Source organism: Tamandua tetradactyla, chromosome 26 (genome assembly GCF_023851605.1).
Source record: "Tamandua tetradactyla isolate mTamTet1 chromosome 26, mTamTet1.pri, whole genome shotgun sequence".
In the NCBI taxonomy this organism is placed as follows: domain Eukaryota; kingdom Metazoa; phylum Chordata; class Mammalia; order Pilosa; family Myrmecophagidae; genus Tamandua; species Tamandua tetradactyla.
Window position 1 is genome coordinate 12,476,121 of NC_135352.1, and position 144,179 is coordinate 12,620,299.

At 36.0% G+C, this 144,179-nt stretch overlaps 1 protein-coding gene across 7 annotated transcripts; it reads left to right on the forward strand.

The window, feature by feature from the left end:
- Positions 1–6,748: 6,748 nt before the first annotated feature.
- TEX15 (testis expressed 15, meiosis and synapsis associated) lies at positions 6,749–106,985 on the forward strand. Of its 7 annotated transcripts, none has more exons than XM_077144544.1 (11): positions 6,749–6,879; positions 17,926–18,001; positions 65,054–65,204; positions 73,904–74,069; positions 81,655–81,892; positions 84,751–84,897; positions 85,721–85,874; positions 91,298–98,676; positions 100,565–100,623; positions 102,519–103,783; positions 106,898–106,985. In XM_077144544.1, the coding sequence occupies exons 2-11, from the start codon at positions 17,999–18,001 to the stop codon at positions 106,933–106,935; spliced, it is 9,600 nt and encodes a 3,199-aa protein (XP_077000659.1). In that variant the 5' UTR covers positions 6,749–6,879; positions 17,926–17,998; the 3' UTR covers positions 106,936–106,985. The 7 variants fall into 7 exon arrangements, with proteins under 7 accessions (XP_077000659.1, XP_077000666.1, XP_077000660.1 ...); XM_077144545.1 differs by lacking the exon at positions 6,749–6,879 and adding an exon at positions 7,714–7,803; XM_077144547.1 differs by lacking the exon at positions 6,749–6,879 and adding an exon at positions 7,810–8,027.
- The last annotated feature ends 37,194 nt before the right edge of the window (positions 106,986–144,179 follow it).

Genomic DNA, 144,179 nt, shown 5'->3' on the forward strand with positions numbered 1-144,179 from the left:
TCCTGGAACAGCTGCAGCTAAAGTGCTAAGCCCTCCCACCACCCTTATGATGAATATATTAGAGAAAGTTACAAAACAAGTATCAGATAAGTCAATGGGTCTTGTACCAAGTAGACCGCAGATAATTTATGGTGACTTCTTCAGGCACCCTGAGAAACAGAAGAGCTTGTGTACTACATACTGCCCTATCATCAAATATAATAACAATGAAAAAAACTGGAGCCATTAAATGAGACCCTAAAAGTCTAGCTGCCAACCAGACTGGGAAGATAAATAAAACAGTATAGTTTGTTTTAACCTGTGTCTTCCACACTAACTCAGTTTGTTTATTAAAAAGCCATCTGCCGGCACCAAGCCAGTATGTGTTCATTTTGTTATCATTAATATCTTATTTCTCCTAAAGAAGAAACATGTAAGTAGTATGTGTACATGAGTGACACATTTCTACAAAGCCTTCTCTACAGTCTTGAGCTGTGTTGGGACAGTCCTTATTCTGGGATGCATTTTCAAAGGCAGAATAAAACATTTGCTTGAGGTTTTCTCCGTAGAAAGGACACTGGTAAGGCTGTGCCCGTATGAAATCTGGTTACTGTTGAGCAAATGGTCTCTTCTCCCGGAAATACTTTTGTTCATTTATATTTACAGGTTTCTTTTGATATACACATGGAGTAATCCCACCACAAGAAATGGGGCAGGAACAGTTTCTTTTCTAATCATGTCTCTCATGGGTGTCCAAAACTTTTCTGACATCTAACGGATGTGGGAGGGGTAGGACTGTCCCAGGATAGGATTACAGATTGCTGCATGGAGCACCACGGCCTTTTCCTGCTGTTCTTTGTGCAACCACACTTCCAGGAATCTTCTTCTTGAGGATTTTCATCCCCAACTGTTTTCAGTCACAGTTCCATTTGCTGCATTTTTCCATCACTTGCTCTCAGTCACGTTTTCAGTGTCACATTCCTTTGGGGATTCCCCTCCTCCTGCCAATTCACTCTCGATTTCCCAAAGGACATCGTCATCATCGTCCATGTTACTGGAGATGTGACATTTCTTAAACCCTTGGGCAATGGATTCACTTGAGATGCTATTCCACGAGAACATGACTCATTCCAGAAAGAGGCAAAGGGTGGCTCCTTGGCATTCCCAGTTGGGCTCAGTGCCAGATTCCCAGCCAAAAGCCAGTCGGAGTACTGGGCCTGCACACTGTCATTCAGTGGTCTGTAGAGCACTCAACATCCAACATCTTAAGCTGTGACGTCAGGCCCCCTGGGATAACAACCATGTCAGTGTTTAGGCTTTCCATGGATCTCTACACAGAGTCAATGGCATGGCCCCACACCACTTCCAACCAGTACTGCACTAAGTTCTCAGTCATGGCAGTGGATTTCCATCCCACTCAGGAACTTCCCAGAGGAGATGTATGTTCCCCTCAAAATGATGTATAGAGGTAATTTCCTCCTATCAGCCACGACACCATGCATTGCTGTGATTTTCAGTTTTTCCCTGCCTGCTGGCTTGACCAAGACAGGCTTTCCCCCCTGGTTGCAACAGTCACCTATGATGACACCTCTAAATAAATTGGAGTCTCATCTGCATTTCCCATCTGAGCCACTTCATACACCCTCCAAAGAGCCAGGACACCCTGTTGGTAAGTGACAAATTTCTCGGTCAGGTCTTCAAGCAGGTGCTGGGGCATGGGTACTTTATGCCTCAAAAGACAGGTCATACCGCCTCATCTTTCTTTGACACCAACCCAAGCTTGCTTTGAACGCTTTCTCTGGAATGTTCATTCTCTGGACAATTTTGAGAGCTTTCAGCTGTATTGCCTCCCTGGTGATCAGGTCCCCTGTGGCCTGCATGTACTTGACGCATTTGGCCACAGGCTGGTCCACCAGAGGAAGCCTCCCGCTCTTTGCAGTTGTGGCTTCACTTTCTGCCAGTCTCAGACAAAATTCCATTTTTCCCAATATTCCAAACTGCTTGTAGCTGCCAGTTGTTGATGCTCTTGGCATATTCCACCACCATTCATTTAAACCCTGCATCATAGCTGTCACACATGCCTTGGCTGAACTGAATCTTCCCAGCTATATCATTGGCCAAGAGGTCATACTGTGGGAAGCCCAAGGTCATGTAGAAGGGGTACCCCTTACTCTGTGATATCCGGAGGCAGGGGGAGTCCAAAGCTGTCAGGATGCTGAGGCTGAGGAAACTGGGAGGTGGCATTCATTGGGCCTGCCCAATCTAGATGCTTCACATCAAACTCTTCACTTTCTGTGAAGGTTCCTCCATGGAGCTGCCACATATCACAGTTCTGAGACTTTTCATCCCCTTCCAGCCGGGTGATCCTGTCTGGCTTAGGGAGTGGGAACTCCATCCTCCCTCTGAGCAGATTAGCACTTTCTGCATATCTGCATTATTTCTCCTTCCCCTCCCTCTTCCCCTTCCCCTTCCCCTTCCCCTTCCCCTTCCCCTTCCCCTTCTTCTTCTTCTTCTTCTCCTCCTCCTCCCCCTCCTCCCCCTCCCCCTCCCCTCCCCCCTCCCCCCATCCTCAATATGCTATTGAGCATATGAAGGCATTTTCAGGCATATATCTACTAGTACAATTGCTAGGCTATAGAATATGTGTATGTTCAACTCCAGTAGATATTGCTAGTGATTTTTCTAGTTGTTTTTAATTTACACTCCAAAGGGGCCGGTTTTGCTTTCAAAGGCTGTGTGGAAAAGGAATTGGAGTCATCAGTGCAACAAACTGCACACACATATACAAGTAAAAAAAAAAATACAATTTTTTTTTTAAAGCTTGATTAAGGACACATAGAACAAACTTGAAAATATCTCCTAGGCTGCAGAGAAAGAGTACTAACAGAGGGAAATGATAAATACGAAGCTAATAAAATGATGGACAAAGAATAAAAATATATTTGTAGTTCAGTGGTAGATTTCTCGTCTACCATGCGGGAGACCCGTGTTGTATTCAGGCCCGTGCACCCCTCCCTCTGCAAATTTTTTATACATATCTGTTTTTCTGGAGGGGTAAGAACAAACAGAACATATGCTATAGTGAATGCTGTCAAAGAATAAAACTTTGTTGATCTCAGAAAAGCCCTTGATCTGCAGGCAAAATGTTCCATCATCTACCAGGCAGGATTAATAAAAATGGGACCAATATTCAAAAATTGTAAAAGTTGGTAAAAATGTAAAATTAGTTCTGAATGATAGTTTTAACTATAATTGAAACAGAATAAAGTAAAAACTATTGAAAAAGGAGAAATATAAGAAATTAGTTAGTTCAGAAAATCTGGGTCTAAAATTCCAGGTGATATCAATAATTGGGATGAAAATTATGTTAATTTTTCAATGAATAAATAGGCAAATCAATAATATTATTTTCATTTGTGTTCATAATTATTGTGCATAGGGTCTGGTATTATTTAGTTAACACAACTACACTTACAAAAGCATGAGGAAGAACAAAAGGAAATAAAACCTACATAATAGCCATAAGACAAAAAAACTGCAAAGATGCTTTTAAATAGCATAAAAAGATGACTAATGTCATTTATCCCTTCAAAGGTTTTGCCTTAGTTTTAAAAAAGGAATAAAATCTAACTATATACTTTAATAGAAATACATGGAAAGCCAAATGGCAGAGAAAAGTTAAATGCAAAAGGTCAGGCAAAGACATAGCAGGAAATGCAAACAGAATGAATAGTAATAATAATATTCGTTAATGCACAATTCAAGAAAGAGCAATATTAAATGTAGTAAAGGAATTCATTTTATTCTGATAAAAGACCTAATATACAGGAAAACCTATAAAGTTTTATGCACAAATAATATAGTTCCAAATGTATGACAGGAAGGCTGCTAGAAATTCAAGGAGAAATTGACAGAGACACATTTCTCTGAGTCTATTAAGTAGGAAAAAAAGTAATGGATGGTATGAATAAAATGATTATTTTACAATCATTTAATAATAATAAGACCATTATAATGTGTGTATGTAAACTTTATACACTACAGAAAGCAGCTATGGAAACTGCATAAAAACAAATACATTTTAGATCACATAGAAAACTCCAATAAATTCCAAAAAGCATAACTGTGCAAATCACATTTTCTGATCATATTCTTAATTAAACTAGAAGATAAAATGGAAAGCAAAACATTTATATCACCTTTCCCCAAATAACTCTTGAGATAAACAGCAAATTTTAAAAAGCAAATATAAATTATTTAGAAAATAAAAAAGAGTGAAAATACTATTTGAAAACTTTGTAGAATAAAAAGAAAACATGGTCTCAGAAGCAAACTTACAAATTTTTTTAATATGAAAGGGAATGAAAATAAAGTAATCAACTCAAAAGGCAATAAAAGAATAAGATAAATCTAAAAAAGCAACAGGAATAAAACAAAAGTGTTTTAGAAAAGAAAACATATGGCAAATTAGTAAAAGTTTTGTCCCAGAATTTAAAGAAGAAAAAAAAATGGGTATAAAGAAATAGGAGTAAGCTGTAGTTGTAGGTTTGATATAGTTATCTAGTGTTGTTCACAGGATAGTTTTTTCATTTTCCTTATAGCACTTGGCCTTTCTCCTTTTTATTTACTTAAAAAATAGTATCGATTTTTCCCTTGATGATTGCAAAGTAGCATATGTTCATTATAGAAAATTTGGAAATTACAGAAGAGCACAAAGAAGAAAAATGAAACCATCTATAATCCTGCAACACACTGATGATGTCATTTTATTCCCACTTTTTCTCTAAGAACTTTATTATATATGTGATCTACATTATCTTATTAGATTCTTTTCTAAACCAATGTTGAAAAAATGCCCGAAATATAAATGTACAGCTTCATTTTTCTATAGCCAACACCCAAATGACCCTCAACATGTACAGAAACAGAACAAATCAAACAGCTTCCTTCCTCTTAAAGGTAATGACGATTCTGACTATCATGGAAATAACTTCCTTGATTTTCTGTACACTTTAATCATGTAAGTATGTGTCCCTAAATATGAGTTTAGCTTTGTCTTTTTTTTTGATCTGTATATAGACGGAAACTCACAGTATATGTTTACCCTCTGACTTCTTTCCCTCAGTATTATATTTATGAAATGCATCCTTGTTGCACAGAACTGTAGTTTATTTTACTATCATTGCTGTTAAATATTCCAATAGGTAAAAAGGTGACAAGTTTTGTTGATGGAGTATTTGGAATGTTTCCAGTATTTGGCTGTTATAAATAATGTTGCTATGAAATCCTTACATAGGTCACTTGGGTGTAAATTCCTAGGAATGCAATTGTTTGGCACCCTAATTCTTAGATTTAAAAGGAAGAGTAATGATCAATGAGAGAGAAAATGAGGAATAGATATATTTTTAACTTTTTAAAAATTTCTAAATACAGATTAAGAAAAAGAATAAAATTCTGTTTTACACACTAAAATTGGAACTCAAAACAGTTTTTTTAAATACCAACAATTTACAGGAGCAAAAATTTAAAACAGTATTTTTTACCATTTGCCTAGGTGTTTGGGCACAGATCTGAGAATCTAATGAATCCTTGACCCAGGATCAGCTTCAAGGTTTTCACAAATTGCTGAAGCTCTTCTTTCAATCCCGGATTGAATAAAAACAAAACAGCAGCAGCAAAATTCTGCTGTGGACTGCTATCTTTAAAATTATCTCTTGACATGTTACATTCAAGTTGTGAGGCATATTTGAAACTTGCCTTACAGTAAGTGATTACTAGGAAATGGAATAGTACAACTTTTGAGTTCCCTGTTCTGGTACCTTTACACACAAACAATGAAGTCTGAAATTCTCAGGTGTGTAATTGTAAGATGAAGTCTGAGTGGCTGGTCTGGTAGACTTGGATTCCATCATCTGCACAATCTTGACTCAAATCTGTTTTTGAGTCTGCTTTTGGCCATATTATAGAGTTAACTTATATTGAGGGATGCATATTTAGGTAGCTAAGGATACAGAAAAGCAAGGCAGTGATTTCCATGAAAGTCAAGATACTGGCTACCTTTAAGAAGAAGAGAATTGCTTGATATATTGTTCCTATACATGTGGAGGTCACTTGCTGTTTGTTACATAACAAACTGTATATTTACGTTTATACATTTTTCAGTAGTGTATTTTATTTCACATTTAAAAAGCTCTACAGTAAAGGAGCCTTAAAAATCTTGATGTTTCAGATCTCCAACCGAGCTGAGGAAGTTGGCCATTAGGTGAAGAACATATAAAATCCTTCCATAACTTTTTTTAAAAATATTTTTATTTACACTTCTTCACACACGTACAGTCCATCCATGGTGTACAATCTATGGCTCACAATATCATCTTCCATAACTACTTCTTGAATTAAATTACAAAGTCATCACAAAACACACAAGAAGCGCCTTCTGGAAGAACTGAAAAATCATTGGAAGCCTACTCAAGCAAGGACCACCCTGTTTCATTTCCGAAAGAGACCCATGCCTCCATCTTGGTTGAAAGGATGCAGGTAGCAGGTACATTCCACTCATCTAGCCATTGAACAAATGTTTGTGGAGGCCCTACTGTGTGCAAATGCACTGAACACAGCACTTCACATTGGGGCCCTCGACTGGGGAGTCCACTCCTCCACCCCCACCCCCACCCCTCAGGTTGCCTGCCCCCCACCCCGCCAGGGGCACGCGCTCTGCCCAAGGCGCAGGCGCAGCTACGTCACGGCAGCCGTGCCGCCTGCGGGGGTCTCCGTGTGCGCACGCGGCCTGGGCGGCGCTGCTTCCTTCCCGAACTTTCCTGGGAAGGCGAGCAGAGAAGTTCTGTGGTGCGGTGAAGACTGCGATTCTGAGGAACTTCTGGCTAAAGAAGGCGGCTCAAGGTTTGTAGGGAGTGGGGCAGATGTGCCTAGGTGGCTTAGGTGCTAGTAAGGGCCGTGATAAATTAAAATTAGAAAGAATATTAATTATTTACAGTTCAGGGATTCTTACCTTGGGCCCTTGGATGGGCCTCCAAAGGGCCTGGGCACCCCACACTAAGGACAAAGTATTAGCTTACTCCAGATAGGTTGGTTCCCACGGTCCGGACTCTCCCACCCCCACCCCCGCGGTAGGAATCACTGAGGTAGCCCGAGGGCACTTCCTACAGTGGGGATATTGAGGCACTGGAGGGCAGCGGCCCCCCAAGTTGGACGTGGCTTCCTCCCCACCCCCGGGATGCTCAGTTTCTCTGCCCGAAGGCAAAAAGGCGCGGTCTGAACTTTCCGCGCCTCCCGCGTGGAGCGAGCGCGTCCAGCATTCCACTCGCGTTCTCTCAGGGCGGGGTCTCCCCAGCACAGTTTCCCGGGGAGGCGGAGCTGCACCTGCTGGGGGCGTAGCATCGCGGGCGCCGCCCTCCCCCACCCCGCGGCCTAGGCCTCTGCCTCCGGGCTCGCGCCTGTGGGGCGCCCAGGCGGGGAACGCCGCCCCGCGGGTGACGACTGCTCCTGTGGCGCCGCGAGGCGCTGTGGCTCCCGGGCCGCCCCGGCACCCCGCGCGCGGCACCGCCGCCGAGCCGAGCCCGCTCTCGCACGATGCCCGCTGCAGGAGCCGGTGGGCGTGGGGGCGCTCGGGTGGGCGAGGGCGGCTCGGGGACGGGGAGGGCGATCGGGCTTGGACGAGGAGTGCCCGAGGTGAGCGTTCCCCGACGGCCACCCGGGCGGGCGGGCGGAGTGGCGCGCCCAGGGATGCGGCCGCCGCGTGTCCGGCGGTGGCGCTGTGGCGGTTGTAAGAGCTGAGTGGAGGTTTTGCGAGACTGCTGTGTCTTGGTAGTTCTTAACTTCTTGATTCAAGTCTTTGAGGATAGAGAAACTTTTCGGGTCCCGGAGTGGTATGGGTGCAGAAAAATTCTGCTAATTTTTCTAATATTTGTGCTGCCGGTCAGGTAGTTCCGTATGAGCCGCTTCCGAAGCCCATCGGTACTCAGATCTTTGATGGCAGTTTCCATCGCTGGTTGGGTTTCTCAGTTCTATTTGGAATGCTCGTTATTGAGGTACGCGGCCGCGGTGGTGATTATTAGGAAAAAACTGGTAATGATGTTACAGAAGGTGGAAAGGTTGAGTTATTGGTTAATAACCCGGAGGCTTCGAAGGATACCACAGTTCCCCGCAATTTTGAAAAATTGTAAGTTTCCGAGTGCAGTGTGAAGCACCCCAACATCGGAAGTGCTTTTGAGAGTGATAGATGAATATGGAATTATTTCAGAGTGTAAAGTACAAGTGGCACAAATTATAATTTGCTTACCTAAATTCTTACACTTCTTTTTTGGCAGCTGTGTGAATGTGTATGTGTAAAGGGAATAGAAGTGGTACAAGCCTTAGGAAAAGTGTCATTGAATTCACAGTTAAATGATAATTAAATTACATATTAGGTATTCTAAAAACGTTTAGGCTTCGTTCAAAATATATCATTGCTGCTTGGGAAAGAGAAAAATATCTTAGTATTTGAGAACAATAGCACGTGAAATCAATTTTTAAAGTTATTTTCAGTACTCTGTCATTGCACACTTCCTTAAAAGCCTCTGACTTAAAAAAAAAACAAAACTCTCTGCCTTATTGCCTAGAAATTTATAAATTTGATCCTTATCTAATGATAAAGATTAAAACTTTAGGGAAGAGTGCCCCAAAGTGGCTTGAATACACATGCAGTTTCTTTTAGATTTTTATTAACTAAAGAATTAATAGATCTATGGAAAAATAAAGTGTTTGTAGAGGTCAGACCAGTGACCAATGAGAAAAATAGCGATAACTTTTATTTACATTCTTTTGAAATTTGAACTCGAGTGACCATTGATAATTTCACTTTTAGTATGTATCGCAGTGGTACTTTATTTTTGTAGTTTAATGTTAAAATATTTTATACAACTGGTAAAATATAATAAATCAACTGTCACTCGAGTTCAAATTTCAAAAGAATGTAAATAAAAGCCATCACGCTGTTTTTCTCATTGGTCACTGGTCTGACCTCTACAAACACTTTATTTTTCCATAGATCTATTAATTCTTTAGTTAATAAAAATCTAAAATGTACTTGTAAAGTTACATTTTATAACTTTGAAGGATGATGTACTGTACCTGGATTGCAAAATTTTTTAATTAAAGAAAACAAAACCATTTTCACAATATCTGAAGATTAATTTTACAAAATTGTCACGATTTTTGGTGACTGTACTGCTTTGGTCTGCTTTTGCAATATTCCTGTTTTCCTTTCTTATTTATTTCAAAATACTTTTATTTTCATGAAGGACAAATTAGGTGATTTGAAGTACATTCATGTAGTCCTGTTAGATGTGATGGAATCTGATTAACTCTACAAGCCTTGAATGTGTTGCAAAATTGGGATTAGTTTTTGTCTATATCTGTAAGGTTTTATCAAATGTGAAAAATGACCTTACTTTTTCCTAGTTATATATTGTTACTTATCCTTATTTATCGAAGAGTAATATTTTTCCTGGGGTGTGAAGGTAGTTCAGTGGTAGAATTCTTGTTTGCCATACAGGAAACCTGGATTTGATTCCTGGACTATGCACTTCCCCAAAAAACAACCAAACAGACAAGCAAACAGACGTACAAACAAAAAACACAGCAAGCAAAAAAAAAAAAAAATTCAACAAATTGGTGCTGCAATAACGGGATATTCAAATGGAAAAAGAATGAATTGTGACCCCGCCATACAGCATACAAAGAAAAAGAAAAAGTAATATTTTTTCATTGCAGTTCAAATATTTCAAAACACCAATATTTTGTTCATTGATTTGATAAGCTTGTAAATAATATAGTGTTTTTTTACTTTATAATACTTTTATTAGATGTTTTTTAGAAATAGATCTCTTTTACAAAGTGAGGTAAATTTGTGTAATAAACTGATCAAAGTTGAGAAAATTTTAAACTCTCATATATAGAATAAATTTGATTATTGTTTTAATGAGCAACTTTGCATTTTGAGATAGTCCCCATAGTCTGATAGGGGAATGTATAATCTATTTCTGTATGTTCCTGAAATGTATAATCGAGATATTGCAAAGCCTTCGTGATTACTACCCTTTGAAACTAATGATAACTGCTCCTGAGGAATCTTCTTTAATTACAACAGCTGAGACTTTGGCAAAAGTGTAACTGCTGCTTTCACTAGTATGACTGTGAATATATGCAGATAATTAAGTCCTTATTAGAACCTAATTTTCTTCTGAGTAGGTTTTGTTATTGGTTATTATAACATACATACACAAAAAATATTTTTATTTTTAGGTTTTTCTGAGACGTTTAACTACTGTTAACTTGATCTGAGAATTTTGAAGATAATGATCCAGTAGAGAAAATCATTGATGAGAGTATTTAGCTTGTCAGGATGTGAATCTAAAATCACACACAGATACGCACACACACACACACACACACACACTGCAAAAAAAAACAAAAACAAAAAAAACCACAAAAAGCAACTTTCCCTTTTACCAGTTAAGATAAAAGTTCTTTTCTCTCACGCTTTTATAGCCTAAGCTTGTTAGAACTGGTACATTTACAGATTGAACAGCAAGACTGTGAAATGTGTGTGTGAGAGAGAGAAGGTAGATGGCATTTTTAGATACTAAATCAGCGGAGACTGTTGTAATCCTCTATATGGACATGGATGATTTCAGTGATTTCTTAAAATCATTGTTTGCAAAAACGTAAACCCCACCCGCCTTCCCCAAAAAAAAATTAGCAAGAAAAAAATTGAAAAGTTGTTTTTAGAGGAACACGTTTTTAGTTTTATGAATCCAAATAGTGTATTTATAAACTGAAATAGCTAGACCGTGACACTGGAGGTAGGTAGGACCCATACCTATATTTTTGACTTCCAAGCCTTTGTTTCTTCCATTAATCCACATTTATGGCACGCTGTAGTACCGTCTTTTGATAGGGCAGTGTTCTCCACTCTGGCTTACAGGTTGTCTAGAGAGGCATTTCAAGCTCACAAAGGCATTATTGTAGGGTTTTAGTAGAAGCTATGAGCAAAAAAAATACAATCTGTGTAGGGGACACATGGGAAGATAGTTTCTTGATATATATATATATATATGTGTGTGTGTATTTATAAATATTACCATGATTTTGTGCAACTAATATAATAAAACAAATTGAAAAAGGGAGAAAGCTTTAATAGAATCACCAACAAATTGTTTACTAGAAAAATCATAGGGTTGTGGTGGTTAGGGTCATCTGTAAAGCCCTTTGAGCTATTTGGATGATTTCCTTAGAATTTACACATCCTTTACATCTTTGTGTGATGTGTTTTGTATTCGATCACACTTTGTCAAGTAGTAGGAAGCAACCTCAGCAAATATCAAAAGAACGTATTTTAGAGAAAAGTTCCACAAATTTGAAAAATAATGGAGTGATCAGTGTTAGAAAACTAGCATTGAATTGTAATAAATTAAAAAATTACTCTTTATTTCATTAAACATGCACTAATAATAGCCAACACTTATATAGGCTTTCCTATAAATCAGTCATTTTTCTATGTGTTACATATTTTATTAATCAACGCAGCAGGACAATGTTCATAAGTAGATATGGTTAATTTTCCAATTTTCCATTAAACTGAGGCACATTTAGTAAGGGCAGAGCAGGATTTGGAACCAAGTTATCTGGGTTTACCAAACTGTCACTAAAAATATTTGTTTACCTCTTATATATGGCACAAAGTCAAATGATTTTATTTTTTTAAATACTCTATGCAAATGACTCATGTAAAATACTTTAAATGGAAAATTATATGCTGCAGACTTGCTGAGTCTAGAAAAAAACTAATGGCGAATTATTCTGTTTTGGTCATCTTATGTTTTAACATGACTATATAAAAATAGCACAAAAATGTTAGCCTAAGTAAAGAATATCATAAAAGTCAAGAAAAAGTGTTCAGACTCATTTTTCTATTTAGGGTGCTATTACTGGTACTCCAGGTACTTTTTTCCTGGGGGCTCGCTTATTTTCAAGTTTTTACTACAGATTTATTTGAAGTTGTTTAGGTATCCAGTCGATCTCCTTGGTGTAATCCCCACCAGGTTTATTTCAGTATTTTAGACATTGTATGATTCAGCTGCTTCTGAATGATTTTTTGAGACACCTGTTTGTTATTAAAGTAGAAACTTAAAATGAATGTGTTAGAAAAAGACAAATTTATATTAAGATCCATTCTTGATAGGAGCATTTGTAAGCATGCACATTATCAGCTTGTTGCTGCTATGAAACAAGATTGGATAAAAGCTAGTTACCGTCTCAGATTTTTTTTTTTGCGTTCTGTATTGTGGGAGTCACATTTCATTCTTTTTCCATGTGACCATCCTGTTATTGCAGCACCATTTGTTGAAAAGTGCACAGGCAGGTAGTCGAACCCAGGTCTCCTGCATGGCAGGCAAGAATTATACCACTGAACTACCCTTGCACCCCCTCAAATTTAAATTTAAATTCAGTAAAATAGATTAATTTTTAAATGTACATTATATGTGTTTCAGGAGAAGGATCTCTAATTAGGTAAATTTATTCAGGAATTATAATTTGCATTACTGTGATCTGGGCATGACTACATTACAAATATACTTGGTCCAGTATTAAAAGTTTTCTCTTTTTTTAAAAAACTTTATCATTCTATTTCTAGCCTCAGCAACACATTTCTTACCCTTACATCCAGCAGATTTTAAAAGGTGAATGATTATCAGTGACTTTATTTTCTAGACTAAATGTGTAGAAAATACATGTAGAACGAAGCTTCCAATGAATTTTTGAACCAACACAGAAAGATGGCTTAAAATGAGAGGAACATCTTGAATGTCAAGAGTGATTCAGTGCACACTTCATGGACAGTAGAGGGGAGTTTTAGAAATATTCTTGGATTTTTAACAAGAGAACAACCCAGCTCAGGAAGAAACGTTGATTCACTACCTATAGTGGCTCAATCCTAGTTAAAATATATCAAGCAATTCCTCGTGTATTATTTGTACAGTTATTTTTCCTACGGTAATCAAAATTAATTGTATGGATGCTTAGATATGACCAATTTTAGAGATTACTTTGTTATTGAGGAATGTAAGTGATACATTATCTATAAGCATTAAATAAGATTCCCTTATTATTATTTTTTCTCAGAGTTTTATGTTGTTAATTCCATTGAAAATTGTGTGCCATTATCTTTAATCATCTGATTATTCTTTTGGATTTCCCTAATGTCTTTTAAAAAGTCTCATAGCCATAATAGATTAGCTACTAATCTTATCCCTGTGCTTTTACAACAATTCCCTAACTCCTTATGCATATAATTTCCATCTGCTGAGCAAAGGATGAACCTGGTTTGGGCTGTATTGATTGTTCTGTTCCTCATCTGTCACAGACTGGTAGCACAGTTAACTTTCATATTTTACACCCTTCTCGCAACACATCTAATTTCCAAAATGTTGGCCAGGCTATCATCTCTGTTTATATTGCATAGAGAGAACAAGTGGCTTTATGCTGGCAATGTGGTGATATTCTTGCTGATCTCATTTGTTTATCATTAGATTCTTAATATGTAAGGAAAGCATAGTACTTGGGCTCACTAGCAGTAACAATTATCCCCTCATTGTACTAATCTATAAACATTATAAACAGGGGTGATATATGTATGAGAAGGGTAGGTAATTCTGGTTCTTCCTTGTTGTGGACTGGGTTGCCAGTTCTCTTTTGCTAGTTTGTATACTGCATGGTAGAACAGTTCTAATTCAGTCAAGTTTGTCAGAACTTGTGCATTTGAGAAGGATGAAAGAAGTACCAGAACAGGCAGAGTGAGTCAAAGACAAGTTGAGCTGTTTTCTCATCTTTCTCTGTAGCCAGGATGGCCTTGGCCTATTGATGGAACCTGATCTATTTTTACCATAGCTCCTAACTCCAGAGGGAAGGAAACCAAGAGAGTCCTAACCCTTAAGGGGCCCCTTAACTTTAATTATTCCCCAGATGAAAAGCAGATGGACTGGAGGCACTCTTTCCCATATCCTGGACTCTTGGGATAGTCTTTTAAGCACTTAAATTATTTTTAACTTTACTCTCATTTTAGTACCTTATTAAATGACTGTAGGATCCTCCTTGAAGCTGGAGCATCGCATTTTTGGAAAAATGCATCCGTACAGTACAGGTCATTAAAGCAAAATTAGGATTTGGGTTGATGAAGAGTTTTGGTAAGGGATGTTGGTGATGGTAGTACAACACTGTGAACATAATTAACAGCATGGAATTAGATATTTGTGGTTAAAAGGGGAACTTTTAGGTTATATATATGTTACTGGAATATAAACTTTAAAAAAACATAGGACTGGCCGGGCCACGATGGCCTAGCAGGCAGAGTTCTCACCTGGGATGCCGGAGTCCCAGGTTTGATTCCCAGTGCCTGCCCGTGTTAAAAAAAAAAAAAGGAAAAATAGGGCTGTACTACATGAACAGTGAACACTATTGTAAATTGTGGGTTGTAGTTAATAGTATAAGTATATAAATATTCTTTCATGAATTGTAACAAATGTATCACAGTAATGTAAGGTGTTAATAATAGGATGTTATTTGGGAACTCTGTATTCTATGCATGATTTTTCCATAAACCTACAACTTCTCTAACAAAAAAATAGAGCATTTGAGTCACTGCAATCTGGAAATCTTTGAGTTTTTTTGCTTCTGGTTTAGGAAATACCTTGTATTGGGGTTGATTGATTCATCGTAAATAAGTGAAAATGGGTAATTGCAATGAAATAGCTTAATCTCACAGTTTTAAAGCATCATCACTTTTCTGCGTATTTTCTTTGCCCTAAGGATAAAAAAACTAAATCTATGCAATAACTAGAGATTAATAGACCTTGAGAAATGTTCTAATAATCCTTAGACCTTTCCTGACCATTTCATTGTGCCTGATCATCTGGATTGGTGGTTCTCAAAATATGGTCCTTGGACCATCAGTATCATCTGGGAATTTATTTTAAATAAGAAATTCTTGGGCCTTACTCCAGACATACTGAAACAGAAACTCTGGAGGTGGGACCCAATAATCTGTGTTTTAATAAGCCCTCCCAGTGATTCTGATATGTGTGAAAGTTTGAGACCCACTAACCCTAGATCACCAGGGATAAACTGTGGTTTTTGCTTTGCTAGTCCATTGCTGCAATATAAATTACCCATGTAGGCCTTGCTACATATGTGTACACACCAAGAAAAGGCAACCTGTTTTGTTAATACCACATTAAATGGCACCCAAGGTAAAATTGTTGGTGGGCTTCACAATTCTTTTCTACTTCCCTGTTTTTCCTTCTTGCAGAGTGTCTGCCACAAAGTAGCTGCTTGATAAATATTTGTTAAATGAATTGAATTCCTCCCTTCTTCCCACACCCAAATCAAAATCACATTCTTTTCTTTTTTTCTTTTGGTTTCTTTCTCTATAGGAGCATTAAGCCTAAAAATGAAGTTCCCAGTTAAAACTATTTATTTCTCCTAATAGTGACTTTCTCAAAAGATAACTGCTACTAAAACAAACAAACGAAGAAGAAAGGAAGAAACAGTTCTTAATGCAGACAGTTGGCTGCTTTCTTCAGAATTATACCAGTGACTCTTAAACTTTAACTTACATTAGTATCATTTGGAGAACTTGTTAGGCCACAGATTGCTGGTCTTTACCCCTTGAGTTTCTTATTCAGGTCTAGGATGGGGCCAGAGGATTTGCATTGCCAAGTTTCCAGGCGATGCTGATACTGCTGGTCTAGGACCACAGTTTGACAACCACTAGACTACCCTTAGTTCACTAGACCAGTAAGTAGTGCAGTTGATTTCATGAATGAGTTTGGTAGGCCCAAGTGGTTGCAGAGTCAGTGACCTATAATTGCAACCTGTTGTCTATTTCTAGATTGTAAACTTGCTAAATAATATTTTTCTCCTTTGTGCCTTTCCATATTTCAGGGGTGTCTGTTAAGATCTTCTGTTTTATCACAGACTTTTTTAGCCTCCATTAGAAACTGGTTCAAAAAAAACATAAAAAACATAAAAAACCCACCTCCCTAAATAATAATTGAACTTTGATGGAATAAATTCTTTACACAATTCTTGCCACACAGATCATTTTGTTTCTCTGCTTCTCTGCTTATTTTCTTCTCATGCTTTACTAAATTTTCCTATGTTATTTTGCATCCAAATATGTTGTTTGTTTACCTGCTTATTTGTTTTAATATTCCCATCCTTCAGTAAGGTAAGTTCCTAAAGAATAGGAAAATGACATTTCTTTGTTTTTTTCCTCATACCTAAACACAGTTTTTGTTGATTTGATTCCCTGTCACTTGAAGTCTTATTACCTAACATATACTTAACATTTTCTAAAGCTAAAGGGAAAATGGAGGCTTTTTTCCCTGGTATTTTTTTAGTAAGTTTTTTTTAGGTAATTTTAAGAAGGAAAATTTGAAATATATCAATGAATACACAATCTTATATTTAATAGAAACTTGGATATTTTCAACCATACCCATTAACAAATCAGTGTTGATGAATTAATATATTACTGTGTAATTATTACTTAATAGTTCATACCATTATTGATATTCTTCTATCAATATATGTATCAGTGCCAGATCACATAATAAGAGTTTTGAGGAATAGACTCTCACTATCAAATTACTCAGAATTTCTAGTTCTACAAATTATTTGGCATTTTACTTTTATATGCCAGTCTCTTATCCTTACTGCACTTTTACCACATGACTGTATTTGCCCCTAATTGTTTTTTCATGATCTCTACTTTCACATCTTTAGGTCTCCTAGGCAATGACACTTCATTAAACCACTTGAGTAAACATAAGTGAAATAATAAAAAATAGAGGATAAGGGTTTTTTTTGTTTGTTTATATACTGAGTTTTAAAGTGTACAGCAATATTTTAATTTCAAAAATGGACCAAAAATATCTTTTAAAATCCTTTCTTTTTTTAATTTTCTTGAATTTTTAGCTGGAGAGAAAAACAAATTTAGAATTTAGGGTAAGTCCCAAATTTAGCTGGACATTTCACTAATAAAAATATATTTTCTTAAAGAATGCAAAACATTTTTTATATATGAATTAGAACCATATAGATATTACCGTGTATTCAGCAGTATCCTGAAGTCAAGATGTAAGTTGAAAATTGTCTAGCATCACAAAAAAGCGAAGCTAATTAGCAGGTCATTAAGATCTGAACAAAATATAGTCTTTCACTGTTTCCATGGTGCATATGAAACTTAAGAACTGGGTTGGGATAGTGTAGTTGTTTGGAATTGAGACTTTGGCATCAAGCTTGGATTTAAAAACCACCTTACCAGTTGGGTAACCTTAGGCAAGTTTATTAAGCTTTCTCATCTGAAAAATGGGAATGATATTATGTATCTGTGAAGATTACCTGAGATACTGCATATAATATACTTCTCACAGTCCATAGCATGTGTCATAACTGTTTGCTACGAATATTAATTAAAATTTGGATATGAAAGTGGACTAACTTAGTGTTTAATGTTTGTTCCTATACCTAAAATCCAAAAGTAAGCTCATCTTGCTGTGTCATAATGTTGTTTTCTCTACTAAAAGGCTACATTAGAGTGGTGAGCTGACAGTGGGACTCTAAACAGCAGAAATGAATGTTACTGAAGGGAAAAGCAAGATAAACCTAATCAGAAAAGAAGAATGAGAGAGGAGGAAAGAATGGAAGGATGTAAGAGAAAGGGATACCGAGAGAAAAATGAAAACAGTTCTCCCCTGAAATGAAATAGGAGTAAAAGGGAGGCAGAAATCAAGAGAAAAAAAAATAGAGAGGACAATAAATAAATAATTCTGAAGGGAGGCTCTGACCATATTCTTTACATATTTGTTTTTATTTTTATTTTTTTAGGTAATGGTTTATCATTCTTCATGTATGGATTGAATCCTGATTGTAACTGTAGGATGGTAGATTCCACTGAAGAATGGTAAGTATTTAAAATAATGGTTGTGTTACTGCTAGGACTTGCACTGGATTGATTCTTTTTCTTCAACTCATTTTGGGTTGACTCTTCTTTACACTGATTTATATATTGACAAATAAAAAGATACGTGGAAAAGGTGTGTATTTTATCAGCATCAAATAATTGGAATCCTTTAAAGTATGTAAATATTCATCCTTTGCAATAAATATTTATTGTATACTTATTTTATAATGAACTGTGCTTGGTGCTGGAGATTCAAAAAAATGAATAAATTATGTTCTAGTGGAGAAGTTTGGCCGATATATAATTGACCTTAATTTAGTATAATGTTGAACCTTGGAATGATAAGTCATTGGGAAGTCAAGCCAATATGCGAATATTGCTTAGAATGTTCATGGTATTCAAAGTTTAGAGTTGCTTTCCAAACCAGTAAATAAACAAGATAAGAAATTAGTTTCCTCATAGGCAGATTTTTTTTTATTTTGGCATTTTTAATTAAAAATGTCATCCACATATATTAACATGATGGGTTTTAAATATTTGGTTAATTCTAAAAATGAAATTCAATCTCAGAGGATGGAAATTGGACTTGGGAGAGGGATCTGGATTATTTAATATATGAACTTCTAGAACTTTTAAAGCATCAATTTGCATATAATATACAATTTCTTGCGTATGCCTATACGTGGCGCCACTAAGAAAAATGTAAATAAATAGATCCTGAAAGTTGTAGGAGAGGGATAGGTTCAAGAGGAGGCAGAACACTTTGCAGTTTACAATACAACTTTTTAAACCTTATTATTACACAAATGAGAAAAGTAAAGCTCAGGTTTATAAGTTCAAATGAATGGCAGAACCAGGATAAGAATTCTATGTCTGCTGACTTCTTGTACTGAGTCCTTTCTATTCTATCATAGCTCCTTTTAAAAAAAATTTCCCAACCAATTTTTAAAAAAAATTTCCCAACCAATTTTGTGAAGATAATTTGGAAAGAAAGTGACAAATTGTATTATTAAGTGATAAGAGTGTGAGTGTTCCAAACAGAATACCTTCAGTTACTTGTAACTAGACCTGAGAATTTAGATGTTATTTTTACCCCATAGCCTAACTGGTCAATCCCAGCTGAAATTCTCGACTTTTTTGCATTTGGTCAAAAAATTACTTTCTTAATACTAGCAGAGTCTTCAAAACAAGTCTAGGAAAAGCTTTATTTGGTAGTTTGTCATAAAATCTTTATTACATAAACTATAAAGTAGAAATATTTTATTCTCTCTAGTATTAGTACATTTTTGTTATAAATTTCTAAAGGGTTTAGCGATACCATGCTTTCAGAGATTTACTTTTGATACAATGTATCTTTCTGGGGAAATGGTTGATAACAGGGTACAGATTTTAAGAAGCATATGGGGTCTGCTGCTCTAATCTTTTAAACCTGAGTGAAACAAGTATCGGCAGAGTGAAACTTGTCTGGGGATGTTAGCGTTGATTTTTTTTTAAAATCTTTCTTTTTAATTTCTGATAGTCACATAACTACTGGAATCAGTGTGTGGTTGTTATAAGCCCTTGTCTTTGATTCACAGTAATGCCCTCCAGGGAAGTAGGACTCAACAGATGGCTCATTTTTCCAAAAGGATTTGGTAATCTCCATATGGTGTGCTTTCTCAAAGATTTTGATATTTGTCAGTGTCAAAGTAGACAAAATGAGTGGGAAATAAATTAAGTCCTAAGACCATTTTAAATAAAATTTAAAGCATAATAAAGCTACTATTTAGTCTACTTTGCTGTTTTGTTTCAACTTTTTATTAGTTTGTTTGATATGAAGGGGTCGGAAAGGACCTAGAAACAATTTTATTTAATGCTTTCTACCTTCTGTGTATAAAACTTGTTCCTTATTAAACTATGAATGATTGATTGATACTAGTGTGTGTATATGTGTATGTATAGACACATACAGACGCACATATATATCAGTATATATAATTTAACAGTGTGGGTAACTGGTTTATTAACTAGAATACCAACACTCATGGGTGATTTCTAATTCTTCAACAGAGTGTGTGCTATGCCTCTCCCTGAAAGATAATTGATATTGTTCTTCCTACATATTCTTATTTGTATTAAAGTTGTTGCCTCATATATGACATAGTTTTATAACTTACTTTTATCCATGCATGAAGTAAAAAATATGCCATATTTTCTTAAAATTGCTGAAAGATGTATACTTAAAAGCAGTTGTCCATTGTATCACTCTTTTCTGTCTCTACTTCCACTTCCTAAAGGTAACCACCTTCAGTTCTTCTGGTTACTTTCCTAGGTTTTCATATTCACCTTCTAGACAATATGCTTTTCTGATATTTCTTGATTTATCAGGAGTAGAAATTATTCATTGATTTAGTCATAGTAGTAGAGGAGAACTCAGTTCACCCACTCAACTACCATCATCCTACTACATTCCTTCATTCTTCCAACGTACTTAAAATTTGTTGTTAAAAGTTGTGTTTGCTCAGAGTCAAGAGGTTATCCTGGAGGTTATTCTCATGCGTTGAGTAGATATCACCTTGTTATTCAAGATGTAAGGGCGAGGCTGGAGGGAACTGCCTGAAAATGTAGAGCTGTGTTCCAGTAGCCATGTTTCTTGAAGATGATTGAATAATGATATAGCTTTCACAATGTGACTGTGTGATTGTGAAAACCTTGTGTCTGATGCTCCTTTTATCTACCTTGTCAACAGACCAGTAGAATATATGGAATAAAAATAAATAATGGGGGGAACAAGTGTTAAAATAAATTTAGTTTGAAATGCTAGTGATCAGTGAGGGCAAGGGGTAAGGGGGGTATGGTGGGTATAATCTTTTTTTTCCTGTTTTTTTATTTCTTTTTCTATTGTCTTTTTATTTCTTTTTCTGAATGGATGCAGATGTTCTAGGAAATGATGAATATGCAACTAAGTGATGATATTGTGAATTGCTGATTATGTTAATTTTTATTTCATTTGTTAATTTTTTTAATTAATAGATAATTTTTTTAAAAGTAGCATTTGCATATTGTTCTAGTTTGCAAGCTACCAGAATAAAATATATCAGAAACAGAATGGCTTTTTAAAGGGGAATTTATTAAGTTGTACGTTTACAGTGCTGAGGGTATGAAAATGTCCAGATTAAAGCAAAGCTATAAAAATGTCCATTCTAAGGCATCCAGAGAAAGATACCTTGATTTATGACGGCTGAAGAAGTTCAGGGTTAGCTTTTACCAAAATGGTTCCCTCTTAAAGGGGTCCAGTAAAGCAACCCCACATTGAATGGGTGGAAACACATCACCATGGAAACCATCTAATCAAAAGTTACCATCCACAATTGGGTGGGTCATATTTCCATGGAAACAATTAAAAAGATTCCACCCAGCAATATTGAATATGCATTAAAGGGCATGGCTTTCCTAGGGTACATAATAGCTTCAAACCAGCACAATTATGACCCAAATAATGTTCTTCACAACTCTGACCATGTACAGCCATTTCCTCAGAATTAGTCATTGCTTTTTTCAGCCTGCCTTTCTACAAATCTGACATTTTTTCCCTGCAAATCTGCTAGTACTTGCCAGTAATATTTTTTATGTACTCAAACATATGAGTTCTTTTTTAAAAAACAGGAAACTTCCCTTTTGGAGCCCTCTGTATTCCTACATTAATCTAGACTAATAGCTTTCTAGAAATTATGCCCAGCTCTCACCTTCGTTAATCCCTGATGTTGGATCCATTAATTTTTCAACCCCATGTCTTCTTCATTTTGGGTTTGTTCTCTTTCTTGTTAAATCACATCTTCTAGTATTTCTAAGAAAAGGTGCATGGAGGACGTATTTGTATTTTAGCCCTTGCATACTTGCAAAGTACTTTAACCTATGCTCATACTTTATGGATAGTTTGGCTCAATGTAGAAATCCAGGTAGAAATCATTTTTCTCAAATTTATGAAGTTACTGTTTTAACTGTCACCTAGCTTACAGATCACTGTTAAGAAATCTTGTGTTGTTATAATTATGTTCCTTTTGTTTATATCCTGAGTTTATTTTTTTTTGGCAAGTGAGGCAGCATTGTCTCTGAAAGGTTTTAGGCTCTTCTGTTTATCCCTGATGTTAAATTTAATGGGGATGTTCCTGGAAATGTTCCTATTCTTTTAACATATTTTTTTAGATATAGGTTTTTAAAAAAGTTTTATAAACACATCAAACTAATAGAAAAGTTGAAAGTACTGTAAAAATTTTATTTTTTCTGAACCGTTTGAGAATATATTATTCACTGGGTGATCCATCATTCTCAAATACAACACTTCGTATTTTTTACAAAGAACATTTTTCTACATAACCACAAGACAGCCCTCAAAACCAGGAAATTAAAAAGGGTACATTACTATCCTCAGTTTCCCTGTTTGTCCTAATACGAATTTTATTAAAGAAAAGCAGTCCCGCTCAGAATCATGATTTGCATTTAGTTTTCACTCTCTTTAGTCTTTCTCAGTCTGAAGCAGGTTTCTCAAATTTTCTTTGGCTTTCATGATGATGACACTTTTCAAAATTTCTGACCGATTGTTTTGTAGAATGTTACTTTGTAATTTTGGATTTATCTGATGTTTATTTGTTATAACATTCAGATGGTGCATTTTTGGTAGAAATATAAGAAATATCAAGTGGCACATGATTTTGTGTGTGTGTGGCACATGATTTTGATTTGTCACATTAATAATGTTCATGTTGATGACTTGATTAAGGTGGTAATCTGCTAGGTTTTCCCATTGTAAAGTTACTTTTCCTCCTTTTGTAGTAAATGTACTATGGAAAGTTACTTTGAGACTGTGTAAAAGGCTTTTCCTTATTAAACTACAGATTAATATCAGATTATGTATCAGATACATAATATCGGAATAGTCTCATAGTTTCCTAGTTTATTTGGTGGGTTACCGATCTATTAACAGATTGTATTCAGTCCATTACTGTCTTCATTTATGTTGATGCTAACATGAACATACTTTTAGATCTGTATGTATTTTTACATCTCTCTCCATAAAAATCCTTGAATTCACACCTGTTATCTCTGTTTTAGCTTCCTAGGGGCTAAAACAAATACTATAGTGGATTAACTTAACAAGAATTTATTGGCTCATGATTTCAGAGTCTAGAAGGCTTGCTTTTTCTCAGGGTCGGTATCTTCTGACTGAAATTTGGGGGGTTCCTTGGCTTTTCTGCCAGAAAACGATGCACTTGGTGATATCTTCCTGTTTCTTCTCCAGTTAGCGCTGACTTCTGGCTGCTCCTTGTTGCTTTCCTTCTCTATAAGACCTCCAGAAGTAGGATTAAGACCCATCCTGATTCTGTTGGGCCAACCTTAATTAAGTAACTTCACAGAATGTCCTATATTCACGTTTTTCTGGGGTACATAACTCCAAGCCACCACAACTCCAAAAACTAACATCTGTGAGTTCTAGTTTTCTCCCTTTTTTATTTCTGTAACTCCCTTCTCTGATCAGTGAGAAACTTGGGTTTCATTATCCATAATTTATTTATTCATTTGATAAATTCCCCCTGTATGTAACCAACCTTCTGTAGCCATCCTGTTTCTTCCCCCACAGGGGTCTCCATCCTCCTTGGGTCCATCAGTCAGGCTGGGCTACCCTCCCCACTTGGACCTTCTCTTTACCTGCTTAGGCTCCACTGCACTGGACTTCTCTCCTCACCTTTGCTTATTTCTTTTTCACAGAATTCTAGTTAGCTTGTGTGGTAGGCTGAATATGGCTCTTCAAGATATTCAGATCCTAATCCCTAGGTCCTATGAATGTTGCTTTATGTGGAAAAAGGACTTTTACAGATGTAACTAGGTTAAGGAGCTTGAGATCAGAGATTATCCTGAACTGTCCGCCTGGACCCTAAATATAATTATAAGTGTATTTATAAGAGGGAGGCAGAGAGAGGTTTGACAGAGAAGAGAGAAAAGGCCATGTAACAGTGATGAAAGCAGAGATTGGAGCCATGTGCTTTGAAGATGGAGGAAAGGGCCACAAGCCAAGGAATACAGCAGGCAGCCTCTAGAAACTGAAAAAGGCAAGGAAAAGAATTCTCCCCTAAGAGGCTCCAGCAGAAGATATTAGCAGTGAAAAGTATTTCAGACTTCTGATCTCCAAAACTGTAAGAGACTTAATATGTGTTGTTTTAAGCAAGTAAGTTTGTGATAATTTGTTACAGCAGCAATAGGAAACTGACATACCCTGCTTATTTCTTTTTTATAACATTTTATACTACTGCCTGTTCTTTTTTCATAACGTCCTGTATCTATTTATAAATCTAACATAATGAGTTTTTAAAAACAACTTTGAGTATTAATTTACATAGCATAAATTCACTTCTTTTAAGCATATAATTCAAAGATTTTTAGTATCATTGTTTCTAGGCCTTCTCAGGAGAAAAGAGATATATGGTTGAATAGTCACCCATATGTGTATATATATATTTCTGTATGTAACCATCTGTGTCTGTATTAAACTAAACTTACTGATGTCTGCAACTCCAGTTCATTACCCATGGATCATTTTAGCTTCCTCCCCTGCTTATCTGTAAATTCCCACTCCAGTCTTCATGTGTAGCTGTACCAGAATTGTGAACCCATATCTTGGGAACCAGCTTTATCAACTAGAGGGCAGAGCTTATGTGCAGTTCTTTTTGCCTTTGCCTTACAGATTCTACTCATTTCCAAGGTTACTTCAGTGAGCACCTTTTTCCTTTACCCCTTTCTAGTGAAATAGTGAGGTTGTTTCATACATTTGTAATACAGTTAGAGTCTCTTGTTACACCCTGCATTTCTTCCTGGAAACCCCTTGCCCTCTAATGATTTTTTAAATTTGCGTACGTTGAATTCACTCTTTGTGCTATAAAGTTCTATGGGTTTTGAAATATACGTAGTGCCGTATGTTCATCCCAGTAGATTTTGATTAGGAAGTGCATTGAATCTGTAGATCAGTTTGGGGAGTATTGCTATCTTAATATTAACTCTTTTGATCTAAGAACATGAGATATTTTTTCTATTTTCTTTCAACTATGTTTTGTAGTTAACAGCATACAGGTATTACACACTTCTTTGTTGAACGTATTCCTATGTATTTTGCTCTTTTTGATGCTATTGTAAGTGGAATTGTTTTCTTAATTTCATTTTTAATCTACATTGCTAGTATTTAGAAACACAATTGATTTTTGAATGGTGTTCTTGTATTCTACAACTTTGATGAACTCTTTTATTGGTTATAATAGTTTTTGTGGATTTTTTAGGATTTTTACTATATAAAATCATGCCATCTGCTTATACAGACAGTTTTACTTCTTCTGTTCCAATATGAATGCGTTTTATTTCTTTTCTTGCCTAACTTCCTTAGCTAGAACCTATAGTATGGTTTTGAATGGACTTGGCAAAAGCAGCCATCCTTATCTTGCTTCTGATCTTAGGAGAAAAGCTTTCAGTCTTTTTACCATCAATTATGTTGTTAGCTGTGGTTCATAAATGGTCTTTATTAGATTGATGACAGTTCTTTCTGTTCCTGGTATTTTTAGTGTTTTTGTCATTAAAGGGTGTTAGGTTTTGCCACATGCTTTTTGTGTGTGTCTGTTGATATCATAATGTGTTTTTGCCCTTTGTTCTATTATTATATGGTATATTATGTTAATTCAATTTAACATAATTAAATTAATTTGTTAAACCAACCTTGCATTCCTGGGATAAATTCTACTTGGTCAGTGGGGTGTGATCCTTTTTGTATGTTGCTGGATTTGGTTTCCTAGTATTTTACTGAAGATTTTTGCATCTATGTTCATACAGGATATTGGTCTGTAGTTTAGTTTTTCTCATGATGTCTTTGTTTTGTTTTGATAACCGGGTGGTAACACTGGCCTCATTCAGATGTTCCTCATCTTTCTTTTGTTGGAAGAGCTTGTGTGAATTATTGGTGTTAATTCTTCTATAAACACACACATTATATAGAATTTACTGGTAAAACCATCTCATCTCAGACTGGACTTCTATTTTGGGGTAGTTTTTTTTAATTGAGTCCATTTCTTTACTTGCTATGGGTCTACTCAGATTTAAATTTCTTCTCAAGTCTTATTCAGTGATTTGTGTATTCCTAGGCATTTGTCCACTTCATTTAAGTTATTGAATTTGTTGGCATACATTTGTTCATAGAATGTCCTTATAATCCTTCTTATTTCTAAAAGGTTCTTCTTCTTTCATTCCTGATTTTAGTAACTTTAATATATCTTTTTTTTTCAGTTTAGCTAAAAGTTTGTCAATTTATTGATTTTTCAAAGCCCCAACTTTTGGTACCATTGATTTTCTGTCCTCTAGTTCATTGTTTTCACTCTAATCTTGTATCCTTCCCTGTGCTTGTTTTTGGTTTAGCTTGCTGTTATTATTCCAATTTATTAAGATGGGAAATTGTTATTGATTTGTGTACCCCTTTTGTTTTTGTTTTTTAATTAATAGGCTTTAGTTTATAGCAGTTATAGTTTATAGAAAAATTGAGCAAAAAAGTACATATATTCCTATTATTAACGTCTTGCATTAATATGATACATGTATTACAATTGTTACAATTGTTGAACCACTCTTGTGTATTATTAATTGGATTCCATAGTTTACAGTAGTATTCATTCCCTCTGTTGTACAATTCTGTGGGTTTTGACAAATGTTAGATGTTATGTATTTACCACCACATAGCATGTAAAATGGTTTCACTAACTAAAATGTCCCTGTGCTCTACCCATTTATCACTGTCTTCCTCCTCTGAATCCCTGGCAACCACTGATCTTTTTACTTTAGCTATAGTTTTGCCTTTTCCAAAAATGACATATAATTGGACTCTTTATATATAGTACATACCCTCACAGACTGGCTCCTTTCACTTTTAGGGTTCCTCCTCATCTTTACATGGCTTGATAGCTCATTTCTTTTTATTAGTGAGAACCATTACAATGTGTAGTATACCAGTTTGTTAATCCTTTCACCAACTGCAAGACATCTTGCATGCTTCCAAGTTTGGGTAGGTATGAATAAGGTTGCTACAAACATTAGTATTCAGATTATTCTGTAAACAAACTTTTCAACTCATTTTGATAATACCAAAGAGTGTGATTGCTCAATCATAAAGTAAGGCTTCCTTTAACCTTGTAAGAAACTGTCAAACAGTCTTCCAAAGTGGCTGTTTTTGAAATCCCACCAGCAATGAATGCAAGTTCCTATTGCTCCACATTCTCACCAGCAATTAGTGTTATTGGTCTCTTGAATTTTAATCATTCTGATCAGCATGTAGTGTTATCCTATTGTTGCTTAAATTTGCAATTATCTCACGACACATGATGCTGAGCATCTTTTCATATGCTCATTTCCCATCTATTTATCCTATTTGGTGAAATGTATATTCAGATCTTTTGCTCATGTAGTTATTGGGCTGTTTGTTTTCTTATTATTGAGTTTTAAGAGTTCTACTTTGAATGTTTTGCATATGTCTTTTATTAGATACAGGTTTTACAGATATTTTCTGTCAATCTGTGACTTATTTTTTCATTCTCTTAATAGTGTCTTTTGCAGAGCAGAAGTTTATTAATTTAAGTAAAGGCCAGCTTATCACTTTTCTCTTTCATAGATCAAGTTTTTGGTGTTATATATAAAAAGTCATAACCAAAGTCAAGGTCACTTAGGTTTCCTCCAGTGATCTAGAAGTTGTACTGTTCAACATTTTACATTTAAGGCCATGATCAGTTCTGAATTAATTTTTTTTTAATTTTTTATTAATTAAAAAAAATTACAAGAAACACAAACATTCCCAACACATGCACTCAGCAATTCACAATTTCATCACATAGTTGCATATTCATCATCATGATCATTTCCCAGAACATTAGCATCAATTCAGAAAAAAGAAATAAAAAGACAACAGAAAAATAAAACAAACAAAAAAAATTTTTTATATACCATACCCCTTAGCCCTCCCTTTCACTGATCACTAGCATTTCAAACTAAATTTATTTTAACATTTGTTCCCCCTATTATTTATTTTTATTCCATATGTTCTACTCATCTGTTGACAAGGTAGATAAAGGGAGCATCAGACACAAGGTTTTCACAATCACACCGTCACATTGTGAAAGCTATATCATTATACAATCATCATCAAGAAACATGGCTACTGAAACACAGCTCTACATTTTCAGGCAGTTCCCTCCAGCCTCTCCATTACATCTTGGATAACAAGGTGACATCTACTTAATGCATAAGAATAACCTCCAGGATAACCTCTCGACTCTGGAATCTCTCAGCCATTGACACTTTGTCTCTTTTTCCCTCTTCTGCCTTTTGGTCAAGAAGGTTTTCTCAATCCCTTGATGCTGGGTCTCAGCTCATTCTATAGTTTTTCTCAATCCCTTGATGCTGAATCTCAGCTCATTCTGGGATTTCTGTCCCATGTTGCCAGTAAGGTCCACACCCCTGGGAGTCATGTCCCACGTAGACGGGGGAGGATGGTGAGTTCACTTGCTGTGTTGGCTGGAGAGAGAGGCCACATCTGAGCAACAAAAGAGGTTCTCTTGGGGGTGACTCTTAGGCCCAATTTTAAGTAGGCTTGACCTATCCCCTGTGGGGTTAAGGTTCATATGAACAAACCCCAAGACTGGGGGCTCAGCCTATAGCCTTGGTTGCCCACACTGCTTGTGAGAATATCAAGAATTCAACTTGGGAAGTTGAGTTTTCCCCCGTTCTCACCATTCCACGAAGGGGACTTTGCAAACACTTTTCCACTCACTGATCAAATCACTCTGGGATTCATCAGGGCCTCACCTGGACAAACCAACAAAACCTTATGTCCTATACAAAGTTCCATGTACAATCAACTATCTACATAAGTTATATTAGGAGATGCACTAGTCAAAGTATAAATTTGTACCAAATAAACATTTTTTGCTTTAGTTTTTCACAATAAGTTGAAATTTTAAAATATTAATTACCATCTATTTTCAGCACACTGCAATAATGATATTCTTTTGTTCTTCCTCATGCAAAAACATTTTTTAAATTTGTACATTTAGTCACTATCATTATACACTCTAGACATTCCTAGATTACACCATCTCAATCTTTATAGTCTGTTCTTTCTTTGTGATTTCATTTATGCCCCAGCCCTCTTCCCTCTATCATTCTCATATGCAGCTTCATTCAGTGTTTTAACATAATTGTATTACAGTTAGGTAATATTGTGCTGTCCGTTTCTGAGTTTTTATATTCAGTCCTGTTGCACAATCTGTATCCCTTCAGCTCCAATTACCCAATATCTTACCCTATTTCTATCTCCTGATGGTCTCTGTTACCAAGGAAATATTCCAAGTTCATTCACTAATGTCAGTTCATTTCAGTGAGTTCATACAGTATTTGTCCTTTTGTTTCTGGCTAATCACACTCAGCATAATGTCCTTAAGGTCCATTCATGTTGTTACATACTTCATAACTTTATTCTGTCTTACATAATATTCCATCTTATGTAAATGCCACCATTTAGCCAACCGTAGGTTGATGGACATTTGGCTGCTTCCATCTCTTGGTAATTGTAAATAATGCTGCTATAAACATTGGTGTGTAAATTTCCATTTCTGTCCTTGCCCTCATGTCCTTTGAGTAGAGATAGAATATAGATGGGTCCTGTTTTTTAATCCATTCTGCCCGACTGTGTCTTTTGATTGGAGAGTTTAATCCATTAACATTCAGTGTTATTATTGCATGGGTAGTACTTTCTTCTACTAGTTTGCTTTCTAGATTTTATATGTCATATCTAATTTTCCTTCTTTTTACCTTTACTCATAGTCTTCCTTTCTACACTCTTCTCCACACCTCTCTCTCTCCTGTCTTCATATCTGTCTCTAGTGCTCCCTTTAATATTTCTTGCAGAGCTGGTCTCTTGGTCACAAATTCTCTCAGTGATTTTTTGTCTGAAAATGTTTTAATTTCTCCCTCACTTTTGAAGAACAATTTTTCTGGATATAGAATTCTTGGTTGGCAGTTTTTCTCTTTTAATAATTTAAATATATCATCCCACTGTCTTCTCGCCTCCATGGTTTCTGCTGAGAAATCTGCGCATAGTCTTACTGGGCTTCCCTTGTATGTAATGGATTGCTTTTCTCTTACTGCTTTCAAGATTCTCTCTTTCTCTTTGACCTCTGACATTCTGATTATTAAATGTCTTGGAGTACATCTATTTGGATCTATTCTTTTTGGGGTATGCTGCACTTCTTGGACCTGTAATTTTAAGTCTTTCATAAGAGTTGGGAAATTTTCAGTGATAATTTCCTCCATTAGTTTTTCTCCTCCTTTTCCCTTCTCTTCTCCTTCCAGGACACCCACAACACATATATTTGTGTACTTCATATTGTCTTTCAATTGCCTGAGTCCCTGCTCATATTTTTCCATTTTTTCCCTATATTTTCTTTTTCTTGCCAGATTTCAGATGTTCCGTCCTCCAGTTCACTAATCCTGTATGTTCTGTCTCTCAAAATCTACCATTGTAGGTTTCCATTGTTTTTTTCATCTCTTCTGCCTTGCCTTTCATTCCCATAAGTTCTGTGATTTGTTTTTTCAGACTTTGTTTCTTCTTTGTGTTCATTCCTTGCCTTCTTTATATCCTCCCTCGATTTGGTTTTTGATGAGGTTTTCCGTATCTGTTCATATATTCTGAATTAATTGTTTCAGCTCCTGTATGTCATTTGAATTGGTTTGTTCCTTTGACTGGGCCATATCTTCAATTTTCCTATTGTGATTTGTTTTTTTTTGCTGGCATCTAGGCATTTAATTACCTTAATTAGTTTATTCTGGAGATTGCTTGCACTTCTTTTACCTTGGGTTTTCTTGCTGAATGAATTTTTGTCTGTCTGTTCTTTGATATTCAGTTCAGCTTTATCTGGACCTCTAGCTTAAGTTTTGTTTAACATAGGAGAATTTTTCAGTTCTTGTTTTCTTGTTTCTTGCCCTGCTTGTGTGGTGCCTTTTTCCCTCCACACTTAGGAGGGTCTACTTAGATATTATAGACCCCAGCCGGATTTCCCAGACCAAACTGTTCTGTCAGGAGGAAAGAGTCACCTTCATCAGTTTTCCCTGAGGGTGAGACCCAGTAGGTTGAAAGACTTTCCTGTGATATCTCTGGACTCTGCTTTTCTTATCCTGCCCAGTATGTGGCACTTGTCTGCCTGCAGGTCCCACCAGTGTAAGATGATGCTGTACCTTTAACTTTGGCAGACTCTCCCTGCTGGGGACGTGGTGGAGACAGAGGAGAGGTTGTACGCTGGTTTTACTGGCTTCAAATTACCAAGCCCTGGTGTCTGAATTCCTTGAGGGAGGGATTCCACCTGAATTCGGCTTCACCCCTCCCCTGGGGCAGGCACAGGCTCCAGACAAGCCCCTAAAAGAGCTCACTTCTGCCTATGCCTGGGGCAGTTGCAACCTGAGAAGACCTGCTGCTATATCCAAAGGCAGTCAAGCCTTTGTAGAAAAACAGCCACAAAAACCTCTGTTTCCTTCTTTTTTCCCCCCCCCCCCCCCTTTTTCCACAGCCCTGCCCTCTTGGCACTGGGGCAAAAATGAGCAACCTCGGCTTTGACCAGGTTCACCTAAGCTGGGGGCCTATTTTTAGTAGTCAGAATTTGTTAATTAATTCCACAATTGTCATTTGATTGTGCCCAGTCCCTGCTGCTGGTAAAGTCCTTTCCTTTCCCCTCTGGGAAGCAGCCTGTGGGGGAGGGGCACCGGCCACCTTGGCTTGGGGAACTCACGGTTCTGCGGAGGCTCGCAGCCGGTCCAGCTCATCCAGACTAGGGTACGCTGTGTGTCTGGTCACTCACATGGCCCCAGGTGCTGTTCTGTTCCTGTTCTGGTTATTTAGTAGTTGTTCTGGAGGATGAACTAAAATGCGTGCATTGTTAAGCCACCATCTTGACCTGGAAACCCTGAATTAATTTTTGTGAAAGATGTAAAGTCTATGTCTACATTGCATGTGAATGTCTTTTGTTGAAAAGCACTTTATGTTGAAAAGTCTGTCCTTTCCCCTGTTGAATTTCCTGTGCTCCTTTGTCAAAAATCAGATAACTATATTTATATGTCTAATTTTGAGCTTTCTGTTCTGTTCCATTGATCTGTCTATTCTTTGACAGTACCACATGGTCTTGATTACTATAACTTTTTAATAAGTTGTGACATGGATTAATAGTCTTCCAACTTTGTTCTTCTTCATAAATATTGTGTTGGATATTGTTCTAGTTTGCTAGTTGCCAGAATGTGATATACCAGAAACAGACAAGCTTTTAGAAGGGAAATTTATTAAGTTGCAAGTTTAGAATACAAAGGCCAGGCAAGTCTATAAAAATGTCCAAATTAAGACACCAACAAGAGGTTACCTTCACTCAGGAAAGGCTCATGAAGTTCAGGCAGAATTTCTCTCTCAACTGGAAAGTTACATAGTGAACATGGCAACGTCTGCTAGCTTTCTCTCCAGGCTTGTTTCATGAAGCTCCCTCAGAGGTGTATTTCTTCTTCATCTCCAAAGGTCTCTGGCTGCATGGGCTCTGTGGTTCTCTTGGCTCTCCCAAAATGGTTCCCTCTTTTAAAGGATTCCAGTAAACTAATAAGCCCCACCTGAAATGGGTGAGTCACATCTCCTTGTAATCAAAGGTTAATACCACAGTTGGCATCTCATGAAGATAATCTAATCAAGTTTCCAACCCATAGTGCTGGACAGGGATTAAAAGAAACAGCTACTCTCTCAAGATGGATCAGAATTAAAACATGGCTTTTCTGGGGTCCACAAAAGACTCAAACCGGCACAGATAATGTAGTTCCTTTGCCTTTACATATAAACTTTAGAATCAGTTTGTTGATGCCCACGAAATATCTTGGTAGGATTTTTATTGGGATTATGCTGAATCTGCACATCAATTTGGGGGAAAAATTACATCTTATCATTATTGAATCTTGCTATCCATGAACATAAGGTATCTTCCCGTTTAAATATTCCTTAAGTTTTTTAGTTTTTTTCATCAAGGTTTTGTAGTTTTCATCATAAAGATCTTCTACATTTTTTTTAGATTTATACCTAAGTATTTCATTTTTGGAACTAAAGTAAGTGATGATGTAAATTTCATTGCTGATATAGTATGAGCAATTAACTTTTGTTTATATCCTTGTATCTTGCAGCCTTGCTATAATTGCTTATTAGTTCCAAGCACGGCCTTGCTTTGTTTTGTTTTTGTCGATTCTTTGGGATTTTTTATATGAACAATCATGTATCTGCAAACAAAGACAGTTTTATTTCTTCCTTCCCATTATGTATACCCTGTATATCTTCTCCTTGTCTTAGTGCATTAGCTAGAACTTTCCATACAATGTTGAGTAGAAGTCATGAGAGGGGATATCCATGTTTTGTTCTTGATTCTAGAGAGAAAGCTTCTAATTTCTCACCATTAGATGTACTTTTTTGTAGATGTTCAAATCGAGGACATCTCTGTTCATAATTTGCTGAGGGTTATGAATGGGTGTTGATTTTTCAAATGCTTTTTTATGCATCTGTTAATTGGATATTATATTTATCCCTTAGTCTGTTGATGTGATGGATTACTTTTATTGATTTTCAAATGTTGAACTAGCCTTGCATACCTGACCTAAATCACATTTGATTGTGGTGTGTCATTCTTTTTATGCATTGTTTAAATGGATTTGCTAATATTTTGTTGATGAATTTTGTATCTCTGTTCATGAGACATATGGGCTTTTCTTGTAGTGTTTGATATTAGAGTAATGCTGACCTCATAGGATGAGAAAGCCAGACAGTATGTATTGGATGAAGAGAACTGAGGTAAATTTAATATAAGGTTCTATGTTTATCTGGCCAGGAGTTAGGCTTTCTTTACTGTTTTCTATAGCTATAGATATCAGAGGCTAAAATTTCCTGTGGTCTCCTTGTTTTTGTTTTCCCTTGGGTTTCTCTAGAGAGTCCTTCTAAAGTAGGGTCCTAGTCTTGTAGTTTCAGCTGTAATTACCTGTTATTATACAGGAGCCTGATTGATGTGGTTGAAAGGTATGTGAGGAGAGGAAGCATTTTATAATCTTATTAGATCCTCGTGTTTTAGTGAGAATGTACCCCTTTTGCAAGTGCTTCATAAGGCCTCTGACTTCCCAAGCACATAGCAGATCTGCCCCCTCTTTGCCTGAGGAAGGAACGATAGAGGGGTTGAGAGTTGGGTATTTCTCTTCCCCCACGTTGTTAATACACTGGTAAAAACTCATTCTGCTTAGGCTCTGGTAAAATAGTTTACCATAAGGGCAGATCTTTGTTAATGAAAACAAAGCTGTTTGGGCATATTTCAAAATAGTTATTTTTCTCCTCCTCCTGACACGCATTCTCCTGGGATTTTTAACATTCAAACTAGTTCACTTTGAGCTTCTGACAATTCCTGAGTTACTATTAAGTGTTGAACTGGTACTGCCTCTGGTGGTTCCTCCTGATACTGGCATCTGCACCTGGGCTTCTGTACCTGATCAGCTGTGATTCCTGTTACCCATCTCTCTTCAATTTTGAGGGCAGCTATTAGCCTTGTGTGCTGGTTTGAAAGGATTATGTGCCCTAGAAAAGCCATGGTTTAGTCCTGATCCAATCTTGTGGGAGCAAAGTTTCTTTTTAATCCCTATTCAATAATGTAGGTTGGAATCTTTTGATTAGATTATCTCTATGGAGATGTGACTTGCCCAGTTGTGGGTATTAACCTTGGATTAGAGGGAGATATGATTCCACCCATTCCAGGTGATTAGAGTTTAGTTTAGTGAAGTCCTTTACAAGAGGAAACATTTTGAAGAAAGCTTAAGAATGACAGGTAAGCAACAGAGCAGAATCACGAGAACCATGAGAGCCCACACAGCCAGAGTTGGAGATGAAGGGAGAAAATGCCCCTGGTGGAGCTTCATAAAAGAAGATTCCTGGAGAGAAAGCTAGTAGATGTTGCCATGTTCGCCACGTGTCTTTCCAGTTGAGAGAGAAACCCTGAATTTCATCGGCCTTTCTTGAGTAAAGGTAACCTCTTGATGATACCTGAATTTGGACATTTTTATAGACTTGCTTTAATTTGAGGGTTTTCAAGGCCTTAGAATTGGTAAACTTGTAACTTACTAAGTTTCTGTTTTTAAAAGCCATGCCATTTCTGGTATCTTGCATTCCAGCAACTAGCAAACTAGAACATCTTGTGACCTCAATTATCTGATGGATGTAAGAAGAATTGTTGATCATCAGTTTATTTCTTGTTGTGAGGACAGGAGTGATAGACTACCAAGCTCTTTGTGCCATATAGGAATCTGGAAGTGTGCCATTCTGTTTTTAAAACTAAAAAATTGTAGCATACTATACACAATCTCATATACCTTAGTTTTCTCATTTATTGAAACTTGGAGATCATTCTATATAGGTATATAATGACGTTCCTTACTCTTTTTCATTCTGGAATTTTTTTTAATCCTTTGATTTTTCTTTTTTAACAAACAGTCCTACGAATAGGGCACCAGGAGAAGGGAGAGGAAGATAAGCAAGGCCCCAGCCGCACAACCCATCCCCACCCACCCCTTTCCTCCTTATACATTTATAATCTATATACATGTCTTTGGTAGTTAGATTCATTTGTCAACTTGGCCAGCTGAAGGTACCTAGTTCTGTTGCTGTGAACATGAGCCAATGGTACATGAACCTCATCTGTTGCTCATAACATCTGCAGTTGGCTAGGAGGTGTGCCTGCTGCAGTGAATGATGTTTGATTTAATTGGCTGGTGCTTAAATGAGAGAGCTCAATGTAGTACAGCCCAAGCAGCTCAGCATACCTCATCTCAGCACTCGCAGCTCAGCCCGGACCTTTGGGGATGCAGAAAGAAATCACCCTTGGGAAAGTTGTTGGAACCCAGAGGCCTGGAGAGAAAGCCAGCAGAGATCACCCTGTGCCTTCCCTCATAAGAAAGAACCGCAGTTGAAAGGTAGCTGCCTTTCCTCTGAAGAACTAGTGATATAAATCCCCTTTTATTAAAAGCCAATCCATCTCTGGTGTGTTGCATTCTGGCAGCTAGCAGACTAGAGCAATGCCCCAGGGGAAAGGAGTTCTTTACTTTTTTTTATGAATACATAGTATTCTAAATATGGTGTTTGTATCAGGTATTCATTGCTATATAACAAATTACCCCAAATTTAGTGGCTTAACAGAATGAACATCTGTTATTTCACAGATCTTGTGGGTCAAGAATTCAGAAATGTCTCATCTGGGTAATTTTAGCACAGGGTCTCATGAAAGTGCAATCAAGATTTTACCTTAGCTGCAGTCATCTTAAAAGTAGTCATCTTTTGGCTTGGGCAAGAACATCTGCTTCCAAGTTGGCTCACCTATGTGGCTGCCTAACTGGTGTTGACTTTTGTCGCTAGACCTCATTCCTCATCACTTGGACCTCTTCATAGAATTGCTTCAGGGTCCATATAACATGACAGTTGACTTTCCTAGAGCAAATGATCCAAGAGAGTGCAAAGTGGTAGTTTTACTTTTAGGTTTATATTTCTGTGTAACAAGTGGCTTTTATGCCTTAGCCTCAGAAATCATACACTGTTATTGTCTCAGTTACCTATTGGTTACACTAGTCAGTACTGTTCAGAATTGATTGAGGTGATTGCACAAGTGCCTGATTATCAGTAGGCTATTGTCATATATTTTACCAGGGTATATATTATAGATGTACCCTGTTGTTGTATTCCTTTAGATATTCAATGCTCTATTTAAAAAATTAGAAAAAATGGTCTTCATGTATTTCCATATGTTTTCCAATTCCATTGCTCTTCATTCCTCCTTGAAAACCAGGGTTGCTTCTAGGAAAATTTTCTCTCAGGCTGAAGAAGTCCTTTTATTATTTCTTCTGCTGATCACAAATTCTATTAGGTCTTGTTTGTCGAAAAATTATTTAATTGTACCTTCATTTTTTTAACATATGTTTTTTTATTGTGAAATATAACATATATACAAAAAAGCAATTAATTTCAAAGTACACTAGTTTTAGAACAAATTTCAAAATATGGTATGGGTTATATAGTTCCACCATTTCAGGTATTTCCTTCTAGCTGCTCTACGACACTGGAAACTAAAAAGAAACATCATTATAATGATATAATGATTATAATGAGTTGGTAGTCACACTCATTTGTTAAATCCTGTCTTCTCTGATACAACTACTCCTTCTCCTTTGATCCTTCTCCCACTCTTTAAGGATATTTGGGCAATGGCCACTCTAACTTCTTTATGTTAAAAATGTGTGTCAACAATACAGGGTAGAATCAACTGGTTGATGTTCTTGGAAAGATTGGTGTCTCAGGGTTTATCTGGCCTAGGAACCATCTGGTAATTGCGGATTTCTGAAAAATAAACTTACTGAATGAAACTTTTTATAAAGTTCCAGAGCCCTGGCTATTCTTTAGGGTTTACAAAAATACTGTTGCTTGAGGCTTTGTGCCTTTATTTTTGAGTAATTTTTTGGTGATTGCAGATAGTATTTTTCTTTTTGCAGTTTAATGGTTTTATTTCATTGTCTTTGTCCTTCCATTTTTTCCTAATAAGAAGTCAGTAGTCTTATTCTCATTCTCTTTAATATCTTGTGATCCTTTTATACTGTTGCTGCTTTTAAGATATTCTTTTTTCTTTCTTTCTTTCTTTCTTTCTTTTTTTTTTTTTGGTTTTCAGCAGTTTGCTGTACTTCCTTTATTTATGATTCAATGTCTTTCATCAGTTATGGAAAAATTTCAGCCATTAACTCCTCAGAATTTCTTTTGGTTCTTTTTTCTTCTATTCCAAAGCTTTTTGAGACTTTGTCTTGTTTTTGTTTCATTTTATTCTCTCTCTGTACCTCATGTCATATTTTGTTTGTCCATTCTTTGATCTCACTCTTTTTTTCTACTGCAGTATTCAGTCTGCTGGTAAGTCTTTCCAGTGAATTCTTAATTTCGTAAATTGTCTTTTTCAATTCTAGTATGTTCATTTGGTTCTTTGTTTCCAGTTTTCTGATGAGATTCCTTCTCACCTATTGCATCAATCTTTTCCTTAAAATTCTTTAACATAGTCATAATAGTAATTTAAAGTCTGTATGTTTGGTTTCATTGATTTTTTTTGCCCTTGTTTAAGTTGAATCACATTTTCATTTTGCCTACTACTTATTTTATTGTATAATGAACATTGTGGATAGCATGTAGTTGAGGCTCTGCATTATGTTCTCCTCCTCTAAAGAGTACTGTGTTTTGTCCTGACATGCACTTAAATCACTAACAGAATTGCTTGATCCTATTGAAACTGGTTTTATAGTTTTTTAGGGCAAGTCAGTTTTGGTTTTGCCCATATTGAAATATAGTCCTTACTCTTAGACTATGATCCTTACTCCTGAGACATGTTCTTCAAGAGTGTCAACTAGATGCCTGTGACTTTCACTAGTATTTTTTCTCTGAGTGGGTTGGCATTCCAACATTTCCTAAGCATGTATGAAAACCCTTGAAATGTCTCTTTGAAATTCTCAGCCCCACAGTAGCTATTTTCTGCTAAGCTTCATGTCTCCTATGCACACATAGTTTAAAATTTGACAAAGGGCCCAAGTGAAAGCCCCTCACCAGTCTCTGTTGTTCTTTCCCCATGGTTTTCTCCTTTCTTGTGTCATCCCAACTGCAAATTCCAGCTGCCTTAGCAGCTTTGATCTCCAGTCTTTATTTCCTTTGCCCAGTAAGATTGCATCTCTGTTTGAGCTCCTTTCTGCTTCCACAATTTAGAAAATATTCTCAGGCAGAAGTATGGTGGATGTGGAGCTGGTTTCTAGTACTTCTTTTATCTTAAGGATCACAATCTTTTAGGCTGTCTCCTCTACTGCAGTGTCCAAAGAGAGTTGATTCATGTATTTCATTTCACTTTATATTTGTTTTTGGCAGAGTAAATATTTTATTCATTAAACGATCATGGTTGGAACAGAAAGCCCACTCTCCCTTACTCTTTTAGGTAATTTTGTTTAGTGGTTGTACATTAATATATCCCTAAATGATATGTTGTGTCATCACTTTTAAGTTTGTGCAAAAAATAGAATTTTACTGCATGTAGTCCACTTGGACTTGCTTTTCTAAAGCTCAGCATTATTTCCAAGATTCACCTACATTGCTGCAGTTAACTATAATTCATTCATTTTTTGTTTCATTTTCTACCATGGTGTGACTGTAGATGAACTTTTTTGTTCATCTCTTATTTTGTCTGTAGATACTTGGGAAGTTTTTCATGTTTACTATGAATATTGTTTTTATTATAATTTTATAATACATCAATTTGTGTACATATCAGGTATTTTCGTAAGACATGTATCTAAATAGAATACCCAGGTCCTAGAGTATGTGAACATTCACCTTTTTACTAGATAATGACAAATTGTTTTCCAGAATGGCTTGCCAGATTGTTTCCTACAAAATGTGTTAACCGTTCATCTGTTTTTTTACCAGCCCATGCTATCATCAAGACTTCCAATTTTTCATTGTAATGAATGCAAAATGGAGTTTCATTGTGATTTTTTCTTGCTTTCCCTGATTATTAATGAAGTTTTGCATCTTTTCATGTTATTGTGACATTCTTAATTCTTTCAATTAAGCACTGTGTTAGTTAGAGTCAGTTGTCAACTTGGCCAGGTGAGCATACCTAGTCTTGTTGCTGCGGACATAAACCAATGGTACGTGAACCTCATCTGTTGCGAGTTACATCTGCAGTCAGCTAGGAGGCATGTCTGCTGTAATGAGTGACGTTTGACTTAATTGGCTGCTGCTTAAATGAGAGATTGCAACATAGCACTGCTAAGCAGCTCAGCATTCCTCATCTCAGCACTAGCAGCTCAGCCCAGGCCTTTGGAGATACAGAAAAAAGTCACCCCGGGGAAAGTTGTTGGAACCCAGGGGCCTGGAGAGAAGACCAGCAGAGACCATCTTGTGCCTTCCCCGTAAGAAAGAACCTCAGTGGAAAGTTAGCTGCCTTTCCTCTGAAGAACCAACAAAATAAATCCCCTTTTATTAAAAGCCAATCTGTCTCTGGTGTGTTGCATGCTGGCAGCTAGCAAACTAGAACAAGCACCTTTTCCTATCTTTTATTGAGGTTGTTTGTCCATTGCTTATGAAGTAGTTCTTTTTTTTAACTTGGATAATTATCTTTTATAAGTTAAATGTAAGGTTGTGGATATATTTTCTCAATTTTGGCTTTTCATTATCTTTATTATGTCTTTTGATTAATAGGAGTCTTAATTTTAATTTGGTTGAATTTTTAAATTTTTTATGAGTTTTCCATACTATGACAGTTGTTCTAAGTTCTTTTATATTTAACTTTTCTCAGTCTTTTTTTTTTTTATGCTGTATGGCAGGGTCACACTTCATTATTTTTCCCCATGAGTATCCTGTTATTATAGTACCAGTTGTTGAATTTTTGTTTTGTTTGTTTGGGGGGGAAGCTCATGGACTGGTAATCAAGCCCGGGTCTCCCACATGGCAAATGAAAATTCTACCACTGAACTACCTTGCACCCCCGCAGTCTTTTTAAAGTTCTGTTATTTGTGGAATAGAATTGGATTTTACTTGTCCTCTGATTTGATAGACATTTTCTTCTCATTATAAGTCAACTCTTTTTACATTTATTGCTACCACAGTGTTTTATTTTAATCTTTAAAAGAATTTTTCAGAAGGAATCTTTTCCTTATTAATACTTGCATATATTTTTTATCTTAGTGGTTTGTGTTTTATTCTAATAGTTACCTTGTTAGCCAGGAGTCACAGACTTTTTTTTCAAGGACTTTTGTTTATATTCTTCATCTTTTTATAATGGTTAGACTTTATTCCTTAGGCTGTTTTAGGTTTACAGAAAAATAGACATCTTCATCTTTTTTTTTTAGTTTGTGGTTCTACCATAAATTTCCACCAAAATGTTTGTGCTTTTCTCCTACCTATTGTTACTTTTGAATAGGTGGTAAGAATTTGTCTTACTATTTATATCTTGTATTTGTGTCGTTTTTCATGCAATCTTTTTCAAAAGATTTTATTTGTTTTTGTTTTTGTTGGTTTTGCTGGTGTGTAGAACGGTTACTGGTATTTGCAAATTAATTTTGTCCAGTTACATTATTGGACTCCTTGGAAATAAAAATTATAAAATCATCTTATATATGTAACATTAACTGTATTCCAGGCATTGTTCTAAGTTCTTTAAACTAATTTAGTCCTCACAACAATCCTGCAAGTTGGGTGTATATTGCTGTCATTCACATTTTATGGATGGGGAAACTGAGGTTCTGCAAGCTTATGTAACTTGATTTTAGTGTTAAAAATATGTTTTAATTAAACAGCATATATGCTTATTCCATCATAGCAATATTTGCTTCATATTTGTTGCATATTTGTAGCCATTCAGCTAGATTCTTTGATATACTTTATTACAATGATTTATTCTAGCTCATCTTTTTTTCTAGCCACTGCTCACAGCCATTTATTTTTTCTACCTCCTCCTCAGATTGACTCTTTCTTTAAAAGGTTTTTTTCTTATTGTAAAATGTAACTTATATACAAAGCAAAAAAAGAAAAAAAGCATTAATTTTCAAAGCGCACTTCAACAAGTAGTTACAGAATAGATTCTAGAGTTTGTCACAGGCTACCATTCCATCATCTTAGATTTTTTCCTTCTAGCTGCTCCAAAACATTGGAGGCTAGGAGGAGTATTAATATAGTGATTCAGCAGCCATACTCCTTTGTTAAATACCATTTTCTCTGTTATAACTTCTCCTTCTCCTTAACCCTTCTCCCAGTCTATAGGGATCTTTGGGGAAGCCTGTTCTCATTTTTCATTTGAGAAGGGTTGTCCACACTGAAAGTGAAAGATGGGGGGGAGGAGGCTGTAATTAATTGAATATCCTGGAGAGGCCAATCCCCTTGAGTTTCATGATTTATCTGACCTAGGAATCCTCTGGAAATTATATGTTCCAGGAAGGCAAACCTTGTACATAAAACCTTTATAGAATCTCAGTTCAAGTCGTAGATGTTCTTAAGAGTCAGCAGGATGAACTGTGTTCTAATAGCGTTGATTCTGCTCCAAAACATCGAAGGCTAGAAGGAATATTACTGTAGTGATTCAGCATCCATTTTCTCTGTTACACCTTCTCCTTCTCCCAGTCTATAGGGATCTTTGGGCATGCCCATTCTGACTTTTTCATGTTAAGAAGGGGTTTCCAAGTGCTAGAGATGATGTGGAGAAAGAGGCACAGTTATCTACTGTTAGTGGGAATGTACAATGATAGAACCACTCTGGAAGGTGCTTTGACGGTTCGTTAGAAAGCTAAATAAAGAATTGCCGTTTGATCTATCAATCCCATTGCTAGATATATGTTCAGAGGACATGAGGGCAAGGACACAAACAGACATTTGCACACCAGTGTTTATAGCAGCATTATTTATGATTGCCAAGAGATGCAAATAGCTCAAATGTCTATCATCAGATGAATGGCTAAACAAGCTGTGGTATAGACATACAGTGGAATATTATGCAGCTGTAAAGTCATGAAGCATGCAAACATCATGTATGGACCTTGGGGACATTATGCTGAGTGAAATTAGCGAGAAAAAAAAGAACAAATATTGTATGGTCTCACTAATATGAACTAGCATTACTTAGAGAATTGAAGATAAGGACACAGGTTATCAGGAAATAGAAAGAAGGTAGAGAATGAGCCTTGAAATACAGATTATGCAGCAAGACTAATTGTAAAAATTCAGAAATGGATAACGTGATACTGTTTGATTATAGCACAATAATATAAGTACACCGAATGAAGCTGAATATGAGTATAATAGAGGGAGAAGGGCTGGGGACATGTAAGAAACCAGAAGGAAAATTAGAGGATAAAGACTGAGACAGTATAATTAAGGAATGGCGAGAGTGGACAATGATGGTGATTAACTGTACAAATTAAAAAAATGTTTTTCCATGAGGGAGAACAAATGAATGTCAATATTGCAAGGTGTTGAAAATAGACGATATGTGGGAAAAAATAGAATCAATGCAAGCTAGGGTCTATACATGGTATATGGGAAAAAGTGTAACCAGGAAAAGCTAGGGTTTATAGTCAACAGTAGCATTGTAATATATTTCCACTTAATGTAACAAAGGCATTATGCCAAAACTAAATGTCAGCAGGCAGGGGGCATGGGAAAGAGGTATGGATTCTTTGTTGAAGGAAAGGAAGTATCTTCAGATAGAGTATGTTGAAGGCATATTTATATACTTCAGTTGGATTGTATGGTCTGTGAATGAGACAGTTTAAAAATGAACAGAGAGGGTGGGCCACGGTTGCTCAGATTCTCAGTGCCTGCCCATGCAAAAAAAAAAAAAAAAAAAACAGAGAGAAACAAGTGCTGGAGAAAATACAGACAAAAAGATGTAGCAGAGGCTGGTTCATCTGAGATTCAGGATTTATCTGACTTAGGAAGCTTCTGGGAATTATGTGTTCCAGGAAGGCAAAACTAGTGCATGAAACCTTTATAGAGTCTCAGTTCGAGTCCACATGTTCTCAAGAGTCAATAGTAGTGATGTTGGTTGGGGCTTAGCAAACCATGGCAGTTATCACTGTCTAACTGAAGCTTACATGAGAGTAGCCTCCAGAATAGCCTGTTGACTCTAATTAATCTCTCTTAGCCACTGATGCTTTATTTTATTACACATTTTTGGTACAGAAGATGTTGTCGATTCCACAGTGCCAGGGCTAGACTCATCCTGGGGATTCATGCCCCATATTGTCAGGGAGACTTTCACCCCTGGATGTCATACCCCACACAAGGGGGAGGGTAATAATTTTGTTTGCAGAGTTGGGTTTAGAGAGAGAGGACACATCTGAGCAACAAAAGAGTTTTTCTAGAAGCAACTCTTAAGCCTCATTATAGATAGTCAGCCTCTCCACTGCAAAAATAAGTTTCATAACTGCAAGCCTCCAAATCAAGGGCTTGGACTATTTTCTTTGGTGTCCCCAATGATTGGAAGGTTTCCCAGATGGGAAAGTTTAATAAAATATATGTGTATTTCCCCCTTTGGACCCTCAAGGGACTCTACCAATACTCTTTAATTATCAGTACACCATTGTTTGGAATGTATCCAGGCATTACATTAAGCTATACAGAATTACAAGACCTTATTCCTGTTCTGGACTCCAGGAGTTTGGGTTGTTCAAATGAACTGACCAGACAGATTGATTGTGTATTACAGAAAATTTAGGTTCTAGACATAATGAACTCTCTGCGTAAAGTGTATTGGTCTTATACACTAAGATTTGGGGGCCTTGTCAAAAATCAGTTGACCATAGATTTGGTGGTCTATTTCTGCACTCTCAATTCAATTCCATTGGTCAGTGCTTCTGTCTTTGTGCCGGTACCATGCTGTTTTGACCACTGTTGCTTTGCAATAGATTTTAAAGGGAGTGTTAATCCTCCCATTTTGTTCTTATTTTTTAGGAGGCTTTTAGTTATTTAGGATGTCTTTCCCTTCCAGATGAACTTGGTAGTTAGCTTTTGCAAATCTTCAAAGTAGGTTGTTGGAATTTTGATTGGTACTGTGTTGAATCTGTAGATTAATTTGGGGAGAATTGATATCTTAACTTTAGCCTTCCTGTCCATGAGCAGGGAATATCTTTCTACCTATTTAGATCTCCTTTGATTTCTTTTAGCAATGTTACATTGTTTTCTGTGTGCATATCCTTTACATCCCTAGTTAAGTTCACTCCTAAGTATTTGATTCTTTTAGTTGCTGTTTTGAATGGAATTTTTTCCTTAACTGACTCCTCAGCTAGCTCATTGCTTGTGTATAGAAATGTTACTGATTTTTGCACATTAATTTTATGTCCCACCACCTTGCTGAATTTGTTGATTAGCTCGTGTAACTTTGCTGTAGATTTCTCAGGATCTTCCAAGTATAGTATCCTATCTTCTGCAAATAGTGAGAGTTTTACTTCTTCCTTTCCAATTTGGATACCTCTTTTTTTCTTTGTCCTGCCTGATTGCTCTAGCTAGAACTTCTAGCACAATGTTCAATAATAATGGTGACAGTGGGCATCCTTGTCTTGTACCTGATCTTAGGAGGAAAACTTTTGGTCTCTCTCCATTGAGTACAATGCTGGCTATCAGTTTTCCATATATTCTCTTTATCATATTTAGGTAGTTACCTTTGATTCCTATCCTTTATAGTGTTTTTATCAGAAAAGGATGCTGAATTTTGTTGAATGTTTTTTCAGCATCAATCAAGATGATCATGTGATTTTTCCCTTTTGATTTGTTAATGTGCTATATTACATTAATTGATTTTTTTGTGTTGAACCATCCTTGCATTCCTAGTATAATCCCCACTTGGTCGTGGTTTATAATTCTGTTGCTGTGCTGTTGGATTTGATTTGCTAATATTTTATTGAGAATGTTGTTCATTAGGGAGATTGTCCTGTAGTTTTCCTTTCTTATAGCATCTTTACCCAGTTTTGGTATTAAAATGTTAGCTTCATAAAATGAGTTAAGTAGAGTTCCTTTTTCCTCAATTTTTTGGGAAAAGTTTGAGCAGAATTGGTGTTAGTTTCTTATGGAATGTTTGATCAAATTCCCCTGTGAAGCCATCAAGCCCTGGGCTTTTCTTTGTAGGAAGATTTTAATGACTGATTGAATCTCTTTACTTGTAATTGGTTTGTTGAAATTTTGTATTTCTTCTTGAGTCAGTGTAGCTTATTGGTATGTCTCCAGGAATTTGTCCATTTCATCTGAGTTGTCTACTTTGTTGGCATATAGTTAGTTGTTCATAGTATCCTCTTATGATTTCTTTTATTTCTTCAGGGTCTGTGGTAACACACCCCTTCTCTTTTCTGATTTTGTTTATTTGCATCCTCTCTCTTTTCTTCTTTGTTATATTGCTAGTGGCCCATCAATTTTATTGATTTTCTCAAAGAACTAACTTTTGGTTTTATTGATTCTTTCTATTGCTCTTTTGTTCTCACATTCACTTATCTCTGCTTTAGTCTTTGTTATTTCTCTAATTCTCTTTGCTTTGCTGTTCTTTCTCAAGTTCCTACAGGTGTACTGTTTAGTTCTCCATTTTTGCTGTTTCTTGTTTTTTAATACAGTCATTTAGGGCAATAAATTTCCCTCTCAGCACAGCTTTTGCCACATCCATAAGTTCTTATAAGTTACATTCTCCTTTTCATTCATCTCCAGATAGCTCCTGATTTCTCTGGCAATTTCTTCTTTGACCCATTGGTTGTTTAAGAGTGTGTTATTTAATCTCCATTTATTTGTGAATGTTCTCATTCTTTTCCTGGATATTGAGAGCCATCTTCATCCCATTGTGATGAGAGAAAGTACACTGAATAATTTCAGTGTTTTTAAATTTATAAAGACCTGTTTTGTGCTCCAACATATGATCTATTCATATGATCAGTGTTCCTTTAGTACTAGAGAAGAATGTATATCCTTGTGCTTTGGGGTACACTGACCTATATATGTCTGTTAGGTTTAATTAATTTATCAAGTTATTTAACTTCTCTATTTCCTAGTTGATCTTCTGTCTGGTTGTTCTATCTATTGAGGACAGTGGTGTATTGAAGTCTCCTGCTATTATTTTTGAAACATCTATTGCTCATTTCAGTTTTACCAGTGACTGTCTCATGTCCTTTGGAGCTCCTTGATAAGGAGCATAAACATTTATGATTGTTATATCTTCTGGTTAATTGACCCTTTAATTAGTTTATAGTGTCCTTCTTTTTCTGTTATGATGTCTTTACATTTAAAGTCTATTTTGTCTGATAGTAGTATAGCTACTCCTGCTTTCTTTTGGTTACAACTTGTGTGGAAAATCTTTTTCTATCCTTTCACTTTGTCTATTTGTATCCTTGTGTCTAAAATGAGTCTCTTGTAAGCAGCATATAGATGGATTATGTTTCTTAATCCATTTCTGCCAATCTGTATCTTTTAAATGGTAAGTTTAGTCTGTTAACATTCAAAGTTACTACTGAAAAGGTGTTTCTTGATTCCATCATCTTATCTTTTTAATTTTATTTGTCAGATTTATATATTCTTTTTCCTTTTTCTCTTCGTATTCTTTAAATTACCCTTAGTCGTACTCTTCAATTCTGTGCTCTCTTCCAGACTTCCCTCTCCTTTTTTTTTTTTTCAGCTGGCAGAACTTTTAGTATTTCTTGTAGGGCCAGTCTCTTGTTGACAGACTCTTTCAGAACTTCTTTGTCTGTGAAAACTTTAATCTCTCCCTCGATTTTGAAGGACAATTTAGCTAGGTACAGAATTCTTGGCTGGAAGTCTTTCTTTTTCAGGATCTTGAATATATCATACCACTGCCTTCTTGCCTCCAGGATGCTAGTTGAGTAATCTGAACTCAGTCTTATTTGATTTCCCTTGTATGTAGTAGATTGTTTTCCTCATGCTGCTTTCAGGATTTTCTGCTTCTCTTTAACATTTGATCGATTAGTATATGCGCCTTGGGGAAGGCCTATTTGGATTTATTCTGTTTAGAATTCGTTGAGCTTCTTTGACTTGAATAATTATATCATTCATGAGGGTTGGGAAGTTTTCCCCCATTATATCCTCAACTACTCTTCCTAGCCCTTTACTCCTCTTCTACTTCTGGGACACCAGTGATTCTTATATTTGTGCACTTTGTCTGTCATTTCCCTGAGTTCCAATTCAGTTTTTTCCATATTTTTTTGCCGTTTGTTGTTTTGAGTCTTTGAAGTCAATTATCCTATACTCTATATTATTCTTTCTTCTGTCTCTTCAAATCTGGTATTGTGTGCCTCTAGTAGGTTTTTATTTGGTCAACAGAGTCTTTAATCTCTGTGATAGCCACTATTTTTCTAATTATTCTAAATATTCTTTCAACTTCTTCTTTATGCACTCCTATTGTGTCCTATTTATGTCATTTGCTATCCCACTTATTCTATTAAGTAGAGTTGTATGAACATCTTTGATTAGTTTTCAAACGTCTATGTCTCCTCTGGTGTTTTAATTTGGTCATTAGGCAGGGCTATCTCTGTCTGCATTGTGATATGCTTAATGATCTGCTGTCTTCGTGGCATGTAAATAACTTGATTGATTTGGTTTGGGACTTGATTTCTTTCAGTAGTCTAAAACCTTGTGTTTGAGGGATGGTTGTACAGCAGGGCGCAGGGTACAGGGTGGGGCACTCAACCCATTGATTGCTTTCAGGGCAGGTGTAGGCACTGGTTGAGGATGTTACGCTGATGTTTGTGAGCAGGGGTGCCCAGCAGCCGGGGAAGATGTAGGTGTGTGGGTACACCAGTCTGAGGGGCATAACCCTGGTGTGCACTTTTCTAAGGCACGGGGCCCTTTGTGCACATGTGTAGAGCTGTGGCAACAGGTTGGCATTATGCCTTTGTTTATTGGGAGGCAGATGCGACCCAGCTGCGCAGGTCGGCACTTTCTCAGAGCTGGGAAGTAAGGCTGAGGGCTGTGTGCATGAGACGTTCTAGGATTGCTCTAATGTGTGGTTCCCAGAGCTGAATGATGTGATTGGGTCCTCTGCGCTTGCGTGGGTCTGGTAGTGCCATAAAGGGATGCACAGTGCTCAGGGGGGTGGGGGCAGAGTGAGGCTGTGTGACACTATGGGCAGGGAGGCAGGGGTAGCCTAGGTATGGAGGTTAGTGCCTGCAGCCTTTATGTGCTGGCAGCAGCCTGCAGGGAACAGGGAGAGGGAGGTAGTGCTTGGGAGGGTTGCAGGAGAGGTGGGTTGGGCTGTACTTGGGGTGGGGGTATGAGGCAAGTACATGCACTGGGGGCTGGTAGGGTGGGGCACTTGCGGTGCGGGGAGTGGGAGAGGGCGATGGAGTGCATGGGTGTGGAGTGGGTTACTGGTCACGGGTCTGTGCTGGTGAAAGTAGCGTGCCAAAGGAACACAGCCTGGCTTACTTCCTAGTCCTGGGCTCCCATCTGTACCCTCCTGTGGGCGCCGCAACTCCACGCCAGGCTCCAGCTTTCTGCCTCTCCGTTCCTCAGCTTGTGCAATCAGGGCAACCTATGTGGTGCAGAAGCCTCTCCCATGTCAGCTGCACTCCCAAATCACCACCTCAGTTGCCCTCCTGTCCCTTCTCTAACTTTTTTGTGGGGCAGGGCTAATCTTGAGCTAATCTATTCAGCCGTCTTCCTGGAAGTACCTGCATATTTGATTTTTCATTGAAGTTTTCCTTTTGTACTTGGTTCATCAGTTATTCCCCACCAGACCAAGGCCTGGATCTCTTATTAGGGGTACAGAGTTCATCTTGAAGGTCTTGAAAGCTAGCCAGGATGCACAGATATTTCAGTGGTAGAATGGCCACCCATCACACTGGAGACCCTTAATTCCCAGCCCATGCACCCCAAAAATAATAATAGTGCTAATAAAATAAGATACGAATGTAATAAAAATTTGGAAAAACAATAAAACATACTTGCAACAGTAGTAGGCCACGAAGTCAGAAGGAGATACCCCAACATGAATTGGGTGTGAACTGAAACTGGTGCCCAACAAAGGGAGAGAAAATTTAAGAAACATTTAAAAAGTAATAATAATAAATGAAAACAAATAATAAAATAGAATAGTAAAATATATATGTAAAATAAGAAATGAAAAATAATCGATAAAAATTAAATATATAAAATAAATATAACAATAATGATATATAGAGAGAAAAGTTATATTCAAAAAGAAAAAAGATATATTAGGGAAAAAAATAATAACCTAGATAGGAAATTAGCCTGCCTGAACTTACCCATTCTCGCCAGCAAGTGGCACACCTGAGGCACTCCTCCATTTTACTCACCTCTCCCATACTGCAGGGGCTGGAAGGCAGGCATGCACAAGGGTGTTGCTCCTGGCCTGCAGAGGTGGGTCAGCCAGCCCTTGCCTTTGGGACTTGTGAGCCAACTAGCACCTAGGGAATTATTAGCATGCCTCCAGCACGCAACTCCAGCAGATACCACACTTGTGTGGCAGGCTATTTCCAGCATCCAGCTGGGCAGTCTCTCCCTGCTCCCCAAGTCCCTGCCCCTGAGGCATTGTTGGCTACAGAGCTGCTTGAGGAGGTTTCCCCAGCCAGCATGCTGGAGCAGATGGATGGTCAGTTGCCTTAGATGTGCACCTTCCCTCTTGCCTGATCCTGTCCCCATTGGGGAATACTGTTCATCAACTCACTCTGCTCTCCCTGTCCTGATCCCCCCACCTTTCTCTTCCCCTAAACTCACTAGAAACACTCTTTGTTTACTCACACCTCAGGACCGCAGTCTTCATCATTTTGCCCCAACCACTATCTTTTTCCACAGAGCAGGAGTGAATTTCGTCTACTGTACTCCGCCATCTTCCTGGAAGTTCACATCAGATTGAATCTTTTTCCATCTAACTATAATTCTTGAAATTCTACAAGTAATATTGTCTTAGTAATAAAACATTAAATATTGTGCTATCCATTTCTGAATTTTTACAGTCAGTCTTGTTTCCTTCAGCACCAAATGCCCAATCTCTACCCTCCTTCTAGCTCCTGATAAACCTATGTTCTTAACTTTAGCCTCAGAGTTCACTCATTAATGTTAGTTCATATTAGTGAGACCATATAGTATTTGTCCTATTGTTTCTGGCTAATTTCATTCAGCATTGTCCTCAAGGTTCATCCACATTGTTACATGCTTCATGGCTTCATCCTGTCTCACAGCTGCATAATATCCCATTGTGTGTATGTACCGCAGCTTGTTTAGCCACTCATCTGTTGATAGACATTGGAGTGTTTTCACCTCTTGGCAGTTGTAAATAATACTGGTATAAATATCGATGTGCAAATGTCTGTGTCCTTGCTTTAGTTCCTCTGAATATATATGTAGTAATGGGACTGCTGAATGATATAGCAGTTCTATGCTTAGCTTCCTGAAGAACCGCCAAACTGCCTTCCAGAGCAATTGTACTATTTTACATTCCTACCAACAGGGGATGAGTGTGTCTCTTTCTCCGCATCCTCTCCATCCCTTGTCCTTTTCTCTTTTTTTGACGGGGGTGATATATCTGAATGTGGTTTTAATTTGAATTTCCCTAACAGCCAGTGAAGTTGAGCATCTTTTCAAGTGTCTTTTAGCCATTTGCATTTCCTGTTCTGAAAAGTGGCTGTTCTGTCTTTTGCCCATTTTTTTAATTAGGTCATTTGTCTTTTTGTTGTAGTGTTGTGTAATCTTTTGATAGATTCTGGATACTAAACCCTTATCTGATATATGGTTTCCAAATAATGTATCCCATTGGATAGGCTGCCTTTATCCTCTCCTGACAAAGTTCTTTGATGCCCAAAGGTGTTTAATTTTGAGGAGATGTCATTTATCTATTTCTTCTTTCATTGCTCCTCCTTTGGGTGTGAGGTCTAGGAAACCACCTCCTATTACAAGATTTATAAAATATTTCCATACATTTTCTTTTTAAAGTTTTATGGCCTTAACTCTAATATTTAGGTCATTTGATCCATTTTGAGTCAATTTTTTTCTGTTTGTTTCTGAAGACAAGTTTTATTTAAGAGTTTAAATGCATTACAACACATTAAAACTGAAGGGGGGAAACCAAAAAAACAGTTCTACTCAGCATGACACTGGGCATCTGTTGCTAATAAAATGCAAGTTCTACAGCTAGCTACACAACCAATACATCAGTTTGAAATTTGTTCCTCTTTCAGAGCTTTAACTCTGATAGAAGTTTGGCCTCACATTCTGGTGGGTCTTCATTTGAACAACTCTTAGCTGGGATATAAAGTCTGGTCAAAAAGAACAAAGACCTTTGTGGCAAGCCATATATCCTGTCACCTCACTAGAGGGAAGGTGGCCTCTCTAAGCATTTTCCGCCTGGTTAACTAGAGAGACACCAGATCTTTCTTTTGCTACCAAAAGTCTCCCTTCTTATGGTACCACTGCTATGGCTGTCTTACCCCATCTTTTCTCAGCTCCACCAAGGAATGGTCAGTTGGTGCCATTCTCTCAGGGCATGGAGCTCTGCAGAGGGAGGGCCAAGGAGCTTCTGGCAAAACATAGGTCTTTGTGATCTTGAGATTCTGGGCATGGCTGAAACATCATGTTATTGCTTTGTTTCAGGCCGAGCACTGCCAGGCTCCTACTGCTTGACCTCTGTTTAAATGAGAACCTTGAAGACTAGACAACTTGGCTCTTTTCAGTTTATTGCATGAAGAAGTTACAGTAGTTCAAGTTAAAGTGAACCCCAGGGCAGTGTGACAGTGGATCAGTGGCAGAATTCTCACCTGCTATGCCGGAGACCCGGGTTCAATTCCCGGTGCCTGCTCATGTGAAAAAGAAAAGTGAACCCCAAATGGTTACATTATACAAGCTGTGAGATTTTTAAACTCATGACAGGGGATAAAAGGGACATTTTCTACTCATTGCAGGAAAATTTCCACTTAAACTTCAGTGAGCCACAAGCACTTAAAACCCATGAACCTTCAGCTGGTCATCCTTAGCCTGTCCAATCTCTACAAGCAACTGTAGAGATGTTCTTGTGTTCTTGTGCTGGTCACCCTGTAACTGAATGTAACTTCTCTGTATTCTGGATGCTCAATTACGGTACCATTGCAAGCAAATTTCTTCTTAAATGCCTTCACTGGTTTCTTTTTATCGTAATCTCCAGCAGTCCCCTGGAGAGTGGTAAAGGTCTTCCTTCCATTTCTCTGCTGAATCCTTATATGGATATAATCCTCAGTCCCATCAGGAAGCAGGTCATCATCCTTACTTGCTGCTGGGTCCTTGGTGGTGACTCAGTGACTGGGCCCCATTTTTAGTTAATTTCTTTGTAAGGGGTAAGGTATAGATCCTCTTTCATTCTTTTGCATATGAATATCAAGTTCTCCACACACCATTTATTGGAGAGGCTTCCCCAAACACCATTTATTGAAGAGGCTGCTTTGTTCCAATTGGATTGATTTGACTGCCTTATCAAAGATCACTTGTCCATAGATGAGAGAGTCTATTTCTGAATACTCAGTTTGATTCCACTGGTCAGTATATCTGTCTTTATGCCAGTACCATGCTGTTTTGACTACTGTAGCTTGGTAATATGCTTTGAAGTCAGGTATTGTGAGACCTCTCAATTTTTCTTTCTCAAGATATTTTTAGCTATTCAGGACACCCTGCCTTCTAAATAAATTTGCTTATTGATTTTTATATTTTTGCAAAGTAAGTTATTGGGATGTTTAATTGGTATTACTTTGAATCTATAAATCAGTTTGGGTAGAATTGACATCTTAAATATAGTTAGTCTTCCAATCCATGAACATGGTATGCCCTTCCATTTATTTAGGTCTTCCATGATCTCTTTTTAGCAATTTCTTGTAGTTTTCTGTGTATAGGTCTTGTATATCCTTAAATTTATTCCTAAATATTTGGTTCTTTTGGTTCCTTTTGTAAGTGGAATTTTTTTCTTGATTTCCTCCATAGATTGCTCATCACTAGTGTATAGAAATGCTGTTGATTTTTGCGTGTTGATCTTGTACTGTGCCACTTTGCTGTACTTGTTATTAGCTCTGGAAGCTGTGCTGTAGATTTTTCAGGATTTTCAGCTTATAGTCATCATTTACAAACAGAGTTTTGCTCTTCCTTTCCAATTTGGATGCCTTTTATTTCTTTTTCTTGTCTAATTTCTCATCACAATGTTGAATAACACTGGTGACGTTGGGCATACTTGTCTTAATTCCTCATCTTAAAGGGCAAGCTTTCAGTCTTTCCCCATTGAGGATGATGTTAGCTGTGGGTTTTTCATATATTCCCTTTATCATGTTGAGGACGTTCCCTTCTATTCCTATTCTTTGGAAGTGTTTTCATCAAGAAGGAATGTTGAATTTTGTCAAATGTCTTTTCTGCATCAATCGAGATGATCATGTGGTTTTTCATCTTTGAATTATTGATATATTACATTAATGGATTTTCTTGTGTTGAAACAGGCTTCCATACCTGGAATAAATCCCATTTGGTCATGGTGTATAATTCTTTTAATGTGCTGCTGGATTCGATTTACAAGTGTTTGCTGAGGATTTTTCTATCTGTATTCATTAAATAACACAATGCTATCTGATGGTAGCACAACAATATAAGTACACTGAATGAAGCTAAATGTGAGTATGGTTCATAGAAAAGGCAGAGAGCGCATATGAAACTAGGAGGAAAGATAGAGACTAAGACCATAAAACTTAGGAATGCCTAGAGTGGACAATCATGGTGATTAAATGTACAAATATAAAACCATTTTTGCATGAAGGAGAACAAATGAATGTCAGCATTGCAAGGTGTTGAAAATGGGATAGTATACAGGGAAAAAAGTACAATCAATGGCAGCTAGGGTCTAGTCAACACTAACATGTGCTTCCACTGAATGTAACAAACGCATTATTCTAAAACTAAATGTCAACAAGTAGGGGGTATGGGAGAGGGGTATGTATGCTTTGCAGAAGAAAAGGAAATGTCTTCACATAGATTTTGGTGGCAAAGGCATGTCTATTTATTTAGGTTGGATTGTATGATCTGTGAATAAAACTGTTTAAAAATTAGCAGAGAGGAACAAGTACTAGAGAAAATGTGGAGAAAGAGATGTGCCTGTGCACTATTGCTAAGTAAGCTGAGAGGTGCAGCTGATCTGGAGAGCAGTGCGGTGGTTCCACAGGAGGCTTGGGAGTGGGGGCCCATATGATCCTGCAACCCCATTGCTACACGTGGTAGTTAGATTCAGATGTTAGCTTGGTTAGGTGAAGGTGCTTAGTTCTATTGCTGTGGACATGAGCTGATGGCATATGAACCTCAGTTGTTGTTGATTACACCTGCAGTTGGCTAGGAGGCATGCCTGCTACAGTGAATGATGTTTGATTTAATTGGCTGGTGTTTAAATGAGAGACCACATGTAGCATAACCAAAGCAACTCAGCATACCTCATCTCAGCACTGGCAGCTCAGCCCAGGCCTTAGGGATGCAGAAAGGAATCATCCCTGGGAAAGTTGTTGGAACCTAGAGGCCTGGAAAGAAGGCCAGCAGAGATCCCTTTCCTCTGAAGAGCTATATGTCAACTACATAAATCCCCTTTTATTAAAAGCCAATCCATCTCTGGTGTGTTGCATTCCAGCAGCTAGCAAACTAGAACACTACGTGGAGGAACACAAGTGATCATTTGCACATGTGTTCATAGCAGCAGTGTTCAAGATTTACAGTGAATGGAGGTGGCCTAAGGGTACAGCGATTGAGGGAAGGAAGGGGAAACTATGGTGAATACATACAAATGGCTACTTACTGAGTGGCTGCAAGAAACAATGAACTTCTGAGGCATGCAAGTAGATGGTTGAACCTTAAACTTAAAGACTGTGTTGAATGAAATAGAAAAAACAAAGACAAGTATTGTGTCTCACTCTATATGGATTAACTATAATATACGAACTCAATTTGAAGTCGAGAGCATGGATTATCAGGTTGCAATCTATTGGAAAGGGTCCTAGATTGTAAGCTCTTACAGCAGTTACCTTTATTCAGGAGTTGTGACTGATATTTCTAAATTCTGAGATCTTGAGCTTTTTTTTATAATCTGGTCATATGTATGTGACTGAGACTCTGAGTTAGAGCACTGAATTCTTTGTGGAATATCTAATACAGTCCAAGCACTATGCTAAGCCTTATATTAATATTTACAACTTACTGAAATAATCCTTTCTTAGTTTTACACGTAAGGAATCAGAATTTAGAAGCCCTGCTACTAGTTTCAAAACCAGGTTTCAAGCTCTGTATGACTTCATAGCTTTTTTCTCTACTTTTTACCTTAAATTCTAGTGCCTAAATATGACAGTCAAAACGAAAGCTATAGCACAGAAGATACTAATTTTCTCTTGTTTCTCCAATGAAAATGAAATATGCAGAATATCTATAAAGCTGTATGTAATAGCAAAAAAATAGTGACAATCCAAATGTGCAGTGGTAATTAAATACTCAATCATAGCATATCATTTTTATGAAGTATAATATGGCTGTAAAGAATGCACTCTAATTTTAACAACATAAAATGTCTCTGTAGCATTCCTCATTTACTTTTGTTGAGCTAAGATTCCTGAAAATTCCCATAAGAAAATTAATGCTTGGAAGGAATTCATAAGAATTACAGATAAAGATAATGTAATAAATGTAGAAAATATGATGGTATTTCAAAAATTATAGCAATAATGAATGATTTTTGATTCAGAGCTGTTACTCTAAGATGATAATGATTGCACTGTTGAAAGAAGTTGTAAAGAGAGAAGGGAGGAATCTTAATGAATTGCTGTGGGAAAGGGAAGTCTTCTAACTTACCCATCTCCACACTTTGTTGTCATATGTTGTGTGCTTGTGGCTCTAGAAATTAGTCTGTATTGAGGGTCTTTAAATGCAATGATTGATTATCTAGTCCTCTGTCCTTTTAAAGAGAATGTTAAGTGAAAGATGAGAAACCTCTATATGTTTTTTTACAGTGTGATAATAGCAGTCATTCAAACTTAGTACTGAGGTTTGTTCGAGTTTTTAAGTAGAGTTATTTAAGTATAAAATTATTATAGGTAGATTGCATTAGAAAACTTAATTCCATCCAACATTTTTGAGTATATGCCTACTTTCCTTTTATAGAACTCTGTCTCTAATAGGAGCATAGTGTCTTAAGTTCCATTCAGTTAACTATTTTCTTAAATTGGAGCTCAAAATAAATGCCCTATCCCATCATAGCCATGATGAAATCCATGTTATACTGTCATATATATTATTGTATGCTACTAAACCATATAACGCAGTACGATTTTTTAAGAATTTTATATCATTTGACTCAAATTTTAATCTTAATTATTTGAAGGGAACCTTATATCAGTGTGAAAAGGGAAACCAACATTAATGGACATAAAGAAAAGATAATAAATTCAATATAAAGATAAAAAAGTTAAAGTGAAGGTGAAATTTAATACTCTCATCAACTTAGAAAGTGCATGCCTAAAGTTACATTTGTGGTTGAGAAGAATTTAAGTTTTTTTAATCAGTCATTAACATTATCTTCTTTGGGAGAATACTCAAGAAAAAAATTTTTTTAATCAAGACTTTAAAATATTTCTCCATGATTTTAAAATTATGTCCCACAAGTACCTCAGACATATATTAGCAGGCCATCAATCCAATAATAACTATAATAACAATAACAAAATGGTGCAAAGTATCAGGCTCAAGATATATATCACATACATCCTGATAGGAAGACTAATATAACTGTCAGGTTTCCCAAATTAATCAGTAGGTTCATTGAAATGCCAGTTAAAATTTCAGCAGGATTTCTTTGACAGTCCACTTTGTACCGTTTTGAATCGATGATGTACCCCAGTGTGCCAATTTGAAAGGATTATATACCTTAGAAAAACCATGTTTTAATCCTAATCCATCTCATGGAGGCAGCCATTTCTTCTAATCCCTATCAGTACTTTAGGGTTGGAACTTGATTAGATTATCTCCAGGGAGAAATTGAGGATTATCAGCCTTTGATTAGATGAAGTTGTTACTCTACCCATTCTAGGCGGGTCTTTATTACTTTACTGGAATCTTTTAAAAGAGGGAACCATTTTGGAAAAACCTTGAGATCCACAAGAGAGCCATGAGAACCATGACAGCCCATGCAGCCAGAGACCTGTGGAGATGAAGAAGGAAAACGTTGCTGGGGAAGCTTCATGAAACAAGAAGCCTGAAGAGAAGGGCCATGTTTGCCATGTACCTTTCCAGTTGAGAAAGAAACCCTGAACTTCATCAGCCTTTCTTGAGTGAAAGTAACCTCTTCTTGGTGCCTTAACTATGACATTTTGATAGACTTGCTTTCATTTGGACATTTCCACAGCCTTAGAACTATAAACTAGCAACTTATTAAATCCTCCTTTTAAAAGCCATTCCATTTCTGGTATGGCAGCTAGCAAAGTAGAACATGCAGAAAAGCCATGTTTTAATCCTGATCCAGTCTTGTGAGAGCATCTGTTTCTTTTAATCCTGATTCAGTATTGCAAGACAGAAAGTTTTTATTAGATGATCTCATTGGAGATATGACACACCCAGTTGTGAGTGTGATCTTTGACTGGATGGAGACGTGACTCCGTCCATTCCAGGTAGGTCTTGATTAGTTTACTGAAATCCTTTAAAAGAAGAAGCATTTTAGAGAGAGTCAAAGAGGACAGAAACAACAGACACTTCAGAGCAGCGCTGACACAGTTGCCAACAGAAACACGGATGTTTGGATATGCTTAGAGAACAGCAGACATCACCATGAGATATTAAACAAGCTAGAACCTAGAGAGAGCCAAGGGAAGCCAAGAGATAAAAGCCATCCCCAGGAAATCAAAGTGAGGAATCTCCATGGGAACAGAGGCTGAAAGCACTAGAGCCCAGAATCAAGGGACTAGTCAGTGCCAGCCACGTGACTTTCCAGCTAACAGAGGTGTTCCTGACCCATCGGCCTTCGAATTAAAGTATCCTTTCCCTCGATGCCATAGTTTAGACAGTTTTATAGGCCTAGAACTGAAAACTTAGAACTTATTAAATTCCCCTTTTTAAAGCTGTTCCAGTTCTGGTGTTCATGTTCTGGCAGCTTGCAAACTAACACACACTTTAAAATGTGTATGTAATATAAAACTTAACCCCAGTTAGACTTAAGAGTTACCCCCAAGAGAACCTCCTTTGTTGCTCAAATGTGGCCTCTCTCTCCAGCCAACACAACATGCAGACTCACCACCCTCTCCCTGTCTACATGGGACATGACTCCCAGGGGTGTGGACCTTCCTGGCAACATGGGACAGAAATGCTAGAATGAGCTGAGACTCAGCATCAAGGGATTAAGAAAATCCCTAGAATGAGCTGAGACTTGGCATCAAGGAATTGAGGAAACCTTCTTGACAAAAAGGGGAAGGAGTGAAATGAGTCAATGGCTGAGAGATTCCAAACAGAGTCCAGAGGTTATCCTGGAGGTTATTCTTATGCATTAAGTAGATATCACCTTGTTAATCAAGATGTAATGGAGAGGCTGGAGGGAACTGCCTGAAACTGTAGAGCTGTGTTCCAGTAGCCATGTGTCTTGAAGATGATTGTATACTGATGTAGCTTTCACAGTGTGACTGTGTGATTGTGAAAACCTTGTGTCTGATGCTCCATTTATCTACCTTGTCAACAGACGAATAGTACATATGGAATAAAAATAAATAATGGGAACAAATGTTAAAATAAATTTGGTTTGAAATGCTAGTGATCAATGAAAGGGAGGGGTTAGGGGTATGATATGTATAAATTATTTTTCTGTTTTCATTTTATTTCTTTTTCTGAATAGATGCAAATGTTCCAAGAAATTATCATGATGATGAATATGCAACCATGTGATGATATTGTGAATTACTGATTATATATGCAGAATGGAATGATCAAAATAGGAATGTTTGCGTTTGTTTGGTGTTTTTTGGTATTTAAAAAAATAAAATTTAAAAATTAAAAAAAAATTGTATGTAAGAGCAAAGATATTCCAGTTGAACAAATTTGTTTCTTCTTTTCTCTTGGTTTTGCCCAAACATGTATCAAGACTTACTACAGTATGGTATTGGTGGAGGGTTACAGGAAACACCAGTGAAACAGAAACAGAAAGCCCAGAAATTTATGTATATGTGGAAACCTGATTTATGTTGGAGTTAGCATTACAGATAAATATGGAAAAGAAAGTTTTTAAAAATAAATGCTTGTACAATTGGATATTAATATTGAAAAACTGAGCCTATTTTTTACTTTAGACTAAATGAACTTCAGAAGGATAAAAGACATAAAGGTGAAAGACAAAACTGAAAAATTTTAGAAGAGAATTTAGAGTATTATCTTTATGACCTTGGGGGAAATTATTTAAGTTGATCTAACGCAAAAAAGAAAGTACAAAATATAAAGGAAAATATCCATAATCTGGATAGCATTAGAATCCAATATATTCTTAAAAGATAAAAAGACAAGTTAATAAAGTAAGGGAAAGTATTTGCAGTAAATAAAATTGACAGTGGAGTTGCAGCTCATATAAAGAATTCTTACAAATACACAAACAACCCGAAAGGAAAAAAAAGATTAAAAACTTGACCAGACATGACACAGATGTGAAAAAACAATTGTCCAGTAATTGTACACAGTAGATGATCAGTTACATCAATAGTCAGAGAAATGCAACTTAACTACAATGAGAGATTACTTCCACCTGTCAGGCTGACAAAAATTAAAGTCCATTCATATTAAGCGTTGGTGAGAATATGGGGCACCCGAAATTTTCATACACTGTAGATGATGGTGTAAAAATCCAGTATAATGAAACGTTATACTACACAAAAATTAAAGTTTTCCTGTAAGAGGAAAATGACATAAGCAAGATAAAAGAGCAAAAATATTGCAACACTTGGAACAAAAAATCTGGTTTCCTCTGTAAATAGAATTTTTACAAGTCATTTACTAAAAACCATCTTTCCTGTAGAAAAAAGAGAAAAAGAAGACCAAATACTTCACAGAAAAAGAAGATACACTAATAATGAAAGAAATACAAATTAAATCCACAAAATTCTATTTTTTAATTATCAGGTTTGCAGAGGTTAAGAAGTTTGATAAATTACTGTATTCGTACAATTACGGATAAACAGGTACTATCCATTCTTGGTAAAGATACAATGAAGTTCCTTGTAGGATAGTATAGCAATACCAGTTTAGATTTTAATGGATATTTTACTCTTGCAAGTTCACCTCAGAACCAAGAACACATGTATGCATGTTCATAACAAAAACTTTTGGTGTCATCTAAATGGCCCTACACAGAGAAATGGCTAAGTAAAATGTCATATATACGTAAATCACAGTGACATGTGAGTTACCACATGAAAGATCTAAAAATAATGTTGAGTACAACAAACATTTCAAGTATTAGTTACTAATTGATGCTATGCATGTAATAAATAGGCTAAATTTTCTTATTTTATGAATACTTATATGGGTGTTAAAATATCAAGCGGTCTGGAAGAACTTATAAAAGATATTAACTTTTGGAGGGATGGTATTAGGATTGATGTTTGTGGTATTAATGGTAATTATCAAAATGAAGTTTAGCTCTCATAATTTTTTAAAGAGAATGTTTTCTTGTTTTTCTTATATAAGTAAAAATTAAAACGGTAATGAAACTTAAATAGAGAAGGATGAGTTAGTAAGAGAAGAATAAAGCACTACCAGAGAAGTAGCTATAAAATCATGATTATAAAGTCACAGGAGTGATGGATAGGGTATAATATTTCAGGAACTGATTGGTCAAGAGTATCGGATGGAGAGAGACCAAGTAAGTTATGAGTCAGAAATGAGCTTATAGGAGTGAGTGACTGATGACTTTGATAATAGGTGACTTGATAATTGCTATTTAGGTAGAAAAACGGAATCATTAAAGATATAAAAACCATTCTTAGCATCAGGCCCTACCTACAAAAACAGGTAATGGGCTCTGGCCCATTGGCTATAGTCTGCCAGCCTATGAATTATAAAATGAAAAGTTGGACTAACATAAATTTCAGATCTACATATAGTCTTAACTGAGGAATTCTTGACTTAATCTATTTAAATTTATATGTATTTTATCATACATATGGTCTGATTTAACCTTGTTTATTAGAAGCAGTTCTTTATCCTATTTAAAACTCTATAGAAGAACTCAGAATGCATATGTTTGTGACTGAAGTTCCAAGAATATACCTTATGCAGCTATTGTGTCATCAGGAATGCTTGCCTGAGATTACCAGAAAAGGAATGATTTTTGCCTATCTGCATACCATAACTACAACAATTCATTTAATATTTTAAAATATACTTACTTTTTACTTAAGAATATTTTGGAATGGGAAATAAATGGAAAATCATTATTATCTTAATACAAGTAAAAGAAAATTTTAAAAATTAGTGAAAGCAAGACAGCATTATCTGCCACTAGACCTTGAAATTGAGGCATTATTTTTTGTTGTTAAAAAGGGAGATTCCATTAACTTTATGGGGATGTCAGAGGTAAATTAACAACAAATATTAATGTGGAAGTTTGAAAGAGAACTCGAAAAATGTTTTCTTTAAATGTTTTTTATGTCTGAAATCATCTTGAGTTGCTTCACATTGGGAAACCTTTTCATAACCGATAATAGTTGAGTCTTTAAGATCAAGAAAACCCTAGAACTCTCAGACCAAGTTGTTCAATTAAAACTTCATGTTCTGTTATTAATTAAAGACTTAGATAGTAATCAAGTAAAAGATTTTACAGATTTATTTAGTAACCTCTAATATGTAACCAAGGATCTCAGAACATTCAAGTTTTGGTTTTTCCATAGTTAGGAAACTCAGTATAAATTTCCTCTTAAGATAGACCTTGGGAGGGTCAGGTCTCTAGATTGTTTATTTAACATGAAGGGTATTCATTCCTTTCTAACTAACTTGTCTCTGAAAATTACTGTACTGCTCCCGATGCATACAGAGTAATATACCGCAAAGGAAAGTTATGATTTGCCAGGGTTACATCATTCCTAATAGCAGAGCTAGAATTAGAACTACATTGCCTGAACTCTAACTTGGTTATCTTTACAATATTGACAGACACCATAATTTGGTTCCATTGTTTAGGTTTCAAGATTACCCTAACAGTTAATTGTGTGCAACTATTGCATGCCAGGCTCTGCAACTACATGAGATATAGTTACTGTTTTTTACCCCAAAGAAGTAGGTTCTTGGGCCAACATACTGTTGTTAATGGTAGAACCAAAATTTGAATGCTTATGATAATCTGCCTTTCTAAATACGTTCCTTCTTAATCTGTCTTGTTTTTGGATTCAAGCTTCCAGTAAAACTCTTTCACTCTCAGATACTCTAATCTTTCAAATGTGTGGGCTAAAAATTGTTCATTATATTCATATTCTTAAGACTTGGATAACCCAGGAACTCCAAGGACAGCCTCAGCATGAACTTTCAGGATTTAAACTTCTTGCTTTTATTTATTTATTTTATATGTAAAAATAATGTATATAAATGTATATATAATGATATAGGACTACAATATATTTTGTGATATATAGTATGTGATATATAGTATGTGTATGTAAAGTATAGTATGTATACTTTACATACATATGTAAAGTAATATTATAGTTTACATATGTGTGTAAAAATAAATAATATATGATTATGGGTCTGTGATACATGAGTGTAAAGAAATGTATGAACTTGTAACTTTAGCATGACTGATTTATTTGGGCTAAAGTTATAAGGATGTTATTCCTACTTGAAAAATAAAACTTGAAAAATTGCTAGGTACAACTTGTTTCATGGAGGCATTGAATAATATTGTGCTCTAAATATTCATCTTTCATTAAGCAGTTTTTGTGTGCCTACTTTATGGCCAAATATTATCTTAAGCACTGGAAAACAAAATCAGTGATGTTCAGAAGTCCTTTATTAGTAAAATCTTTTAGACAAACATTTTGCAAGAAACCATACAGCTGAAATATTCAGATTTCCTGGATATCGAATTCAACTGTAGTTAAAGGCAATATTGAGAATCACCTTAGCACTTGATTTTTCAAGTAAATGTGTTCAGCTAATTGTGTGCAGTTGATATATAGATCATGACTAGTTGAAGAGTTGCTTTCTTTTAATTTAAGTCATTCTAAAATGATTCTCCCTTCTAACCCCTATTCTAAAATGCCAGGTGAACATGACCTCCTTGACAGCTATCTTCAAAATTGGTATATATTAAGGGTACTGGTTTTAGGAGACAGCACAACTAATGGTTGTCACTGTGCTGTGGCTGGATAAAATAGGGGCATTTTTTCTCTTCTTTGTTCATTCCCTATTCTGATCCATGTTTGACTTAGAGATTGCAAAATTACCTTTTATGAAAGGCCAAAATGGAGGGTGGGAGTGCAGGGTTTGGGGGAAAATCCTTTGTGACACTCTGTAGAATCATCACCTTTGTGAGCCTCTGTAGAATCTTGGCTACTTAATTTGGATTGTGATCCAGTATTTGAACTAAGCAGTTAACAAGTATCAGGAGGTCTATGAGCCTTGAGAAATGGTAATGAAAAATTTATGTTTATATACATGTATGTCTCTGTGTTGGAGGTCTATAGCTTTCTTTTGATATCTGGTTCAAGACTTACTTAAAAGGTTAAAAATCAGTGTTTCTGTGAAGGAGAAAGAGGAAGGAGAGAAGGTGAGAGAGGGAAAACAGAGAAGGGGAGGAAAAGGAAGGGAGAAATATGTCTTATGATTATTATCGAGGTAAAGCATAAAAGGCAAACCTTTGTTACCACTAGTGTAACAATACGTGATGTTTTGATCCATGTATCTAGTGATACATAGAACATTTTAGTATAGTAGCCAATTAGCAGTTGGCTTAGGCTATGAACTGTAGAGTTATCCATGCAAGAATTGACTTACAACTTTCCTAAATTTCTCCCAAAGCCAGAGATTCTGATTTGAAGAGAATATCATTCTAATCACAGACCTATGTAAGAGGAATAATTTTAAAAATAGAATATTTGACAATATTTTTATCAAATGTTTATAAAAATTGTTATACTTGAAAGTTATTAAGCTTTTGGTTACCTAATTACAATTACTTGAGTTACAAGGAAAAGGTTGTTAATAAATATTTTTAATATTATATAAAAATCAAAATTAATTCATTTTCCATTTTGAATGACATAAATTGAAATTGAAACCTGTTGATAGTATGACCAAGAATATCTGTTCAAATCCATGTAAGAAGTTTTAGTCAGCTTTACTGTCATCAACTCATAAATTTATTGATCTTTTGCTTCATAACCTTGGATATATTTTAGGCCAACAGCAAAATGGAAATGAAAGAGAATGCTAAACCCAAGATACTAGGGAAAATGAATTCAACCAGTGAACCCTTATCTATTACTGGTGTAGAAGCCAATTGCTTGAAGAAATTCACCATTCCCAAGATCAGAAGGACAGCTGGTAAAGGTAATATTTGTGTGAAAGATGGTATTTTTAATAATTATTACTGTATTTCTCCATTTCTTAGTTTATATTGAGCTTCTGGTTTGACTATATAAAATTATATTAAATCAAGTCTTTTAATACTTTAAATACTCATGTATTTCTGGGTCTTTACAAAATGAAGTAGACACATTCCTGCTATCCTTCTTACTATATATATACTGAAAACCCTGTACATTTTATATGAAACAAACATAAGAAGACTGCGAAAGGTGTAGAGAAGAAGGAAGGCCAGCTAGGAACCGTGGGACTTGAGAAACAACACAGCAGTAAGTTCCCTGTTTTTCTTTTTGTCTGCTGTATGTTTTGTACTGGATGCTCAAACTTCAAAAAGCACAGACAGAATAGCTTCAAGGAAAGCTTTCTCTGTCTTGCCAAAGGACATGGAAAGGGGCAGGCTATAGAGTGAGAAACCTATCTGTCAGTAAATATCCTATTCCTGCAAAACACCAGGAGGATAATCCATGTACTCTGCACCTTGTCAGCAAAAGCTGAGTGGAATACCTAAACTTCAACCTATATCCCTTCCCCTGCCCATTGAGTAGTATTAGAGGAGGCTAGGTGGGGAGCTGGACTTCCACTCCTACCCAGCAGAAACAAGGCATCTGTCTTCTTTCTTGTGCTGTCAGTGAAGGCCAAGTAGGAAGCCAGGGCTTTTACAGCTGTTCAGCAATAACGAGTTCTTCTCCAGCCCCCATAGTGTCAGTGGATTTCCATCCCTTCCCTATTGTAAGGCATCATCCCTCCCTGCAGAGCATGGTATCAGCATGGACCAGGTGGTGAGCCTGGACTTCCACCATTCCCAGAAACCAGGCATCTGTTCCCTTGCCATAGTGCCAGTGAAGATTTAGTAGTGAGCATGGACTTCCACCCTTTTTCCTATGGTGACAAGATATCTCACCCCCAGGTTGTCATTAGAGGTCATGTGTAAAGCCAGGACTTCATCCCCATCCAGTGGCAAAGAGTCAATTTCCCTGTCACCCTGCTGGCATGTTTTAGTAGAGACCTACTAAAAAGATTTGAATTCAGCAGTACTCAGAATGATCATTGGAAAACTGAAAATCTCAACTTAAGTGAGAAAAGATAATCAATAGAAACCAACACCAAGGTAACACATATATTGAACTTATCTGACAAAGCAGTCATCATAAAAATGTTTCAACAAGCAATTGCAAATACTCTTGAAACAATTGGGAAAAAAAGGCTTAGCAAAGAAATGGAAGATATAATAAAGAATGAAATGGAGGTTTTGGAACTGAAAAATACAATAATTAAAATAAAAACAGTGGATGGGCTCAGTAGAAGAATGAAGAGGACAGTGAAAAGAATCAGTGAACTTAGAGTTAAGAACAATAGAAATTACCTCATCTGAATAACACAAAGAAAATGGAGAAAAATGAACAGAGCCTCAGGGACCTTTGGAACAATAATAGGAGATCTGCATCATTGGAGTCTCAGAAAAAGTCAAAGTGTGAGGCTGAAAAAGTTTTCAGAGAAAATGCTGACTAAAAGTTAACCAAGTTTGGCAGGAGTAAAGAGGGGCTTTACATAATGATAAATGAATAAATCCACCAAGAAAGTAAAGCAGTCCTAAAAGTGTATATACCGGGGGTATAAGTGTAGTTCAGTGGTAGAATTCTTACCTGCCGTGCAGGAGAGCCAGGTTCACTTTCCGACCCATGCATTTTCCAACCCATGCATTCCAGACAAACAAAGAAAGAAACCGACAAATACAACAAACGAACAAAATCAACAAATGGTTCTGCAATAACCGGATACTCACATGGAGAAAGAATGAAATGTGACCCCACCATACAGCACACACACAAAAAAAAGTGTGTATACCAAACAACAGAGGATTAAAATACATGAAACAAAAACTGATAGAGCTGAAAAGAGAAATTGATAAATCTAGAATACAGTTGAAGACTTATTCATTTCTAACAATTGACAAAACTAAAAAACAGAAAATCAGCAAGGGTGTAGAAGAACTTAACATGCTTAACCAACAGGATGTAATTGATACTTACACATGTATTACTCCACCACAGTAACAGCAGAATAGACATTCTTTTCAAGAGTCCATAGAACATTCACTAAGCTATGCAATATTTTGGGGCCATGAAACAAATTTCAACAAACTTTTAAAAATTGAAATCATAAAGAATGTTCATTCTACCACAGTGGACTCAAATAATAATAATAATAATAGAAATATAATAGGTAAATCTTTAAAAACATTGAAAGTAAACAGTATATTTCTATAATCCATGGAACTGCAAGGGAAATTTAAAAATTCATTAAGTTGAATTACAGTAAAAATGCAATATAACACTCTGCAGGGACACAGCTAAAGCAATGCTGACAAAGCAACTTACAGCACTAAATGCTTATGATGGAAAAAAGATGGTTATTGAAATTAATAATCTTATGTTTCCACCTTAAGAAACTAGAATAAGACTGCAAATCCCAAAACAAGCAGAAGAAAGGAAATAATATAAAAAGCAAAAATCAATGAAATACAATGGAAAGGTAGTGGAGAAAATCAGGGAAACGAAGAAAGAGCTGGTTATTTGAAAATATCAAGAAGCATGACAAACTTCTAGCAAAACTAAGAAAAAGCAGTATATGCCACAAGTTACCACTGTCAAGTGTGAAATGAGATAACACCACTGACCTGTAGGCATTGAAAAGATGCTAGGAAATAATATGAACAAATTATGAATAAACTTCACAGTTTAGGTAAAATAGACCAATACACGAGGAAGTAGAGCCTAGTGAAACTCATGCAATACTTAATAAATAATTTAAGTAATCTGATAACTATTAAAGAGATTGAATTCATAGTTGAAAAAGAAACCTCCGGGCCTATATGGTTTCACTGGAGAAGCCTACTAAATATTTACATATGTATTATATTAAACTCTATAAAATCTCTTTCAGGAAATAAAAGAGGAGAAAGCACTGCCTTAATAATTTTATGAGACCAAGATTACCCTGGTACCAAAACAAGAAAACTACAGAACAATGCCAATCATGAATATAGATGCAAAAGTCCTAAACAAAACATAACAAATCAAATCCAGCAATACATAAAATGAATTGTATCCTACAATGAAGGAGGTTTTATTCTAGGGAAGCAAAGCTAGTTCAGTCTTCATAAATCTATGTAATGCACTATGTCCATAGACTAAAGAAAAATCGTGATTATAGCAGTTGAAGCAGAAATAGCATTTGACAAATTTCAAGCCCCATTCATGATAGAAACTCTCTGCAAACTAGGAATAGAGCATATACCAAAAAAAAATGATAGCTAATAATATACTTAATGATGAAAGCTTTTCCTCTAAAGACAGGGAAGAAGGCAAGAATGTTGTCTTAGCACTCTTATTACCAGCAGTTCTAGCCAGTTCCTTAAGGCAGTGCAAGGAGCTAAAGGCATTTAGATTGGAAAAGAAGAAACTGAACTATTCCTATTTGCATATGACATGAAGGTTTACATAGAAAATCCCAAGGATCTAAAACAAAACAAAATACCCTAGAGTTCAGTGAGTTCAGCAAGATAACTGGATGCAAGATCAAAATTTAAAAATCAGTTGTATTTCTATATACCAGCAATGAATACATGGAAAACAAAATGAAAAATATAATACCGTTATAGTAGCTCAAAAAGATCTTTAAAAATATTAGTTACAGGTCTAGCAAAAAATACACACAGGACCTTTATGCTTAAAACTGCAAAACGCAGATGAAGAAAATTAAAAAAAAAAAAAAAAAGTAGAAAAATGTACCACGTTCATGGTTAAAAGATTCAAAATAATGAAAATTGTCATTTCTACCCAAATTAACATATAGGTTTGTTGCATTTCATATCAGAATCCCAGCATGACTTTTGTAAATAGACATGCTTATTCTGACATTTACATGGGAAGGCAAAGAAACTAGAATAGCTAAACTCGCTATACCATATATGAAAGCTTGGTCTGTAGCTACAGTAATCAAGAGGGTTAGAAACATATATCAATGGAACAGCATAGAGATTCCAGAAATAGACCCACACAAGTGTGCTCAATTGATTAAAAAAAAATTTTTAATTAGGTTGTAGGTTTAGAGAAAATTCATGTTAAAATTACAGCATGCCCATATACACCCCTGTTGTTGAAACTTTGTTTGTTTTGTACTGTTGTTTAATGAAAGAATATTAAACTCTTAATATTAACTTTAGTCCATACTTTACATTAGGTGTGCTTTTCCATTGTACTACTTGTCATATGTTTGTTATAATTCATGAAAAAACGTTCTTACGTTTCTGCTATTAATCAAGTCCATCACTCACAACAGGGTTTACTGTTATACAGTCCTGTGCTTTATCTTCCAACTTTCCTTTTAGTAACATACATGACTGAAAACTTCCCCTTTCAGTCACATCAACCAACATAATTCAGAACTGTTAATTACACTCACAATAATGTGCTACAGTCCTTTTGTTTTTGGTTTCTTCACTCAGTGTCCTCAAGGTTCATCCATGTTGTTGCATGCATTGCGACTTCATTCCTTTTTACACCTGAACAATATTCCATCATATATATACAATGGAAAGCTACTCAAGTGTCCATCAGCCGATGAATGAATAAGCAAAATGTGGTATATATATATAGATATATATAGATATATATAGATATAGATATAGATATAGATATATGAGTAGCTTCCATCTTTAGGCAGTTGTGAAAAGTACTGCTGTGAACATCTTTGTACAAATGTCTGTTCATGTCCCTATTTTCACTTCTTTCACTTTTCATCTCACCTTGCTCTAGATTCTGAAAAACTCCAATGAGGCTTTAAGATAGGTTCTTCCAGGTTAGCTGGGTCTTGGCAGCCCTGGTGGCAGCACCTTGATAAAGGAAGGCAAGTCCTGAGGTGGTGAGAGACAGTTTTCAGGCAGTATATTTGTCTCCCTCAGTTTTGAAGCATAGTTTTGCCAAGTGGAGAATTCTGGGCTGGCAGTTTTCCTCTTTCAGTACCTTCTCACCTCCATGGTTTCTGATGAGAAATCGGAACTTAATCTTATTACTGTTTCCTTATATGTAATGAATTGCTCTTCTCTTGCTGCTATTGGAATTCTCTCTATATCTTTGGCATTTAACATTCCAATTAGTATGCATTTCAGAGCATGTCTAATAGGATTTATTCTGTTTGGGATACGTTGTACTTCTTGGACATGTATATTTATGTCTTTCATAAGTATTGGGAAATTTTGGGCCATTATTTCCTCAAATATTCTTTCTACCCCTTTCCCCTTCCCTTCTTCTCCTAGAACACCATAATACATCTATTTGTGCAGTTTTTGCTGTCATTCAGTTCCCTGAGACTCTGCTCATTTTTTTGTATTATTTTCTGTCTGTTCTTCCAACTGTATGATATTGATTGTCCTATCTACTAGTCCACTGATTGTTTCTTCTGCCTGTTCCAATCTGCTGTTAATATGCCTGGTAGTGTATTTTTAATCTCTTCCTTTGGGCCTTTCATTTCCATAAGTTCTGTTATGTTTCTTTTCATACTTTGAGGTTCTTCTTTGTGTCCATTCAGTGTCTTCTTAATATCTGTTATCACTTTAGCCTTATTTCCCTTCATCTCCTTGAACTGATTTAGGAGGTTTGTTTGAAAATCTTTGATTAGTTCCAAATTCTGCCTCTCCTCCAGAGTTTTAATTTTTTCCTTTGACTGGGCCATGTATTCCTGTTTCTTAGTATGGCTTTTAATTTTTTGCTGATATCTGAGCATCTGATTATCTTCGTGAGTTTACCCTGAAGGTCAGTTTCTCTTGCCTTGGGTTTTCTTGTTGATTGGCTTTGTGTTAAGGATCTTCATGATGCTTGGTTCAACTTCTTATAGACCTTTATAATTGCCTGTGTTTAACTGATCAGAATTTTTCAGCTCGTCATCTGATATTTGTCATGGATATACAGTATAATTTTAAAATTAGCACTATATGTACAGTTATTTCATCCCCCCCACCCCCAGGAGAAAGCTTCTTTTCCTCTGTTCCTTCTCTGGGAATCTTGATCTGTTTTATTTGTTTTTGTTTTGCCTGTACAGTTGGGGTATTTTTTGTTTGTTTGTTTTTGTTTTTTGACTCTCCTTTCATTGCCTCTACCTGCATTTACATGGAGGAAAAATTCTGGGAGATGGGTCACCTCACAGAGGACTTTTCCAAGTCAGTGTTTCCCAGCCAGAACAGGGCTACAGACTCACAAAATGGTCTAGAGAACACTGGAAAAATGATCGTGAAAGACACCAAAATGCATTTTTGACAGTTCCCTGAAGCTGCCCTTTCTTGGCCTGTCCAGAAGATGGTGCTTATCAGCAAACTTTCCCCTGCTGTCCTAAGAAGCCCTGTGTGTTTGAACTTCCTTTCCCATTGCTTGTTGGGGGCAATGTTGAAATGATGACCACATTGTTCCCTGAGATGGGCCAAAATTGCAGCTCTAAGCCAGGACCCAGGGCTTGGAATTTGCTACTAAAAGCAATTATCAGATCCCACCCAAGCCCCACACTGTTCTTGGAAAGTGGGCTTCCATATCCATCTCCATCAACAGTATTCAGCCAGGCACCAGACCAGAAGTGGCTAGAGTCAAGGATGGGGGGTTGGCTCCAGCAATAGCTGCTGCTTCCTTTACTCACAGTTCTTTACAGTACTGTCTTAGCATCTTTGTCCTGCTCTTCCTTCAATACTGTACAGTGCTTCCCTGATCTCCAGAGTCCCAGAACAGTTGTTTCAGTTTCTGCCTGTCTTCCAGCAGTTTTTGGAGGAAAAGTGAGTACTTCATCTTCCTACTCCATATCTTCCCGGAAAGTTCTCCTCAGTTGATTTTTTGACAGTTGCAAAAGCAGTTCAGTGGAGGAAAGATAACCTTTTCATCATTGTTGGTGGAAAATTGGACGACCATAGGCAAAAATGAATCTCACCCGAAACCTCATAAAAAAATTAATTCAAAAATGAATCCTGGATTTAAAAGTAAAATGTAAAAGTGTAACACTTTTCAAGAAAAAAATCAATAAATAGGGCTTTGTGGTAGTTTGAAGCTGCTATAACCCAGAAAAGGTTATGTCCTTTTAATCCATTCCTGTGGGTACAGACCTTTTGTGAGTAGGATCTTTTGATTAGGTTATTTCAGTTGAGATGTGACCCACCTCATTCAAGGTAGGTCTTAATCCCTTACTGGAGTCCTTTATAAGAAGATAAAAGACAGAAAAAGATACAGAAGCTAAGAGGTGAAATTAAGAGAAGCTCACAGAAAAAGAGCCGAGAGGAGGCCACTGAAACTAGAATCTCTGAAAGCAATGAAACCAAGAGAGAAGGACCAGAAGATGCTAGCCATGTGCCTTCCCATGTGTCCTAGAAGTGTCCTAGATGCTGATAGCCAGCCTTTCTTCAGAGTCCAGATATTGTCCTGTTGATGCCTTGATTTGGAAATTTTCACAGCCTAAGAACTGAAAATTGTAAGCTAATAACATCCCACTGTAAAAGCCAACCCATGCCTGGTATATTGCATTTTGTCATCTTTAGCAAACCATAACAGATTTCATCAAAATTGAAAACTTTTGTTCTGTGAAAAGAATCTGTTGGAAAGATGAAGAGACAAGCCAAGAGTGGAAAAAATATTTGCAAATCACATATCTGACCAATGACACATAGCTAGAATATGTGAAGAATCTTCAAAACTCAAGACTAAAAAAAGAAAAATGAAACTATCAAAATTCACAACAAATTATTACAAATATTTAAATAAAAATTTTATTGAGGTCAGTAATAGAATTTATAATAGGAAGAGGATGAGAAATGAGTGGGTTTTTTTGTAACTCAACTGGTTATAATATTTCTTATTAGTTTTGTCATTGGTTTAAATGCTATTGACTTTTTTTTTTTTTTTTAACATGGGCAGGCACCGGAAATCGAACCCAGGTCCTCGGGCATGGCAGGCAAGCATTCTTACCTGCTGAGCCACCATGGCCCGCCCTGCTATTGACTTTTTAATAAAGTCAAATACAGAGGGAAATTATTAATACATAAATTGCCTTAAGCCATATTTATGCCTTGCTTTCCTCTGATTCTTCTTCCTTAAGGATTTTGATCCTTTTATTCATCTATTTTAATATAGCAATACTTGAGACATTGCTCTTTTTCCTAAGAAAGACTGTCACCCCTTACTCAAGCCACTTCATCAGTCAGCAACTTGTAAAGATATTTTGGTACTTTTGCAAGTCAAAATAACCAAGTAATTTTTTTTTCAATTATAAGTTGCCTTATTTCTTATTTAGTAGAATACATATTACAACTTTTAGTAATAATGTCAAATACATAAATGGTGTTCATCTTAATTTGAAATTGTCAACTGAAATAAAGGGCTTTCTATATCTATATATGAAAATTTTAAGAATTCCGGTTAATATGTGGAAAAAATCTAGAGTCATATTTTCATCCATATCAAGTGCAAGATCTGTATTTTGCTATTTCAGAACCTTAAATATAACTTGCTGCCTTCAGATGTTAATGAAAACTCTTAAGTACTTTGGTTACTTTGAGTCTTATATCAGATGTGCAATATGATAACATTATTCTAAATACAAATTGTTTGCCGTTTTCTTTTTCTTTATCCTAGTTTATTTGTCACCTTGTTGCACCAATACTAGAGAGTATAGTTTCATACACGATACTCTTAACCAGTGCCGTCTTGATGTAAGTTCTGATTTACGGTCATCATGGCGGTTTGGGGATACAAAACTGGTTCATAATGAGGATCTGGAAAAAAAATTTACTGCTAAGAGGTAAGTTACTGTGACCTAAATAGGTTTGAATTTTCTGTTTAATTTTTACTGTATTGTCTTATGCCCATTTATTACTTCTGTTTGAGATTTAATAATTAGTATTTCTAAGAAAACATAGAAATTATTTTCATTATTTTGTTATCTCCTTGTAGCCTTGTGAGGACTGGTAGGATTGTGTATAGCTATTTCTAACTGTTGCACTTAGAACCACTCTTTCTGGGTTGGTGCCACTATTTCTGATACTTAGTTTTTTAAAAATATTCCTTCTTTTAAGAAGTCACATTCCATTATGTCTTGTGGTAAAGAGTAAGAATGTATGTAAAGTTTTCATTGTAAAATATGCATATATGTTTATAGGTAGAGATGCTGTGTAAATGAAATTTAGTTTGGCATTTTCATTTTCTGAACCATTTTGTACTTTTTTAATTTAAAATTGAGTAAGTGTAGCTTAATAGATCTACATTTAGAACTTGTTTTGGAAAATTTGGATTTCTTTTTGTTTGTTTGTTTTAGAATCAATTCTCCTTGGCTCAGACATGCTGTCCCACATGGTGGGGCATTTGGAGATTTGAAATGGGAGTGAAAGGAATAACAAAATTAGTTGATGCCATATTTTCTTCCCTCTTTGAGCTAAGGTAGAAAGAATTGGTTATATCTGCCCCTTCCAGACTGAAAGTTTGATCTAAAATTAATTGGTAATATTGCTCTTTGATTTGGGCTCTTTTAGGCTTTTTAAAATTGTGTCCCTTCTAGAATGTCCCTCTACCCAACACTTAATTTTCAACCAGTTATTTCTCCTTGTTAGTGTTAGAGAAAAATTAAAACAACTACCCAACAACACAGAATATATTAGAACAGACTAAATGACAAACAGGTTATAAGATCTGTTGTTTTCTTAGGTATTTGCCCAACTCGGAAAACTCATTTGTTTCCCAGTACTTTATGGTTGTTTTATAGGATGTATCCATATGTTGGTCTGTGTCTGGTTCTACTACATTACGAGTTTTGTCTTTTTTTTTAATTTATTTTTTCTTTTGTCCAGTTTGTTTTTTATCCACATTGTATAAACAGTGTGTGCTGAAGTGTTGAATTGAGTTAAATTTTTATCTCATTCTTATAATCAGTGATGCCAAGAAGTACCTTAGAATCACCTTGAGCCTTAGGGTACAGGTGAAAAGTAAAAATAAAAGGAAAACTAAATAGAATGGTTAGCAGAAGAGAATAATAGAAAGGAGAGATGGAAAGAGAAACTATTAGTAACATTGATTATCTCTGCCTTTATTTTTATCATTCTCCTTAGGGAAAGTAACAAATTAAAACATTTGTGGTCTCAGGACAAGTGACTCCAGAAGGATATTTTCTGCCTCTTATATATATTCCATCTGCCACTTCCTTAGTGTGAATCAGCAAAAACAACTAAATGTCTATGTATTTGCTCATTCGTTAAACATTTGAGTGCCTGCTGTGTCAGACATTGTGTTAGATACCCTTGGAGAAAAACAGTGAATAAAGTTTGCTCCTTATCCCTAAAGAGTTTATGTTTTAGTGGAGATGACATATCAACAAGCTATAAAATGATATAATGTTATAATAAAGATGTAAGCACACACATGAGAGGTTGATTATTCTTTTTGATAGTCTTATGAGAGGTGTTCTAAAGAGCTAAGAAGCCTTAGTGGGTAAGAGAGAAACTGAATTCCATTCTTAAATCTGTTGCCCAGTTTATATCAATTTGGCCCTTCTTTGTTTTATTTGATAAGACAAGTTCCTTTAGACACATTTCAAATTTATGTGAAAGGATGTATCACTATCACTTTAAAGGTTGTTAGTACCCAGCATAATAAGATAATGTGGTTGAATTTGTACTGTACATCTCAGTTTACATTCCACCCCAGATAGTCTGAACAGCCCATGGTTAATTTCATTCACTTTATCAATGATTGCTTCCAAAGATGGGCGTAATGAAGCCAGTGTGTGCCAGTGGCACACCGAAGAAAGGTTGTTTTGGGGGAACAGAGAAGGGAGAAGACGTGATGTCAACAAGAATCCAGCTACAGATGGCCCACTCCTGGGATAATAAGGAGAGACCCGCATTTGGATGAGCTAAAGCTGAGGACAGCAGAGCAAAGAGATGGGAAGAACCTGGATTCCTTAGGACATCTGGAGCCACAGATCAATCAGTCCTTATAAAAGGCTGCCTGATTTCTGAATTCCTTTTATGTTACATGGAATTAACTTACTTTTAAACCAATTTGAATGGAGTTCTGTCACTTAATAGCATTCTAGTTGGTACTAATTTTAAGCATTTTCAGACTTGTCAAGTGCATATGGTAAAGATGTATCTTAGATATAATCTTGAAGGAAGAAACAAATAGAATTGATCTCTTTATTTGTGATAATTGTGTTGTATAAAGTCTCTGTGAACATTGAATCAGTGAATACTGAACCATTGCTCCTAAGAGAAATAGAGTAAAGTTTCCACTGGCCTCTAGTTACGTTTTCATCAACTGATAAATGTATAACTTGGTTATATGTGTTTCTGTTTAAAGGTACCTTATTTAATAAGCATTGTTGATTCATTAACTTTGAACTCAAGACTAACAACACTGAAACTCTCAACTGAATGAGGCTTATCTTTTTTGTGGCTGTGTTTCTACGGCTTGACTGCTCTTTGCGTACAACTGCAAGGATTCTCAGGCTCCAGCTCTCCAGGCTAGGGCAGAATTAAGCTTGTCTGAGAGGCAAAGAGGCTGGTCATGTGAAAGGAGGTAATTCCCTGGAGGCTGTGCCTTCCCTAGGAGAAGGGTAGGGCTCAGCTCAGATGGAATCCCCACCTCAAGGAATTCATACCCCAGGGTCTAGAAGACTGAAGCGATTAAAGCCAGCCTACAACTCTCCTCTGTCTCAACCACACCCCCAGCAGGGAGAGTCTGCTGAAGTTAAAGGTACCACATCACCTTATGCTGGTGGGACCAGCAGGCAGACAAGCACTACATACTGGGCAGGATAGGAAAAACACAGAATCTAGAGGATTCGTAGAAAGTCTTTCAACCTGCTTGGTCTCACCCTCAGAGAAAACTGACACAGGTGACTCTTTCCTCCTGAGTGGATGCCAGTTTGGTCTGGGAAGATCTGACTGGGGTCTATAAGTAGACCCTCCTAAGGGGGAAGAAAAAGGCGCCATACAGGCAGAGCAAGAAACAAGAAAACAAGAACTGAAAAATTCTGATCTGTTAAAAAAAAAAAAAAAACCTAAGCTAGAGGTCTGGAATAAGCTGAAATGAATGTTAAAGAACAAATAGCAAAGTCATCCAGCAAGAAAATCCTAGGTAAAAAAAGCAAAAACAGTCTCCAGAATAAACTTATTAAGGAAATTAAATGCCTAGACACCAGCAAAAAAATAACGAATCATACTAGGAAAATTGAAAATATAGCCCAAAGAAAGAAACCAGCAGTTCAGATGAGATACAGGAGTTGAAACAATTAATTCAGAATGTTCAAACAGACATGGAAAACCTCATCAAAAATCAAATCAGTGAATTGTGGGAGGATATAAAGAAGGCAAGGGATGAACAAAAAGAAGAAATTGAAAGTCGGAAAATCAAATTGTAGAATGTATGAGATTGAAAGGCACAGTAGAAGAGATAAACAAAAAAAATACAATGTTAGATTTCAAGAGGCAGAAGATAGGATTAGTGAACTGGAAGACGGGACATCTGAAATCCGACAAGCAAAAGAAATTAAAGAGAAAAAAAATGAATAAGGCTTGTCTAACACATGTATTTTCTTTAGTACATCATAGCCTTCATGAGGTTAGAACACTAAATAGCACTTCAGCACTAGGCATGAAGGCCATTTTGAACAATGAAATCAACAGCAACAACAAAAATAATGGGGCACTAAAAATACCATGAAAAGGATACTTTACAGTATGAAAGCTGAAACAAGAAGGCTGAGTATCTCCTTGTTTGATCTTGGTTGAGAACACGTATCGGGCCACTTAGATATTTTACCATCTGTGCAAGCCTGTGAATGTACACAGACACCATGAATATTGATCTGGGCATTACAAATAAATTTTAACCAGTAGACAAAAACCCATGGAGAGGGTAGGCAACGGTGGCTCAGTGGTAGAGTTCTCGCCTGCCACGCCAGAGACCTGGGTTTGCATGCCTGCCCATGCAAAAAAAAACAAAGAGATAACAAAATCCATGAATAATGATCGATTGTGGTTTCAGATTGGGATCTAATAGATTCAGGACATGTAGGATGAGCCAGTCCTAAAGGTTTGTTGCCAGGAGACAGAAATTCTTGGACTCAACCATTGTCTAAATAAGATCTTTTGCTATGGTTACTAGTCTTTGGAATTTTGAGGATAAAGAATCTCAGCTATTTCTTTTTAGAAAGATGTTCTTTGTGCTAAGGAACAGCTAACACTGACCATTGTTAACTTTTCTCAATTTAGTTGTAGTTATCCTATTTTTTTCTCCACCACCGTATTTTCGGTGTACAGAACTTAACCTTTAGCTGTACGTTGTCTTACTATATGGATCTATATTCAAAACTGTTGAAAATGAAGGCATATCACTCACATAGGTGACTAGGGTTAGATGCAGTAACTGGATAAGACTGAGTTGTCCCCTTGTAAAATGGAATGAAGGCACTTTTTGCAAGTTTTTATGTTGGAAGAAGGGAAACTCTATAGGATAGTCAAATGGTAGATTGGTGTAGACTAAGGCTCCCCAGCAATTCTAGACCAACCTTGGTAATAACCTTGGTAAGTCCAAACCATTCTTTGTTCCGTTCCCCTTGTCTTAATTAGTTACAAGTTTGCAAGTCTGGCCATTGTGACCAGTAGAAACCCAGCATGACATTTGCTTCGAGTCAAAAGGTGAAGTCATTATCACTCCTGGTAGGTGTGCGCTAGGAAGCCTGTAGGCCTACATGCTGCCAGCAAACCTCTTTTGAAGGGAACCAGACATAGATAATGCTAAAGCTGTAGACAACGAGTAGAGAATCAGGAATAAAGACCTTGAATTCCTTGAGGGGCCAGATAAAGCCAGAATTTGCCTTTGAAAGGCAACATAATGCTCCTCCAAAGATACCCATATATGTATCCCCAGAACCTGTGAAAATGTTTTACTTTACATGGCAAAGGAAACTTTGAAGATACGATTGAATTTACAGACCTTGAGATACGAGGGATTATCCTGAATTATCTAGATGGGCCCAATTAAATCACATGATGTCTTAAAAATTGAAGAGGGCTTTAGAAAATGGATCAGAGAAGGGGAGGAAAGAAAGAAGGAATAGATATATGACTCAACCTCCTAATGCTGGGTTTGAAGATGGAGGAAGGAGAGCCATGAGCCAAGGAATGAGGGTAAGCTCTAGGAAGTTATAACTTAATTTGACATCATAAAATTTAAAACTTCTCCTTAAACATCACTATGTGATTCTAAACATATTTGGGCTCTTTTCATGAATTCATACCTTCTGAATTTATTGCACAGAGACATATAGGAAACATTCTGGGGAGGGTAGTCACAACACTATATGAAAATTAAACTCAATATAAAATGGGGATGAGAAACAATGTAAGTCTTACAATAATTTGGGTTTTGGGTTTTTTTTTTTAATTTTTTATTTTTGCATGGGCAGGCACCGGGAATTGAACCCATGTCTCCGGCATGGCAGGCAAGAACTCGGCCTGCTGAGTTACCGTAGCCCATCCTGCAATGGTGTTTTTGAAGCTGGATTTCTTGGTCTATCTGAATACTTAAAGAATTTCTCTTGGCATAGGTCTACTTTTATATTTTATCTGAGAAATGTCCTTTATTTAGCCTTTGTTTTTAAGAAGTATTTTCACTGGATGGGGAATTCTAATTTGATGGTTTTTTGTTTCTTCAGTACTTTAAAGATGTTTTTCTATTTCTTCTTCTTTTAGCCAAAGTTGTTTTATTTCCTACTTCAAGGTAATGCGCCTTCTTTTCCTAAGTTGTATGGGTTATTCTCTCATAATGTCTGAACTTCTCTTTTGTACCACCTGCGTATTGGTTGCTACAGCTTCTACTCCTGAGCACACTGTTGCAGAGCTCCCTGTTTAATCTGCCCATTTTAGAGGTGGGATATACATTTTATAAGTAAAAACAGTGAGTCTTGTTGGGGAATGTAGTAGAAATTTCAAGAGAATGTGTATTTCAGATTATAATCGTTTCTCATAATTTTCTTACTACCTAGTTGGAGTCTGTGATCAACTCTTGTTTCTCCAAGCTATTATATTAATGTTCAAAGAATAGAGAATGTCCCTAAATTTATTTTATACATATTTTTCATTTAGGAAATGTACATCTGTACCTCCCTAACACAATTAGTAATAAACTTGAGCTCTGGAACTTGACAGACAAGAGTCATGTAAAATTCCAACTTTAATATTTTGGCAAATTTTAACTTTCTGAATTTTGTTTTCCTCATTTTAAAAATGGGTGTAACATGATAATATAAGAACACTGAACGAAGCTGAGTGTGAGAATGATGCAGGGAGAAAGGCTGGGGGCACTATGAAATGAAGGAAAGATAGACGATAAAGACTGAGATAGTATAATTTAGGAATGCCTAGAGTGAACAATGATAGTGACTAAATGTACGAATTAAAAAAATGTTATTTGCATGAGGAAGAACAAAGAAATGTCAGTATTGCAGGGAGTTGAAAACAGATGGTCATTCTTATTTTAAAACTACAACTTCTGCGTGAGACTAAAAGGAGAAATGTTTATTTGGTACAAAATGTTTATTTGGTACATGCCCTTGAATATGGCATGAGATTTTGTTGGTTTGTCCATGTTAGTGTGATGCCTCGAAAATTCCAGAGTGATCTGAACAGTGAATAAAGAAGTATTTGCAAAGTCCCCTTGGGAGAATGGGGAGAAAGGGCGACATGGACAGAATCTACGGTATGGATAGAATTAGTAAAAAAAAATACGGATAAAAACAGACAAATAATAGGGACCAAAGGTTAAAAATAAATTGAGTAGATTGAAATACTAGTGGTCAGTGAGAGGGAGGAATATGGTATATGGCATGTATGAGTTTTTTCTTTTTTCTTTCTTTTGCTGGAGAGATGCAAATGTTCAAAAAATAATCATGGTGATGAATACACAACTATGTGATGATATTGTGAACCATTGATTGTACACCATGTAAAGAATGTTTGTATGTCAAGAATGTTTGTGTATTTGTTATGTACCTTAAAAATATTTTTTAATAGGTGTAACAGTTATCCTCCCTAGGGAGTTGAGAAGGAAGTAACAAAATGCATGTAAAGCATAAAACTTAACAGTGCTGGACACATCAGCAACATTAACTCTTACCATTATCATCACTGGCCTATACAGAATGTAGTCCAGAAATTATTGAATTCTTTTCTCAGATGGCTTGCAGCATAACTTTGTTATCATACAATAGTGTTATCTCTGAATGTTATCATTAATTTTCTTGCCCCTAACTATGGTAAACTGAAGTGTTTATCTTCGCAGGAGTTCTGTTGATATTCTCATTTAACTACATGCTGTTTGTTTTGTGTTAGGTCAGAGATGCGTGAGAGTGGAAGACATGGCAGAGAACTTGAAGAACATTTCTGCTTTTTAGCACTTCCTCAGAGTGAAGTGGTTGAAATATATAAGAAAGGGATAAGTACCAAAGCATCTACATTGAAGATATTAGGAAATCCTTTTCTTGGTGTTTATGTATTTAGACATGTTGATGTTGCCTTGAATTATGCTCATAGTGGAAGCATTACTGTAGAAAGTATTATGATTTTTAAGGTAGGTAGAATTTAAAAGTTTGCTTTAAATTGACCTGAATATATTTTCTTCTTAATATGAACTATTAGTGTGCTTAAATTGCATAATGCTAAATGAATAATAACTATACCTTTATTATTGTCATATCATCATTGTCAGAAATTTTCTTCTCTACCTGATGCTTTACTTGGGTATACACACAAAGTAGAAATCCTAATTTAAGGCTCCCTTATCATCTTTGTCTTCCCAATGAACATCTTTTTTTGCCGTGATTGGCCTTCTCTTTCTCTCTTTTGTTTAGACCATAATTCATTACATAAGTTTTTTATTGTGATATCTTCGTGTAACATACAGTCCATCCAAGGTATATAATCAGTGGCTCACAATATCACATAGTTGTGTGTTCATCACTATGATCATTTTTAGAACATTTACATCACTCCAGAAAAAGAGATAAAAAGTAAAAAGAGAAAACCCATACATCCCATACCCTTTACCCTTCCCCTCTCATTGACTACTAGTATTGCAATCTACCCAATTTTTTTTAACCCCTAACACAGCCCCCCCCCCCATTATTTATTTTTTTGTCCTTACTTTTTTATTCATCTGTCCATACCCTGGATAAAGGGAGCATCAGCCACAAGGTTTTCATAATCACACGGTCACATTGTAAAACTGTATAGTTAAGCAGTTGTCTTCAAGATTAAGGCTATGACTGGAATATAGCAAAACATATGTTTTAAGTGTCTCTGAAATAGTGTGTTTTAATAATTCTGGCTTACACTAAAATTACTAAGATCTTACAGTTTAAATCAATGGTTTTGTGCCAATGTTAATTTCTTAGTTTTGATGAGAGTACCAAGGTTGTGTAAGATATTAGGAAGAGCTGGAAACAGGGTACATGCATACCTTGGAGATCTTTCGTCCCAGACCACTGCAGTAAAACAAATATCATCATAAAGTGAGCCATGTGAAATGTTTGGTTTTCCAGTGCATATAAAAGTTATGCTTCCAAAAGGTGCCCAGGTAGTTCAGTGCTTAGAATGCCTGACTTTCATGCGGGGAATCCAGGTTCGATTCCCAGACCATGCACCCAAAAAAAACCAAAAAGTATGCTTACACTGTACTGTAGTCTTAGAAGTGTGCCGCAGCATTATGTCTAAAAAACAAAATGTACATACCTTGATTACAATGTGAGACAGAGATACAGAGTACATGCTGTTGGAAAAATGGCACTAGTAGACTTCCTTGATGTAAGAGTGCCACAAACCTCAATATGTAAAGCAACAACAACTCAGTATCTGCAAAGCGTGATAAAGAAAAGCACAATAAAATGAAGTATGCCTACATATAGCAGCTAAGAACTATTTTTGCAACTTTTCTGAAAGTCTAAAATTATTTAAAAATTGAAAAAATAAATCTTACTGTAGAATCTCAAGTATCAACAGATTAGTTAAGATTTACTTTGTGGTTAATTGCAGCTTTGCTGGAATAAGTAGGCATAATCTACATTTATGTAAAGACAATTTGGGATATAGGTACATCCACATAAAACCTATCGTTCATTTGACATTCCTTACATTTTTAGATCTCAGATACAGTGTATGGAAATGTCAGTCAATCTTTCCCAATTTGTTTGTTAAAAAGAAGTATTAGGAAATGTTGAACATGCTATAAAGCTTTAAAAAGCCAAATTTACCCAGTTCATTTTTTTATATCTCTCATTAATCTTCTGTTCATATAAATAGATATACATGTATTATTGTAACTAAAATATGTTCTTGCTTTTTATATTTAATAACTTATTATTTTCACTGAATATAAAATCAATGTTTTCCATACTATTAAATATTCTTCTTAATATCAATTTTAAAATTGGCTGCACAGTATTCCATTGGACAGGTTCTACCGTTAAATTTCCTTAACAAATTTTCTAATTTTGGGTTATCATTTGTCTTGGTTTGGTTTGGTTTGGTTTGGTTTGGTTTGTCTTTGCACTTCTAAAAAATCCTTTGATTATTCTTGTAGCTACACCTTTAAACCCACCTGTGAAAATTTTCTAAGAATTCTCTCTTCAGTGTTGAATTGGAGTCAAAGAGTATGTACACTTTCACAGTTTTTTATGTGTAATGCCCCATTTGTATTGGGAAAGATTGTCTTATTGACATTTCCATACACTGTATATGGAAGTGCTTATCTCACACCTTCATCCTCAGTAACCTATAGTCATACATATTTTAAAAATCTTTGCCTGCTACTTCTTGCTCAGTAGGCCCAATCAAAAGAAAAAAGAAAAAAAAAATCTTTGCCAGCCAGATACGTGATAATTAGTTTCTCATTGTTGGTTCCCTTTCTTTTCTTCTTCTTTTTTTCTTATTTATTTGAGTTATTGCCGAATTTAAGTATTCTGTATATATTTGCTGCATATTTATACTAATCAATTGCCTTATTAACATTATCCTTTGTCAGTTTCTCAGTATTTTCTTATTCCTTTTATTTTTCTGGTCAGTTAGCAAACATCATCAGTTCATTAGTGTATCTTGAGGGCTAGACTTTTGCCTGTATAATGTTTTATTTTTAATTAACTTTTATTTTAGAGTTAATTTTAGATTTACAGAAAAGTTGCAAAGATAGTACAGAGTTCCATATACAGTTCACACAGCTTTCCCTAAAGTTAACGTCTTATATAATCATGGCTCATGAGTTTAATTGGTGAAAGAATTGACACTGTTGCAATATTGTCATTCTGTTCTTCTGGAACATGGATTGTCTCTATATTCATATCACTTCTTTAAAAGTAGTTTGTCTTATTTTTCTGTTTGAAGTAAAAGACTTTAAATGGGTTTTGGTGTATTCTGTAAAAAATTTTTTTCTTTTAGATTCTCTTTGGAAAAGTGAAGAAAATTCAGCCTTCTGTGGATAAAAACAAAGTTTCTTTGGATCCTTCTCCTAACTTTGATTGCCATATGTCGAGAAGTATACCTTCTCTGAAAGATAACATTGAGCTACAAGCTTACAGTTCAGCAGTATGTTAATTTTTGGGGGTTCATTTGACTACTTGAAAATCATATGCCTCATGTTATATGTTATAAGACTTAAAACAACTTCCCCAAAGTATTAAATGAAAAATCTCGTTTAACTCATTCAGTGTAATGTGGCCTTTAAAAGCACGTGGTAAAAGCTGTTAGGTATTTGTGACCTGGGAATGTTAAAAAATTTTTTTCCAGCTTTATTTTTAACTTTGTTCAAATATAGTGGTAACTTGGATTTAAATGTTCCATAGATTGATTAACTTACAAAACATGCAAACATGTATTTGTAATTGTTAACAAGGCTATTTTGTAGCAATGTCATTGATCCTTTGTACTTTGCAAAAAGAGGAAAGGTTATGTTTAAGGCATTAAGTGAAACAGTAAAATCTGTCACATTAAGACACTTAGTGGAACATTTAATCTTCTGTATATGTACTTCCATGTATAAAATGTATTAAGCTACTGTTACTTTCCTAATTAGCTTTTCCTATCAAATAAAATATAGAATATTGTTTAAGAACATGTACAAAACATTTACCTTTCATTGAGAGAATTATTTTTATTCAAAAATATATTGTGTGTGTCTCTACTGACATTGATAGCCTACCAAGGAAAAAATTATATACTTGGGGGAAAAAAGATACTTTATATATCTTCAGAAGCACTGTGGTTGAAGAAAATAAGAGGAGGGGGTACATGGAAGCAGATATATAAAAAACGTTATGCAGTTACATAGATTTTTTTAAATAAGAGTTTAATAAAGTCTGGTTGCCAGAATTAATCAGCTTAACAATTTTTTTTCCTTCTTATCTTTCAGGTATACTTCTACGAATACAATATTCTTTCAAAGCCGGTAGATAAACCTAGGCAGTGTCTTCCATATGCGATAGTAACAGTAAAATTTGTTGGTCAAAAAGTACACCTTGCAACATCTTTGAAATCCCTCTCAACAGGATTTCCTAAGAGGGCTGGTAAGATATGTATATTATTCTACTTCAGTAGCATTTGTGCTGGTATTTAAAATTGCTGCATATTTTCTAATATATATGAAACTTTTTAAAAGTTATGTTTTACCTATTTTCCATTTTATATATCTAGAATCATACTGCGTTTATTTTGTGACTTGTTTTCTCAGTGTTATATTTGTATAAGTCTTACATGTATAATTGTAATTTATTTTTATTCATATTTATATAATATTCCACTGTGGACATATTCACTATTCTATTATGAATATTTCGGCACTTAACAGTTTTTATTATCTTCCACATATTACTATTTTAAACATTCATGTACATGTCTCTTGGTAGCCAGGTGCATGAGGTTTTTTATAGAGTATATACCTACTCTAGACACTTGCAGTTTAAACCTAGACAGTTTTTCAAAGGGATTGCATTGGTTTTCATACATCCAAGCCAATACATATTTTATCTAATTTTTTTTCTGACAGTCTAGTAAATATGAGCTTGTATCTCATTGTGTTTCTAGTTTGCATTTTCCTAATTATTAATGAGTTTAAGAATCTTACTTCCTTGCCAACAATTGATACTATCAGACTTTTCCTTTTTTTGCTACTTGAGTTGGTATGAGACCAAACCTCATTGAGGTTTTAGTTTGCTTTTCCCAAATTACTAAAGAGGTTAAGGATCACTTTATAAGTGTATTGACCACTTGAGTTCCATTTTTCTGGAATTCTTATAAAATCTTTAACCCTTTTTTTCTGATTGAGCTTATCTAATTGTCTTGCTTTATTATTGACATGTAGGCATTCTTTATATAAATTGGGTCCCAGATCTTAGGTCACTTATAAATGTTACGAGTATTTTCTCCAACTTTGTACCTTATCTTAGCACCCTTCCTTTTGATGTGTCCTTTGATGAACAGGGCTTTTTAAAAACACATGTATTAGTTTTCTTTTATTTGTTAGTGCAGCTACCTGTATCTTAAGAATGCTTTTAATTCTTAAGAATTAAAAATATACCTAACCAAGAACATGAAGGTTTTTCTGTTATCATTTAAAAACTTTATAGATTTGTTTTCCCATCTTGTTCTTATCCACCTAGAATTGACTTTGGTATGTGATAGGATTTGGGTTCCCAACATACTTTGTTTTATATATGGATACCCATTTGGCTCAGTGCTAATTTTGGAGAATCCATTTTCCCCACTAATCTGCAGTTGGCCACCGATGCCATCACAATCTCCTACTGGGCTCTCTGTTCAGTTCTACTGGTCTTTTTGCCTATCCTTATGCCAGTAGCACAGGCCTTAATTACTATAGCTGTATTAGAAAGGCTGCTGTCCAAAGAGCAGATCTGCCAGCTCTTTTTTTTTTCTTTAAGAATTGTTTTTGGCCTTTTGCTGTCCATATAAATTTTAAAGTTAGCTTATTATGGCATATTAGCAATTCTATTAGAATTTTGATATATATGCATACAGAGAGAGATAGGTAGATATAAATGTGGATATTTAGATAGATCTGTGGAAAATTAATGACATTATTTTGAGTCTCCTAGTCCATGAATATAGTATTTCTCTCCAATTATTTTGTTTTTAAGTTTTATTTTCCACCTATTTATTGCTGGTGTGTGTCAGTTTGATGTATTTGAAACTGTATACTTCAGTGATTTTTGGTATATTATTCTCAGATATTTGTAACCATCACCACAATCAAATTTAGAGCATTTTCATTACCTCATAAAGAAACTTTGTAACTGCTGCACCTCCCTTTCTGCCATACTCCCCAGTCCTAAACAACATGATTGCTTTCTGTGATCTATTTTCTGTTAGTTTCTAGTCTAAATTCAGCCAAACACTTTTCATTTTTTTCTCTTATTTTATCATCTCTCTTTTGAAACACTAAACCTCCTTTTTAAAAAAGATATTTATAATTTATGTATTTCAGGGTTTTTTTTTCCTTTTTAATGCATAGATTCTGAGTTTGTTATTGTCTGATTATTTATTTGGCGCTCTTGATACCTGCTTAATGTCATGATAGAAAAAATAAGGAATTGTCTAAAGTACACCCTAACTAAATCTATTATTTATTTGGTGAGGCATATCTTGACTCAGTTTGAAGTGTTCGAGAGGTTATTGTAGCCTTCCCAGGCTTCACAGTTTCTCTTTGTTATCAATCCCTCACTACTAATTCATTTACTTTTCGTATTCTCCCTCAGCTAGAATACTTAAACTGGAGACAATAGAAATGAACCTTTCCCTACTTTTACTGTGGCCCATCCACAATCTTATAGCTAATTACTTTAATCACAGGAGAGATGTCTTTCATTTAGGGAATACTTGTATTATGCCCAAAACCAAGGCTGTATATGTTGGCTATCAGCATTTTCATCTTCCCCTAGTTATTCTAGGTCTGCACTATCCATTACACCTGTCACATATGGCTGTTTAAGTAAAATTAAAAATTTAATTCCTCACTCTCACCAGACACAGTTCAGGTAAGTGCTCAGTCGAATATAGAACATTCTTCTCATTATAGAATATATGGTACTGGTAGCTATTTGTCATTGTGCTTCATAGATCGCAATCTGGTTTTGTTACCGTTTTCTTGTTTTATTGAAGTTACTGGATTTGTTCTCTATGTTTCATTAGTTATTTGGTGGGAACATCACAAAGGGGGGGAGTAAAGTAAAAATACCTTTATTGTAATTGCTAAAAAGGTTGTTACAGGATTTAAATGAAGCAATGCATGCAAAGTGCTTAAGCCAGTATGGGCTTCTTGGCACACAGAATAAACTAAAAGAAGGTAAATGTTATATTTCTAATTACCTCTAGTTTTAATTTAAAAATATAGAAAATGCCATTAAAATTGTTTCTCAAGTTCTCTTTGCCATGGCCTTCCTGATTGGAGCTCTATGGATCTGTAAATAGTCTGGAGCTTTGTCTATATTTGTTGATCATGATTTTGAAAAATAAACAGTAAATATTTTTTAAATGCCTTTATTAAGGTTAAAGAAGCCATGTAGCTTAGGTGACGAAAGCTCTATTGCTTATAAACTATATGATCCTGGGCAAATTACTCTTAATATCACTTCCTAAAGTGGATATGTTTTAAAGACTAAATGAATTAATGTACATAAAACATTTAAAACAGTACCTGATATCTACTAATCACTCTCTAATTCTTATTAACATTATGAATATATTAATAATATGTGTTTACCATATGCTTACAAAAGTAGAGGCATTATACAAACTTAAGTAACTGAGTTTCTTTTCCCATGTTGGTACATATTACCCTATCTCAAATTTTTAAATGGCTGCATTCCATTCCATTTTGAGGATTTATTATAGCATATGGACATAGTAATCTTAAGATATTGATATGCATTATTTAACCATTTTTCAAATCTTACCTTGATGATAATTAGGTTTCTAGCTTTTAGCTGTCATGGATTATGAATTACTAAAAATCCTTGTATGTCTAACTTGTTATTTGTACAAGTATGTCAGAATGATAAATTTGTGAAAGTGCATTTCCTGAGTATAGATGATTTTCAGGCATGCTTTTTGTTAGGGAAGCATGTCTTCCCTACCTCAAGATTATAAAAATAACTCCTTATGGCTTTCTTTCAATACGTTTGTGGTTTTGTTTTTTACAATGGTTTTTATTTTGGCGTAAGGCATTATAAGGATTCACCTTTCCTTCCCATCCTCCCCCAGTAGCTCCCTCTCTTAAAAAGTACATCTTTTTATTTGTGATCTTATTTTCACAAATAAGAAATATTTCTTATAGCCTACTACAAATATTAGAATGTAATTACAAATGGTTACAGAACTAACAGACCTTCATCATATCTAGCTTTTAATTGTGAAAAAGAACCTTATGGTACTTACTTCCCAGTGATATGGTTATAGTTTATATATCTCATACATATATCACAAGCAATTTTTCATCATTAATTTCTGTGGTAGTAAAGACATTTCTATGATGTTATTTAACTATGAACATTTGGACATATTATGAGAAATTATTTGTTGAATATGCATCTCATAAGATCCATCATTATTGCATGAGATTTCTTATTAAATAATTTCTAAAAATTATAAAGGAATTTGCTTTTATTTTCCAGATTTTAATTTGTTACATTATTTGCAGAAATGAATACTTATTTACCCCTTCACAAGTATAAAGGCTTTGGCACACAGCAATCAATTTTGGTCCTTTTACGCTACTTCTCTACTCCATCCCTCTTTCATTTCCTTTTTTGTTCTTCCATGGTAGAGGGAAAGAAGCAAGATAAAAACAGTAGATGGAGACATTTTTGCCACTAATATGTAGACACTGATATTAAATATCTGAATATAGGAAATTAATATAAGAAATACCTAGTTTTTTAATAACGTGCTTTCATTACTGCATGTTTTTATTTATTTATTTGTATTTCTTATTTGTCACAATTCAAATTCTTGGGTGACAAATTTTTTTTTAGGTAATATCCCTGTATTAGGATGGTTCCAAGATATATTATTTACACTTTATTGGTGTGTTACTCATCCTTTTCTCTCATTGTTTTTCTGCTGAGAGTATATCTTTTTTTTTTTATTAATTAACGGAAAAAAAGAAATTAACCCAACATTTAGAAATCATACCATTCTACATATGCAATCAGTAATTCTTAACATCATCACATAGATGCATGATCATCGTTTCTTAGTACATCTGCATTGGTTTAGAAGAACTAGCAACACAACAGAAAAAGATATAGAATGTTAATATAGAGAAAAGAAATAAAAGTAATAATAATAGTAAACAAACAAACAAAAAAAAAAAAACCTATAGCTCAGATGCAGCTTCATTCAGTGTTTTAACATGATTACTTTACAATTAGGTATTATTGTGCTGTCCATTTTTGAGTTTTTGTATCTAGTCCTGTTGCACAGTCTGTATCCCTTCAGCTCCAATTACCCATTATCTTACCCTGTTTCTAACTCCTGCTGGGCTCTGTTACCAATGACATATTCCAAGTTTATTCTCGAATGTCCGTTCACATCAGTGGGACCATACAGTATTTGTCCTTTAGTTTTTGGCTGGACTCACTCAGCATAATGTTCTCTAGGTCCATCCATGTTATTACATGCTTCATAAGTTTATCCTGTCTTTAAGCTGCATAATATTCCATCATATGTCTATACCACAGTTTGTTTAGCCATTCTTCTGTTGATGGAGATTTTGGCTGTTTCCATCTCTTTGCAATTGTAAATAATGCTGCTATAAACATTGGTGTGCAAATGTCCGTTTGTGTCTTTGCCCTTAAGTCCTTCTGAGAGTATATCTTAATCACTATTAGGATACTTGATAAACTTTGAATTAATACAGATGACTATAGAACCACTTTTTTTCCCTGTTTTTCTTACTCTGTTATTATTTCCACAGAAAGAACATGTTCTCTGGATAATTGTACAGTGGCCAAAAGAATTGGAAAAGGAAAAGATGCTACTGTCATCTTTGAGCATTTCAGAAAACCTGTAGACCCATTGGTTCAGGAAAACTGTTCATGCAATGCACTTAATTCAGAGATAAATCCTTCCAACAATATTTCTAATTCTCCTGGGAATGTGCAAAAGGGAAACATTTCTATATTTGAAACACACAGTGGACAGACAGAACACAATCTAGCAGAAAATAGTGACTCTTTTCAAGTACATGCACATAATTCAGCTCTTTCATTTATGCCCAGTGATACCAGAGAAAGCATTAACAGTGACCTCTTGTTAAATCTGACTTACCTTAAAAATGTTTTAAGTGGTATTTCTGCTGCTTTTCCCCTTCACAACAATATTGGCTCAAGTACAGTTATTACTTCAAAGCTTATCAAAGACCCAAGACTAACGAGGAGAGAAGAAAGCATGGGAAAACAGAATAATATGACAGGTTTAAATGAGATTTTGCCACTTGAGAAGAGTTTGAATTATGTTAATTCTGAACTAAATCTGTCAACTATGCCAACTAATTCTGCCTCCTCATCAGAAGTCATCCCTGGTGATCATGCTGTTCTTACTAATTATTTGGATTCCCCTTGCATCAAAATTTCTTGTGATGATTCACAATCTCAGGCTCACAACATGTGCTCTAAGGACTGTGATTATATAATTCCCAATAAAATTACAATGGCAGGACAATGTGAGAGCCAAGGCAATTTTCTCTTCCCAACTTCCTTATCAAATGTAGTTTCAGAACTTGAGAAACAAAAGTACATTGAGGAAAAATCCCAGAGATCCCTGCAGAAAGGTAGCATCCCCCTACTACTTAAACAAAACAGTGAACCGTGTAACTCTCATAAATCAGTTAATACTTGTTCAGAAGGGTATAATAGTCATATTTCTGAGGAATCACAGTCTTCCAATTTAAAAACTATATGTCAAAGTGATCACCAGATGCCTATAATTTCTTCACTCCAAAAGAAAGAAAGCGAACATAAGTGTATTCAAAATACTGGAAAGATGGAAATCCTTAAAACTGATTCAGAAGACAGTTCCAAAGATGGAAGAAAGCAAAATTTGTGGAAAGAAGTTGAGAATTGTTTTACTAATGAAACAACAAACAGTCCAGTAGATAATTACACTTCATTGTTCAGAGAAAGTGAGAGTCTTGATTCTGCTGGAAAAAAGTATGACCAAATATTAATTCCTCAAGAGTTAGAAATACCAAAATCTTTCACATCTGTCACAAAGGATATGGATGAACTAGATCATGTAGCAAAGGAATTACAAAATTGTATTACTCCAAGTGTAGAGAGCCTTTCACAAAAGCATCCTCCGTATTCTTTGAAATTTGGAAATAACGTTAACACAAGTTTTGCCAGTTCTCAAAAATTAACAGAACCAGACGTGGAAAAAACAAATCATAGTGGTGTTAACATTATGAACGCTGCTTTCCAGGACACAAAAGACCTCCAGGCCAATGAAATGCTAATTGATACATTTATTTCATCATATAACATTGAAACAGCTCATGATAATTCCAGTTGCAGCATATCTAGAGAACATATATGTGTCAGTCAGAAATGTGAAAATGAGTCAGTATCATTAGAGAATATTCAAAGAGACTTAAAAGAAGCTCATATTGAATGTATAGGTCAGAATCATTCTCTGTTCTGTGATACACAGTTGAACAATGATACACACCTGAATATTGATTTCAAAGAACAAAAGGATGATAAAGATAATCATAACGAGGCAAAAGATAATGACATTGCTTTGTCTATAGAAAACAGCTCAGGGAACATATTTGGAGGTGAGAAGCAGAGTTTTCATACAAACCATTTCACCAATATAGATGAAACATGGGAGAATAAAAATTGCAGTGATGAAGAAATTCTTAATTCTCACAGGTTTTCTAGTACATTTAACTTGACTTGGGCAAAGAAATGCATATCAGCAGAAGCTACATTACTAGAAAATGAAGATACTGTCACTGCCATAAATCAAAAAGATACTCAAAATAATGGAAGTAATCTAGAGCATTTGGCTTCCACAAAGCTTTCCAACATTGAAGGTTCTTCAGGGTGTGTATCCTCAGGTGCTGCAGTACAGATAGCTAGTACTAGTATGCCTCCATTAAGCCCAAATCATAAAGATCCCCAGAGAGACCAGTTTAAAGACACTTGCTCTCCTGAGAATCCAAATTTTGGTTTGTTAGTAAAACATAGGGTTTCTGATAGTGAAATCGGTATGGATAAAAATAAGTTCCAGGACTCACTTCATCAGTCAATAATAAATGACGACATAGTTATTCAAAGTTTGGAATTAGAAAGTGAGATTGAAATAGGATCAGAACCTGGTGATGATTCTTTTCAATTTCAACAAGATACACCTAGCCATGAAAATGTACTTTATGAGGAATTTGGAGACTTATATGAGACTCTGAAGTCTCGTATTGATTGGGAAGCTCTGTTAGGGAGCAGTAATTGGGAGAAAAAAGTTTTGAAAAGTACCATGAGAACGGAAGATAGAGATCAGCATTACTCTGATGAAAGTAAATATTTTTATTCTTCCACACAAATAAACAAAGCAAAGCTCCCCAACCCAATCTTACTTCCAGATCTAAAAGTTACAGTTACTAATATATTTAGGACAGAATTCAGTCCTACTGCTCATTCTCTTGCATTGAAAGAAAATTTTTGCAAACGTATAAGTGAATCTGTGGAATCGGAAACAAATAAAGGGGTGGAGAAAGTTCCAGAACTTGAAATTTATTCCCAGTCTTCTGGTGAAGATTCACATTATCTGTGTGAGGATAAATGTGATAATATAAGGCAAGAATCAGAACTAGTGAGCAAATCCCAAATTTCCCTTTCTTTTGATCTGAGTCAAAATTTAGAAGTGAATCACATGTCTGAAAAACAAAACGAGTCTTTGTTTACTGAACTACCTAATATCACAACAATAAATAATGAAAGTTCCTCTACAAAATCAAAAATTGGCTGTAATGATACTAGAAGTGAAAAGCACTTGGAATCAAGAATTAGCAAAAGAAAGCTTCATGTATCTTTTAGGGACCAAAGCATATCACATAAAGATTTAAGACATCACGAAATTTATGGGAAAAAGAGGAGGCTTACTAGTCAAGACTCATCTGAATGTTTTTCTTCATTATCCCAAGGACGAATTAAAACATTTTCACAGTCAGAAAAGCACATCAGGAGTGTCTTGGATATTCTAAATAGTGAAGCATCTTTATGCAAAAGCAAACGTCTTTCCAGAAAACTTGACAGAGCTGTTCTTCACTTAAAAAAAGCTCATAGAAGAGTGCACACATCTTTGCAGCTAATAGCTAAAGTGGGAGAAAACAAAAAGGGCCCATTGCCAAAATCATATGCAATAATTTGTAATAATTTTTGGGAAAGTTGTGACCTTGAAGGTTATAGTTCCATGTCAGAAAGAAAATATTATTCCACTAAACAATTTTTGTCAAAAAGAAAATGTGATACACAGGGAGAAAAAAGAGCTTTAGGACTTGATGTTGGTAAATCATTAACTTGCACATCAGAAGACAAGTCTTATAAAAGAAATGAAGAGAGAGCCACAAAGTGCTTTTCTACAGAAAATGTGGCCAGTAGTGTCTCCAGAAGTCACACCACTGTTCACATGAAAGAATTTTGTGGTCAGGAACAACACCCTGAATCGTTGCCCCTGTTTTCCATGTCCCAAAGCACATGTCACTCAGTTTGTAATGATAGCAGTATGAAAAATCCGGGATCATCATCAGAACTCCATCTCTTTCCTGGAGAAACTGAGTGTCCACTTTCTTCAAATTGCACAGATGAAACACTACCTGAAAAAGAAAATCAAATTGATATGAACTTTTTATCTAACACTGGAAAATATGAAAAAGTTGAGAACCATTCATCACATGATATTAAAGATGAAACAAAAGAAATCAATTCCAAGGCTATTGAAGTAGTAAATAAAAGTAATTCAGTATCTTTAAACCGCAAAGAAGAAAATAATGTAAGTTTTAGCACAGACAAAAATTATGAGGCAACTTGTATAGCTCACACAGAGGTGAAAACTGACATACTTATTTCAGTCCTAGAATCCAGTGTGAAACACTTCTTAGATGTTAAAATGTACAAACCAGATAACCTTATCTTATCTGGATGTAAAAGAAAGCTCAAAGTTAATTTTCCTGTAGAAAAATGGGCAGCTCCGGCTGAGAGTTCCAAACCCAGCATTATTACAGGAAACTTACTCAAGGACCCATTAAACCTGATAGCAAGTAAAAATTATAACAATATTACTCAGTTATCAGCTGCTCCAGTGAAAGCCAGTGAAGGAGAATCCTCGAAATCTTATTTAGATGAAGAGGGAATTTTTGCTGTAGACTGTTTTGCAGAATCCACTGCTGTATCACATGAGCAGGAATGTGGTGTAAAGGAGTTTCTAAAAACAGAACAATGCTCTTCTAGTAATTGCTTCCAAATAGATGGTAATGAAAGAAATGTTACTGAAAATTCTGAATTGGATCTAACATCAGTAACTGAAGAAAATAAAAGTTACAGGGAAAATATAATGAAGAAACTATTTTCCAATAATAGTTCTGTACTCTTAACAAGTAACAAAAAGGGCTCTGCAAAACTTATCTCTAAGAAAGATATTCAGGACAGAAAAATATGGAAAGATAAACAAGTAGAAAAAGGGAAAAATTCCGCTGGAAATAAACACCACAAAAAAACCATGACTGAAGGATCAGCTGTTAAGACTGAATATAAAAATCAAAAGAACAAGATCTTAGAAAAAGAATCCTTTTTATGTGAGAAAACCATTAAAAATAACTTGATTGATTCTCATCTAAGCATTAAAAATACCACCTCTACCGAGGCAATTTCTTTGAATAACACAGTTCCTAATCACCTTAACAAAAGAGAGAAAGAGGGGAAAGTTAAAGCTAATATAGACTCTCAGTCTGACTTGACCTTACATTCAGAAACAGCCTGTAGTTTCAAACCAGACATTATAGGAATTAATCATATGTCTGTTTCATGTGCCCACTCTGAAACTGCTAAAGTTGCTACTCCTCAGAAAAACCCTACATCATACATGAATGAATTCAAAGAAGAATGTTCAACTAATCTTACTGCTTTCATAGCTAAGCTCTCTCCAATTTTGCAGAGGGCAGATAAAGCATCATCTTTGCAGATTCTACAGGAAGAAACTAAGGTTTGTCAAAATATTCTCCCTTTTTTTGTTGAAGCTTTTGAAAGAAATCAAGAATGTTCACTTGAAGAGATCCTGATTTCACGAGAATTGTTGGTAGGACAAAACCTGTGGAATAATTGTAAACACAAATTAAAATCATGCGCTATTGACTCTTTGGTAGAACTCCAAATGATGATGGAAACTATTCAATTCATTGAAAATAAAAAAAGACTTTTAGGAGGTGAACCAACATTTCGAAGCTTGCTTTGGTATGATGAGACATTGTACAGTGAGCTGCTTAGTGGGCCACGTGGGTATCAACAACAATCCACCTTCTATCCTGCTTTTCAAGGCAGATTAAAATATAATGCATTCTGTGAGTTACAGAACTACCATGATCAATTAATTAAATTATTTGAAGAAACCAAAAGGGAAAATAATTCATACTATGCATTCTTAAAATACAAACGACAGATTAATGAGTGTGAAGCAATAATGAATCATTGTTCTGACTGCTTTGACTTTTCTCTTTCTGTTCCATTTACCTGTAGTGTTAACTTAGGAGATAGTTTAGGAGATCTAGAAACCATAAGAAAAAGTACTTTAGAGCTTATCAGTATATATGGGGACTCTCCTAAAGTTCATTTGTATCCAGGAAAACAAGATCATCTGTGGATTATCATAGAAATGATCTCCTCAAAAGTTAATTTTATCAAGAACAATGAGGCAGTAAGTCTTAAAATATCTCTTTATGGTCTGGAACATATCTTTTTTGATGCTGCAAAAAGTCTCGTTTGGAATGAAAGAAGACAATCTTTAAGCAAAAAATACTCACAAAAGAAAAACAAAGAGATGCTACTCAAAATGAATCAGGATGCTTTTTCTAAATTGCAGGAAATATATGATACTGTGTTTAAAGATTTAGGTAATGAACAAATTTCCAATATTGGACTTGAGGAGGATACTGTGGTTGCTTCCAGAAAGTCAGCTGATATGATAAACAAAGCATCGACTAGCATGGAAAGCTATACGTTTAATAGTACTTTGCTTTCACACCCAGATATTTGTTGTATTAGTGAAATATTGGATCAAGCAGAATGTGCAGACTTTAAAAACTTACAGAAACTCACTTTGAGATGTACAGATCACTTAGAAATTTTAAAAAAATACTTTCAGATGTTACAAGAAGATAGCATAGATAATGTTTTTATCACAGAGGAAAACGTTTTGGACATGATGAAAAGCCACAATCGTGGAGCTGTAATTTTAAAGCCTGAAGCTGTTGAAACATACATTGAAATTGTCATGCTTTCAGAAACAGTTCACTTTCTTAAAAATTCAATGGCAAAGAAACTAGACAAACAGAGGTTTCGAGGTATGCTTTGGTTTGATTTGTCACTTCTTCCTGACCTGGTTCACTGCCAAGAAAAAATGGCTTCTTTTTCATTTATTAAAGATAATTCAACAGATTGCCTTTGGAAAGTGATAGAGACTGCTATTTCTGAACTTAAGAAAGATCTAGATATTATCTACAAATACAGTGAAGCCGTTAATTGCTCATATGCTCTTCATTTATTCTCAAGAGAACTTGAAGAACTTTTAGAAATTCAAAAACTTCTAAAGAAGTCTAAGTATTCTGTTTCCACGTATATTGATTTTGTGCCAAATATAGTATCCATAAATTACGGAAGCACTGTGACAGAGTTAGAATACAACTATAATCAGTTTTCTCTGTTGCTTAAAAACATAATGGCCACCCCCCGGAAAGATTTAGGAAAAATGGCCCATATTATGAAAGTTATGAAAACCATTGAACATATGAAGATTGTATGCACTAAAGATGCTGAATTAACCCTTTCCTTTATCCTATACCAAACGCTGTATAACAGAAGAAAGGCTTTGCAGCCAAAAAGAAAAGCAAAGATGGATATTCATGTCATAAAACCTGGGAAGGACATCAACAAATCCACTTGTATAAATGCACCCTCAGTTCCAGAGTGCATAACCAGAAACGTTTTAAATTCCTCTAAAAAACGATCTATCACTGTAGACATATGTGAAGATTCTCAGGAACAAGAGAAAAATGCTACTCTTTCCAGTTGCAAAAAGCAAAAGGTATGAATATTTTAAAATGAAACCTGTGTATTTTTGAGAACAAATCTACTCTTTAATCTAGCAAGTCATTTACAGAATTGTAAAAAAATTGAGGCTGCTTTAAATATTGCATTGCAAAATAAATTTGCTCTGCTAACTCAGATACTGGATTAAATAATTATTTTTCTATAAAATAATGTAAATGTTGACTTTCAATCCATGATTCCATGTATGAGACTTACCTGGCAAATGTCTATCTTTAAAATTACAATTTAATTTAGAAATATTTAATGGAAGAATATGAATTTTAATATCATCTTAAGGGTAAATCTAATATTGTGAATGTGAGTTTATTATTACACAATTATTACAATTGTGAATTGAGTTTATTACTCAATATTTATTGAGTAGCTTCTACATAAAAGACTGATACCCTGTAGTGAATATTAAAAACTGATGATTGCAGTTATCATCCATTTGAAGGAATAAGGCAGGTATTTTTAAATAGATGGTTACCACGAAGCTAGAGGTAGTCCGATATAAATGCATTTTATTTAACAAGTTTTATATAGCATTCATTATGTACTTGATACTATTCCAGGGAGTATACAAATACTAGCTTATTTATTTTCCACAAAAATCCTTTTAATGTATGCACTATTACTTTTTATTTAAAGGTAAGGAAACTGAGGTACCAGAAAAGATTAAATAATTTTCCTAAGGTCACAGAGCTAGTAAATGGGAGAGTCCAGATCTAAAATCAGGAGCCTAGCTCCAAAGCCCATGTTTACAACTGCCCCTATCCTACTCCCAGAGGCCTGTCTCAACTTTAAAAGAATTTCTTAGTTCAGCAGTAAGAAATACAGAAAGTGAGAAGCAGGATTCTTCCTCTGCCCATCTGTACTTTCTGAAATCTAATTGTATTCATTAAACTAATTCTAGAAACTAATAATCTAGTCACCATTTATTGCACTACATTTATTGGAAAATGCTTAACAACCAGTTTATTAACATACCTGCACATATGAAACACATTAACAACACAAGGTGTGTACACCATATCAAGAGTAAAGTGAAATAAATAAATAAATAAACAACTAAAAAAATTCTAAAGAGAGTAAAGTAAGGGTGGTACTAAAAAGGTGGTGTAGATATTGAGAAGAAAAGGGGGGGGAAGCTTAGGTTTTTAGAGACTGACTTTTTATAGAACAACACTAGACAGACCAAAGCTTTTTTTTTTTTTTTTAAGAAAAAAAGAAACATCAGATGAAGGTGAAAATGAAAAGGGTGTTTCAGTTATGGAAAAATACTGTGAGTAAAGACGAAGAATGCTTATTGACATTATTTGAAAAATGAGTTTAAAATTAAATCTGGGGTGGTGCAATGGTGACTCAGTGGCAGAATTCTCACCTGCCTTGCCAGAGGCCCAGGTTCAGTTCTTGGAGCCTTCCCATGCCAAAGAAAAACATTAAGTCTGAAACAAAATTTAACTTAGAGGACAAGAGTAAGCCAAGAATGGAGAAGGTTTTTTCCAGAGTTTAGTATGTCTTAAGTACAGGCCTGTGGTAAATATTAAAGGATAATGTGATGTAAAAGTGTGTTTTTTCAATAATAAAGGGGAAGAAGATTCTGACTACAATTAGAAGTAGTAAATCAGCCAAGACTTACTTAGCGAAAGTTGTTGTTTTACAGAATAAGAAAGAAAAATTCATATTTGATGGACATTACTTAAAGAATTGATGGGGCCAGAGTCACTGGTTTTTAGGGGAGAATCACTAATGAGTTTAATTTTGAACAGTGTGTTTTAGATGGTGACAGAAAAAGCAATTGCAAAATATGATATTAAAATAATCTATATTATAGTTTGCATCACACCAATGTAAATTTTCTTTGTATATTTTAAACATAGGTTCATATGAAAGATGTCACAAAAATCAACAAAGAAAAGGCATTGTTCAAGAATCCAAGGTAGGAATTGCCGTCAGCCCGATCTAAAGAAAAATCAAAATTTGGCAAATGTTAAGGAACAAGAATATAAAACAATTTATATAACTGTTGGATCAACTGTTTAACTGAGATAACAAGTAAATTAAGGGTGGAGAAGAAGATTGTTTCAGATTAGTAGTAGAGTTAGAAGTCAGTCAGTAATCCAGGGCTTAGAAAAGGGTACTATTGTTCAGAATATGGAAAACTTGTTTTTGACAGATACCACTTTAAGAATTGATGGGGCTTAGTGACTGGTTTACTAAAAAGGATATAAGAGATTAGGAGAAGTGATTAGATTGATTTTTTTAGTTTGTGGATTTTATAGACCAGTCAAATTTCAAAATCAGTTAAAGGAATAAATATCACCAACTTAAATATTACTAAGTGGGAACATTAATACTAGTAGTGTCTGTCAATACATATATTATAAATATACTATTGTATCATAAAATTATGTTTTAACAACATAAAGTGTGAAGAACATGATCTCAAATTAAGTAGTAGAAAAATAAATAGTCCTTTAAATGAAATAATTTTTATGAGAAACTCACTGTTATTTAATTGTTCTCATTTTGACATGAGTTGGCACCATTGGGTTTGATGAACATCTCTTGTTTCAAACTAAAATTTTGACTTTTCTGATTAGCTTAATTTTTTCCCTTTTTTTGAAGAAAAATGAGTAGTATAAAAAGGATAAATAAGCAACCTCTTATTTCTTTGTTTCTTTAAATATGTTTTATTTATTACATTTCTAGAATACTTTTCCAAGCACATATGATTCTTTGAATAGTTGGATAGTGGTGTAAAAATGAATAGAATATTAGAGGCATAACATAAACCAGTTCTGGAATCATCTTAGATTTGTTAAATAAGTATAGGTGTTTATTCACTACTTAAAAGAATCAAACTCAGCAGAAAAATGAATTCTAAGGTTGGGTACTATCTTCATGGAAATATATACACTCTTTATACTCTGAAGGTACAAAGAGACAGACTATCTAGGCAGCTGCCAATCTATAAGGTTCACTGAAACATCACTGGAAATGTGATAAGGTAAAATTGTAATCTCTGGAAACTCTGTTAAAATATGGATGATATTGGATGACAGTGTAGGTTGTCATTAAAGTGCCTTTAAGAGGCCGAATTCAGTAACCAAGGCCAAAGGTTCATTTCTCGATTGTAGGAAACTGATACTTCTTATTCCTTCTCGGCATGCTCCTTTCCACCTATAATTCAAAGAATTTGATGAGGCACCAAGAAATATACCTATCTGTGGAACCTATGTTCTCTTTCTGGTTCTATATGTTCCCATAATGGATGCTTCCCTCAGGCTGTCTGAGACTATCTAAATTTAGATAAGAATGCCAAGGGTATTATATAAATAATAAAAAAAAAATTTGGAGTTCTACGTTTCTTACTCTCGAAGTTGAAAAGACAGAAATTCTTAGTAATTTGTGATCACAGAAAGGGGAGAAATCTCTTTGGAGGCACCGCTATTAGTTTTACCAACTCTATATAGCTATTTACAAGTAAAGAAGGTGTCAGTAAGTTGGATATACATGAATTAGAAACCATAGTAAACTACTGAATTACAATAGTTTCTGACTTTTAAAAGCCCCGATCAATAATTTATTACAGTATTGGAAATATATTTGAAATATGAGTATATATATTTTTATGTATCTTAGTAGTAAAAGTGTCTTATTCAAAAAGGGACTAAAACTTTGAAAGTGTGTTACTTATAGTGCCAATAGAATGAGAAAATGTACATCTTAAGAACTGTTTTCTAGAATAAAAAATTTCATTAGTATTTCTGTTAAAAATTTGTAAATCTATATATTTAAAGTTATTTTGTATGTATGTGCTAAACTTAATAGGAGTACAAAATCTGATCTCCAAAATGAAAACGACATGGGGCCAACTTCATCTGACAATCTGAAAAGAAACCATGTATCTCCAAAAAACACTGAAATGCAAAGATCACAACCTGGTTTACTATTACCTTTAAGGAACCTAAAATGCGATTGCATGTCAAAGTCAGAAAGCGAAATAGACTTAACTACTGTTTCATCAGACATTTCAGAAGACTTCATTGGGCAATGGGGAAATTTAAATAGCATGAAGAAAAGAAATGTGATTTTTGGTGCTGCTAGAAGTGATGATAAAGATTGTGTTTCTTGTGCTATTTGTGACCAAAAAAGTATAGATGGCACATTTACAAAAGACGACGAGATACCTTCACAAAAGTTTCTTAAAAATCCCCCAGATCCTGCACAGAATTCTTGTCCTTCAAACATAGAACCAGGAACTGATGGTACTTGTCTGCCTAATACATCAGTGCTCTCAAAGCCCATTTTCTGTTTTGTGAGTGATGTCCATACTGGTCTAGACATGAATGACCCTGTCTTTGAACTTCAAGGTAACGAAATTTTAGATTCACCTATTAAAAATTCTGCATGCACCAATTCTCCAGAACTCTTGTCTATCCAAAACAAAATTCCTGCTCTTCAAATAAACAAAACACAGCCTGCAAACACTGAGTCAAAGGAAAAATACATGAAGGATACATTGAATCCCAGTACTATGTCTATTGGAGCATCTGAAAATATAACCCTTAATGTGCCTCAAACAACAGAGCACTCTTTTTCTGAACAACAGAATAATGAAAATTCCAAAGTCCTAACTGAGAATTCTGTTGCATATTGGAATGAACTTCCGCAGTCTGCATATACCCCAATATATAACTCTTCTGAACAGTCATTTGGAAATTCCTATCCTTATTATGCCTGGTGTGTTTATCATTACAGCAGCAGCAATGGCAATTCTGTTACCCAGACATACCATGAGATAACCTCCTATGATGCACAGCCACCTCCTTCTGGGATGTTGACTGCAGTTGAAAGCACTGTCCAAAACACATATACTAATCTTTTTTATTCTCAATATTTTGGTTGCACTGCTGGGGAACCACAAGCAAATGAGTTTGTGCCAGTGAATGGGTATTTTCAATCTCAGATACCTATTTCTTACAATTTTCAGCAGTCAGTTTTTCCACAGTATCTTTCTTATCAACCTTTACAACAAGCTGCATACCCTTATCCACCTAATCCAGATGTGCTGCCAGAAGTTCCCTGGACTTATGGTGAGTTTCACAGTGTTTTTTTTTTTACTTTTAACATTTCTGAGAATGTAATTCAAAACAAGTGATGATATATAGCAGTCATTTTTCTATGAAAATTTGGAGAATTTTTCATGTATTGGGCAGAGTAGAATTGTGTTATGAAGTAGGAATTTTGTCAAATATTAAAAAAAAAGCTAGCTGGTAATATCATTAGTATGTCCTTCAATAAAACCCAACTATTGGGGTAGGTAAGTAAAGTACAGTTAATCCATACAGTGAAATATGATGCATTCATTAAAGGATTTGTAGAAATATTTAACAACATAACAGGATTAAAATTGTAGATCATATCACCTCACCTATGTAAATAAAGTAATGCATACAAATACTGAAATGAAATACCACCAGCATTTTAACTTATGTGCCTCTGGGTGATGGAATTTTGTTGTATGTGAAAGGTGTTTTTCTGTATTTTCTAGATTTCCTGTGACCATATATTTTAGTAATCAGGAGAAAAATATACTGTAAAAAACCAAGATAGAAAAAGAAACTTCAAGCATATAAAGTACTCTTTTCCTCTCTCAGTATGCTAAGATAATATATGTTGGTGTAGTGAATGGAGTTCATTGAAATGTATTGTTGAAGAACTTGCTTGTTTGCCACCAAAACTTGAGAAGTTTTCTCCTTTAAACAGATAATTCTATTTTTTAAATGTCATGATTGGAATAGAGTTTTAAAAAATAAATTGAAATAAATATGCATTTATCAGAATTAAAGCAAACTTTAAAATTGTTCTGCAGAAAACACAGTTATATACATTAACACATAGATGTTCTACCATCAGAAATGAAATATATTTTAAATAATCTCCGTTTAATATCTTAAACAGAGACATGTAAGAAAATTTCTTTAAAAAAATGTTATTTCAAAACCTCAAATACTCTTATAAATTGAAAGACCACTTGTATGAATTGGATAAGAGGTAGCCTAGTAACAAAACAGTTCTCTTTCTAATTAAGAAATCTGATCTTTCTGCACCCCTGGATTATAATCACCATGGGTTCCCTATTATAATAAAAATAAAATACAGTAGCTTAAATTAGGGATCCATCACAATCCTGCTTCTCCTTTCTCATCTCCTGCAACTTGCACCTCTTTGTTCAAGCCTCATTGAACTTCTTAATGTTCTTCCATTTGAACAGTCCCTTTAGATCTTTATAATACTTCTCATGTGCTTTTCTCACATGATAAGGTATTTGAGTATTATGTGGCATTGTAAATTGTCTATGTACACATCTTTCCCTTTCTCCCTGCCCCTCAAAATGAATTTAAACAGGACTGAAACTTTATCACCTTAAACAATCTGAAGAAAAGCGAGGGCAGAAAGAAAGGTAAAAAAGAGAATAAGACTGAGTTTTTTTCCTTTTTGAGTAATTTCATACCACTGCTGCCGTTGTAATGATAAACACACCAATCATAGTATGGGTGGCAAACCTACTGAAGTAGACTTTAATTTCTGAAATAGGAAGTCTTAAATGCAGTTGTTTCCTAATGGTTCCCATGGTTTGGGCTTTCTTGTATTTCTTAATAATCAAACTGTTTGTGATATTGAAAGATAAGTCAAATCCACATTTGACTTTCAAAAATCTTAATTGATGCCACCTTGGTTACATTAGTCAAGTGAAAATACAAGAAAAAGAAGCAATTGTCTAGTTTTTATGACATCCAGAGGTTACTATTTTTAAAATTGGTAGGCAGTTGCTCCATCTATTAGTTCTTGTGAGTATAAACAATCCATAAAGAGACCCCTTACCTTTCAGGAAATGCATCCTTTTTAAAATGTGAGAATCCCTATGATCTTTTCTTCACTGTTTTGCTTGTGATACTGTATTTAGCTCCATAAAATGAAACAAAAAAGGGGCTTCAGAGAGCCCTGTGTAGGAAACACATTATGTAAAAACCTTTATTCCATTTAATTGTCACAGGATACCTAAGAGAGATGTAGGGATAATATGGTTCTTAAATGGATGAGGAAACTGTTCCTCAGAGAACCTTAAATAACTTTCTCTAGAACCTTTGGCTACTTGATCTTGGGGTTAGCCCCTATGAATCTTATTCCTGCAAAGGATAGGCTAAGCCTACTTAAAATTAGGCCTAAGAGTCACCACCAGAGTACCTCTTTTGTTACTCAGGTATTGCCTCTCTCTCTGAGCCACCTTGGCAGGTGAAGTCACTGCCTCCCCACCCCCACCCCGCTATGTGTGACATGTCTCCCTGGCAACATGGGACAGAACTGCCAGGATGAGCCAGGACCCTGCATCAAGGGATTAAAAAAGCCTTCTTGACCAAAGGGGAAAGAGTGAAATGAGACAAAGTTTCAGTGGCTGAGAGATTTCAGAGTCAAGAGGTATTCTGGAGGTTATTCTTATGCATTATATAGATATCCCTTTTAAGTTTATGGTGTCTTGGAGTGGCTGAAGGGAAGTACTTGAAATGCTGAGCTGTGTTCCAGTAGCCTTGATTCTTGAAGACAATTGTATGAAGATAGAACTTTTCCAATGTGATTGTGTGATTGTGAAAACCTTGCATCTGATGATCTTTTTACTCAGGGTATGGACAGATAAGTAAAAAAAATACGGATTAAAAAATAAAAACTGAGGAAGGGTAAAATAAATTGGGTAGGTGGAAATACTAGTGGTCAATGAGAGGGAGGGATAAAGGGTGTATAGTATGTATGAGATTTTTCTTTTTCCTTTTTATTTCTTTTTCTGGAGGAAAGCATATGTTCTAAAAAAATTATCATAGTGACAAATACAAAACTATGTGAGCCATTGACTGAACACCATGTATGAAATGAAATGTATGTGTGTGAAAATAGGTCAATAAAAACATTTATTTTTATATATATATATATATATATATATATATATATAGTTTTTATATATATATATATATATATATATATATATATATATATATGAATTTCATATATATGGCTAGTGAAGGGTAGATGTACAACTTGAATTCTGATCTCTTTGGCTCTTAGGTTAGCTAATGTTCTTTCCAGTATACTATTATGTACCATCAGTTTGATTCATTAACTAATATCCAGTTTTTGTGGATTTTTCCTTCCAGCTCCGTGGCAACAAGAGCCCTTTCAGCCAGGACATTGAAAATAGTCTTCTGCCTACTGAAATAAAGGAAATTTAACAAGTTCTTCCAAGTATTTTTCTTACGTATTTTTATTTCAACAGTTAACACTTTTAAATATATGTAAACGTGGTAGGAAATATAAATCACATAGCCTTCTGTAAATCTTTAAATGTGTTAATGTATCACATTAAGGCAGTGGTAAATCAATTTCTGACATCTGAAATGCCAAAATTATTTCCATGCAATTATTTCATAGGCTCTTATTTTTAATACCCACCTTACCATCAGGAACATTAGCATAACATTTTGAAATTTATTGTTTGAAATGTGCAGTCAATTTACTACACCTATTTAAAGATTTTCTTTAAGATTATTCTACTGAAATAAAGGGAGTAAAAACATTTAATATGATTAGATTAAATAGTAATAGTTTAAAACAAGAGTTTGTTTCTTGTATTTTGCTATACATTGTTTCTGATATTTTGTGATACATTATTTATGGTGTTGTGCCATTTGTTTTAGGTAAAAGTAGGAATTTTTTTTCTTGGATTGCTCATCAGACCAATAATTCTACAATTCTTGACACTTATTCACATTGTTAATAATTCTTTCTGACATGAAAAATTTTCTTTAATTTCAATATTCTATAATTTTTACTTATGAATTATTTTTCCTCTTGTCTGGTTTATTCAGCAGCATAAAAATGTTTTTTAATTGAGAACTTGGTTTACATATTTTCAGTGTTTCCTTAAGTATAGACTTCTAAAATTTTATATATTTTGAAGCATTTATGTTTATTATATTGAAATTAAATTATATTTAACACCTTTTTCCACAATAGCTCTTTGTACAAGGTTTTTTCCTTTTATATTTGTATCTCAGGGTTTAACTGTTCTTTTAATGATTTTGTAGCAAATAATAGCGAATAATATCTTTAGCTTAGGCCATTAGTTTAAAACTAGTTGTATTGTAGTAACTTAATGCAGCACACATACAGGTTTTTTAATGCTCTGGTCATAGATTTTTTTTTTCAACATTATACAGAAGTAAAAAGTCTCTTAATCACTGTAGTAAAGCAGGGGTGTATTTTATAACTATAGTCATGAGAAACCTCTCTGCCTGTACTTGCCTTTCTTGCTCAGCAGCATCCCAGTCAAAAAGTTCCTTCATCACTGTATATATAATTTTCTCAAGTTCTAGTGGGCCCTGAAGTGTGACAAGAGATTTGCTTTGGCTGAGTCTAAATAGCTAGTTAGCAAAGTTTCAGTAGTTTCTCAAATTTATGTTAGGAAATTTTTTATGTTAGCTAGCACAGCACTTCAAAGAGAATATAATTCACCCCTATTTATTGTAGAGTAGATTTTTCAATTAAAAAAACATTGAGAAATCATAAAATACACCTCTTTAGACACATTAACAAAATAGGATGAAATTCAGAATACCATAGCGTTCTCCTCTAACAAATCTTTTTTAAAAAACTCAGAGAGCTGCAGCTGAAAAAAAAATAAGGGATTTTAAAAGACTGTAGAATTGAAGCAATATTAAAATAACATTTTTGTCAGTGTGCTTGTCTTATTGAAATAGTCTGTTAAAAGCAAAACTGAGCATTTATTAAGCAGTAGTATTAGCTGTTATTTAAAAAAAAATGACTCAGCCATCTGATTTATGTTTGGTAATGAAAGATATTACCAGATTTATTTAGATATTTTCATTAAGTAAACCAAAAGTTAAGGAAAGATTCTTTAAACAATTTTCAGATTTACTTGACAATGCATTTGTGATAGTTTATTTTATGGGTTTTAATTTTTCCCCCAAAAAAGTGAAAACCTTTTCTAAGTATTCAGTTACATTAGAAAATATGCACTTTGAAAAATAAAATGAGAAAAAAAGGAGTATTTTCTTTTTTTTCTCTATGTGTTTTGATTTAAAAAATTAAAACGGAACAAAATTCTAGGAAATATTATAAGCAAAGAAACCTGCTTGCTTGTTGATATCACATGTTTTGGAACTTCAAGAAAAACTGTATGAATAAACTGGATTCCTTCAAGTTTCAGGGGTTTTTTTCTTTGTGTATCTTAAATGAGTATAAATATGGACACTTGTTGGTTTACATATCCGTTACATGAAAACAACCCAAAAAGTATGGTATGTGTTAGTTTTTTTCTTTTTTCTTTCTTTTGCTGAGGGAGAGATGCAGATGTTCAAAAATAAAAAAAAAAAAATCATGGTGATGTATACACAACTATGTGATGATATTGTGAGCCATTGATTTTACACCATATATAGAATTTTTGTATGTTTGCTTGTTAAGGTTTACAATACAAATATTTAAAAAACAAACTGACTTAACGGGATGACTGTATAAACTGTTGGAGCATCTCTTCCACTCCAGCTGCTTTTTTTGCCTTTACCTCCTTCTTTCCTTCCTTTGCCCCTCACACTTACAGAACACATTGCTTCCTGGAGTTTCCTGTGACAAGTTGAAGTCCATGCCTTAATGCAATTTTCAATCCAGTCAAAATACAAGTAATAAGCATGTAAATAAATAATTTCAGTTCATGAGAATTGATAACAAAACCAACGACCATAAAGTAATGCAATAGAAAATGACTGGATGAGACATAATCTCAGGTGTTCAGAAAGGCTTCTTTGAGGAGGTAATCAAAGTAACTTTCATGTTCTTATAATCTAATTAGATCACTCTTTCTTCAGTTAATGTATATGATATAAAAGTTTCTCTGAGACTTGGATTTTAAGTCTAGCCAAGACTTTGCCCCATTTTCCCAAAAAATTATTTTGGTAAACTTAAGTTTATAAATTCTAGAGATATAAATGAAATGTTTGAATGACAGTTGTAATGTCAATGTATTTTAATTTTTATTCATATTTTGTAAAAAAAAAAAAAAAAAAAGATGTGTTCACCACCCTTGCATGCATCTCTTACGTCAATGTCTTTGTCATCATTGGAGCCTTTTTCAGCCCTGTTACAGCATTTTCTCACTTCTAAGTCGTTTGAGATATATGTTCTTTAAATCTGTGTTTATAACCAAAACTACTCTTGATTCAGGTCATTTCAGACTAATATCTTCCCCCAAAGACATTACTTAAATCTTCAAAATTGAGATTACATTTACATTCAGTCAGCAGTTACTGAACATCTGCCTCAGCTAAAAATAAATAGCAAATTATTCTGTGTGTATGTATCAGTTTTTATATCAACCCTTTAAAGTCAAGTATTTGCTTTTTATAAACTCATTCATTCAGCATTCCCTTCAAGAGATTATTGCACATCTTATCTTTGTGAAAATCAGTTAATAGTTTTCCAGTACTGTTGATGTGAGAAGAATGTAAAATCAGACTTAAATCTCTCTCTTTTGACATGTTGCTTGCTTTTTTAATCTATTCCAGACATCAACTTATGTACCTGGTACATAATCCTTTCTCTTAAAATTTGAATCTAGGATATGCAAAAAATACAGTAATTTGAAAGGTTTCTGCTTGTGTGACTAAAAAAAATCATTTGCTCCATGTGCATATAAATTATTTTAATCCTTTGGTTTTTATTGCTTTAATTAAGTGAATGTATTTTTATATTAGTTTTGTGAGTTATGCTAAATCAAGTGACAGATGACTCACAGACCACTGCATTCCAACAAAAGTGTTTTGAAATCAAATGTGAATATTAATGGAAACCTCACTTTCCTCAAAATTGGCTCTATCCCCACTTTACCTCTTCAGATGATATCTTGAAGCTTACTCCATCCCACATTCTTGCAAGAGCTCTTTCTACCTATCTTCCCTTATCCCTCATTATTTTCCAGACTGTTCAAGACTATTCCATCGACTCACTTCTGTGGCAGTTTTACTAGGGCTACATCCATACTCTTAACCTTTGTTATGTAAAGTATAAAAAATAAAATAGTGTTTCACATATGCCACCTATTGAAAGTAGCATATATAGCGTGCCAAATTAGCTATATTTCTTTTTCGGTCTTCGCCAGTCTTTCAAGGCTTAATTTATTTTCTTACCCTAACTTCTGGATTTTGACTTAGGAACCTACAGTAATTAAAAAAAATCTTATAATCTGCTGATACCCATCAAATGGCAAAATAGAAATAAATGTTAGTGAATGATACATCATCATGAGTGTTTCTTAGGAAATAAACCATAATGAAAGAACACTACAAAAAAGTTTTTGAGGGTTGAAGTGACAATGACTTGTTTGCTTAAAGACAAAATGAAAATCCTTTCCGTTCAATGTAAATATATTTCTAAGTTAGGAACAGGCGTTTCATGAGCTCCTCCTATTGCTGAGCTTAGTTTTACGATGGACGTTTGGAATAGAAAAATCAGTTAAACATATTCCTGGCTTGAAGGGAGCTTACAGTCTATATGGAATTGAAATATCTATTGCACTAAATAGCAGGTAAATAGTGTGATATATACTTATCCTTGGTATCATAGAACTTAAGAGGAATACCATATTACTCAACCTGATAGTTTCAAGAGTACTTCTAAGAATGTGAGATACCTACGCTGAGTATTGAACAATCTGAGTTATACATACTGAAAAGATGAGAATAAGGTCTTTGGATGGAGGAGACGTGATTATTATAACTTACAGCATTCCACTGATACTGTATTGCGGGTGTATGTGTTATGGGAGGTGAAAAGCAGATATAATACACTCCATCTCCCATGGAATGATTTAGATTGGCATTGAAAGAAAAGCAATAGACTTCACATTCTAGACAAGATTCTGACTAATGTAACCGCTTGGCATCATCCTTCAACCTAAACCTGGGTTTGCACAGACGTGAAAAGGTATGTCCTTCAGAATGTATCTGTGGTTAAAGTTTCCTTGGTAGAATTTATCTTTTAATGCTCAAAATTCATATATTTCACTCAGTACGTTTTCAGCTAGTTTAATTTTGGGGAAAAAAATTTGTCTCCAAAGCTCGATTTAAAATTTTAAAGAAGTGATCATTGGAAATATCTTGTTACATTCCAAATACAAATGATGTAAGAATCACATATGGACATTTTTAAAGTGCCCATGTCAGAAAGGGTATAGGTATCTATTTATCACAGTTTATGTTTAATGTGAACCTTTCATTGTATATCCCAGAAGTTTTATTCCACGTTTAGCCTCTCATGTTCAGCTCTTAGTTTGCCTAGTATGGTACAAGTCTCCTAATTAGAAGTTGAGTACATGTTAGAGTGCATGGTTTGGTCCATGGTAGAATGCTTGCCAGCCATGTGGGAGACCTGGGTTTGATTCCCGGCCCATGCACTCAAGGGGGGTGGGGGGAAACACTGAAGAAAATTGTGAAGAAGGAAGCAAAACAAGAAAGACAGTGGTTACAATAGAGAAAATTCTGCTCTGTACAAAGCTGTTAAAGATTAACAAACTATGCTATAAGCATTTCACCATCAAATATGGTAGCTAGCCATCCTAAGAAACTGTTCCTGGATCCAGGAGCAACAGATTAAGAACAGTGCAGTACTGGGAGCAGTTGTAGGAGAGCAGTCAAGTCATGCTGCCTGGGTCAAGGAATTGTTGACTGTAGGGCATACAGTACAGTGCCTGGGACAGGGAAAAAGCTATTTCCTGGAGAAGGAGAGATACTCATAAGAGTGTAAAGCAAAATTCCTAGGGCCACATGCGCAGATTAACAAGATTAATACACAGAAAGAACGAGGGTTGCCTGGAGCTATTCTGTAAAGGCCTAAAGTGGATGAGCCCTGAAGGAGAGCACTTGCACAGGTCAATCTGCAAAGACTGAGAAAGGTACTCTTCTTTTTTCCTGGCACTTAAGGAAAGCTCTACATAACATTAGCTGGCGATATGCTTAAGGGCCCGGTATTGCAGTCTTAAATTCCAGCAAAAACATTAAAATATCAAAATGCCAGGTTTTAACAAAAGGTTACAAAACAGGAGGCAGTGGTCCAGGCAAAGAAAATTAAAGCCTTAGAAACTTGACCAGACCTCCTGGGACATACCAGACGAAAACATTTTTTAAATGTTCCTAAATATGCTCAAATTTCTATAGGAAATCAGGAAAACAATAGATGAACACAAAGAGGATATCAGTAGAGGTGGAAGTTATGAAAGGGAACCAGACAGCTAGTTTAGACCACAGTAAGAAAAATTCGCTAGAGGGGTTCAACAGCAGATTGGAGCTGGCAGGGAAAAATAATTTGTGAACTGAAAGATGGGACAATTGAAACTATCCAGTGGGAGAAGTAGAAAGAAGAAGGAAGAGTGAACAGAGACTGAGGAACCTGTGGGACACCATTAAGTGTACCAATGTATGCATTGTGGGAGTCCCAGAAGGAAAAGGGGCAGAGACTGTTCAAAGAAATGATGGCTGAAGACATCCCAAATTTAATGAGACATGAGTATACACATCTAAGATACTCAAACTCCAAACAGGTAAGCCCAAATACACCCACTTCATGTCATATTATAATCAAATTGGCAAATGACAATTCTGAAAACCACAGGAGTAACGTGTCACGTACAAGGGAGCATCAATAAGATTGTGTCAATTTCTTAGCAAAACCGTGGTAGCAAGAAGACCGTGGGATATTTGAACTGCTGAAAGCAAAAAATCTGCCAACCAAGAAATATATATCGAGCAACACATTCTTTCAAAAATGAGGGAAAAGCTAAGACACTCCCAAATAAGTGCTGAGAGAGTTCAATATCACTAGACTGGCTGTACAAGAAATAGCTAAACAGAGTTCTGCAGATTGAAAGGAAAGGACAGTAGCCAATAGACCGAAGCGGCATGAAGAAGTGATGCAGTGTGATGGCATGGGGTAAATATAATAAGTGCCAATACTATTGTATTTTTGGCTTGTAACTCCATTTTTTACCTCTTGCAGATTCTAAAAGGCAAATGCTTAAAATGTAACGATAAATCAGTGGGTTTGTATAAACGTTATTTGTGAGAAGAACTACATAAAAGTAGGGGAATGCAGTGACGTAGGAGCATAGTTTGTGTATATTGTTGAAGTTCAATTAGTATGAGATCAAATGAAATTGTTTCAGATTTAGAATGTTAAATTTGAACCCTGTGATAACTTCAAAGAAAATATAAAATATGCAAGCTCATAGAGACAGAAATTAGAGTACAGATTAACAGGGGCAGTGGTAGAGGGCATGGAGAGTTAATACATTTTGGTTGTAGGATTTCTGTTTGGGGAATAGGAAAAGTTTAATAATTGATGTTGGTGAAGGTACTGCATTATTGTAAATATGATTAATCCCATTGTATGTTTGGGAGTGGTTGAGATGGGAAAAATTTGTTGCACATATGTTCCAACAAGTAAAAGAAAAGCAACTAGAGACAATGACAATTGAATGCAAAATAAGATCCTGGATAAGTTGTAGCAAAGCCTTAAAAGGACTTAGTGGGACATATGAAAAAATTAGAATGTAGACTGTAAGCTTTATAGCGAATGTTAAAATTTCTTGAACTTGATAGCTGCACCTAAGATGGTTACGTAAGTAAATAACTCTTTTCTTAGGAAACATACATGACAATATTGTTCAAGGAGCGTAATGTAGACAACGTACACCAAAGTGTTCAGAAGACAGGTTGGATAGATAGATGATAGATAAAATAGGTGGTAGATAAATACGTAGATATTGATAGAATGACATAGGAAATGATACAGCAGAAAGTTAAAATTGATGGTGGTTCTGGGTATCTAGTGGGTAGGGGTAAGTTGGAGTCCTCTGTATGGATCTGTGTTATTTTTGTTACTGTCCTGTAAGTTTTAATGTACTTCAAAATTAAAAGTTAAAAAAGATAGGGCGCTGCAATGGTAGCTCAGTGGCAGAATTCTTAATTATGATTTCATTATTGTGACTCTGGTAAACCCTCCAGTGTTTCTGGAGCAGCTAGAAGGAAAAATCTGAAATAAGGGAATGGTAGCTCATGACAGACTCTGGGACCTGTTCTGTAGCTGCTTGCTGAAGTGTGCTTTGAAAATTACTGCTTTTTTCTTCCTTTGCTTTGAATATATGGTATATTTTACAATAGAAAAAAATTATTGGTATCTATAGTAATATTAGATAAAATAATTTCTTGAAATAAAAAACTCGAAAATGTTTAGTAACATGGGTCATTGCTAGAGCAAAGTTGATATTTATAATAATATTCTACTTCGTATTTCGAGAACGCACAGTTTTGATAGTTAATCCAATGGTATTTTGGATAGTGCTTAATATTAAGAATTGAAGAAACTGATATCTGTATCTATTTTTTTCTTCCTAATTTTAATTTTAAATTGGCTTATGAAACATACTGTACAAATAGTCTTTGCAATGATTATTTGGATAGTTTATTTAAATATACCTGTGGATAAGCTAAGCTATCCATTATTGGTGGTTCTAAGTATATTGTTTTCTTAAATAAAAAAATTTTTTTAAGAAGAAAGTATTGCCTGTTATCTGGGCTGTTTAGGATAGAATTATTAGAGGCCCTGTCCAAGGCTATAAAACAGAGATATGGAAGAAGTTATTAAAACTGATTGGGAATAAAAAAAAAAGTGACTGAGGATTAATAAAGGAGCATACTACTGGAAATAAGCAAAATAAGAATATTGAGCATTCTGTGATCTGAATAGGCAAAACACAGAAGAGTAAGCCCAAATGTCCAAGAAATAAATGCCAAATACGTTACAGGGCTGCTTCCCAAAGAAGGTAAATTAGTATCAGAGATAAAGAGGAAATACAAGGATTTTTACACAGACATGTTGTCAATGTGCTGCAAAATAGAGAAGTATACCTGTGCATTTGAACTCCAAAAGAAGATGGAGAATTGCTTTCAAAATCAAACTATGAATGGCCATAAATTAAGACCATGAATTTTAAAATTAATCTGTTTTTTAAAGTGTTAAAAATACTACAGTTCTAACCAAAACTAATTGTTATAAATTCAACTGTCAGAAGATCTATTAAGATAGAAACTTATATGATGTGTTCCTTTATAAAAGACAGTATAGGTAGAAAAGTAAACCTCACACTTTAATATTGCAAAGAGATTTACTAATTGCCCCATATAGAAAGAAAACTGGTGATAAAATTAGCAAGCAAAATTATTTTAAGGTAAAATTTGAGAGTAATAAACTATTAGGAAAATATTTTTTAATATAGAATACATTAATAAACAGGGTTATTACGGGAATTTTATTCACTTTATTGACTTGATAGATTTACTGGGTGAATTTAAATAAGTTCAAGAGGAAATGACAATATATATAAATAAGTAAACCCAGAGTAACTTTTGCTATTCTAGCACTTTTTTTAGAGCATCAGTGGCTATGTATGCAGAAATATTATGGACCATTTTCAGGTGGCTTAATATCAGTATCCTTTGACCTCATACATTATGCTGAACAGTCCTCTCTAATGTTCTCCATGTTTTTATGTTACATATATCGCTGTAAGCAACAGTAATAATCAGTATCTCAAGCAGTGCATCATGAAATCTTTTCCTACTGTCAATATTTAATCCAGTTATTTACTATATTTCGATTATTACTCATAATATCTTGTAAGATACCTTGTAGGTTGTTACAGTGCTCACAGTAATAAAACATAATTCCTGTGAGTTTCTCTTCCCCTTTTATTACCATTTTTTAGTGTTTTGTATCCAATATCTCTGATTACTTCTGAGGCACTTCTAACTTCCAACTTCTAATCTCTCTTCACTTTCAGATCTTGACTTTAAGAGTTTATTTCAAGGGACAGGGCAAGATGGTAGCATAGTGAGGTGTAGAATTTAGTTAGTCCTCTGGGGAAGAGCAGGTGGAATAGCTGACATCCATATACAACTGTAAGGACACCAAGCTGTGAAGACTGGTGCCCCTCCCCAACTGGCACAGCAAGCTATCTCAAAGTTAGTTCCCTGAGGGAAAAAGAAGCCTTCTCAACAACGAGAATGGAAGGTAGCTCAACCAAGCTCCAGCTGCAGAATTGAGTAAATTCAGACTTCTGAATACAAGCTCTGAGAACAGATAAACCTGGTACAAGCATGAAAGGAACCGGCAGAGAAGGGGCAGAGAAGAAGGGAAAAAAACAGGATATTTTTAGTTGGATGAACTCAAGCAAAAGGGGCATATAGAGCCAGGTAACAACACAGCTTTTGATTGGCAAGTCCTGGAGGCTGGAAGCTGTCTCTGAAAAGGCTTTCTTGTTATTTTGTCACTCCATTTTATAAAAAGAAACCTCCTAACAGCTCATTAGGTAGAACTGAAAACATTCTCATACTCAGCACTGCCCCAGGCAAGGGTGGAATTAAAGTATGTCTGAGAGACAGAGTAACTAGTCAGGTGTAGGAGATAATTACCTAAAAGGCATATCTTTAAGTAGTCTCTACTGGGAACAAGGGAAGGTAGCACAGCCAAGCTCCAATTGCAGTTTTTTTTTTTTAACTTTTTTTATTGTATAGTATGGCATATACAAAACAAATAAAAAAGCGATAGTTTTCAAAGGTAGTTACAGGACAGATCCCAGAGTTTGTCATGGGCTACCACACAAATTTCTCAGATTTTTCCTTCTAGCTGCTCCAGAATATAAGAGGTTAGGAGGCTTAAATATTTATCGCCACAATTGACCTCATTCTTTTTTGTGGAAAAAAAATGTATATACAAGAAAGCAATGAATTTCAAAGCACAGCACCACAATTAGTGTAGAACGTATTTCAGAGTTTGATATGGGTTACAATTCAACAGTTTTAGGTATTTACTTCTAGCTGCTCTAAGATACTGGAGACAAAGAGATATCAGTTTAAAGATTCAGCATTATTCAGCAAACGAGCTATACAGATAAGTTGAGTAAGATTGTTGAGTAAGATTATATGCTGCACTTTGGTTCCAGACCAAATAAAACTTTCTTCCTTTGGTCTTAAAGAGTATGTATGGGTCTGAAATAGAGACATTGTCTTCCTTACCCCTGTGTACTGAATTACTTTAACCCCAACCTGATCAGCCTTGTTCTTACCTGTAAATATCAGGTGTTTTATATATATATATATGAGACCATACTATTGTTGTTCTTTTGTTTCTGGCTTATTTTGCCACACCATATGTCCCACACATTCATTCACATCGTTGCTTCCCTCACAACTTCATTCCTTTTTTGTAGCAGCACAACATTGATTCATAAGTATACACCATCGTTGGACAATCTATATCTCAATCGGTACATCCTACAGCCACTGCATTCATCAGGGATCATGTATAGTGCCCAAGTCCACAGCCCATCAACTCTCAATCTTAGATAATTTCATTGTTTCCAAGAGAAAGAAAACAATAATCACACCCTCGCCAAATAGGAAATCTAAACCTCCTCTTAACTCGTGTACCTCCCCACATTATTTGTCTCTGCTGTTGCTGTGGTAGTGCTGATGTTTTCCTTTTAAACATAGCCCATAATGTGCAATGCAGTTATCCACCACCCCACCACCCCGTACTCTGGACTTAAACACTCTTTGTACACAAATAATACTTTCAAGTAGTTTTTGCAAGAACTAATTTGTATTTCTAGTGTTTGTCAGTGGGATGCCTAAGTCTATACAACCCCTTTCAATCTTCTTCATCTTCTATATGGTAATATTACTTGTAGACCCACTAGAGAATCACCTTCCCTTCTGTTTATTCCTTTACTTTGGAGTTCAACCTCATTAGCTAACCATTCACCCATCTCTAGCTTCTATGTATCTCGAACTCCCCTATAATCTGCATTATAAACCTCTAATTTTACCTTTACCCTGGTTATAAATTGGAATCATACAGTATCTATCCTTTTGCTTCTGGCTAATTTCAGTTAGCATTATGTCCTCAAGGTTCAGCATTTTGTGATGTGCTCAAAGACATCATTTTATCTTACGGCTGAATATTCCATCGTATGTATATACCACATTTTGTTGATCCTCTTGGTAGTTGGTTTGTTTCCATCTTTTGGCAATTGTGAATAATGCTGCTATGACCATCGGTGTGCAAAAGTCTGTTTGTGTCATTGCTTTCAGCTCTTCTGGGTATATACCGAGTAGTGGTCTTGCTGGGTCATAGGACAACTCAATATTTAGTTTCCTAAGGAACCACCAAACAGTCTTCCATAGTGGCTGCAACATTATACCTTCCCACCAGCAGTGCATAAGTGTCCCAATTTCTCCACATCCTCTCCAACATTTATAGCTTCCTGTTTAATAGCAGCCATTCTTCTAGGTATCAGTTAGTGGTTTATTGTAGTCTTGATCTGCATTTCCCCTATAGCCAATGAAAATGAACATGTCTTCATGTGCTTTTGAGCCATCTATATTTGCTCTTCAGAAAAATGCCTCTTCATATCTTTAGCCCATTTTATAATTAGGTTGTTCTTTTGTTTTTGAGGTGTATGATTTCTTTGTGTATACAGGGTATCAAACATTTGTCCAATATGTGATTTCTAAATATTTTCTCCATTAAGTTGGCTGTCTCTTCACGTTTTTGACAAAGTCTTTTGAGGTGCAGAAACATTTGATTTTCAGGAGTTCCCATTTATCTATTTTTTATTTTGTTGCTTGTGCTTTGGGTGTAAAGTTTAGGAAGCTACCTCCTATTATTAGGTCTTGAAGATGTTTCCCTACATCTTCTAGAAGCTCTATGGTGCTAGTTCCTATATTTAGGTATTTGATCCACTTTGAGTTAACTTTTACATAAGGTGTAAGATAGGCATCTTCTTTCATTCTTTTGGCTATTGATATTCATTTCTTCCATGCCCATTTATTGAGAAGACAATTTTGTCCCCATTCAGAGGATTTGGGGTCCTTGTCAAAAATCAGTTGACCATACATTGGTGATCTATTTCTGCACTTTTGATTTGATTCCATTGATCAGTGCTTCTGTCTTTGTTTCAGTACCATGCCGTTTTGACCACTGTGGCTTTGTAATAGGTTTTAAAGTCAGGGAATATTAATCCTCCCACTTTGTTCTTCTTTTTTAGCATGATTTTAGCTATTTGGCATTTCTTTCCCTTCTAGATGAATTTGGTAGTTAGCTTTTCCAAATCTTCAAAGTAGGTTTTTGAAATTTTGATTGGTACTGTATTGAATCTATAGATCAATTGGGTAGAATTGACACCTTAACTATATTTAGCCTTCCTCTTCATGAGCTGGGAATGTCTTTCCACCTATTTAGATCTTCTTTGATTTCTTTTAGTAATGTTATGTAGTTTTCTGTGTACAAGTCCTTTACATTCCTGTTGAGTTCATTCCTAAGTACTTGATTCTTTTAGTTGCTATTTTGAATGGAATATTTTCCTTAACTGACTCCTCAGTTAAGTTATTACTTGTGTATAAAGACGTTACTGATTTTTGCTCATTAATTTTATATCCCATCACCTTGCGAATTTGTTGATTAGCTCAAGTAACTTTGCTGTAGATTTCTCAAGAACTTCCATATAGTATAGTATAGTATCACGTTGTCTGCAAATAATGAAAGTTTTACTTTTTCCTTTCCAATTTGAATGTCTTTTATTTCTTTGTCCTGCCTGATTACTCTAGCTAAAACTTCTAGCACAATGTTGAATAATAGTGCTGACAGTGGGCATCCTTGCCTCATTCCTGATCTTAGGGTAAAAGCTTTCAGTCTCTCTCCATTGAGTATAATGCTGGCTGTCAGTTTTTCATATATTCCCTTTATCCTTTTGCAATAATTATCTCTGATTCCTATCTTTTAGAGTGTTATCAGAAAGAATTTTGAATTTTGTCATATGCTTTTTCAGCATCAGTAGAGATGATCATGTGATTTTTCCCTTTCTATTTGTTAATATGCTGTATTACATTAATTAATTTTCTTGTGTTAAACCATCCTTGCACTCCTGGTATAAACCCCTCTTGGTGATGGTGTATAATTATTTTAATGTGTTGTTGGATTTGATTTGTTAATATTTTGTTGAGAATTTTCACATTTATGTTCATTAGGGAGATTGGCCTGTAGCTTTCCTTTCTTATAACATCTTTACCCAGTTTGGGTTTGAAATGATATTAGCTTCATAAAATGAATTAGGTAGAGTTCCTTTTTGCCGCTGATAGCTTCAGCCGGGTCGCGCGACTGGAGCACTGGGTGAGTTAGGGGGCGAGCTCGCGGGGAACAAACCTGGGTAAGCAGGACCTAGCCATCTCAGCTAGGGGACTAAAGGACTTGAACCAGAGGCCAATTAATCAGCACAAAGCTTCTTTATTGTTACATCGCAAGAGCTTAGGTACCGAAGCGGCTCAAGTACGCTAAAGACCCCGAGGTTAGGAGAGCTCTGGTTAAGTATTGGTTAGGAGGGGGAGGGAGCAGGGGCGTGGGCAAGAGGGGTAGGGGGCCAATTACACAAGCTTAGAGACAGTTGCTAGGCTGAGGGCTAAGGTTAGGTATAGAGAAGTGAAGCAAATAACAGGGAGGCTTACGGTTTAGTGGTGAGCTATGGAAATGGGCGGTTTACGACAAGAGGGGGAAGGGGGAACAATGAGCTAGGTTACAGACATGAGAGACAGGGAGAGAATACAGAAATGATTAAAAAGATTTTTTAAGTATGGCTAGGCTCCAATCCCTGAGAAATATGCCACACCTTTTTCCTCAATTTTTTAGAAAAGTTTGAGCAGGATTGGTATTAGTTCTTTTTGGAATGATTGATGAAATTCCCCTGTGAAGCCATCTGGCCTGGGTTTTTCTTTGTAGGAAGATTTTTGATGGCTTATTGAATCTCTTTACTTGTGATTGTTTTGTTGGAATCGTCTATTTCTTCCTGAGGCAGTGTAGCTTGTGTTTCCAGGAATTTGTCCATTCCATCTAAGTTTTCTAGTTTGTTGGCATATAGTTGCTCATAGTATTCTCTTATGATTTCTTTTATTTCTTCAGGGTCTGTAGTAATGCACCCCTTCTCATTTCTGATTTTCTTTATTTGCATCCTCTCTCTTCTTTGCTTTGTCAGTCTTGCTAGTGGCCCATCAATTTTATTGTTTTTCTCAAAGAACCAACTTTTGATCTTATTGATTCTTTCTGTTGTTCTTTTGTTCTCCCATTCATTTAACTCTGCTTTAATCTTTGTTATTTCTCTTCTTCGGTTTGCTTTGGAGTTAGTTTGCAGTTCTTTCTCAAGTTCCTCCACGTGAGCAGTCAAGTCCTCAATTTTTGCTCTTTCTTGCTTTTTAATATAGGCATTTAGGACAATAAATTTCCCTCTCAGTGCAGCATTTGCCACATCCCATAAGTTTTGATAAGTTGTATTCTGATTTTCATTCATCTCCAGATAGCTACTGATTTCTCTAGCAATTTCTTCTTTGACCCATTGGTTGTTTAAGAGGTGTTATTTAATCTCCATATATTTGTGAAAGTTCTCATTCCTTGGCAGTTATTGGTATCCAGCTTCATTCCATTGTGATCAGAGAAAGTGCTTTGAATAATTTCAATATTTTTAAATTCATAAAGGCCTGTTTTATGCCCCAGCATATGATCTGTCCTGGAGAACATTCCATGAGCATTCCATGAGCCTTAGAGAAGAATGTATATCCTTGTGTTTTTGGGTGTAATGATCTATATATGTCTGTTATGTCTAATTCATATATCTGTTTAACTTCTCTGTTTCCTTGTTGATCTTCTGTCTGGTTGTTCTATCTATAGAGGAGAGTGGTGTATTGAAGTCTCCTACTATTACTGTTGAAACATCTATCACTCCCTTCAGTTTTGCCAGTGTCTGTCTCATGTACTTTGGAGCTCCTTGATTGGGAGCATATACATTTCTGGTTGTTATATCTTCTTGGTTTTAAAGTCAGAGAGTGTTAGTCCTCCCACTTCATTCTTTCAATTAATTAAATTGTCCCTTTAATATATAGTGTCCTTCTTTGTCTCTTATGATGTCTTTACATTTAAAGTGTATTTTGTCTGATGTTAGTATAGCTACTCCTGCTTTCTTTTGGTTACCACTTGCGTGGAAAATCTTTTTCCACCCTTTCACTTTCAATCTGTTTGTATCCTTGTGTCTAAAATGAGCTATTGTAAGCAGCATATAGCTGGATTATATTCTTATTCCATTCTGCCAATCTGTATCTTTTAGTTGCTAAATTTAGTCTGTTAGCATTCAAAGTTATTACTGAAAAGGTATTTCTTGAATCGCCCATCCTATGTTTTTTTATTTTATTTGTCAGATCTATATATTCTTTTCCTTCTTTCTCTTTTTATATTTCAAGTTACCCTTACTGGTAGTCTTCAATTCCATGCCCTCCTCCAGACCTACCTCTCCTGTCTTTTTTTTTTTTCAACTGGCAGAACTCCCTTTAGTATTTCTTATAGGGCTGGTATCTTGTTGACATATTCTTTCAGGATTTGTTTTTCTTTGAGGATTTTAATCTCTCCCTCAGTTTTGAAGGATAGTTTGGCTGGGTACAGAATTATTGGCTGGAAATCTTTCTGTTTCAGGATCTTAAATATATCATACCACTGCCTTTTCACCTCTGTGGTGCCAGTTGCATGGTTTGAACTCAGTCTTATTTGGTTTCCTTTGTATGTAGTAGATTGTTTTTCTCCTGCCACTTTCAGGATTTTCTGCTTCTCTTCAACATTTGACATTCTGATTAGTATGTGCCTTGGGGGAGGCCTATTTGAATTTATTCCGTTTGAAGTTCGTTGAACTTTTTTTACTTGTATATGTCCTTTATAAGGGTTGGAAGTGTTGCTTCCTATGAAACGGAGCTCAAACGATATTAAGGAATGATGAGAGAGAGAGAAAGAGAGAGGGAGGGAGGGAGAGAGAGAGAGAGAGAAAGAGAAAGGAAAGAAAGAAAGGAAAGAAAGAAAAAAAGAAAGAAAGAAAGAAAGGGAAAGAAAGAAAGAGAAAGAAAGAAAAGAGAGGGAAAGAGAGAGAGAGAAAGAAAGAAAGAGAGAAAGAGAAAGAAAGAAAGAGAAAGAAAGAAAGAAAAAGAAAGAAAGGAAGGAAGGAAGAAAGGGAAGGAACGAATGAATGAAGGAAGAGAGAAAGACGGGATCAGGGGATCTGAAGCTTAGCAATAACAGACAACAGACAACTTTATTCTTAACTAGTTCCTGCTTATATACTGCAGGGTTTAGGTGACTAAAAGCATGCATACATTTCATGAAAAAAGAGTGCCTACTTATCAGTATATTACTCTCTACATACAAGAGATAGCTAACAAGACCTTGGGGCTTAAGAAAAAACAAACATTCTCTCCCTCTCAGGCTGTCCTCCAATTAAGCAGATAGCAGTCTCCACAGTTTATTGCCGATGCCACTCCGAAGCCAGTTGCTCCCAATAAATTCCGCAGGTTTTCCATTAACCCTGGCTCCTACAGGGAAGTTTTACCTCATTATATCCTCAACTACTCTTCCTAGCCCTTTACTCCTTTCTTCTCTTTCTGGGACACCAATGATTCTTATATTTGTGTGCTTTGTTTTGTCATCTTTGTCTCCTCTGTTGTTTTATTTTGGTCATTAGGCTGGGCTATATCTGTCTGCATTGTGATATGCATAGTGATCTTCTGTTGTTTTCATCACATGTAAATATCTTGATTGATTATTTTGGGAGTTGATTTCCTTCAGTAGTCTAAAGCCTTATGTTTGCGGGATGGATGTGTAACAGGATACAGGGTATGGGGCAGGGCACAACAGTACATTGATACAATGCAGCACAGGTATAGGTGCGGTTTGCAGATGTAATGCTGATTCTTGTGAACGTCAGCACCCAGTGGCCAAGGAGGATGTAGCTGTGCAGGTGCACAGGACTGGGGAGCATAACCCTGGTATGCACTGGTCAGGACACAGGACCCTTTGTGCACATGTACAGTGCTATGGCAGTGTCTTGACTTTTTAACCTTCATGGGCTGGGGGTGGATGTGACCAAGCTGCGCAGGTCAGTGCTTTCTCAGAGCTAGGAAGCGTGACTGAGGGACATTCGCATGCATGGGTCTAGGAGTGCTGTAAACTAATGTTCCCAGAGCTGAGGGGCATGACTGGGGTCCAAGCACATGCCTGGGTCTAGGAGTGCCATAAACTGATGTGCAGAGCTCGGGGTGGGTGGGGTGTGGGGTGAGGCTATGTGACACTATGGACAGGGTCAGGTGCAGCCTGTGTATGTGCCTGCAGTCTTTATGTGCTGGTGACAGCCTACAAGGTGGTAGTGCTTGGGAGGGGTTTAGGAAAGGTGGGTTGAGCTGCACTTGAGCTGAATGTGGGGGGCGGGTATGCGTGCTGTAAGTTGGTGGGGTGGGGGTGCTTGGAGCACAGGGAATGAGGGCAGGTGACGGGATTCAGGTGCATGGGATATGGGGTAAGTCACGGGTCATGGGGCTGTGCTGATGAGGGAAGCACATTCAAGGAACATGACTTGGCTTACTCCCTAGTCCCCATCTCCCTGTCCATGCACTCCTGTGGGCTCCATACTTCCACGTTAGGCTCCAGTTTTCTGCTTCTCAGTTCCTCACCTGTTGCAACCAGGGCCACTCTGTGTGGTGCAGAAGGCTCTCCCAGATCAGTTGCACTCTTGAATTGCTGTCTCAGTCACCCTCCTATCCTTTCTCTAACTTTTCCTGGGAGCGGGGCTGAATTCAATCTACCCTATTGAGCCATCTTTCCAGAACTCCTGAGCCCTATCTCTTATATACCATTTAAATTTTATGATGGAGTGCTGCTGTGCATGCCCAACATTATGGATTGGTGGGTCAGACACACCCAACTCATGATAGGTAACTCAGGCCTCATGGCAACTTGGTGGCCCATGGTTAAGCATTCAGTCTCTACTAAGGCCCAGTAGCAGGCTAAAAGCTGTTTCTTGAAAGGAGAGTAGTTATCTGCAGCATTTTGTAAGACTTTGCTCCAAAATCTTAATGATCTAAATTGTGATTCTCCTATAAAGGTCTGCCAAAGGTGCCAGACAGCATCCCTATTTGCCACTGACACCCAACACTATAGGATCTGCTAGATCATCTGGCTCAAGTAGCAGAGAAGCTTGCACAGAAAGCTGGATATGTCACAGAGCCTATTCTTGTTCTGGTCCCCACTCAAAACTAGCATCTTCTCATCAGTTGGTAAATAAGCCAGAACAGCACACCCAAATGAGGAATGCATTGTCTCTAAAATCTAAATAAGCCAATTAGGCATTATGCCTCTTTTTGGTCATAGGAGGGGCCAGAAGCAACATCTCAACATGCCATACACCACTGGACACCTAGAAATTTCACTGAGGTCCCTATATTTTTTGTTGGATTCATCTCCCATCCCCTGGCACACAAATGCCTAACCAGTAAGTGTAGAGTAGTTGCTATTTCTTGCTCACTAGATCCAATCAGCATGATATCATCAGTATAATGGGCCAATGTGATGTCTTGTGTGAGGGAAAAATAACCAAGGTCCCTGTGGACAAGATTGTGACATAGAACTGGAGAGTTGATATACTCCTGAGATCGGACAGTGAAGGTACACTGCTGACCTTTCCAGCTAAATGCAAACTGCTTCTGGTGGTTCTTACTGGCAGCTATTGATAAGAAAGCATTTGCCAGATCAATCACTGCATACCAGGAACCAGGTGATGTTTTGATTTGCTCAGGTAATGAAACCAAATCTGGAATAGTAGTAGCAATTGGGTTACCACCTGGTTAATTTTATGATAAGCCACTGCCATCCTCCAAGTCTCATCTGTTTCCTCACAGGCCAAATAGGAGAGTTAATGGGGATGTGGTGGGAATCACCACCCTTGTATCCTTCAAGTCCTTAAGAGTGGCACAAATCTCTTCAATTCCCTCAGGATTCCAGTATTTCTTCTGAGTCGCTATTTTCCTAGGTAGGGGCAGTTTTAGTGGCTTCCACTTGGCCTTTCCTACAATAATAGCCTTCCCCCTACAAGTCAGTGAACCAATGTGGGGATTCTGCCTTTTGCTGAGTATGTCGATTCCAATTATGCATTCTGGAACCAGGGAAATGTCCACAGAATGGGTCTGGTGACCCACTGGACATACTGTGAGATGGGCCTAAGCTAAAACCTCATCAATCACCTGACCTCCATAAGGCCCTACTCTTACTGGTGGACCAGAGTGACTTTTTGTATCTCCTGGAATTACTGTCATTCTGAGCCAGTGTCTAATAATCCCTGAAATAGCTGATTATTTCCTTTCCTGCAGTGTACAGCCACCCTGGGAAAGGCCATAGGTCCCCTTGAGGAAGGCTTGGAGGAAGGCTTACAGTGCAAATTTTGGGCAGTGTGAAAGGGTTCTTCCACAAGGGTACCTGGCACTCCTGTCATTCAAGAGACTCTGGGTCTGTAAACTTTCTCATGTCCAGGAATTGACTAAGGGGCCATGACTCTGTTTTTGTAATTCAAGTTAGATTTCTGTTCACTTGACCTAGAACTCTTCTGCTTATACAGCTTAAACAAGAATTTAGTAGACTGCCCATCTATTTTACTTCTAGGTGCCCCATATCTACTAGCCTATGCCACAAGTCTCCATGAGTCAGATTATTTTGACTGCTGCTTTGGGTCTGCTGTCCATTATTGTGGCCACACACACATTTTCCATGGTAACTAACTGTCACCACAAGGCTTCTACCAACTCCAGATCCAATCCCCGTTGGGTTTAAGGATTCCAGCTTTAAGTGACAGCAGTTCCTACAGTAATATCTGACCTCTGAGAGGGGTACTCCAGAGCTCTTCAGCAATGATGGAGCAAATCTCACAAATTCATTTCTCAAGGTTGTGGTGAAAGATGTGTCCTGTGGACATTCCTGTAGTGTGTGGGCAAGTCTTCTATGATAAGTCCACTCTAATATTCCAGTCTCTCTAAGATTCTGGATCCCCTCATTTACATTATCCCAGGACAGTTCTGGCATTTCGACCTTATTTAATGTTGGCCACCTTTTGATCCACGTTTCAGTTAGCCATCCAATCAAATTGTTAATACCCTTTCTAACCCCTCGAGCAATAACATTGAATGCAGAATCTCTGCTGAGTTGGCCCACATCAATAAATTCAGCCTGATCCAATTTTATATTCCTTCCACCATTTTCCCATACCCTTAATATCCATCCTACACATATTCTCTTGATTTCTGTCTATATAAATTGGAAAACTCACAGTTCTTTTGGAGTATAACTTGCCTTCTCATGGGTCGCACTTTGTACCTCACCTTTTAGGGACTTTTGGGACTTTAGTTAAAGTCTTGAAGAAAAGAGAGGTGGTGGGAGTGGGTCATGAAAAGAAACAGAAGTGTCTTTAAAGCCAATTACCTCAGGGCATTCCATTGCAGTTTTATCTGGTGAAACAGGATTAGCCAATCCAGACAGAGGATTGAGGGCTGTTATCCCAGACGAGGTGGTTACAGGGTTAGCAACAACTGATGTGTTATTCTTGTTGGATGGAGACTGGATGGCAGACTCTTCTGGGCTGTTTCCTCAAGGCAAACTGGAAGTTGGGAAGCTCTTTCCTCAGGGCAGTCTATTACAGGCCTATCTAGCAAAGGCTCTGCAGGTTCCAGGGATTACTTCTCCCCATCAGCATAATTATCAAGCCATATACCCCCATCCCACTTTTCAGGATCCCATTCTTTTTCAAGTAAAGCCCTTACTTTAACAACAGACACACTGCAAAGTTGAGATTTTAGTTACATTGTAAATCTGCTACTCACACAATGAGGTTCTATATCTAGTTTTCAGAGATCTCACGTCTGCAGCCATAGGAAACAAGATTTTCTTTCATGGAAAACATGGAAACTTTTACACCATACGGTGCTTAAGTTGCAAATTTGAAGATTTCTGCTCATCCGTTTCCTTCATCACTGTATCCAGTGTCTCTAACGACAACCAGCCAGCATCATTATACCTCTTAATTCCACAAAGCTCTGTAAAGGTGTCAAAAACACTCACCCAGAGCCTTGCCTCATATAAGCATACAGTTAGCAGAATCTAACTGATATTTTGAGTATCTCTCTTGCCAATTCACCCTGCGGACTGTCAGTGCCATCTTGATCATTGGAAACAGAGTCATTAGTGCCTCTGAGTCTAGTCTGAGTCTAGTCAGAGTAAAAAACCAATTGTAAAATTCCATTTTTATGATCCTGTTTCTCAAGAACCACTCCCGGTACCAAGGTATATTAGTCAGGGTTCTCTAGAGAAACAGAACCAACAGGCAATGTCTGTAAATATGAGATTCATAAAGGTGTCTCATGCAATTGTGGTAATGGAAGAGTCCAAAATCTGAGGGCAGGCTGTGAAACTGGTGGCGCCAGTGAAGGGTTTGGATAAACTCCACAGGAGAGGTTCACTGGCTGAAGAAGCAGTGAAAAAGTCTCTCATCTTCCTGAAAAGTCTTCAGCTGACTGGATTATGGCATTGGTGGGAGACACACCTTAGTTGATCACAGATGTGATCAGCCACAGATGCAATAAACTGACTGATGATTTAATACATCAGCCTTCCAGTGTGTTAGCCAGCCATGAAATATCCTTGCAACAGTGGTCAGGCCAGTGCCTGCCTGACCAGACAACAGGACATCATCACTTGGCCAATTTGACCTCAGACCCTAACCATCACAATGATGTAATTGGGAAAATCATTCCAACCTTTATAAAAGTCATAAATATGCAAATCAATGAGACCAAATCCACTCCAAATAGAATAAATCTGAATAGGCTGATTCCAAGACACATACTAATCAAACTGTCAAATGTTGAAGAGAAGTAAAAAGTCCTGAAAGCAGCATGAGGAAAGCAAGCTACTATATACAAAGGAAAACATATAAGACTGACTTTGAACTACTCAACAGGCACCCTGGAAGGCAAGAAGGCAGTGGTATATGTTTAAGATCCTGAACGAGAAAGGCTTTCAGCAGAGGATTCTTTACCCAGCCAAGTTACCCTTCAAAATTGAGAGAGAAATTAAAATCTTCAAAGACACACAAAGATTGATGGAACTAGCTAACAAGAGACCTGCCCTACAAGAAATACTAAAGGGTATCCTACCAGCGGACAAAACTAAAAAAAGAAGACAGGAGAGGGGAGAGCACAGAACTGAAGAATGTGAGTTACGGGAATTTAAAAAATAAAAAGAGAAAAAAGGAAAAGAGTATATAGATCTGACAAAAACTAAAGGATAAGATGGTAGAGCCAAGAACTGCTTTAACAGTAATTACTTTGAACATTAATGGACTAAACTCACCAATTACTTTTAATTAATTTATAATTTTAATACATCCTAGCAGAGGGATTTAAAAACACAATCCATCTATACGCTGTTTACAAGAGACACATCTTAGATTCACGGACTCAATCTGAAAGTGAAAGAATGGAAAAAGATCATCTGTGCAAGCTGTAACCAAAAGAAAGAAGGAATAGTCATACTAATGTTAGAATAAATAGATTTTAAATGCAAAGATGTCATAAGAGACAAAGAAGGGCACTGCATATTAATAAATGGGACAATTCACCAGGAGGAAATAATCATAGATGTTTATGCTCACAATCAAGGAGCACCAAACACTGATAAAGCTGAAGGGAGCAATTGATGTTTCAATGATAATAGTGGGAGATTTCAATATACCACTCTCCCCTATAGATAAAACAACCAGACAGAGGCTCAACAAGGAAATGGAGAACCTTAATAATAGGATAAATGAATTAGACCAAATAGACATATATAGATTATTACCTTCCAAAACATCAGGATATACATTCTTCTCTAGTGTACATGGGATGTTCTCCAGGACAGATCATATGCTGGGACACAAATTGAGTGTTTATAAATTTAATAAGATTGAAATTATTCACAGCACTTTCTATGATCACAATAGAATAAAGCTGGAAATTAATAATCACCAAAGAACCAGAGCTTTCACAAATATATGCAGATTAAGCAACATACTCTCAAATAATTAGTGTGTTAAGGAAGAAATTACTAGAGAGAGAAATTGGTAAATATCTGAGATGGATGATAATGAGAATTCAACATACCAAAACTTACAGGATGCAGCAAAGGCAGTGCTGAGAGGAAAATTTATTGCACTAAATAACTATATTTAAAAACAAGAATGAGCAAAAACTTGAGGACTTTGCTGCTCCACCTAGAGAATTTAGAGAAAGAACAGCAAACTACTCCAAAGCAAATAAAAGGGGAGAGATAATAAAAATTAAACCAGAAATAAACAAACTGAAGAACAATAAAACAATAAAAAGAATCAACGAAACCAAAGGTTGGTACTCTGAGAAAGTCAATAAAATTGGTGGCCCTCTAGCTAGATAACAAAGAAAAAGGGAGGACACAAACAAAATCAGAAATGAGAAGGGGGTTGTTACCACAGATAATGAAGAAATTTTAAAAATCATGAGAATATTATGAACAACTATACGCTAACAAACTAGACAACTGAGATGAAATTGGTAAATTCCTAGATGCACACAAATTACCTATATTGACTCAAGAAGAAATAGAAGATCTCAACAAACCAATTACAAGTAGAGAAATCCAATTAGTCATCAAAAATCCTCTCACAAAGAAAAACCCAGGATCAGAGGCTTCAAAGGTGAATTTTGTCAAACATTCCAATAGAACTAACACCAATCCTACTCAAACTCTTCCAAAAAAATGAGGAAAAAGAAATGCTACCTAACTGATTTTATGAAGTTAAAATAATTCTAATATCAAAGCCAATAAAGACACTACAAGAAAGGAAAAGTACAGACCAATCTGACCAATGAACATAGATGCAAAAATTCTAACAAAATACTAGCAAATAATAGCCAACAACACATTAAAAGAATTATACATCATGATTAAGTCAGATTTATACCAGGGCAGAATGCAAGGGTGGTTCAACATAAGAAAACCAATCAGTGTAATACAGCACACTGACAAATCAATGGAGAAAAATCACATGGTCATATGGATTGATGCTTAAAAAAAAAAAAAAGCAGATTTTGGGTGGAAGCGATTGCTGAGTGGTGGCGTCTGCTGATGTGTTCTAAGGGGACGGAGTGGGGGAAGACGTTTGCTCTCCCAGAACAGCCTATCTCAGTCCTTTCCTTAGATTACCCGTGGCGCGGAGAGTCAGGGCGGCGGCTGCGGCAGCAAGGGCGGCGGTGGCGGCGGCAGCTGCAGTGACATGTCCAGCATGAATCCCGAATACTTTTTTTTTCTTTAAAAGTACCATGACAGAGCAACTACTAGGTGAACAGAAACAGTGCACAACAGCTCCCAGGGCCACGGCAGGGAATGGACACAGAGCATACCCAAGTCTGGACTGGCTAATCTGACTGCGAGACTCGGCTGCGGTGAGATCCCCAAGCAGCGCGCGATTTCCCGAGCAGCGGCAGCTGTGGCGGCCGGAGCTCCTCCCTCCCTCCTTCCCGGGCCGGCTGAGAGTCTCGGAGAGGCAAGTTTCCCAAGCCGTGGCGGCCGGCACCCCTCTTTTGCGGGCGGCTTCCTGGTCCGGCTACGAGTCTCGGATCAGAGGGCTACCCAAGCCGCGGTGGCCCTCCCCCGCAGGCAGCTTCCTGGTCCGGTGGGGAATTCCCCAGGCCGCGGCGGCCGGTGACCGATGCCCCTCCCCCGCGGGCGGCTCCCTGGTCCGGTGGCGAATTCCCCAGGCCCGCTGTGGCCGGCAACTGACACCCCTCCAGGGAGAGGAGGGAATTTCCAACAGTGGCAGGGACTGGGTCCAACCAAACACCAATAGGGGAATTAATAAAGGAGCCACAGTGTCCCCTCAAGCTGCAGCGGCTGACGCCCCCACCATGCGCGGCCCCCCGAACAAACTGAGAGAATTGGATCGGAAATCCCCAGGCCGCGGAGATCAGTGACCAGGGGGATCCCTTCCAAACACGTGAGAAAAACGTGTGCCACGAGCGCCACCTACTGGGCAGGATAAGAAAAACAGAACCCAGAGATTTCACAGAAAAATCTTAAAACCTTGTTGGGACTGACACCCAGGGAAATCTGACTAAATGCCCAGACACCAGCAGCAGAAGATAACGGGCCATGCTCAGAAGATTGAGAATATGGCCCAGTCAAAGGAACAAACCAATATTTCAAATGAGATACAAGAGCTGAGACAACTAATGCTGAATATATGAACAGAAATGGAAAACCTCTTCAAAAATGAAATCGATAAATTGAGGGAGGACATGAAGAAGACATGGGCTGAACATAAAGAAGAAATAGAAAAACTGAAAAAACAAATCACAGAACTTATGGAAGTGAAGGACAAAGTAGAAAAGATGGAAAAAACAATGGATACCTACAATGATAGATTTAGAGACAGAAGATAGAATTAGTGATTTGGAGGATGGAACATCTGAATTCCAAAAAGAAACAGAAACTATCAGGAAAAGAATGGAAAACTTTGAACAGGGTATCAGGGAACTCAAGGACAATATGAACCGCACAAATATACGTGTTGTGGGTGTCCCAGAAGGAGAAGAGAAGGGAAAAGGAGGAGAAAAACTAATGGAAGAAATTTTCACTGAAAATTTCCCAACTCTTATGAAAGACCTAAAATTACAGATCCAAGAAGTGCAGCGCACCCCAAAGAGATTAGACCCAAATAGGCGTTCTCCAAGACACTTACTAGTTAGAATGTCAGAGGTCAAAGAGAAAGAGAGGATCTTGAAAGCAGCAAGAGAAAAACAATCCATCACATACAAGGGAAACCCAATAAGACTATGTGTAGATTTCTCAGCAGAAACCATGGAAGCTAGAAGACAGTGGGATGATATATTTAAATTACTAAAAGAGAAAAACTGCCAACCAAGACTCCTATATCCAGCAAAATTGTCCTTCAAAAATGAGGGAGAAATTAAAACATTCTCAGACAAAAAGTCACTGAGGGAATTTGTGACCAAGAGACCAGCTCTGCAAGAAATACTAAAGGGAACACTAGAGTCAGATATGAAAAGACAGAAGAGAGAGGTATGGAGAAGAGTGTACAAAGAAGGAAAATCAGATATGATATATATAATACAAAAGGCAAAATGTTAGAGGAAAATATTATCCAAACAGTAATAACACTAAATGTTAATGGACTGAATTCCCCAATCAAAAGACATAGATTGGCAGAATGGATTAAAAAACAGGATCCTTCTAAATGCTGTCTACAGGAAACACATCTTAGACCCAAAGATAAACATAGGTTGAAAGTGAAAGGTTGGGAAAAGATATTTCATGCAAATAACAACCAGAAAAGAGCAGGAGTGGCTACACTAATATCCAACAAATTAGACTTCAAATGTAAAGCAGTTAAAAGAGACAAAGAAGGACACTATATACTAATAAAAGGAACAATTAAACAAGAAGGCATAACAATCATAAATATTTACGCACCGAACCAGAATGCCCCAAAATACATGAGGAATACACTGCAAACACTGAAAAGGGAAATAGACTCATATACCATAATAGTTGGAGACTTCAATTCACTACTCTCATCAATGGACAGAACATCTAGACAGAGGATCAATAAAGAAATAGAGAATCTGAATATTACTATAAATGAGCTAGACTTAACAGACATTTATAGGACATTACATCCCACAACAGCAGGATACACTTTGAGAAAAAGGTGGATCATTCTCAAAGATAGACCATATGCTGGGTCACAAAGCAAGTCTTAACAAATTTAAAAAGACTGAAATCATACACAACACTTTCTCGGATCATAAAGGAATGAAGTTGGAAATCAATAATAGGCGGAGTGCCAGAAAATTCACAAATACGTGCAGGCTCAACAACACACTCTTAAACAACAAGTGGGTCAAAGAAGAAATTGCTAGAGAAATTAGCAAATACCTCGAGGTGAATGAAAATGAAAACACAACATATCAAAACTTATGGGACGCAGCAAAGGCAGTGCTAAGAGGGAAATTTATTGCCCTAAATGCCTATATCAGAAAAGAAGAAAAGGCAAAAATTCAGGAATTAACTGTCCACTTGGAAGAACTGGAGAAAGAACAGCAAACTAATCCCAAAGCAAGCAAAAGGAAAGAAATAACAAAGATTAGAGCAGAAATAAATGAAATTGAAAACATGAAAACAATAGAGAAAATCAATAAGGCCAGAAGTTGGTTCTATGAGAAAATCAGTAAGATTGATGGGCCCTTAGCAAGATTGACAAAAAGAAGAAGAGAGAGGATGCAAATAAATAAGATCAGAAATGGAAGAGGAGACATAACTACTGACCTCACAGAAATAAAGGAGGTAATAACGGGATACTATGAACAACTTTACTCTAATAAATACAACAATTTAGAGGAAATGGACGGGTTCCTGGAAAGACATGAACAACCAAATTTGACTCAAGAAGACATAGATGACCTCAACAAACCAATCACAAGTAAAGAAATTGAATTAGTCATTCAAAAGCTTCCTAAAAAGAAAAGTCCAGGACCAGACGGCTTCACATCTGAATTCTGTCAAACATTCCAGAAAGAATTAGTACCAACTCTCCTCAAACTCTTCAAAAAAATCGAAGTGGAGGGAAAACTACCTAATTCATTCTATGAAGCCAAGATCACCCTCATACCAAAACCAGGCAAAGATATTACAAAAAAAGAAAACTATAGGCCAATCTCTCTAATGAATATAGATGCAAAAATCTTCAATAAAATTCTAGCAAATCGTATCCAACAACACATTAAAAGAATTATACATCATGACCAAGTAGGATTCATCCCAGGTATGCAAGGATGGTTCAACATAAGAAAATCAATTAATGTAATACACCATATCAACAAATCAAAGCAGAAAAATCACATGATCATCTCAATTAATGCAGAGAAGGCATTTGACAAGATTCAACATCCTTTCCTGTTGAAAACACTTCAAAGGATAGGAATAAAAGGGAACTTCCTTAAAATGATAGAGGGAATATATGAAAAACCCACAGCTAATATCATCCTCAATGGGGAAAAATCGAAAACTTTCCCCCTAAGATCAGGAACAAGACAAGGATATCCACTATCACCACTATTATTCAACATTGTGTTGGAGGTTCTAGCCAGAGCAATTAGACAAGAAAAAGAAATACAAGGCATCAAAATTGGAAAGGAAGAAGTAAAACTATCACTGTTTGCAGACGATATGATACTATACGTCGAAAACCCAGTAAAATCCACAACAAAACTACTAGAGCTAATAAATGAGTACAGCAAAGTAGCAGGTTACAAGATCAACATTCAAAAATCTGTAGCATTTCTATACACTAGCAATGAACAAGCAGAGGGGGAAATCAAGAAACGAATCCCATTTACAATTGCAACTAAAAGAATAAAGTACCTAGAAATAAATTTAACTAAAGAGACAAAAAACCTATATAAAGAATAAACTACAAAAAACTGCTAAAAGAAATCACAGAAGACCTAAATAGATGGAAGGGCATACCGTGTTCATGGATTGGAAGACTAAATATAGTTAAGATGTCAATCCTACCTAAATTGATTTACAGATACAATGCAATACCAATCAAAATCCCAACAACTTATTTTTCAGAAATAGAAAAACCAATAAGCAAATTTATCTGGAAGGGCAGGGTGCCCCGAATTGCTAAAAACATCTTGAGGAAAAAAAAAACGAAGCTGGAGGTCTTGCACTGCCTGACTTTAAGGCATATTATGAAGCCACAGTGGTCAAAACAGCATGGTATTGGCATAAAGATAGATATATCGACCAATGGAATCGAATAGAGTGCTCAGATATAGACCCTCTCATCTATGGACATTTGATCTTTGATAAGGCAGTCAAGCCAACTCACCTGGGACAGAACAGTCTCTTCAATAAATGGTGCCTAGAGAACTGGATATCCATATGTAAAAGAATGAAAGAAGACCCATATATCACGCCCTACACAAAAGTTAACTCAAAATGGATCAAAGATCTAAACATTAGGTCTAAGACCATAAAACAGTTAGAGGAAAATGTTGGGAGATATCTTATAAATCTTACAATTGGAGGCGGTTTTATGGACCTTAAACCTAAAGCAAGAGCACTGAAGAAGGAAATAAATAAATGGGAACTCCTCAAAATTAAACACTTTTGTGCATCAAAGAACTTCATCAAGAAAGTAGAAAGACAGCCTACACAATGGGAAACAATATTTGGAAATGACATATCAGATAAAGGTCTAGTATCCAGAATTTATAAAGAGATTGTTCAACTCAACAACAAAAAGACAGCCAACCCAATTACAAAATGGGAAAAAGACTTGAATAGACACTTCTCAGAGAAGGAAATACAAATGGCCAAAAGGCACATGAAGAGATGTTCAACGTCCCTGGCCATTAGAGAAATGCAAATCAAAACCACAATGAGATATCATCTCACACCCACCAGAATGGCCATTATCAACAAAACAGAAAATGACAAGTGCTGGAGAGGATGCGGAGAAAGAGGCACACTTATCCACTGTTGGTGGGAATGTCAAATGGTGCAACCACTGTGGAAGGCAGTTTGGCGGTTCCTCAAAAAGCTGAATATAGAATTGCCATATGACCCAGCAATACCATTGCTAGGTATCTACTCAGAGGACTTAAGGGCAAAGACACAAATGGAAATTTGCACACCAATGTTTATAGCAGCATTATTTACAATTGCAAGGAGATGGAAACAGCCAAAATGTCCATCAACAGAAGAATGGCTAAACAAACTGTGGTATATACATACGATGGAATATTATGCAGCTTTAAGACAGAATAAACTTAGGAAGTATGTAACAACATGGATGGACCTTGAGAACATTATGCTGAGTGAGACTAGCCAAAAACTAAAGGACAAATACTGTATGGTCTCACTGATATGAACTGACATTTGTGAATAAACTTGAAATATGTCATTGGTAACAGAGACCATCAGGAGATAGAAATAGGGTAAGATATTGGGTAATTGGAGCTGAAGGGATACAGATTGTGCAGCAAGATTGAATGTAAAAACTCAGAAATGGACAGCACAATACTACCTGTAATGTAATTATGTTAAAACACTGAATGAAGCTGCATGTGAGAATGATAGAGAGAGGAGGGCTGGGGACATAAATGAAATCAGAAAGAAAGATAGATGTTAAAGATCAAGATGGTATAATCTAGGACTGCCTAGAGTATATAATAATAGTGAAATGTACAATGTATAAACTTTAAAAATGTTTTTGCATGAGGAAGAACAAAGGAATGTCATTATTGCAGAGTGCTGAAAATAGATGATAATTAATACTTTAAAATGTCGCCTTATGTGTGAAACTAAAGCAAAAAATGTTTATTCGTTACAAAATTTATATTTTGACTAGAACATTTCCTAATATAACTCATTTAGATAGTTTGATTGAACGTCATAAGAACTTGGAATCTGGGCCACGGTGGCTCAGCGGCACGAACGCTTTCCTGCCATGCCAGAGGACCCGGGTTCATTTCCCGGTGCCTTCCCATGTAAAAAATAAAATTAAAAAAAAAAAGGAACTTGGAATCTCAGGTAGGACATGAGATTTTGTTGGTTTTTCTAGAGTGATGCCCCAATGAATCCCAGAGTGATTTGATCAGTGACTGGAAAAGTATTTGCAAGCCCCCTTTGGGGAATGGTGAGAGTGGGGAGAAATTCAACTTCCCGCAAGTTGAATTCTTGATATTCTCACAAGCAGTGTGGACAACCAAAACTATAGGCTGAGCCCTCAGTCTTGGGGTTTGTTCATATAAAACTTAACCCCACAAAGGATAGGTCAAGTCTACTTAAAATTTAGGCCTGAGAGTCACCTCCAAGAGAGCCTCTTTTGTTGCTCAGATGTTGTCTCTCTCTCCAGCCAACATGACGAGCTGTCTCACCACCCTACCCCTCTCTGTGTGGGACATGACTCCCAGGGGTGTGGACCTTTCTGGCAATGTGGGACAGAGATCCTGGGATGAGCTGAGACTCAGCATCAAGAGACTGAGAAAAACCCTAGAATGAGCTGAGAATTAACATCAAGGGATTCAGAGAACCTTCTCGACCAAAAGGGGAAGAGTGAAATGAGACTAAGTGTCAATGGCTGAGAGATTCCAAACAGAGTCAAGAGGTTATCCTGGAAGCTATTCTTATGCATTAAGTAGATATCACCTTGTTGTTCAAGATGTAATGGAGAGGCTGGAGGGAACTGCCTGAAAATGTAGAGCTGTGTTCCAGTAACCATGTTTCTTGATGATGATTGAATAATGAGATAGCTTTCACAATGAGACTCTGTGAATGTGAGAACCTTGTTTCTGATGCTCCTTTTAGCTGCTATATCAACAGAAGAGTAGAACATATGGAATAAAAATAAATAATAGGGGGAACAAATTTTAAAATAAATTTAGTTTGAAATGCTAGTGGTAAATGAAAGCGAGGGGTAAGGGGTATGGTATGTATAATCTTTTTTTTCTCCGTTACCGTTTTATTTCTTTTTCTGTTATCTTTTTATTTCTTTTTCTAAATCGATGCAAATGTTCTAAGAAATGATGAATATGCAACTATGTGATGATATTAAGAATTACTGATTGTATATGTAGAATGGAATGATATCTTAATGTTTTGTTTAATTTTTTTAATTAATAAAAAAAGTTTAAAAAAAATATGTAGACGCTAGAGATGGGTGAACCATTAGCTAATGAGGTTGAACTCCAATGTAAGGGAATAGATAGGAGCAAAGGTGATTCTCTAGTAGGTCTAGAAATAATATTACCATATTGAAAATGAACAAGATTGAAAGGGGTGGTATAGACCTACATGTTCCACTGGCTTGCCCTAGACATATGAATGAGTTCTTGTAAGTGTGGTAGTTAGAGTCAGTTGTCAACTTGGCAAGGTGAAAGCACCTAGTTTTGTTGCTGTGGACATGACCCGATGGTAAATGAACCTCATCTGTTGCTAATTACATCTGCAGTGGGCTAGGAGGGGTGCCTGCTGCAGTGAATGATGTTTGACTTAATTGGCTGGTGCTTAAATGAGAGAGTTCAACATAGCACAGCCCAAATAGCTCAGCATTCCTCATCTCAGCACTTGCAGCTCAGCCCATGCCTTTGAAGATGCAGAAAGAAATCACCCCGGGGAAAGTTGTTGGAACCCAGAGGCCTGAAGAGAAGGCCAGCAGAGACCATCCTGTGCCTTCCCACGTAAGAAAGAACCTCAGTGGAAAGTTAGCTGCCTTTCCTCTGAAGAACTAACAAAATAAATTTCCTTTTATTAAAAGCCAGTCCGTCTCTGGTGTGTTGCATTCTGGCAGCTAGCAAACTAGAACAGTAAGAATTACTTCAAAGATATGATTCTTGTATAAAGAGTGCTTAAGTGCAGGGTACAGAAGGAAAACTGCTATTACATGCTATGAGCTATATTCAAAAGGAAACCATCAGCAGTACCACAGCAACAGCAGAGGTAAATAATGGGTAAGGGACAAGAGTTAAGAGGAGGTTTAGTTTCCCTATTTGGCAAGAGTGTGTTTATTGGTTTTCTTTCTCTTGGAAATGAAATTATATAAAATTGAAAATGTTGATGGACTGTGGACTTTGGCCCCTTACATGATGCCTGATGAATGCAGGTGGCTGAAGGGTGCACTGACAGAGAAGTAGATGGTGATCAATGGTGTATACTTATGAACAAAGGTTGTGCTGCTACAAAAAGGAAGAATGTCGTGAGGCGTGCAATGATATGAATGAACATATGGGACATTTGGTGAGACAAAATAAGTCAGAAACAAAAGAACAATAATGGTATGGTCACTTTAGAAAATATTTATAAAAAAACAAAGGCCTAGATTGTAAGCTTTTAGAGCGAACACATTAAATCTGGAGTGGTGATTATTATTTCTGGATTTTGAGAGGCTGTTTTATATATATAACCTGATATTTAGAGATAAGAACAAAGCTGATCAAGTTGGGGTTAAAGTAATTTAGAACACAGGGGTAAGGAAGACAATGTCTATATTTTAGAACCAGACACACTCATTGAGACCAATGGAAGAAAGGTTTATTTGACCTGGAACTGAAGTTTCTGAACAATTGAAGCACAGGAAGCACAGAATAAGAAAGAGGTCCTTTAATCCTGTATAGAATATTGTAGTGCCTGGAAACATCCTAGAGTATATTAAGCAGATAATCAAAAAGTATTGACAAAGTCCCCTGAGGGAAGGGAGAAAGAGTATGGATCTATTAACCCTTACCATCAGGAAATCCCCTGATACTGTGTCAAACTTTAGGGATAACCAAATCAATAGGCCTTGCCCTTGATCATGAGGCATACTCTTGTGAAGTTTATGTAGGTAGTGGAGAAGCTTAGGCTACATATAGGCATGCCTAAGAGTTTCTTCTGGAGGACCTCTTTTGTTGCCCAGATGTGACCTCACTCTCTCTAAGCCCAACTCTGCAAGTGAAATCATTGCCCTCTCCCACACATGGGGCATGACATCCAGGGGTGAAAGTCTCCCTGGGGATGTGGAAAATGACTCCCAGGGATTAATCCAGAACTAGTACCATGGGATCAACATTTATGTCCTGACCAAAAGGGAAAAAGGAGTGTAATTAATAAAGTATCAGCGGCAGAGTTCAAACAGAGTTGAGAGGCTACTCTGGAGGTTGCTTTCATGCCAGCTTCAGGTAGACCTTGCTACCTATCATAACCTACCAAACCTCAACCAGGACCATTCCAGCCAATCTTATATATTGCCCTAAGAATAATTAGGGCAATATATAAGATTCCACAAGGGTTCCAGGCACTAGAGTAACTTTCCAGAAACCTAGAACCTCCAGATGGGTCCCTGGTCCAGATAAGTCCTGAAACCTAGCCCAGACTCTCCAGAACATCAGATAGTTCCATCTCCTTACCCCAAATTAGTGACAGACCCCTCCAATAGCAAAAATTTAGAATTGCCATAGCCCAAACAACCCTAAAGAAAGATATGGAAAAATCAAAGGTGATAGTAGAATTATACATAGAAGATAGGACTTAGCAAATGAATATGAATGCTGAATCATTAAATTGATATCTCCTTTAGTCTCCAGCATTTTAGAGCAGCTAGAAGTAAAAACCTAAAACTGTGGGATTGTAGCCCATATTAAAGTCTGAAATATGTTCTACAACTAATTGTGTTGCTGTGCTTTGAAATTTACAGCTTTTTTGTATATATGTTATTGTTCACAAAAAAAAGAAGGAAAAAAAGTCTCTTGTAATGATAAAAGAAGTATTTAAGCCCACTAGCCTCCTATATTCTGGAGCAGCTCGAAGGAAAAATATGAGAGGATCATGTGGTAGCCCAGGACAAACTCTGGTATGTGTCCTATAACCACTTGTTGAAGAATGCTTTGAAAACTACTGCTTTTATATTTCTTTTCTTTGTATGTATGTTATACTATACAATTTAAAAAGGTAAAAAAAAGTTGTATGGCAAATGACACCATAAACAAAGAATACATTAATATATTTTCAATGCGTATGACAGACAAAATTTAATATATAAACAGATCAAGAGAAAAATGTGAAGAGAAAGAAGAAATAATTGAAAAAAGAGGAAATACAAATGGCAAATAAATGTGTGAAATGATTCTTAACATCAGTAGTAAAAGAAATACAAAATAATAAAACAATATAATGGGGGTTTTTTTCATGCCTCTTCGTGGCAAAATGAAAAGACTTAAAACATCTGATGTTGGACACATGGATAAAAATGAGAAAAAAATGCTACATTAACGCCGCAGCCAGCTGTTAACATTGTTTACCATTAGAGGTTAGGAATGGCAGAAGAGAGGGAGAACATTAAATTTTTCTTTATACATCTTAGTTTCACTTTTTACACCAAACAAATATCATTTGTGTACTTAATAATATACTGTTTTTTCATCCATGTGGGAATAACCAAGGGACCAGATTTACCTTCCTACCCTAAACAACTGGAAAATGGATAAACGTATGTGAAATAATATTTTTCACACTAGGTCAAGAAACCAGGCAGGACTGATCCCTGAGAGGAGGGAAACAAATGAGGTGAGCCCTAGAATGCCCAGCTGTTGTCTGGAGGCCAGTCTCTAGATTGCAGTGCAAGGGAGAACCTTGTTTTAACCTCCTTAAAGAACAGAGCCCAGTAGTCTTGCTGGGTTAAGACAAAGATCAGAATTTCCAGTGGCAAATGCAACTAGAATTTGCAAGATAAAGCTCCAGATAGGAGGAAGATGCTCAAAAGTTCCCTGGAGTCTCCAACGGCTAATCTACTCATGAGAGATAATTACCCAAGGCTGAGGAAAGAACTACCAGAAAGCAGTGGTGAAACAATCCCCAGGGCTCATATCAGGCTGGGAATGGTTTATATTCTCATTGCCAGAGTGGAAAGGCCCTGTATTATGAAGGACACAACATAGAACATAAAATTCATAATATTTGTCATCTAATAAAACATAATTTAAAAATAATGTCTGTCATCTAATAAAAAATTATCCACCAGGCAAAAAAGCAGAAAAATATGACCTATCACCAGAAAAAAAAAATCAAAGAACCAGAAAAATAACATAAATGATAAAGTTTGCAAACAAGGACATAAAATCAGCTATTATAAATGTGCTCCAAGAAGGTAAGGAAAATAAGAACATAATGATGGGACAAGTGGAAGATATAAAATACATATAAATGGAACTTTTATCTTAAGTTTTGAATATATTGTCTGGGATTAATAGCAGATTAAATACTGAGGAAAAGGGAGGTGCAAAAGATTCAATGGTAGAATTCTCACCTGCCATGCAGGAGACCTGGGTCCGATTCCCAGTCCATGCACTTCCCAAAAATCAAACCAACAAGCAAAACAAACAAAAATTCAACAAATGGTGGTGCAATAATGGGATACTCACGAGGAAAAATAATGAAATGTGATCCTGACATACAGCATACAAACAAAAAAAAAAGAGAAAAAGATCAGTAAACTTGAAGACATAGCAATAGAAACTATCCAAAACGAAGGACAGATCAGCAAAATGAATGAAAAAACAAACAAAATACCAGTACATCAATGTGGAACAACAGTATAAGAAGGAGTGGAGGGTGAAACAGGAACAGAAAAAAAATTGTGAAGAAACAATAGCTGAAAAATATTCCAAATTTGATGAAAACTATAAATCCATAGTCCAAAGAAGTTCAATGAACTCCAAGCAAAATAAACCAAGAAAATCACGAGATACCATGATACACCCACTTGAAAACCTAATATTTAAAATGGCTGGGCAATGGGTGGGCCATGGTGGCTCAGCAGGTAAGAATGCTTGCCTG

What these genes read in the sequence shown, in the direction of transcription:
- TEX15 (XM_077144544.1), top strand. An exon ending in CAGAAGGACAGCTGGTAAAG is followed by an intron (nt 65,205 to 73,903) that starts GTAATATTTGTG and finishes TCTTTATCCTAG; the next exon opens with TTTATTTGTCACCTTGTTGC. An exon ending in AGAAGTTCCCTGGACTTATG is followed by an intron (nt 103,784 to 106,897) that starts GTGAGTTTCACA and finishes TTTTCCTTCCAG; the next exon opens with CTCCGTGGCAACAAGAGCCC.